Source organism: Pogona vitticeps, chromosome 11 (genome assembly GCF_051106095.1).
Source record: "Pogona vitticeps strain Pit_001003342236 chromosome 11, PviZW2.1, whole genome shotgun sequence".
Taxonomy (NCBI): domain Eukaryota; kingdom Metazoa; phylum Chordata; class Lepidosauria; order Squamata; family Agamidae; genus Pogona; species Pogona vitticeps.
The window spans coordinates 3,488,880-3,633,058 of record NC_135793.1 but is presented as its reverse complement, the minus strand read 5'-3'; the positions used below and the strand labels follow the sequence as shown (position 1 = coordinate 3,633,058).

At 44.6% G+C, this 144,179-nt stretch overlaps 2 protein-coding genes and 1 long non-coding RNA gene across 12 annotated transcripts; 2 read left to right on the top strand and 1 right to left on the bottom strand.

Annotated features, from left to right (window-relative positions):
• The first annotated feature begins 1,979 nt into the window (after positions 1-1,979).
• TMEM164 (transmembrane protein 164) lies at positions 1,980-33,174 on the top strand. 3 transcript variants are annotated; one of them, XM_078380784.1, is made up of 7 exons: positions 1,980-2,057; positions 3,854-4,438; positions 18,140-18,189; positions 18,962-19,028; positions 27,752-27,830; positions 29,908-30,008; positions 31,135-33,174. In XM_078380784.1, the coding sequence occupies exons 2-7, from the start codon at positions 3,974-3,976 to the stop codon at positions 31,339-31,341; spliced, it is 969 nt and encodes a 322-aa protein (XP_078236910.1). In that variant the 5' UTR covers positions 1,980-2,057; positions 3,854-3,973; the 3' UTR covers positions 31,342-33,174. The 3 variants fall into 3 exon arrangements, with proteins under 3 accessions (XP_078236910.1, XP_078236909.1, XP_078236911.1); XM_078380783.1 differs by lacking the exon at positions 1,980-2,057 and having other exon boundaries at positions 3,833-4,438; XM_078380785.1 differs by lacking the exons at positions 1,980-2,057; positions 18,140-18,189; positions 18,962-19,028 and having other exon boundaries at positions 3,833-4,438.
• An 8,854-nt stretch (positions 33,175-42,028) lies between these two features.
• On the bottom strand, positions 42,029-141,331 carry AMMECR1 (AMMECR nuclear protein 1). 8 transcript variants are annotated; one of them, XR_013538797.1, is made up of 8 exons: positions 140,893-141,331; positions 121,941-122,634; positions 90,052-90,162; positions 56,857-56,971; positions 48,670-48,760; positions 45,756-45,852; positions 45,416-45,667; positions 42,649-42,983 (listed from the first exon to the last, which is right to left on the bottom strand). XR_013538797.1 is itself a non-coding variant. In XM_078380781.1 (7 exons), exons 1-7 carry the CDS (start codon positions 141,089-141,091, stop codon positions 42,869-42,871), a joined length of 1,422 nt encoding a protein of 473 aa, XP_078236907.1. In that variant the 5' UTR covers positions 141,092-141,331; the 3' UTR covers positions 42,029-42,868. The 8 variants fall into 8 exon arrangements, 2 of the variants coding, with proteins under 2 accessions (XP_078236907.1, XP_078236908.1); XR_013538799.1 differs by having other exon boundaries at positions 42,846-42,983; positions 45,416-45,602; XR_013538801.1 differs by having other exon boundaries at positions 42,915-42,983; positions 45,416-45,602; positions 48,554-48,760.
• On the top strand, positions 62,478-73,914 carry LOC140702271 (uncharacterized). Its single transcript, XR_012081383.2, has 2 exons — positions 62,478-62,583; positions 73,852-73,914. It is a non-coding gene; the product is annotated as an uncharacterized LOC140702271 (long non-coding RNA).
• Positions 141,332-144,179: the final 2,848 nt, after the last annotated feature.

Genomic DNA, 144,179 nt, shown 5'->3' with positions numbered 1-144,179 from the left:
AGTAACATTGCCAAACAGGCCAGTTGGCTGAACATCTTGAAATGCTTAGCAGTGCTACTCAAAAAGTTGCCTGATTACTCACAAATAAGTCCAGCAGAATCTCAGTGGAACTTATTCATCCTGAGTAGCTACGAGCAGGGTTGGCCTCTCGCCGGTGCGTTTAAGGCAACACAGAATTCTGGAGTAACCACATTCTTGTCCACAATGACTATAGTAACGACACAGCAGCAGCACCCATCATGATTATCACCCCCACAAGGACTGGCCATAATACTGTCCAAATATGTGATGGGTCCATCAGTCAAGACATTTCTCTGGAGCAATTAGATTTAAATCGGGCAATATTCCTGATTCTCTGAATATATATGGCTATATGAATATATTTAGCTTGCTTTTATGAGAGGTGCTCCCTCAACTGTTGAGAGGCATCTGAGTGTCACAGCATATGATTCTCGCTGGAAGATAAATATGGGTGCAATTTTGAAGTTTGATTGCTGAGGCATGCATGCTAATCATGATCCCTTTCCTAGCTCCCCCCCCCCCCCCTTATCGAGTTTAAGGAAGCATACCCTGTGTTTCTCATGACAGAAGTACCAGCGTATATGACATCTCCCTGGAAAAGACGCTGATGTTGGGAAAGTGTGAAGGCAAGAGGAAAAGGGGACGACAGAGGATGAGATGGTTGGACAGTGTCATCGAAACAACCAACATGAATTTGGCCCAGCTCCGGGAGGCAGTGGAAGACAAGAGGGCCTGGCGTGCTCTGGTCCATGAGGTCACGAAGAGTTGGACAGGACTTAATGACTAAACAACAATAGTATAAAACGGTGAGACAGAAGGCGAGAGGGGTGCCCCACTCGCTGGAGAGCCGTCCCTCCCCTACAACAAGACGAAGGAGGAGAGTCCCCAGCCGCCGGCACCAGGACCTGCGGCAGAAGCTCAGCAAAAGACAGAAATAGGGGAGTTGACTGAGAACGTGCAGGATGTGACCACAAGAGAGGTCCAGGAGGAAAAAGGTGGGAAAAGAGAGGAAGAAGAGGGTGGCGTTTGAGGCAGGAGCAGGGGAGGTAAAAAAGGAAGGAGAGGAGGCTGGGAATGGGTGTGGCTGGAGGACCCCTGGGTGGGATGATGGGAGAGGCTGAGAGTGCCTAAAATGAGGCAGATTACAGAAGAAGGAGATTCCCCCCCCAGACCCTCTTATTGGGGAGAAGCTGAGGATTGAGAGTAGAGGAGGAGGTAGACAGAAGAGAAGGAAAGAGGAGAGAGAGAAAGGAGAGGCTAGAAGGGAGAATAAGAGAGATGAGGAAGAAGGCCTATGGGGAGGACCCTGGGAGGATCAGGACCTAGCGATCGGGAGGACGAGACCGGGCCCTGGCCAGAGGGTTTGACGGGACACACCGTGAGAGAGACGGGGTCCTCCCTGATTGACCGGGACCCTGGAACCATAGTTATGGCACCCCGTTCCTGTTGGAAGACGGGAGACCCCATCCGGACCTCTTTGGCAGAAGGAGAAAAGACCCAGAATCATGTCATGGACCCTTGTTTCTGGTTAAATGCACCAATAAATCTTTCACCTCTTTTGAAGCAACAAAAATCTACTAATTTCTTTGGACCAAAAAAGGAGCCTGAAGTTGAACCCTCACATATTGGCGCCCAACGCTGGGGGCCTTTGGCTTCGGGAGGCCCGACAGAAGCCTGGCTCTTCCCCTCCACAGCGCAAGGAGGGAACCAAACTCTTGACCCTCCACTCCCGGCGGGAGGTGGTCCCACTTCAAACCTGCAGGCTTAAAAAATTGCGCAAAACCATCCCACCCCACTGACATTAGACCTGTTTTTCACTGTGGTGACCATCATGCAGTGTGAGGCTGCTGGCGATGGTTGATGTGATGGAATACCCCTCCAGACAAAACAATAACAAAAAATATTTTTATTTATCTTTTAGAAACGTAACACAAAACCATGTTGACCTAAATAAACCATCAGCAGTGATACCATGTTGCATCCGGACAGCAACACCGTAAAAGGCATGGAAACCCTCCTTCCAGGTTCCTCGGCCGGTAAGGAAGGGCCTTTTTATTCCTCCTACATTTCTTCTCTTTTCGCCCCACCTTGAATGATCAGCGGTAACAATCTGCAGTGCTTCGCGTTTCATTCCGTGGGCAAAAAATATGGGTGCGTTTCTCATTTTCACGTTTTTTTAAAAAATCTTGGCCTGGATTCCCTCGCGTGGGTCCTTTTCGGTTCTTGCTGAGCCCCCCCCCCTCAGAAGAGACATCCTCGTGTACGAAACACGTGGAGGAAAACACGTTGCATTTATTTTTTTGGGGGGGGCGAACCTTCCGGAGGCTCTCCTCGGAGGGCAAGAGGAAGGCGGGCCCGATCCGCCTTGCCACTGCCCGGGGAGGCCTCTGGGGCACCTGCCCGTCCGCGCCCCCCCTCCGCCTGGGCGCCACGAGGGGCGCGCGCCCCCGGACGGACGGACGGCCAGGAGGAAGCGGCGGGCCCCGGCGCGCGCTCCCGCCCCCCCCCCGCGCCCCCGCCTCCGCGCTCCCGCGCTGGCGGAGCCGCCTTCGGAGAGGCGGGCCGGGAAGCCCCGCGCAGCCAATCGGGGGCGCCTTTCGGCCCCGGAGGGGAGGGGGGTGAGGGGGGGTGAGCGAGCGGAGAGGAAGGAGGGAAGGAGGGAGGGGGGCCCCCGATGCTGTCGCGGTTGCCGCCGCTTCTTCCCCCCCCAAAAAAACCCAGGCAGCTGCGGGCAGGACCACGCCGAGCGCGCCCCCCCCCAGCCGCCTGGCCGTCCGCGGGGAGGGAGGGAGGGACGAAGGGGGGGCACCTGAGGCCAAGCGCCGCCGCCGCCGTCGGAGGAGCCCGGAGCGCGCCCACGCGACTTGGGAGGGGGGGAAGAGAGAGACCCCCCCGTTTCTTCCGAGCCCCCCCTCCCAGCTGCTCCGCCGGCCTCCCTCTCTCCCCCCCCCTCCGCCTCGCCTGGAGGTAAGGCTGGCAGCTGGAGGGAGGGAGGGGGGAGGGGGGGAGAGGGCGCCCTCCCCCGACGGGGGGGGGGAAAGCGCGGGCGGGCGCTTTCCAGGAAGGTTGCCCCCCTCTCCCCCCCCCTGAACGGAGCCTCTGAGGGGGGGGAGGGAGGTTGGGGGTGGGGGCCGGGGAAAGAGAGAGGGGGGACGATTAGGGAGGAAGGGGAAGAAGGGGTTCCCCTTGGAGGGGGGGCTGGCCAAAAGGATGGGACCTCCCTCCCCCTCCGCCCCCTCGTTCTCCCCGCCCCCTGCCCCGCCTCTTTCGGGGCGGGGGGAGGTCGAGGGAGGGCGCCTACCTCGCCGGGCGGTTGTGCGCGCGGGGCGTCCGTTCCCTCTCCGGCTCCGGGTGCGAAGGGGGAGAAGCCCCCACGGCTTTGGGGGAAGGCCGGGGGGGGGGACGCGCGCTTGTGTGTGTGTGTGTGGGGGGGAGGCGAGACACTTGTGAGATTTTCTGACTCCTGTGCCAACATAACTTGTGCGCTTGGATTTGTATGTGCGGGTTGTGCGCGCTGGGGCTGGAGGGACGGGGGGGGGGAAGGAGGAGGCTTTGCCTCAGGCAGCCGAATGCCTGGAGGCGGCCCTGGATGGTCGTGATTGCTTTCTGGGGGTGTAAATACCTGTGTAACGTAAACCCAGGCATTGCGCGCTGGCACAACCAGCGTCCTTCCTGTGGTGGTGGTGGTGGGGAGGGCTCTGGAAGGGGCATGGCTGACAGGCAGAGGCAGAGGGAGAGACGAGGACAGGGTCCCCCCCCCTTTTGCTGCCCCTCTCTTCTTGCCCGCTTCCTCTGATTTTAATACCAACTTTTGTCTTTTTTCCCCCTGCAGCTTTCCTCCCTGGCTCCCTCTGGGATCCGAGAGCCCTGGCAGAAGCCGGCCGGCTGCCCCTCTCTTCTCCACTCTCCGCAGAGGGAGCGCACCTGCGAATAAGGGACCCTCTTGCGTTTGATGTTCCGCCACCCGGAGAGTCCGCTCGCTGTGATCTCCTCCGGCTCCCACCTCCTCCAGCGCAGCCCAGACCGGGCAGACGAGGATCCGGCCCCGGCCATGAGCCGCTACAGCCTCTCCAATCTTTTGGACTGGATGTACGGCGGAGTAGACCCCAGCTTTGAGGGCAACGGGGGCCCCGAATGTGCCGCCTTCCTCCCTTGGCAGCAGCGCTTGGTGGAGAGCCTGGTCTTCCTCGCCGTGAGCATCCTCGAGGTGGTGGTGTCTCTGCACAAGATCCGGCGGACCCACGCCAAGGAAGTGGGGGACCTCTTGGCCCACGCTCGGAGCAAGGAGGAAAGCGTGGGGAAGAACCTGCTGCTGGTCTCCCTCTGCCTCACTTTCGGGCTGGAGGTGGGATTCAAGTTTGCTACCAAGACCGTCATCTACCTGCTCAACCCCTGCCATGTGGTCACCATGATGCAGGTAAGGAGTGCAGCGCCCAGGTAACTCGGAGAGCTAGCGGTGGACCTCTGTGTTCATCCCTGGAAATTGAAGCGTTCCTAGAAATACTTCCTGTCCTTGCTGGAGGCAATTAAAGTCTATCTCCTGCTCGCGGCCCATTATATTTTGGCAAAGAACTCTTTTGGAATCTGGAAATGGAGTCATGGCAACTGAACCGTCTTTCCTCTCAGGCTGAAATGTTTCACCCAAGTAGCTTCTTCAGTTTTAGGACAGTTGGTAGGAGAACCTTATAAACCCTCCCCGGTAGTTTCACTGCCCCCCTCCCCAATAGGCTCCTTAGATGGACAAAGGACGGGAGGGGGTGAGGGATAATCTTCCCCACCCATCGTCCTTTGGAATTATTTGGCTTTTTAAATTGCATCTGTTTTTCCCTGCATGCCTTGTGGAAGAATGCATTTACTTTAGAAGGTTTGCAAAATTGCTTACTAAAAAAGCCCAAAGAAGAATACATTGATAAAATGTAAGAAGCCTGGAGTATAAGAACTTTCTTTTTTTTTCTCTTTGTATGAGTTTGAGACAAGAACAGAAGTCTGGCATCCAGAGAATCTCCTTTTGAAGGGAGTTATTCGGTTCTCCACTGCAAAAAATTGGCTTTTCTGTTAATGGCTTTTGGGGTCGGTTTATTGGCATTCTGAGAACTGAGCATTTCTGAGTGAGTTGTTGCAGTTAAGTGGCTATATTACCTGTTTACCCTGAAAAAGGTTGCCATGAGTCAGAACTGACTTGATGGGATGTGATTGTTATTATTGTTCTACCAGCTGTAACTGTAGGTAAGTAAATGTGCAATAAACTGCACTCAAGGCAGAGATGTTGCATAATGACTTAATAAGCCTGAATTAGCCCGGAAATGTGCAGATTTTGTTTTCAACTTCCAGTAACATGAGTGGACACTCTTGTGTTAAAAGGGGTGTTTTGCAACACTAAAAACTGGTGAGGGTATGATTATGTGTAGTTTGACCAAATAATCTGAAATTATACAAATATTAAGTTGTTAATTCCCCCTCCTTCCTTTAAAAATGCAGTTTTCACACAGAGGTATTTCTTTCAAGCTGAGGTTTTGCTTCTAATGTCGACCTGCTCCTTGTGCTGCTGGTGACAGTAGCTGTGAATATTATTTGCCAGCTTGAATTTGCCCAGGAGCTTTGGCTTCTCACATGAGCGAAGCATTCAGTTATGGGCTGCTACATAAATTGACTTGTACATTTAAATTGAAGGGTTTGTCTGCATGAAAAATGAAATTCAGCTAAAAAGGGTACAAGGTGTTTCCTAGTCTCCTGCCCACGCAGCTGTTGTGATATGTAATTAGTACAGTAGACAACATGAACCACAGCATCTGAAACAGGTGTAGTAATTTTTGTCTAGTGTTACTTTTTTGTTTACTTCCTATGGATTGTAAACCTTAAGTGGAGATCATTACCTTTGTTATAATCTTAGCATCGAAGGTTGGGGAGATTTTGCTTCAGAACTGGTCCATGGGTTGGGATACAGTGGTGCCTCGCTTAACGATTACCCCACATTACGATGAATCTGCTTTACGACAATCTTTTTGCAGTCGCAGTTGTGATCGCAAAACAATGGTCTAAATGGGGGAATTTCGCTTTGCTATGATTGGTTCCCTGCTTTGGGAACCGATTCTTCACAAAACGATGTTTTTCTAACAGCTGATCGACAGTTTCAAAATGGCCACCGAGTAATTAAAATGGCTCCCCGCTGTGTTTAGGGACGGATTCCTCGCTATACAGGCAGCGAAAATGGCTGCCGTATGGAGGATCTTCGCTGGGTGGTGAGTTTTTACCCCACTGGAACGCATTGAACGGGTTTCAATGCATTTCAATGGGGTTTTTATTTTTGCTTTACAGTGTTTTTGCTTAACGGCGATTTTCCTGGAACGGATTATCATCGTTAAGCAAGGCACCACTGTACTTTATTTTCCATACAGACCATTATTCAGGGATATGCCATCCTTCTGATCATCTGTGCAAAAGTTATCAACTGTAGAGATCATTATGCTAATTGTTTGCAGCACACACACACACATGAAAGGATTGAGATACATTCATTTTAAAATGTATCTTTTTAAAAAAAGGTATCATTCGTGCCTTCTGAACAAAAAAAAAAAAAAAACAAGCACAAAAAGTAGTAGGAAAAATAGGGCATAAGAAAAACCAGTAGGAATAAGTCACAGTTGCAGGTAACCTGGGAAAAATAGAAAGAAACACGAAACAAAACTAGAAATAATTTCAGTAGGGGCTCAAGAGCATCAGGATTCATCTGGGTCCTAGGAGCTGTCTTGACCGGGTGGTTCCCCTGGAGAAGCCTTTTTCACAAGGCCAACGCCACCGTTGAAAAAGCTTTGCTTTCAGAAGACTTCATGGGCCAGAGAGGCATCAGGATTTAGACCTTCAGAGCTGGATCGAAAGCAAGGAGCAGGCACGTCCCCGTCTCCCGGTCTTTCTGAGCTTGAAAGCCACCTTTCCCTCAACCGTTTTTCTGAAGCCCTTGGCTGAATGTGGTTCCTGGTGGACCACCGAATCTCAGCAGCGGAGCGTGGTGGGCAAAATCTGAGTCTCTCCAGAGTCGCAGATCCCTGTGTACGATGCTTTAGAGAGAAGGTCTTTGCCATGGTAGCAGTCGAGAATCTGACGATGGGACCCCAGTGAGACCGTTGGCTGCCCACCGCTAATTTCACACAGCCATTTTGAGACGAAGAGGACACAAACTGAGATTGGCTTGGGTGGAAATGGCTGTGTCTTTGCTTCGTTGCAGCTGTATAGTGTCTGGCTCCCAGGCCACCGTGTTTCTGTGCCGCTCACGGCCCACTCCATTGCTCTGCAGCTTTGCGGTGATATTGTGGTAGAGTCCCACAGCTTGTTTACCAGATGCACATCTTTGCCAGTAGTCTGTGTATAGCTGTATGAATAGGGTGGCCTTATGATGAAGAAGCTTCTCTTTTAGGGCCTGCATAGCTTTTTGTGCGAGTTACACCTACTAGAATTCTGTCTTTTGTATCGTTATTAGGAGTGAAGGAGCTCTGTCTGCAATGTGCAGGAGTCAGCTGTAAAGCCTTGAGGATATTAAGCTGTGTGTGAGTTACTGAAAAAAGGATTTTGATTCAGGAGGTACTAATAATCATGTAGTCAAGTCAATTCTGACTTATGACAACCCTTTGCAGGGTTTTGCAGGCAGAGGACACTCAGAAGTGCTTTACCCTTCCCTTCCTCTAGGGGCAGCCTTGGGACAGTGCAGCTTGCCCAAGGCTACCCAGGCTGGCTCTTCTCCCAGGAGGCACAAGTAGGGAACTGCACTCCCAACCTTTGGCTCTATAGTCAGATACCTAAACTATTGAGCTATTTAGCCAGCTAAGTAACACTTAAGCCAAATCAAAATATTATTTTATTTAAACAGGTGGAAAGTTAAGCCTTACGTTTTGCACCATGTTCTGAGGACCATACAGGATTAAATCAAAGGTGGGGTGTTTTGTTGCGTCTCTGACTAAATGGAATAATATTCAGTGGCTTCTACAATTTATTGTCTTGGATGAAACCAAAACATTCCATGTTGTCAAAGAAATTGGGGACCTGCCCTGCTTTGATCCTGTCATAACAGCTTCTAAGGGATCCTGGGCTGACATCCAAGCCTTCTGATGCACACGCCCCGGAGGATTGTGACGGGGCTGCTGTTTTCTGAGAAAGGAGTGGACTGAAACTTGGGACGTTGCTGATGTTGCGCAACAGGATCTCAGCCTGCGGCTGGTGAGAAAGAACTAAAAGGAAAAGAAGCTGCCCAAAACCAAACAGTGTCTTTTCTTGTAATAAAAACTTTTCTAAAGGGCAGGCTTGACCCAAGCAAGCCATAAGAAGTCATTTGACACAGGTATGAAAAGTGTGTGTGAGATCACAAATCTTGTACATATAGGTTTTATGGAAGCCCCTCCGCCCTCGGCAACGTGCGCGGTAGAGGAAAGGAACAGAAGGAAGAAGACGGTCGGAGGTGACCTCCTTTTTTAATTGAATGTCTTCCCACCCACCTCCATAGCTTGGCCACTTCGCATCCCCACTAAAATGCTTGGCTTGGGATTCGTGGAGCTTGAGGCGTTGTGGGAGAGGTAGCCCAGGTGATACTTTGGCCAATGTTTCCCCAGTGACTTGAACTTAACAACCCCCTGAGGGTACGCAGCATCTACCCAGCTTGCCAAGAAGCGGTCATATTTGAGGAGTTGAGCCGATGGCCATTGGGAGAAAGCCGGACCCTGATGGTCGCCAGGAGCAGGCAAATAGTATATCTTGTCAGTCTTGTGACCTCTTAAAAGACAAGTGCACTTTTTATTTGGCACGCTTTTTTAATGAACGGTAGCCCTTTGGAGGTATGAATTGGGCAATCTGTTGGCCAATACCACTGAAAAAATGGAGAAGTGCTACTTTACAGAAATTGGCAAATACTGAGAGTAATGTCTTATTGCCTCATACTGATGTCCTCCCCCCCGCAAGAAGTAAAACATTATGTTTGCTGGGAGCTACTTCATGGTCTCCTAGGCTCTTTTCTTTGCTGTTGTTTAGTCATTAGTCGTGTCCGACTCTTTGTGACCCCATGGACCAGAGCATGCCAGGCCCTCCTGCCTTCCACTGCCTCCCGGAGTTGGGTCAAATTCATGTTGGTCACTTCAATGACCTTGTCCAACCATCTCATCCTCTGTCATCCCTTCTCCTCTTGCCGTCACACTTTCCTAACATCAGGGGCTTTTCCAGGGAGTCTTCTCTTCTCATGAGATGGCCAAAGGATTGGAGCCTCAGCGTCAGGATCTGTCCTTCCAGTGAGCACTTGGGGTTTTCTTTTCTTGCAAATGCACAGATTTACCACTGCAGAAGTAGTTGCATCACAGTACATTAAAATTAAAATGTCTAAAGTCGTGTAACCTGTAATCTGCAGGTTAAATTCCTTGATGGCGTCCTTCAGCCTGGGTAGACTGTAATCAGTTATAGGAGGTAGTAACATAAATACCATCTGGGAAGAGTTGAAAAAGCTTCCATTTTTCAAAAAGATCAAGGGTGTGCATGATGAAAGGAGCAGTCTTATCATGTGTGCGATGTTTCTGAACTGGGCTAGGTATTTGACAGAGGCAGGAAACTGATTCAAGATTGAGACAGTGAACACGATTCCTAAGTAAGGTAGCTTTGGGAGGCCTTAGCACTTTCCTCCGTTAATATTTTCTAAGAAACAGCCACCAGTTTTATATTGAATATAAAGGCCTTATAGTCAAGGATGTAGACAAGTCTCTGAGTCTTTGGTACCAAGTCACACACACCCAATCCGAGTCCCGGTTAAAAACAAGCTCCCCCCCATTAAAAAAGGGAGAGGTTGGGTGAGTTGTGAGTTGAATCCGAGTCAATTTGTGGTGTGAACTAAGTCCAAATTGTGGTGCAAATTAAGTCCGATTTGACAGCGAGTCTCGTGAATCGAGTCCCCAACCCTGCTTATAGCTGTTTTATTTATACCAGCTTCAGACAACTGTTCTAGAAGTTGGAATTATTACGTGCACACATGTGGCACAGTGGAATTCAGCGTTCATGCATTTGCTGCGTATTTTTGTATAATACGAAGCGGGAGGGTCTAATGAACCCTTCAACGTGTGGAGTTGCATTAATTCAATTTGGAATTCTTTTGCGCTTCTTGACACTCCTGTGTGAAAAGCTGATGGGCCGATGAAGGGGCCCATCACGGAGCTGAATGTGTCCTCGGACGCTTGAGAAGGAGGTAGAAACAGGGAACGTAGTACGCTGGTCCAACCCATGTTTCACTGAAGGCTGTGAAAAGCAGAGCCAAGCTCTATGAGGGCCAGGAAACACTTCGGGACAGGCCAGAGGCATTAGGCACGAAACTGAATTTTTTCAGGAAGGCTTTGAAACCGGTCCCTTGACCAGCAAGATAAAGAATTTAGTAAGATAAATTAAAATCCAGAAGTCTCAACTCATAAGCACCTATACTTAGAAAAATTGTCTGCTCGGATATGTAAGTATTGCAATCAGCAATAGAATCTTCGGCTTTCCTAGATTTATATTTGTTTTTCTCCTGTCTATTTTTGAGGGTTCCCCCCCATCATCTCCTTTCCCCCCCCGCTTTCCTCCACTGTAGCTTCTTTTTTAGTTTCTTTGTTATTTCTCTTCTGCATCGCGCTCCTGCTATTCCTGTCCATGTTGGGATTTTACTATTATCTTCTGCCCTCTTTTTTTTCTTGCAAGGTTTATTTCACCTTAGTAACCGCTGTAATAAATATCAGTGTTTTATCTCTTTCAAGGCAAGTAACATTTTTGTGGACATCCACACTGATTTTGCTAAACCATTACATTCTAGTTTGTTGAAACCTGGCCTGTTGGAATGTATGAACCTACCTCTGCTAACCAGCCACAGTATGTTGATTAGCTGCGTGCCACAGTCTGAACCCATAGTTTTTTTTTTTAACTTTAGTACTTTGACAGGGGACATGTCATCCATCCCTTTTGTACAAAGCGCTGTACAAACTACCAGATTACTGTGCAAAGCACTGTACAAGTAACCAGATTCTAGATCATTCTGTTTTACTTCAATGCTTTCAAATATTACTCCTCATCCATCGTTTTGAAGCACATTCAGTTTAGACTTTGTAAAAAAAATTCCCTAGGGCCTAGCCTGCTGCAGGTAAAGCAAAAAAGAGTGTAATTGAGCTTTAAATTATTCGGTTGAAATCCTGTTGCTCAGTGTAGAAAGTTCACTAGAGAAGGTCCATTGAATCAGGGAGGATTTGGGGAGTCAGCTCCTCCGTAAGTTCCATTGATTCAAATGGTCCTCCTATAATTGCAACTTACTTGTAAAGTGCGTCACCAGTAGACTAGATCCATTTGACTCAGTGGGGCCTATGGAAGAATTGACTCACCAAGTCCTCATTGTTTCATTGGGACTGGTGTAGTGAGCCTAAGGTGTGGCTAAGAAACAGGATCTCACCCTTTCTCTTTTATTGGACCTGAAGAAACACATTGATCCTTCAAGACGCTTTATTTTTTACACAAAACACATTCACAGCTACAGTCTTGCATATTTAGCAGATAGAAGTCTAAATTAGGCAGAACTTTGTCTTCCGCTGCTGTTAGTGTAATTAGCAGCTGGAGTGTGGAATCTTAATTGCTGTTTCAGTTCAGAAGCCTCTTCTACCTCTGTTTGACTTTTGAAATATATAAAGGGTTAGCTGCTTCTGTAAACACATTCCCTAAATATTGGATGCGTCCTTAACCTCTGGTCAAATAAGGAAATATAGTTCCCCCACCCCACCCTGTTAACAATGTCCCTTCTCACTTTATGCACAGGAGCTTTTGAAGGGCTTAATTGACCTCCAGCTGATCCATTCCAGAGCCTTTTTGCAAAAGGGACCTTTTTAAAACCAAGTTTGACCACATTGGAAAGTCTGAGACTGTCATGCTTAATGACAGAAAACACAGTTTCATTTTACTTAATGCGCTGGGATCGGCCCAAATCAATGAAAGCATTGATCTTTGTGCTTAGTCTGGAATATCATGCAGAAGAATCAACCGTTTTATTTTTATTTTTCATGCTGTTGCTTCTTTGGATAGACATAGTGCCTTTTCTATAGCTGCAAACTTTCGTAGCCTCTCTTCTTTTTCGGTATTTTGTTTATTTATTTGATACATTTCCCCCCTGCCTTTCTCCTTAAATGGAGCCAAGGTGGCTTACATCATAAAAAAGCATTAAAGCTAACAACTGTGAGTATACAAACAGTAAAAAAAAAAGGTCAAATAAATACCATACTAAAAAAACAGGCATCATCAAAAGACATTCAGAACAGTGAGGAATAACAATCCATTTAAAAACTCTACTCAGACCACCAGCCATTAAGGAAAACCTTGCCTGAAGAGAAAGATTTTTTTTTTGCCTGCTTGCGGAAGGACAGCCAAGAGGGGGCCAGCCAGGCCTCCAGTGGGAGGGAGTTCCACAGTCTATGAGCAGCAGCAGAGAAGGCCGCCTTCTGTATCCCCACCAAACACATCTGTGAAGGTGGTGGGACCGAGAGAAAGGCCTCCCCTGATGATCTAAACATCTGAGCAGGCTCATAATGGGGAGACACAGCCTTTGAGATAGCTCAAACCCAAGCCATTTAGGGCTTTGTAAGTTAGAACCGTATCTTTGAATTGTGCCTTGAAATGGATCGCCAGCGAGTGGAGCTATTGTAACAGAGGGGGTCATTATGTGATCCCTGTAAGCAGCCCCAGTCAGCAATCTGGCTGCTGAGTTTTGGACCCGCCAAAATTTCCTGACACTTTCCATTGGCCGCCCCACGTACAGCGCCTTAGGGCAATCCAGCCGAGATATAACTAAGGCAACGTGCCATCGTAGCCCGTTCAGACTTCTCCAGGAATGGGTGTCGCTGTTATAGAGACTCCCTTGGCTGTAACAGGAAGGTCCAGATTTCTCTTCCTCGTCGTCTTGCGCAGACGCTCCTGCCTTTCTCATAACTGGCCCCGTTGCAGAGTTTGAGACAACCTTCGAATGGCAGAAAATTTGGGCAGAGAGGACATGAAACAAGCCGGCGTCACCAGCGTCCATTCGGAAGAGTGACATTTCTGTCTCACAAAGTCCCTTTCCAGTGGCTCAATTTAGCGTTGACGAGGTAGAGGTCAACTGTATCAAGGATTACGTACTTTCTGTGGGTGGTGGGGAGACCCTGAATCAGGATGCCTTCTCCCCTGGGGATAACCCCCCAGCTTTGCAAAAGAGCCCCCCAACAGCCCTGTGCGAAAACGTGGAAGTCCTGAAGGTAAAGCCCTGAACTTTTTGGCTTCCACATTTCTGGCACCTTTCCACCTAAGCTCCCTGGGAATTATGGGATGTGTCTTCCATCACATTTGGAGGGCACCAAGGTGACAAAAACTGCCAGAAGCTACTTGCTTTAAATACTTTTTTGGCACAGATGAAATTCAGACTGACGTCTTCCCCTCCTTTCTCTCCCGCTTCTTTGGACATGTAAAGTTTTTCTGTCCCCACTGGGCACAGAAGAGAGAAGTCGTCGGCTCGTAAGCCTAAAAAAAAACCAAATCATGTCTGAAAGGATGTTTCTTTTGAGGCCTCCAATTGAATTTATTATTGTTATTTTTCAGCCGTCTTTTGAAATCAACAGACTGCTTAAAAAAAAGAGAGAGACAGAAGAAGTGGAGGAAATGTTGCCCTATAAAAACTGAAACAGCAAGGAGAATAGGAATCTGGTTTTGTTCACAGGGGATCAGAAGGCAGCCGAGTCGATACAGCTTTTAAAAAAATCTCGAGCAATATTCTTGTCCTCTAGTTGTGTGGTTTTACATAAAGAGTTTTCCGTCGATGGAATGATAGTTAAATGCTGAAAATGTTAAATAGTTTGTGGGAAAAAAGATCTGAGATGATGGAGGGAAGAGAAATTGAGATACTGGAGCAACTGTGTTGCATTACAGGAAAGTACACGTAAGCTTGTGCACCAGTTTTCGCTTCGCTATTTGGTAGCATCTTTCTTTAGAGAAGACCAACTACAGATTTTAAACCAAAGGAGGGCCTCATCCAGTCTTAAGTTGCCCCATCGACTCACCTTTTGTTTTTTAATGACTTTGTCTCAATTCGAACCCACCCACCCTTTCCCTTTTTTCTGCGGGGGGGGCGGGGGAGAGAGCTTGTTTTTAACAGGGATTCAGGCTTGGGATTCGGGACTTGGTAGCAAAGACTTGAACTCGGGACTCCGACCCAAAGGCTTGCCGTCCTCTCTGGCCTCACCCTCCGGTCCAGTTTCTTCCCCAAATGTCTGGTGGTCACCTGCTTTGGAGGAAAGCTTTGTGCGGGATCCTGGGAAAAAGCACTTAAGGCTCCGTTAGACCCGTGACATGTTCTGCTTTGAACCTCTTGTCTTCCTCCTAGCGTCCTTTCTAGGGCTCCTGTTGAGTTTTTTTCCCCGTGCATTGGAGCTGCATTTAGAACTTGTCTAAAGGCTTCATGCGGTTTGTTTGCAAAGGTTTTTCTCTTCTTTCCCTGGCTTTGTTTAATGCTATTTCTTCAGTCGTGTGCGTCCTTTAGCAAATACCCCAGGCTTCCCCTTGCATTGATCGCATTTGTGTCCATCTATTATTAATATCCTGTAAGCTGAATTGCTTCTGGTTTTAGCTATCGTGTTTCTGGAACCACGCTTTGCTCTGAAAGAGTTCAGCAGCGTGGGCTACCAACTGAATATGCTTAGAGAGAATGGAAGCAGGGCAGTCACCGACGGCTTAGGTAACAGTTTCCTGTGGGCATTTCTATTATACAAATATTAGGGATTAAATATGCACCGGAGTGGAGTAGTTACAAGGATTCTCATTCGTATGGTCTAGGAGATCAGGTATTTTTTTTTATCCTACCAGTTGCCAGTGGACTTAACTCACATTAGTATGGCCAGTAACGATGCATGCTGGCAGTTTTCTCAGCATCTGGAGAAATGCCATACAGTTCCCATTGGAATTAGTACACCTGTTAGTCACAGAATTTTAGAGCTGGAAGGGGCTCATGGTGGTCAATTTGCCACTTCAGGAGTCTGCGGCTAATGCATCCCTGACAGACGGCCATCTACGTTCTGTTTTATAACGCGCAATGAAAGTGCTGGAGGAGAGCTTTCCAGAGACCCTGGATGGCCAAAAAAATGAACAAGTGGGAAAAGACAATCATGCTAGGAAAAATGGAAGGCGGCAGGAAAAGAGGAAGACCCAATACGAGATGGGGGAACTCCCTAAAAGAAGCCACAGGCTCAAGTCTACAAGAGTTGAGCAGGGCTGTTAAGGACAGGACCTTTTTTGATCCTTCCTAGAGTCACCTTGAGTTGGAGGCGATCTGACGGCATTTAAAAACGACGCCAGAGAGTCCTCCACCTTCCAGAGCGGTCCACATCCCAGTAGAGCAATAATTGCTATCAGGAGCTTCTTCTTAGCTTTTGACATCCATTAGCTCAAGTCTTATGATTTGCGGCAGCAGAAATAACATCTACCTTGTGACATCTCCCCAGATATCACGAGACAGATCCAAACTTCAGCTCAGGATGGGAATTTGAACGATGTTTAGAAATGACTGGTTTTGTGAACGAACGCGTCGAGTAGCACAGAGAGCGGGGTGGTGCAGGAAAGGATGCGATCCTTGCGCTTAACATGGCCGAGCAGGGCTACTCGAGCCATAGCTGGAGAAGGGCCAGTGGTCGAGCTGACATTGGATGTGAGCCTCCGAATTCATCTGGAACCAGAGGATCACATTTCACGTTAATGTTTCGGGTGGCCTTGAAACAGGCCGCATGGACATTGATATTTCTGAAAAGTTAGTTTGGGCAATGAAACAGAAGTGGTTGCTTTGTGTTCTGAAGCTGGCGTTTTGCCCCGGTTATAATTGCAGTAATTCCGTGTTCTTCAATCAAGTGACTGTTCGGTTTCGAATAGAAAAGGATCCGTGAAAAGGCCACGAGGGAGTGTAAAATTCTGAATGCCTTCGACTCTAAAGCTCATCAGCAGCTCTGGATGGTAGCCAGCCTTTATGTATTCCAAAAAAAAATCCGAGACCAGCCCCTGCTGTTTTGTCTCTGTGCTTATTACTAGGCGTAACCTGATACCTACACACCTAGCAATGATTCATTCAGTCTCCAGTCTCTGCCTTGGGACCCCGTCCAGCGGTAGATTTCATGGCCACGACAATCATCCATCCCCTTTTGTGGACAGGCCTGTACCTTCCCATATTATGTATCTGATCCACCCATTGCTAAAACAAACACAACACAAAAGAAAAGTTTGGGAGGATTCAGAAGCTTGCCTATTTATTTCTGTGACATGTTCACTCATATTAACAGTATTGCTGAATGGTGGAATTCATTGATTTTTTTAAAAAATCTTGAACCAGCGCAGGTAATCTTTCTGAAAACAACAGAACGTTCCGTTTCTCAGCCGGGCTGCTGTTTGCTAAAAGGGGTCAGGGCAGGTGATGAGACCGAGCGGTGATTCCTAGCCCTCCTTTCTGTCCTCATGCCTTAGTTGATAATTGTCTCCTAAAAGGGCAGATGAGGGAGAGTAGTAAATAAAGGCTGTTGCAAAAAAGAAAGAAAAAATCAACTTGGTGTTTGGCTGGCAACTCTGAAAGTCTCAGCTAGAAAAACAGTGTGTTTTGGTTACGGTGCGTCTGCCCCCCTCTTTTTAAGTATTCGGATCAGCCGATAGAAACTTGTTTGGTTTCCTTGGCTGGTGAAGCCGATCAAGTCCCAGTCCCCCTGCACGGTGTTTCCGAAAAAGGTTCAGAACTCGGCAGTCAGAACTGTACTACGGACTGTCCTAGCAGGTGGTGGGAAAGGCTCCCTTTTGACACTACAACTCCCAGAAGGCACATCCTGGTTTCTTGGAAGTTGGAGGGTTGTTTTTTTAAGTGACTTCTCTAAATGGTAGCCAGGCTTGCTATGTGACTATTATCTCTGCTGAAGGTGAACATAGGGGGGAGGTGAGGGTACGATCCACAACTTTCTGGATCGGCAAATAGAATTCAGTAGAACCACGGTATCCTCAGTGGATCCATTCCGGGACCCCTCCTGTGGATGCCGAAAAACGTGGAAATATGGAATGTTATGCATTGCATGGTCTTGGGCTTCCTCTAGTGGCCATATTTGGTAAATACATCCTGAAAAAAATATATTATATTTCTGAGTTTTTTTATTTAGCATTTTTAAGCAGCAGATAAGTGAATCGGTGGGTACTGATCCCATGGATATGAGGGTCCTGCTGGATTCAGTTGCCGACACATGAGAGCCTAACTCTGTTTTAAAGGAGGTGGCAGCGTAGTTTGGAGGAACAGTGATTGAAGAGACCAAGGCTAGGTGCAACTTGTAAAATCTGCCTGCAAAGCAGAGACTTTAGAATCCTGGCTTCCTTCCTCATCCTCCCTTTATTTGTATACACTGCCGTTCCAGAAACGGTCGCTTGCCATCCGAGCCCTGCAGGACAGAGCAAACAAACAAACAAACAAAAACACCAAACAAAAGCCTAAACAAAAGATTCGTGCTGGGTGGGTGGGGGGCGGAAATCAAAACAGTCTTGTAAGAAGTGAATAAATATTGATAAGAGAATGACATGGTAAATGCATTAAAAGCACCAGGAACATAGAAAATTAATAGGGCAACAGGAACAAAAAAAAGCACGCCATGAATTAATACTTTTATTACCAGCTTTTGAAAAGCTGCATCCTTTAGCCCTGCTAATAAGCAGCAAGAGAAGAATATTGAGGAATAATAGAATAACAGGAGCATAGCCTTTTTAGAGGAAGGCAAGGGCTGGTTGGTAAGTGTATGAATCCCTCTGTCCCAGGTGGTTAGCAAGCAGAGTTATCTCCTCTGATAAGGACTGAGATTGCAAATAGCAGCGATTTGGAGCAGCCATGGATACGAAGTGTCCCTGTGTATTCATCACCCGTCAAAACAAGGAGAACGATGTTGAAGAAAGTCAGAACTGCGTCTTTACACTCTTGATTGAAGACCAAAGCCATGCTTTGCTTGAAATTCCTTCTTGTGCTTAAGAGAGAAGGTTTCCACTAAAAGAGACCTGCTTGTTTTGTGCTTGATGTGAAAACACGTTGGTAACTGTTGTTATTTTCCCCCCTCCAATATTACAGATTTTTCTGCTGGCCTGTCCCCCCTGCCACTTTGCGATGATTCTCTTCAGGTAATTCTTTCGCCAAGCTCCAACAAATGATTTAGACAAGTAAATACAGCTTCCGTTACTTGCGTGAAACCAAAACCCACGGACTTAAAGGCGATGTGGATGGCAAAATGTACTGTGAACCACGTTGAGTTTCAAAGTGATTCTCACCAAGGTTTTGTGTCTGTCGTGAGATATTCTGAGATGTACAGTAAATAAATACTATTTGCTTTATCTCTGTTAACCAAAGGTATGCTTCAAATGTTTTATTTTAATTTATATACATGTTTATATAGTGACTAGCCGTAGTTATGATGAATGTGTTGGCCAACACCATTACTGTATTTTTCTGTGTATAAGATTATACTTTTGTTTAAAATCTTTAAAAATTGAGGGTCGTCTTATACACGGAAGTAAGCTGAGGAGAGAACAAAAATAAGTGGAGGGGAAAGCAGGGATCAAAGTGATCCTGCAGGACTTTGATCCCTGCTTTCCCCTCCACTTGCTAAGCCCCACTTAGATTTCTTAATTCTGGGATAGAAAAGTGGGGGGGTGTCTTATACATGGGCGCGTCTTATACACAGAAAAATACAGTAGCTCATAAAAAGCAAACTCCAGACTTCTGGTCGCCACACAAGAAAGCAAAAGGTGATGTACAAGGCTCAACATCACCTGGGCTTGTTCTTGAAATGCTAAACGGTGCTTGCTCTTTGCATGAAAACCAGACCAGCAAGGATCTCGTGGCATTGAGTCGATGCTGCTACACAGCGATAACTCTGTGCTTTTCTCTTATTAGGTTGCAAATGCATATGCTGAACGGGGCACTCTTGGCCTTGTTGTTTCCTGTGGTTAATACCCGGCTGGTGAGTAAAACAAAAATCTGTCCATGCGCTCTGTTTCTGTGTAGACCCTTTCATCGCTTTTCTCCATCACTCTTTCTTCTGGAAAAGGAACGATCTTTGTAATGCCAGCCAGGAGGTGCCTGCACATGACCCGACTCACTGTGCTGACTTGGCAGCATCCGTTGTAACAGGGACGCAGGGATCTTTGACCACACGTAGCGTGTGATAATAGAGTGTCACTCTCACTTATCTGTTTTGCAATCCAGGCTGTTTATCATGCAACAATCAAAGTCCAGATTACCAGCCATTCAACATAGTTGTGTTACTCTGTCAACCTGAGGTGACTTAAGCTGTGAGAGAGTCCTACGCTGTTTCATGAGAATCTAGACGGGGTTCGGTTCTGAATGGACAGAGGGAGAGCCCGAGGTTGGGAGTTTGATTTCCCCTTGGTGCCTCCTTGAACAGAGGCTGGACTTAATGATCTATAGAGTCTCTGTCAACTGTGCAGTTCTAAAATGATGATGATGGTGATGTTCTTCCTGCCTGGAGTCTACTGTTCATAGATAATGGTTGACATCCTGCTGCTTCAGAGTAGGCCCCTTGAATCCATGGGGATTGGTTGAGTCCACCTCCTCCTCCATTCATTCAAACAGGCCTGCTCTTTTGCAACTTTTAGCGCAATAAGTGGTAACTAGAGTAGGCCCACTTGAATCAATGAAACTTATGGAGAACTTGACTCACCCAATCTACCACTGATTCAGTGGGCCTTCTCTAGGGTAATTGACTACACCAAGCAGCAGGATTTCAGTCTGTATGTGTTGCAAATCCATAGCTTTACTGCACCTATATGATTTTCACATGTGACTGGTCTTTAAACAAGTTGCATGCTTTTTCCCTATGCTGAACTGTTACAGATTTTGAAACCAGGAAATAGTTCTGTGTTGTAAACAGGGAAAGCCTTGTTTTAAAATGGGTCAGGTTTATTTAGTGAGGGTGTTGGCTGAGATCCTTTTCATTATAAAGAAACATTTTCTTTTCTCTTGGGGGAGCTATTAAAAATGTTCAAGCCTTAACATTTTGGAGGAAAATACAAGTTTGTACAAATACTTTTGCAAACTTTATTTAGTGTTTAGAACAACACATAGTCTATATCAGTTGGTTGATGCTGATCAGGAAGAATTCATTAAAATGGCAAATGAATAAATCTCATTTTGCAGATATGAATGCTTCAGCAGTTTTGCCTCACCTGCATGCAAATACAGGGAATGTTAAGCAGATAGTCTCCTAAAAATTAGCATCCGAGGATTAATGAGATTAATGATTACCTTCATTACTTAAGATTACCATGGTATTAGCTAAGAGGAGCTACAGTGAGACGCATATCATTACTAAGCTGCTTACCTGACTACTTTCTTTGTATGGCGCTCTGTCTACTCATTAGTAATTTCCAAAGTGACAGAGTAAATGGCAGGTCACTCTCCGTGCGAGGCAACTTCTGTTTGACTTCGAGAATAGCAGGGTGGATGCTGGCCATAAGGGTAGGAAAATGACCTGTCTTTTCCCTTTTCATCAGGGATTCCCCTGAAAATGTTTTCCCAGTGTGGCTACAGCAATTAAAGTAAATTATTATTGGCCAACTGGATTTGTGGCAGGAAAAGAAGGAAGCTTCTCTTCTCCGAATGCTTTGACTCCAGCCCGTCACTCTGACCACCCCTGGTTATAATTAATTAGATGGTATACATTATGTGTATCATATAATCTGGGCTTGACCGCAGTAATTACATGACATTATTCTGATGGCTTTAGCAGAATGAATGTTGTGCGGTATAAAAGTTGGAATACCTCTTCCGAATTCGATTTCTGAATGAGTGGAATTACCAAGCCCGTGTACCACCTGAATTTTTACCAAATTCAAAATGCCACCGTGTTTATTGCCATCTGCGAGCCTGCGTGGAAAAGCGAGTTCGTGCTGGTGCAATTTAAAGCACTGCCTCTGTGGACCACTTTATATGGGGTGGCTTTGGGGAAGCAGGATAAGCCGAGCGAGCTGCTAGCTTTAGATTAGGCTGCGCAAACCGTAGTGCCTCCCACAGGTTCCCGTGGCCTCTGGAAGTCAGCAAAAAACCAAACCAAAATCAAAACAAAAAAAGTCTTCCACTTCTGGAATCCTAGAAGAATGCAGTTTGGCAGGATGAGCCTCCTGGCCCTATGGAGGGAGATATAGTACCGTCCCTGGAAGCTTGTGAGGTCCATAATTAGTCCCCACACCCCACTACCCATATATTAAGAAATAAGCAAGTGGGGGGGGGGGAAGAGACACACCCATCATTTTGTCCTTTAAAACTTTGGCCTGGGAAGTTTAATTGCTTAATCTTCAGAAAAGCCGATCAAATAAAGGCCATGCTCGATCGGTCGCACGCCTTTCGTTCTAATCCGTCCTCCCCCCCCCCTTTGTTGGCTTGTTTTAATTAGGGTGGGAGGGAAGTTTTCGCCTGTCATGGAAGCGGGCCGATCAAATGCCATCTGTCTTTAACAGCAGAAGTCAATTCAAGAGCTTCTCTTCTGTGCCACCTCTGAGCTTCCTCCACTGCCAACGGCAGGAATCGCCTTCCCCCCCCCCCCCCCGTTCTCCTTTTAAAAAGCTTGGGAGCTAATGAACCCATCTTAACGAATGCAAGGTGCCGTTTGAATCCCCCATGACCTCTGAACCAAAGATCTTCCCAGGGTTCGCTTTCGCAACTCCCTGACGGTTATTGAAGACGGGTTCAGATCCGGCAGTAAGGCAGACATTCTGTGAAACCGGTTTATTTCCGTGGCTTGTTCCCGGGAGAGACAAATCCATGTGCCCAGTTCACATGCATCACGCTAAACAAACCGTGGATGGAAATGAGGTTCCCTTGTTATTTTTAGGCACCCCCCCTGGCAGCAGGAAGCCACGGAAGTCACCTTGTGCCAACCTTCCCCCTTATCTTTCATTAGAACGCTGAAGAAGGCTGGCTTCTCCTTCTGTCAGAATGCGGGTTTAGGGTTCAGAGTTTCACTCCACTGCCTCTCTTAACACGCGGCTGCTTGCCTCCACTGCCCAAATGACCTAGCAGGTCTGTTGAATGACAGCAGTTGTGGCCCCATGTTTCTCTGCATGTCCAGGCCTTCCGGGACAGTCAGATCAAGGGATTTCCTGATCTGTTTATTACAGTAGGACCACGATTGGTTCCAAGCCCCGCTTCCTGCAGATGCCGAAAACCGTGGATAATAGAGAACCTAGAGCCTGGATCATATCATGGTCTCTAGTGGCCATTTCTGGTAACTACATCATGGAAATATGTTTAAATACACATTTCTGGTTTTTAAAATTTTAATATTTTCAGGCAGCAGATAAGTGAATCAGCGGATAGTGGATACGGGATTCCTACTGTATTTAATATATCCTGCCTTTCCTCTAGGGAGTTCAAGATAGCTTATGTAGCACTCCCCCCCTTACCCACATTATTCTCACAACTGAAAATAAGGCTGAGAGTGACCAGCCCAGTGGATTTGTTGTCTCACTGGGAATCTTTAGGACCTGAATCTTTCAGATTCCAGACTAACACTCAAACCATCACACCACACTGATTAGAAAGTTTTTTGAAGAAGCCTGCAGGCATTCATGGGCACTCCCCCCCCCCCATGTATGAATTCCTTTCTCCCATCAGTGTTAACTGCAGTGGCTTAATGCGTCCACACATTTCAGTGTTGCTTCTGGCTGGGAACATGGTTGAAATGTGGTTAAAGCTAGCCTTGATGGAGATGTTAGCACTAAGGTGAAACTGAAGGGGGAAATTTAGCGCGGGAGAGAAGAAAGGTTGTTTTCTTCCCTTTTGAACCGAATGGCATCTTGGTTCTTTATTTTGTAACTTTCTAAGTTGGGGATGGCTAGAGCTGGCGGGTTCTTGAATCCGGTCTCTTTTCCTGTACAGTGGTGCCTCGCTTGACGACGTTAATTCGTTCCAGTGAAATCACTGTAGAGCGAAAATGTCAAGCGAAATAAAAAAGCACATTGAAATGCATTGAAAACTGTTCAATGCGTTCCAATGGGCTGAATACCTGCTCGTCCAGCGAAGATCCGCCATAGGGGCGGCCATTTTCGGTGCCTGTAGTGTGAAAAAATGCCTCCTAAAAACAGCGGGGAGCCATTTTGAGCAGCCGGTGGCCATTTTGAAAACCCAACAATCAGCTGTTTTGATCATCGTAATGTGAAGAATTGGTTCCCAAAGCAGGGAACCGATCGTCGCAAAGCGAAAAAACCCCATTAAAACATTGTTTTGTGATCGCAATTGCGATCGCAAAAACATCGTCGTGAAGCGGATTCGTCATTATACAGGGTAATTGTTAAGCGGGGCAAGACTGTACTTCCATCGGCCATTTATAAAGAAACACTGATTCTGTGGAATGTTAGTAAGTGGTGTAGAAAGCTGTGGAAAGTCCATGAATGTAACATGCAGTAGGGTAGAAAGTCAATAAGCATATTTAATAAATACAGTATATTTAGACTTCGCCACTGTAATACAAGGGAGTGCAAGAGAACCGGTTAGCAGAGAATCTTGCGTGTCTCACTGGAGAATGGATCTCCAGATTTCATTGGCTTGAACCACGGCATTTTGAAAATGGTATCAAAGTGATCCAACTGTGTGGTGTAGCACACTTTGTAGTTGCTATTTCATTGAAGCTTGCCTTTATTGTCACTAAACAAATATCAGGTGAAAACTCTTTATTTTTTTGAATTTTTGTTGTTGTTGACACAATTTTAATCCTGATTATCATTTTCTGCTACTTTTCCAGTTTGATGTGCTTCAGCTTATTTTATTTGCTCCATTTACATATTAAATGCCCTCTTGTGAGCCACCCATCCTGGAAAAATGTTTTTGAACGAGGGCATAAATATGTTTATAATAGTCACTTGTGTACAGTATCCTTCTAAAAAGCATTGGATTGGAAATGAGGAGATTAGCAGGATTTAAACACTGAGCCCAAAGCTACTCCAAAAGGATTTGGGTATGTAAAGTCTTAGTGAAGCTCCTTGTACGACTTTTTCTGTATAAATCGTTTTGCAAAGCAAAGTCAAATAAAGACCACACCACGGTGGCTGTTTTAGAGAATGATTTTATTTCTTCTGGGGCAAAGAGAGCGTTTATGTGTGTTGTACTGAGCAGTTTTTGAACTTGCAAGCTCTTGTTAGCAGTATGTGTCTTTCTGGTTTTTTTCCCCCCTTCCTCAACAAATGTTCTTGAAAACATAGCTAAAGATAAGATAAAAATAGAACAGGACCTGGAGGCTGAGGGCTTCCTGTCTCTTCTCATCTTGCTAGAACTAGGTAGCTATGATGCCCCCTGTAGCTGCTGTTCTTTTAAGATCTGCAAACTGCTTTAGCAATAGAACACAGCATCTACACCGGTCCTACACGTGATATCCGTGCCAGCCAAATTTCGAACATGTACTCAAGCGAGAGCTGAATCACAGAATCATGAAGTTGGATGGGACCTATATAAGGCCATTGAGTCCAACCCCCTGCTCAGCGCAGGAACACCATCAAAGCAGATCTGCCAGGTGATTATCTTAAGTTTTTCTTGAATGCCTCCAGTGTTGGAGTGCTCTCCAACTTCCGAGGTCACTGGTTCCACTGTCGTACTGCTCTAACAGTTAGGACATTTTTCCTGATATCCAACCGAAATCTGGCTTCCTTTAACTTGAGCCCATTGTTGTGTGTCCTGCATTCTGGGATGATCGAGAACAGATCCTGCCTCTCCTCTGTATGACAGCCTTTCAAATATTTGAAAAATGCTATCCTCTCTCCCCTCAGTCTTCTTTTCTCAAGGCTAAAGATGCCCAATTCTTTCAGTCTTTCCTCATAAGGCTTGGTTTTTGGCCCCCCTGATCCTCCTCCTTGTCACCCTCCTCTGAACTTGTTCCAGTTTGTTAGCATCCTTCTTCAGGTGCTGTGTCCAGAGCTGGACACAGTACTCAAGATAAGGCCTAACCAGCGCCGAACAGAGGAGAACGAGTACCTTGTGGGGTTTGGAGACTGTACTTCTGTTAATGCAGCCTAAAATGGCATTTGTAGCCACATCATACTGTTGGCTCATATTCAGCTACATCTACTGTATCCTGGTGCAGCCCACAAGCTTTTGTAGCTTAATTTTTGCCATGTAAGAAATGGAGGGTGGAGTGGATGATGATGATGAAAGCCAGATTAAAAAAAAATTAAAATAGAATGTATTATATGGACAGGAACAGTCTTGCTACTGTTGTGTCTCTACTCAACTAGAACCAAACTCATTAAAATAAAATATTTCTATGAACTGCTTGGATAGCTCAGCGGCTTAGGTCTCTGGCTGAGGAACCAGAGGTTGGGGGTTCGATTCCCCGCTGGGCCTCCTGGACTCAGTGATCTATCGGGTTCCCTCCAGCTCTGGAGTTCTGAGATTATTACGTATAGGGCAAGAATTTAGCTGTTTACTCATTTATATACCAACGCATTATCACATAGCACTATTCTAGGCAGTTTACATATAAAGCCAAAAGGATATAACAAAAAGAGTAAAAGAATATTGTAATAGAGAGAGGACAGGCAAAATAAGACGGCAAGAGGCCAAACATTCAAGTGAGGCTGCCTTCAAAGGCCTCTCGAAATAGAAGAGTCTTCAGCGGACTCTTAAAAATGGGCAGGGAGGGAGGGGGTACAGCTCAACCCTGGAGAGAAGGTGCCACTGCCGAGAAGGCCTGGATTCGTGTTGAAGATTTTCTGTCCTCCTTCGTGGTGGCCACCTGGAGGAGCATACCCTGGGAGGGATCGGGTGATGCGGGAGGATGGCCTTGGGAAGAGACGCTCCGACTAGTAACGGGGTCCCAAACCATGAGGGGCATTTTTATGTGAGCATCAAGGAACAATAGGTCAGTAAGTCAGCCCCTCTGTACGGTCCTCTCACACTGATGGAGGCACAGAAATGACTGTAGACCAACGGAGCCCTGGCTTTTCCATTTAAAAAGGATTGTCTAGATGAGAAGGCGAGGAAGGCTTTTGCTCAATGTAAAAACCTGGCGCTGTTGGGCCGAGGAGTCGCTAGAATAGATGGACCAGAAAATTGACCAGATCTGGTCTTTCCTTTTTCAGAGCTTGAACGCTTTTGTTGATGGTCTTGCTGTTCAACGTTTGTAAGCCTTTCGGAGAAACAAACTTAAGCCTGGCCTGCCGTTGGAAGCTCAGTTGCTTCCTGTAGGTGTGGTGGAGGATGATTTCCTGAAATGGCCCTGATGACACCGTAAAGCCAGCTTTATTGGCTTGGCTGGATTCCACTGGCGTCTGACTCCTCCCTCCCAGGGTGAAACCCTCCCGGTTTGTGGACGTTATATAATACCGTATGCAAACGTTTGCACTTGTGCTTGTTTGTTTCCATTGGCGAGCATTTCATGGGCAACACGTATGTGAATTGCAGGATTCATTGTGGCAGGCTGCCACTAACAAGATGCCGGTTGCGTTAGAGAAGGGCCGGTTGGGTGGTCAGGCACAGTGTTTCCCATCTTAGGTGGGTCGTCCAGTGTGTTTTCTCTGTGTGTCTTTTGTGTGTGTGTCACAGGTCACCTTACAGTCTATGTGTTGCAGCCCTCCCTGGTAAGATCATTTCTTCCTTGACCTTTTGGAGCAGGAAGTTAACGTCGGCGTGTATGGGCATGTATGAGAAACCAGTCCTCGTGGGAAGGCTGTGCTTTCTGAAAAGGGATGGCGGGGATTAATTTTTAAGAAAAAAAAGAGAGAGAAATGCCGGTGTAGATATGATTGCTGCCACTTCCACAAGAAAGGGAGCTTAACCAGGGCGCATCGCTGTTGGAGAGCCTAAAGAAGGGAGGAAAAGGAAGAAGACGGGCCCCCCATAACAACCCCCCAAGAGGGGGACGCACACAAAGAAGGCCTGCTGCTTCTGAAGTGACTGCAAGGAAAGCTTTGTGCCGATTTCAGAGGGAAATGGCCGCTGTGCGAAGGTTTTGCCCTCTTTCCTGGGCATCTCGATGTCCTTCCACCCAATGGCCCATCTTTGAAGCCCTTTGCCGTCTCTTCTGCCTACCTTTGACCTCTTCCGGCCCCGTGGGAGGCTGAGCAGCTGCCTCCTTGACCCGGCTGCCATATCAGGGAAAGAAGACCATCGCCCTTTTGTGCATATGTCGCCAGGTTGCAGGTTGCTTGGCTGTTATAAAAGTGGTTTTAAAAAACCAAAATTTTTAAAGGCTTAAATGCAGCCTCATGACAGCCTCTGAGTTATCACCCTCTCCCTTATTTCCTGTCACTGGCAGTAATCAGGAAAAACATGAGTGAGCAAATTTAGAACTTTGCTTGGAAACCATTTTTTATTGAATTGCGATAGTGTACAGTTCCTTTGTGTTATTTAGTTTATAGGAAAAAAAGATGCATAAAGGTACGACGTACGCTAAGAGGGACCGCCTGAAAAAAGTCAATAATAATGTTGGTTTTAGGTTTGATATGTAGGGAAGACTAATTTCTGAATGGCATAAAATCAGGGGGTTGGAAAGATTCCTAATCTAAAAATGCTGCATGACATCCATTTTTATTTGCGTTTTTCATTTTCCCAGGCACAAGGGATGATTCCTGTGATAGCTTTACGTGTCCTTCTCCAGAGAGCTAAAATAGTTATCTAAATAAATGTGTCCATAGCACTTAACAGATTTCACCCCCCCCCTCTGCTTCTTTTCCTCAGCTCCCTTTTGAAATGGAGATCTACTACATCCAGCATGTCATGCTGTACATTGTCCCCATCTACCTTCTGCGGAAAAGAGGTACGGCGGTGTGTCTGTTTTTGCTCCTGCAGGGGGGTGGGCCACCTCCAGAGTCTTGGGAACAGCATGGGTCTCCCCGCGAGCCACACTTTGTTCCCCACCCCACCGGTTCATGGGAACAGGAATTAAATGTATAAATAATGTAGGTTGGGTTCTCGGGTAAAAAAACATGCAACTTCTTGGTGGTTCTCATCCGCCTCCCTTGGGATAACCTCTTCGGAGCCTCTTGTCGTTGGCCGTGAGAACAAGGGATGCTGATGAAAAAGACCCTTTTTTCCCCCTGAGCCTGTAGGGATGCTCGTGTTCTTCTTCCCAAGACAAGCCAGTCTTTTTATGGACGTGCAGTCGTCTGCTGCCCTCTAGCGCTGGCCCTAGACTGTTGATGGGAGCCCGATTAACTTCCTCTCTGTCTCTGTAAAACCCAACGAACAATCGGCTCAGAGAGAAGCAAAGTTGTAGTTGAGGTCTTTGCCTTTGCAAAGGGTTGTGGAAGGAACGTGGCTGGTGAACAGCAACGCAAGATGCAAGCACTGTCGTCCACCTCCGTGAATTCTAAGAGATGGGTGAGCGCCAGATGAAGGGGGCCTGTTGATTAAGAAGCACAAACTCTCCTGATCAACGGGTTGGAAAGCATCCAGCCCTCCCCCTTTTTTTGCCAGTAGGAAAGGGAGAATATTCGTCAGCACAATAGGTTGTGATTCAGCCCTTGCTTATTTATGCTGTGTGTTCCATAGATTTGTGGTTACCTCCTCCTTTATATGGGCTGCTCCGTCAAGTTATCTCTAGAGAAGTTCACAGCACCATGACTACTATATCCTGGGGAGGTTCCCCAATCTCCAAGAGGGTGAAGCAAAGGGGGCTGTGAAGGACAGGATGCTTAATCTTGTGGAATTCCAATTTGGAATTCCAGGCCCAGTTCCTTTTGGGGGAAAAAAATTGCAAAGCATCCTCGTTTTGCTCCAAGTAAGGGTTCGCCGTGTGGCCTGAACAAAATAAAACACAAATGCAAAAATAGGCAATCCCTTTATAGATCACTAAAAATATATCATTGTACAATACACAAGCTTTCATGGACTAAAAAACCACTTTGTCGGGTTTGTACCAGTGTGAAGAACTTAAAAGTCCACACGTACATCACAGGATGGATTTTCCCCCCAGGCACTTTGCTTTTAGTCGTACGTCTGGAGACTGGTTGCTGTTTTATGGGTACAGCTTAGGCGTTTGCACGTGGAGTGTAACTACCGTATTTTTCGCTCCATAAGACGCACCTTTCCATAAGACGCACCAATTTTTTAGGAGAAGAAAACAGGAAAATATAATCTGTTTTCTTCGCTCCATAAGACGCACAGACTCCCCCCCTGTTTTGTGGGGAAAAGTGCATCTTATGGTGCGAAAAATACGGTACCTAGTTCTCCGTACAAAGAGGCACAGGCCACGGGTGTACACCCACCACCCAAAGTTTTGCCCAGGCTCTCAATAATCTCACTGGCTGTATGGTTTTTTTCTCGTTTGGGCTGGCTATTGCGCATTATATATTTGTGCAATTATTATTTTTTATTTCGGTGCATGCTGCGAGTCATTTGAGACACACCAGTTTTAGGATGGCAAAGTGTGTGTGGGGGTTTTGCAGTATTTGGAACAGAATGACTACGTGGGATGAATTTGTGCGGTAACCAGAGTCCAGTTCTCCTTTCAGGAAAAGTGAACCGTATTTGTGAGCATGGAGGCTTTCCAAAAGAGCTGCTCTTCTCCCAGGGAGATTTACAGCATGGACATTGTCACTGGGGGGGTAACCGGGGGGTAAAGCTAGAAGCCTCCAACACCCCCTTCGTCTTCAGTGCCTGATTTATGCCCTGCTCTGTCCCACAGCCTTGAGGTTTTTTAAAGACGAATTTGAGGCAGCTGGTTTTTCCTCTTGCAGATCTGCGCATTCCATGGTTTGGCTTCTGAGAACTACATGGTAACATCTCACTAAAGAGGGACTGCTGTTATTTGGGAAGCCCAGCAACCTCACTGAATAACTTCACCTCTTTCCCACTCTCTCTTTCCGTCCCTTACCTCACGCCCTCCGTAACAGGTATCTACACCCCTGAGCCTTTCTGTAATTTCTGGTGGGCTTTATTAGCCACGGGGTTGATGTTCATCTACCACTTTACGGCCCTACAGATTCTGGGACTGGTGAGTAAAAAGTTCTGGTTTATTGCATCTGCCTCTTGTGTTAATGTACAAGTAAGAATCAAAGGACTGGAGGTGACACTGGAAAGCCACAATGCTTAAAGCACTCTCTGGGCAGTTTACCGTTTTTAATAACTGTGGTGCCTCGCTTAACGAGGATAATCCGTTCCAGCGAAATTGCTGTAGAGCGAAGTCCTCATTAAGCGAAATAAAAAATCCCATTGAAACGCATTGAAAACCCATTCAATGTATTCCAATGGGCTGAAAAACTCACCGTCCAGCGAAGATCCTCCATAGGGGTGGCCATTTTCGGTGCCTGTATAGCGAGGAATCCATGCAAAAACACAGCGGGGAGCCATTTTACACAGCAGGTGGCCATTTTGAAGCCGTCGATCAGCTGTTTTAAAAACGTCGTAATGTGAAGAATCGGTTCCCAAAGCAGGGAACCGATCATCGCAAAGCGGATTTTGCCTATTAAAACATTGTTTTGCGATCACAAAAGCAATCACAAAACAGTCATCGTATAGCGGTTTTGTCATTTAACAAGGCAATCGTTAAGCGAGGCACCACTGTATACAGGCTACCCATGGCACACCCACCCATTGGTGAGCTGGGTACTCATTTTACCCACCTAGGAAGGATGGAAGGCCGAGTGAACCTCGAAGCTGGCTACCTGGGGTTCAGCCCAGGTCATGAGCCATTTTGGCTGCAGCACTGCAGTTTTAACAACTGGCGCCCCGAAGCTCCATGGGGTCAAGAGCAATGCACGGGGGGGTTGTTCTGTCTGTAGACTTCTTGACTGGCAGCTTGCTTTAAATGAAGCTGATGGCTGTCGTTGAATGACCTCAATCTTCATCCAGGGTGGAGGGCCTCGCTCTCCTTCCCCCCCTTGTTAACCAAGATGGCCACCCAACCACGAAGAAGCCAAAGTTAGCTCTGGGAAAGGCAAGACCAACTCCATGCTAGCCGACCTTCTCTTCCTCAGTCATAGAAAGCAAACATAGCCCTGGACATATTTGAGATGGGGAACTCTTATGTTGGTTGTTGGTTTCTAAGTGAATTGAGCAAACAGATGGTCCTTATAAGAGTAACTGAAGCATCCTTCTCTCCTTCCCTCTTCTTTTTTAAGGCCACAGAGGTGAATCTGAATAACATGCTGTGCCCGGCCATCTCGGATCCCTTCTATGGCCCCTGGTATCGAATTTGGGCATCAGGCCACCAGACAATCATGACTATGGTTCACGGGAAGCTCATTACTTTTGCCTTCTACAGTACTGTCCCTTTCTTTAGATTCTGTCTGGATTTACTTCGTCTCCCAGCTAAGAAAATATCCTAAAACATCTATACGGACAAACACAGGAGAAGCAGAAGAGGACTCCGTTGGTGGTGGGAGAAGACTGGAGTGAGGAAAAGATCCTACATGTGCAGCTCCTTTGGGTGTCTTTCAACTTATATGAACTATCACATTCCCTCCTGTTGCCTCCCTGACTGTTGATGTTTCACTGCCCAGAGCCGTTGGCAAAACTTGTGGCCTTATTCATTGAGAGGGTGATGTCTGCTTATACCACTGCTCTACAACAGAATCTGGCTCCTTTGGAACTGGGGGAAACTTGAAAAAGTGTCAGCACCCTACAATGGGGCACATAAAGCTGTTGGAGAAGTGTCTTTCTGCCATGGTTTTTACTCATTAACCTACTGAATGGTAATTCTTAATTTTAGTGATAAGAGTGCAGTTTCTCCTGCGGTGTGGGCATCGAACACTGAGTCCACTGCCTCTGCCTACTTCACCTCTTTCGTCTTATTCCCAGATGCTAATACAGCAGTGTCTTTGGTGTCTTCTAATCATGAGTACTAATTAGCAAGGTTCTGCTCTTACAGCTGGTTGAAAACAAATTTGGAACAACAGCAGTGATGTGTACTCCTTAAAGACGGACTTTCAAAACTACTGATTTTCAGCTCCAGTCGGAAAACTACAGCATTTAAACAACAGTGTCGGAAGATCTGGTGGCAGCCCATAGATGACGTTCCAAATTAATTGTTGAAATACATGATGAACTGCTGGATAGCTTGGTGGTTTAGGTCTCTGGCTGCATTACCAGAAGTTGGAAGTTTTGATTCCCCACTGTGCCTCCTTGACAAGGGGCTGGACTCCGAGTTCCTCTTCCAGTTCTGCAGTTTTAAGATGATGATGATTATAATCAGTATATAGCTATGAGAGTCTATAGCAGTGTGGAGGATGAACTAGTGTGTTAGGCCTTGGCTGGCAGCAGTGTCAGAACAGGAGCCTCCTTTAACACAGGGGCTGTTAGCTTGGATCGGATGGGACGGTACCCCTCAGTCAACTGGAATGGCGTTGAAGTGAATGACAGCCATTAAGACACCCCTGATTGCAGTATATATTCACCGTTGCCAACCCCTTGAGAAGCAAGCTGGCTTGTCTGAGCGGCAGTAGAAATATGTAACACGGGCCACCAAAACGCCCCAAAACTGAACTTGGTGGTGAAGAAGACAATGGTTTGTGTTACGTTTCCGTGTTTGTGCAACCTATAATTTTGGAACCACTCACAAGAATCTGGTGCACAGCGTGATGACGATGAGTTGAATCCTCGCTGTTTTTTAAAAAATTATTATTTATTGAGTGGTCCAGTAAAGATGTCACCTGTTCCTGCCTTGGTAGAACTTCGAGACACGGACGGTCTCCCTCAGAAGACAGCTGTGCTCAATTCAGGGAGCCTCCCTTTCCAGCAGGACCGTTGAACCGACAACTGCTGTAGACCACCCTCTCTCTCTTTCCCTCCCACCCTCAGATCCCTCAGTCTGGTATCGCCTTCCTCAACAGAATGCAAGGTGCTCCAAGGGGTGTGTGTTTTGCGCTGTGCAGCCTTTTCGATACCTCAGGAGGAGAGCACTTGCCTTAAAGGTCAACCCAATGGCTTTTCTCAGAGACCAGGGTGGGTGGATTGGGGGGGGGAAGCATTCACTGGTCTCGGTATTTTGCTTCACTTGACCAAAACTTGAATCTGTTTACTGATTGGCATAACTAGGAGTATCTTTTATCTTCGGCTTTGTAAAATTTTGTTGGTTTGTTTTTGCACTGTGTATTTATACCTGGTGAGGGTTTTTGTATGCATTATACTGTGAATATTGCCAAGAACTTATCTTCTCTGAAGATGCACATTGATTTCTTATCTAACACAGCCCCTGCTGGCCTTTCTCCTACCCACCTTTTCTTTGGGGGGGGGGGGAAGGGGTGACTTTGGAAAAGCTGCAATGGGCATGGCATGCCTTGGCTTTTTTAAAAGAACGACTAAGCCGGTACGTTTGGTGTGGTGAATCTTAACATCCAGTTCATTTACCCTTCAAAGTTCCATGCTTAAATAGAGGCGTTCCGTGACAGTCCTAGCTAAATAGTATAGATATAACCATTAATCCAGTGTGTATAGGCTGGTGCTGGACAGAAATTCAGGATTTCTGCACGTGGAGCAGAAGAAAATGTAAATTGCAAATGATGCAGAACGAACATTACTGATTTTAAAGATACTCTTTAAACTATATTTCTAAGTTAGACCTTTCAGTGAAGCTGCAGAGGGAAGGTCCCTATGAGACAAGGGGCCAGTGGTGTGGTCTTCTTTCCTACTGACACACGCGGGCATAAAGTGGGTCGCTTCCTAGGTTTTGAGGGAAATTTTCAGGAGGAGAACTAGCCTCCTCTCTGGAGCCCCAGCACCATGTCGCTCCTTCAACCAGGGCCCTGCCTTTTCCTAGTATGTTGTTTACCAGATATTGTGGGTCTTCCTGGTAGGTGCTCAGAACTATCTCACAAAATTACTTCTTACTCTTAAAAAAGAAAAGTGCCATGTTTTTTTTTAACCTTCCCATGGTCTAATTGGGGCGTCCCACACAAACGGAAGCACAGGTTTTCCTTTTCGATAAGGAGATGCATTTCAGTAGCTTTGACAGGCTTAAAAATATTCTGGCATTGTTAGTGGTTCAGATGCTGAGTTGGATAATCACCTGTTTCGGCAAGTGCTCCTAGTTCAGCACCTTCGAACGGAGGCGGATTTTTTGCTTATGCTTTCTGCCTGCAATCCCTGGATTGATCCGTGTCCACGTCTGATTCTGGGAGGGGGTGGGGAGTCTGTAAGGAGCTTGAACGTCGGGGCTCTGCGCGGCATCCGCAGTTGTGACTATCAGTGCATTGAAGGGAATCCTCCGTTCAATTATATTTTGTGAGCAAAAATTACTTCTGGGCTCCCTGGGGCATTGTGGGGGCTTTGGTGTAATTCCCTCTCTAGATAAACGACTTTGAAGTTGGCTGTCCAATCGCTGACAAACTCATTCAGTGAACAGAACTTTTCTGCTAAAATTCTCCTTTCCTCGCATTCATAACTAAGCATCCTATAAGCTGTCTTTTCCTGTCCTTTTTGTTTACAAGGTAGCCGAACCCTTCCCCCCCCCCCAATTTTAAAGTGGAAGTTTTTTTTAAAAAGTAGTCAGATATTTGTATTGTACAGTAGGGCCCCCCTATCTGCGGGATCAGTATCCACTGCTTCACTATCCACTGATCCACTTATCCATTAAAAGTCTTATATGTCTTGCTAAAGAAGCTACCAGAACTGACCACTAGAGGAAGCGAGAGACTATGCTGTGTATAGCATTTGCTATTAAAATAATGTTTGCTATAATCTGCAGACATTGGAGGGGGGGCAGGTTCCTGCTGTACTAGGAATTAGTTCACAGGGATGCTGTGTTTTGTTCCAAGGAAGGGGTGACTCTGTGCCCACCTTCCCCAGTCTGGTGTCATGGGCTAGCGCTCATCCTGAGTGCTGTAGTGATGGGATTTGTAGGCCAGCACACTTGTGGGGAGGGCCCAGTTGGTTGGCCTGAAGGGTCATTATGGGTGCCTGGGGTGTTTTTTTAAAAGAAACCCCTCCTCCTTTGCCAGCAGGATCTTTTCTTAGCGTGACCGTGGAAGGCTTGCTGCCCGAAGGAAGAATGGCCACATAGAGGTAGGTGCTTTTATCCGACACTCGGATTCGGGAGAGGTAGCCGGACCCCATGAATGGGCTAATCCCTGCCGGGAGCCCAGGACGTTGCCAGATTCAATAAAGGCACTGCTCTAGCTTCTCTTGGTGGCTTGAAGGCCTGATTGTGTTACTTCCCAGTGCGCTGGGTTGCAAAGCAAAGCTTACTTTAAGTTGGACAGAGGCCCTTGGCCGTTGGGGGCCGCTCGATCCCTGGGGAGAAGAAACACCGCATGGCATGGAGTTGGAGGGGAGGGCGGCCGATCAACGTCAGCCTTACTGCCAGGCAGCGATGGTGGTGGAATGCCTTCTCAGAGGGAAGCCCCTTGGGGGCGTCCCGGATCCATTTAAAGGCTAGAGTTGCTTTTTTCGGTTTGCCTTGTTGACTTGCCTTGATAGCGTCTTGTGTAATCCTTCCAGGCTGGGCTTGCTCATTTCTCAAAACCCGCGGCGGAATGCTTGTGTCAGGTAGGCTTCCGCCGAGCAGACCCTGCCCTCCAGAAAAACAGACTTTGTATTTGTGCACTTTAGCATTTTATGGAGTACCTCAGTGTCACCGTTATTATCCTTCTGTGGCCTATATCCGGGTTTTGATATATTTCTGTACCTTTGATAATTCAGTGGTTTTGTAACTCCCTCCTCAGAACCAACTCTTGCCATGTATTATTATGGACTTCTTTGGTGTGCCAGTGATCCGTGCAGGACAAGCATGCTGCCTTTCTGTACGTGCGTGTGTGGTTGGCATACTGTGATGCTTCAACTTAAAACTGCAACCTATTTTTTTTAATTTTTTTTCCTGGTAGCAGTTGTGTTTCCCGCATTCTCAATGTGTTTTCCACGGCTTTTCAAAGGCTTCTCAATTGTCCCGGAAAGCTGATAACCTCCTGCTGTTAAGGTCAAATCCAGGGAGCAGGGAAATCTTGATTTCTGACCCTTGCACATATAGCATAAAAGTGAGATTTATGTTATGTTGTTGCCACTCACCTGCCGCGGCCATTTCTTTTCCACCAGTCACCAGCCTATTTATATTTAGTTGAAAGCCAACCTATGATCTTCGGGTTTTCCACCTCTCCTTTAGGACGAAAGGGTATTTCACGGCATCCTTCATCTCATCAGTGGAACTGCCTTTAAAGCTGGGTGTCCTCTCTCTCTGTTTGCTGTCACCCAGAAGCAGAACTTGGAAGTTACTTTTTGAGGCTGTACTTCGCAGAATAATACAGGCAGTGGCCACAATGTCTGGGAGTTGTAGTCCTCACCGGTAACCTTTTTTTGGACCTCCACCAATGGCACACATTCTTTCCTCTTTCATGCACTGAAACCAGAGCCACACAGAGGTTCCTCTCTCTTCCAGAAATTCCCGGTCCGTATAGGCTAATTTTATGAACTACGACCGTTTTGAACCGGTAATATTTTCCAACAGAAATATTGTGGATTTTTCTTTTTAAAATGTACTGGCGGTGTCTTTTCTTTCCTCTCTAAATAAAATCATGTTCTTGGAGCAACAAATTATATTTATTTCAAAGGAATAAACAACCTCACATTATTAGTATACAACCTATCATTGAATTTACTCTGCTGTCATGGTCGGAGGACAAAAATCGATGAAAAGCCAAAGCGCTTTTCATAGGTTCAAGTCCTCGGGCGGCCAACCTCAGCAACTCTCTTTACCCATCCTATTGATTATGGGCTAAGATGCTTCTCAGAGTTCCCGCAGCTTCAGCAAAGTTTGCTATACAGATGCAGAGAAGTTTGCCAAGGAAACACTTCCTAAAGACTCTTTGTCCACCACAGGTTGTGGGTCATTTTGACTGGTGTCACTGTACCTACTTTGCTACAGCAGTTAATGTTCTTCCTACGCCCTTCCTTCACCAAACCGGCCATTCCTACCTGAATGGCAAAGATTCAAAAGAATCTGAAGTGGGTGTGTGACAGGAAGATCAGTTTCAACATTACTGAATATTCTAGTTTCTGAATGAGTGAAAGCACTAACTCTTCTACCCTTGGCCATCCTTAGAATCTGGCATGCTGATTCCACCACGATTTCACTCTCTTGACCAACTACTCTTAATGATGTTGAAAGGCAGTGGGCAGGTGAGTGAAGCAGGCTCTCTTGAGTTGTTTCCCAGGGAAAATTAAACAAGGTAGCATAGGTAATAGACTCTGAAAAGGACGTACAGTACGATAGTTGTATTTAACTACAGAACAGCGGTATCATCAACTCCATTAACATTGTGTTTGAAGCATTCCCAGAGAAATGGCACCAACATTGCAACAAATTTGTCGTTACCTTCGAAGCCCTACTGGTCAATGTCCATGCCATTATCACTGATAACATACAGTGGTGCCTCGCTTGACAAGGATAATCCATTCCAGCGAAATCGCTGTAGAGCGAAATCCTCGTCAAGCGAAATAAAAAAGTCTATTGAAACACGTTGAAAACCGCTCAATGCGTTCCAATGGGTTAAATACCTCAGCGTCCAGCGAAGATCCTCCATAGGGCGGCAATTTTCCGATGCCTGTGCAGCGAAAAATCCGTCCTAAAGCACAGCGGGGAGCCATTTTACACAGTGGGTGGCCATTTTGAAACCCGACAATCAGCTGTTTTGATCGTCGTAATGCGAAAAATCAGTTCCCGAAGCAGGGAACCGATCGTCGGGAAGCAAATATTGCCCATTAAAACATTGTTTTGCGATCGCAAACCTCATTGTCAAGCGGATTCGTCATTTAACGAGGTAATCGTTAAGCGAGGCACCACTGTACTTCTTTTTTATATGCCTCCTATCTCCCTGGCTCTTCTTCAGCAGTGGAGAACCTCTAGTCTGCTAGAGCTAGTCACCTTTGGTGTCCCTTTTCTGGAGCAAGGAAAGGGTACAGAAGAATGAACTCTCCTTGTGTTCAGAAAAGTAGTTTCTTTCTTAGCACTACAGGGAGAAGACCAAAGAATGTTGCTTTGGCCATATACATCCCTGGCAAGCGGCCGCCGGAAGGTTATGCAGAAAGGAACAGGCCTCTCTCCTTGGGTTCTCCAGTGATATTCTGGCAGCTCTTGTAATTCTCTGGGACAAGTAGAGAATGGATTTTCCATCTAGGTAGGAAGGGAGGGGGGCCTCCAGGAGGGCCACACTGATAGATCCTGAAGCAGACTGAAGTTGCTTTACATCTTCCACCTGGAAGGAACGGCTTCAAAGGGTGGACGGACAGCCGTGCTGGTGGCTAGTCTCGCAAGTTGTGTGCCGAAACGTTTCATTGTGTGACATGAATCTGCCATTCGTAGCACACTCCACAGGAAATACTTGCTGTTCCAAGGTCCACCATGAAGATACACTGGCAAATCTGACCTGCGTTTACCAAGGTTAAGTCAAACCCTCTCTAGCTGCGTTGGGTTGATGGTGGAGGCAGAAAGGAGACACTCTTAAACATGCCTGAAGGCTTCTGGTTGAACCACAACAGGTCAAACACTTAAGGAAAAGCATAAGTACAAGTAACTCTGATTTTTCTCCTTATTTTATTGGGTAAATGATTTAAAAGGTAATAACAATAGTGTTAAAACTACTACAATATCTTTCCACAGCCATATCTCACAGACCCACAAATTACCTTCTAGGGTTTTTTTTTTTTTTTTGCTTTTTCCTTTTTTTAAACCTTTAAGCCATATTTATAAAATGCCCATTTTAAAAAAATCAAGTTTCTTCACACTAATAGCAAATAAACATGGAAGGAAGGATCTAGTCTTAATGGGAGGAGGTTTTGTGGTAATCTGTGATAATATTGTAATCAATAGTCAAGTTACTAAGGAAGGAAAGAAAAATAGGGGCCTTTAAGCTACTCCAGGTAGCCCTTGGCCCATTTCTGTGTCACCTTTTGCATTGAAGATAACTTGTTATGCTGGTGAACATTTCTTGTAACATATAAAAACACTAAAATAACTTAGAAACTAGATCCAAATCTTTTTGAAAAGAATCAACTTTGATATACAAAACAGTCATAAGTTGTTACAAAACTTTTTTTTTCTCAGTGCATTTATGTACCAGCGCAGTTACTGGATCCAGAGCAAAAACGAAGTATTTATTTATTTTTCTTTTGAAAACAGTAATAAAAAAACCCAAGGAAAACATATCTTTGTATATAAAGAATCACTGCTGGTCTTAATAAATGTAACCAGAAACCCTTAAAATCTGAGAGGCACACGTTGGGTTTCTATATTATTTTATTTAAACATAAAAGTTAACCAGTTTTATTTCAAGAGAGGAGATTCCGTAGGGCTCCTCAAAACTTAATTCAATTAACATCACTAGCAAAAAATCAGTTAGAAACTGTACAAAAATAAAAAAAGTTAACTCATTTCATCCTGCAGAGACTTTGGAAGGACCGGAAGGCAGGCTAATATTTTTGGAGCAGCATTGAGGCTTGGCTGGAAGAGTCTTTGGTTCAACCCAACATGCAAGAGATGTCCTATACTTCAGACAGTTTCAAGAACCCGCACGGTTGACGACAAGTGAAAGAGATCAAGATACGAACGTGGGGGAGGAGGGCCAGCAGCTTCCGACGGACAGTGTGGTGCTGGGGGTGGTACTAGACAGATGCCCTCCTGCCCCACGGTAGTGGCCCACGTGTGGAGATGGTGGGATACAACCCACGTAAAGCAATGCACAGAATTCTTACGATGGCGACCGTCTGTGGGGTGAGGTTCGGCAACACCCTCTTCTGCCACGTAACCAAAGAGGTTTGCTCTGGGACTGCCCCTCGCCGCCAGCACGACTTTAAAAGCTTTAGCGTTAAAGGAATGCGCCTTTTTTGGGGGGGGAATGAAATAAGGCAAGTTAAAACAGCTCCATCAGTGCAGGTCAAAAAAGCTCAGCAACCACTACGAGGAAGGCGGGAGTCCGTCTTGAGCTTTCAACCGATGCTCTAAAAGGCTCCGATGCTGATCTGCCGATTTAGACCTAAACAGCAAAGCAGACGGCAAGCCTCCTCTTTCTCATGCGTTCAGGACCCATTATGTTCCTGTGACGTATACCACATTTTGCACACACGAGCCCACAATTAGATGCGAAGCGTACTCCTTAGCACGGCTGGTATTCCTAGATGCCAACGCAAGGCTGCGCCAGGACTAACAAATAAACAAAAAGTAACTGAGAAGCTGACGGATCTATATGCAAAAAACAAACATCGTTGAAGCTTCTGCCTGTAGCTCATCTCTTGCTGCATACTAGTAGGAACTTCCATAATGAAACAATGCAAGACAGGTTCAGAAGGGTCTGGAGGTTATTCGGTTTTGTTTTAAAGCATACCTTTCCAGTTTGTATAACCTTCTGAACATTGTTTTTAAATTCCCCAAGCAACAGCTACTGATAGAAAAAAAACAAAAACGCCAACGCATTGTGCATTATGCTGTGTACAAAAAAAGGAGACAAAAATGATCCTTTTTAAAAATTTCCTCCCCCAAGCCACGATGGGAAGTATTGCTGACCTATTGTCCTTCAAAACCTGCAGGATATTTCATTTTAAATCAGTATATCATTATTACACTGGTAAGAAAATTCTGTATAACATCTGCATATATTGAGGATATTTTTTCCTTTTAAAAAAAATCTGATATGATTCTAGAGTCCGCATGACCAGTCACGTGACCTGCTCAAGGTTGATTAGCACCTTTAAATACACATATATTTATATATATAATAGATCTTTTTAAAAAACGTCTAACAAGGAGCTCACCCAGAAGTATGAGCTATCATGAGATAATGAAGAAAGATGGATGGGATCGGGTGGCCGTGGCTGATTTCTCAAATGTTTGCAGCAGACAGTATATATTTAAGCTTGTGCTCAAGTTTTCCCTTTTTCCAAGGGCAAAAAATAAAAATAAAATGAAAATGCAGTCAGATAGCCACTGGATAACAGCTTCTGTTTCAAGGTGAAACCATTTCCCAACAAGCCAAATGGCCCAAAAAAGAAAAAGGGGAAGAAAAAAAAGAACTGTACCAAATTACTTCTGTAGAAGTGAGGCTCAGCTCTTTTTTCCTGCCCAAAGAATCCGTGAGGCTACCTGCATTTTTCAGGCCTTTCTGTTCACTTAAAATTAAGGCATCAAAAGAAAATTAGTATTTTGACAATGCTGTGGAGGAAGGAACGACAGCGACCCCTGTGAGAACCAGCTCTGCTTGGCCTCTCTCTATGTCCAAGTGCGCCCAACGACCTTCTGGAATGACCTTTCACGGCGGCTTCAGTAGCTGCCTGCCCTTGCGTGTGTGTGTGTGTGAGGGCTGAGCCTCGCAGAGATCATCTGCCGAAACGGAAGTTTTGTCTCTCTCTTTTTAAAGTAAAGGCCAGGCTCTACCTTCAAAATGCACCTCACCAGTCTCTAAATTCATTAGAGTATTGCTGATGCAGGGAACAAGGACGTCCCACCCCCTGACTGCCTTTTTCCAGGGCCCATCCCTTTCCGGGCATGACTCTCTTGGCCCCGTCTGCCAAAGGCAGAAAGCCAGCCAATGCCACAGGACTGACCAGTCTGCTCTGCTACCCTCCAGCCATAACATCTGGAACAATTTCATCGATTAGAAGGAAGCCCAGCACGGCCTCCTTCTGAGAGCACCCAACGGTGCTAGGTTACCTGCTATGTAATGAACTACAGGGGTGGCTGAAATTCTGCTCTCCGAAGAACCCCCATTCCTCACCAGTCTCTAGCAGAGACAAGGATCTGCTGAAGCCCCCTTTTTCTTGTTCCTACGCTTTTCTTCTTCGGTAAAATGTGCACCCCAGCTGAAGGCACTGAATCCCACAAAGTGCTCCATGTCGCGTATTTTGCCGACAAAAGCAACTCGGAAGCCTCCAAACAGGCGCTGGAGTTTCAAAACTCAACCTTGCTGGGACCGTCCGTCCGTCCATCCCTTGGTGCAGAAGCCACCACGGGAGGAAGACACCAACAGCTCATGGATTGTGTCTTCCTTCTTACAACTAGATCTTGGAAGGAAGACATTGCCCTCCGATGGGGGGGGGGGAGGAGGAGGAAAGTAGGGGAAGGAAGCAGCTCCCCTCCCAAACCAGACACCTGGGGCGAGATCTTAGCTCCACTGATTTGCCAGGAAACCTTAAAGCAAAATCAACGGAGCCAGGATGCCTGCCAGATGCCCAGAATTATACTTATTTTTAAAGCCGTAATCAATCAATTACATCACGTCATCATCGTCCTTCCTAGATGACCAGGACTGGATCTGAGGCTCATGTATTTATTTACCTACATGAGGCAGGACCGGGGGGGGGGGGGACGGGGAGGATAGGGTTCCCCTGGGGGAACCCTGACAAACCGCACGGCCAGTCCTGCTCCTTCACAGCCTGCTTTCTGACCTAAATCCGATATGTGTGTTGTTTTTTTAAAAAAACCTTACGAGCAGCTGATCTTGCTTTATTCTCTAGCCCAAATCTGTAAGCATTATTTTTTTAAAAAATTTCCTTCCATCCACAGTTGCACAGAAAACCTTGATTGATATAATTCAGTGTTTCTGAAGTACAAATTCAAATATCATATTTAAAAAAATCCCAAGAGGTTTTTTTATGCTGCCAAAAAAAAAAAAATCCCAATAAAGCCCACAGTGACATAATACTAAGGTATTTTGTTGGGTTTTTTAAAAAAAAAATTGAGAGGGGTACTCTGTAATGATGCAGCATTTCCACCCGTTGCCATGGTGAACTTCGCTTGCCACAGAGAAGCGTCATCATGGCAACGGAAACTATCATCATAAAATGGTGCAGTAATAGAGATAGCTAGACCAAGAGGGGGTGGGGTCTCCTGGGAAGAGGTCTGCAGAGAGCTGGAGGGACTGGTCATGCGTCTCAGTGTCAGGAATAATGGTTGTAGGGCGGAAGGCCGTGGCCCAGGCCGTTCGGGAAGTGGTGGTGCTGTCGGTGGGCAAGGTATTCCGTGTAACTCATGCTCATCTTCTCACTACGATACCTAAAAGGAGCAAAGGAAAGAGAGACAAACGAGAGAGAGAGAGACAGAGAGAAGAGTGGGGGGATTAAAAGGAATCAAGGAGACAAATCAAGATCACCCAGAAGTCTGGAAACTGTTCTGTTGAAGGACAGATTTCTTTTGCAAACACTGCAACAGATGTGCAGCTGTCCAGATGTTGAGGGTATGAGCCTTCAACGGTTCTTGATCACGGGCTAAGCTGTCTTTGCAGAACAAGCACATGTGGAGTGCTGCCTTTGCCGCCCCCACCCCAAATGCAGCGCGAGGGCAGAGGAGGTGCTATAAAAATATTCACTGAGGCCGGCCACTAGTTCAGGGGGTCCCCAGTTAGAACGAGCACCGGTACGCCAGCCCTGTGCCTTGCTTCTAAAAGCCACATTTTTGCCGTTTTTGCCCCACTGGAAGCCAACCACCAGTTGGCATGGAATAACCCTGAATAGGGGCCGCCCTGGAGGTGACCTGGCCGTCAGGACTGCCCGATGGCTGGCCCACTTTACAGTTCATCTGGGAAAACACTGCATGCTTGTAGAAGGGATTGGGTCCTCTGCTCATGGTACTCTATCCAGCACATATAAAAGGTAGGACATTACACGGAATAGTTTATATCTACATAAAATGCAGTATGACCCTCCTACTCTCGGGATCAGTACGTGCTTCCTGAAAATATTAAATAACGCGACCCCCCCCAAGAAATACACATTTCTATGGATATGCAGGGTATATTTACTGGAACTGGCCACTAGAAGGAGCCAGAAACCAGGCAATGTATAGCGTTTGATACACCTGTATTATTTTTTTGGTCCGGGGAGGCAGGGCTTGGAAATGATTCCCCATGGATACCATAGTCCGACTGTATTAAGAGGCAATGGCTAACACCCTGTTGCTTAGGGTAGTAAACTGTACTAGAGGAGGCCCTACGGAATCAATGAGGCTTTGACGAGTCAACCCCTCTTTAAATTCCATGGATTCAAATGGGCTTCTCTATCCATGACTTCCAACCACCCTATGATCTGTCTATCAATTGTCTCTCAAACCATTCCTGAAATTGGAAGCAACCTTCTTGTTCCTTCCAGGTTTACTTGAACATCTGGTGCGTCCACTTGGCTAGTGTCAGAAAAGGGGTCCCGTCCAAGGGTTTGGTCAAGGTGGTCTCTTATAGGTCACCAGGGAGCAATGTTATTTTTTAAAATGCTGATGGTACAAGGGACAGCCATTGTGGTAAAAACAGGCTTTTCAATATTTCCCTACTTTCATAGCCTATGAAAGAAACAAACTTCCAGCAACCCTTCAGGAAGGCTGCTTAATTGCAGCTGTCTTCTTCGACTGAGGGGGAATGTCTTGCCCGCCCGCCCACGTGTAAATACAGCAGGCTTACCAAGGGACCGTGTGAAAAAAATCCGAACTTCATACACATCTCTGAAACTTACACTGAGATCATAAGAAGTGAAAAGAGGCAGTAGGGTTCACTGAGAACAGCCCCCCCCCCGACTGAGGAGGACAGGTTGAAAAGCTTCAAGATACAGAAGAATCCCAATGGGAGTTTTCCGGAACATTCTGAATGAGAAAAACCTCCCCTTTGTGCTCAACAGAGAATGGTCTGGCTTAGCATGTTTGCATTATTTGACATGTTTACTAAACAATGCTTTTTAAAGACCTAACAACCCATAAATATTTTGACTACAGGATTTAATTTTTGAAAACAGAGAGCGTGGTTAATGGAGTTTAAATGTGAGAGTTGCACAACCTTTTTCGGGCAGCTTATATATTTTCTTTCCTTGTATCTTTTTTGTTTATATCTTTGGGGAGAGGATACAGAAAAGCGTTGAAACCCTAACTTTAGCACCCCAATGAACGGTGTGTGACACGGTGGGTTTGTCCACTCATCTCCTCTACTTTTAATCTATTCCACTCCTCATCAGGAAGTGTTAACCAAGATGACCCGGGTGGTTTCTGTCCTGTGGCTGCATCTGGAAACCAGACTGGAATACAGACCCGGGTAACTAGTTTCCTCTAAAACTACCTGCCTCATCACCTTGCTGAAAAATAGCAGATTTATGTTCTTGATCATTGGGGGGGGACCCTTTTCTCACTACTGTTTCCATAGGGAGTGGCCCATCAAAGGCACAGAAGAGGTCTGAGGACCATAATCCCAAATTGGCTCCATCTGATTTTAGCAGTAAATCGGAGGGGAAAGGTCCAGAGCACAGGGGTCAGGCCTCAATCTTCTAGAGAGGTGATCCACACCCTTATGTTGCATAATCAGAAAAGTATTTGCGTCACACAACTGGATCCTATTAGATCCAGTAGCAGACGCCAAGACCAGCAGGAAAAGGAAGGATGACTTTCAAGGACAATGAGCTCAAGCTGCAGGAAGCCAGATTTAGGCTGAATATCAGGAAAAAAAACTTCTTAACTGTTAGAGCAGTACGACAATGGAATCCATGATCTTGGGAGGTGGTGAGCGCTCCAATGCTGGAGGCATTCAAAAGAGAATTGGATGACCATCTGTCCGATCTGCTTTGATTTGGACCCCTGCCTTAAACAGGGGGGGTTGGAGTCGATGGCCTTCAGGGGTCCTTCCAACTCCATTATTCAATGATTCTAAGGAGAAAAGAATATTATCTCTTCTCAAATGTGAAGTTGTCTTGCCATTACTTTCGGATGTACTGCAGAAAAACGGGTAGAAAACGGCCAAATATGAGACACAAATCATAAAGAACCATTTGAAGGGGAAAAGAAGAAGCCGCCTCTTACCTGGTCAGTTTTATGGTTTTCCTGAAATCATTTGTAATGGGGGCTTTGTAGCCCCCTTTCCTCAATAAGGAATCTATGGTCTGAATATGGTCCCATCCTGCAGAGGTTCATTAAGAAAAAGAAAAAGAAAATGTATCAGGAAACCTTTTGTATCAAGGATCATTACTTCCCCCTCTAGCCTCAGCTCTAACCAGGTGGCATGCACACACATATTTTTTCCCCCAATGTTATTGCAAGATGAAAGTGGGTTTGTCTCTTCCCACGGGACAAAACTGCCATACCATGTTAATGAAAAGTCGCACAAGATTCTCCTTTCTAGACAATGTTTAAAAAAGGTATGTATAAGAAGCACTCATACACACACACACACACATATACAATGGCAACCTCACAAGCCCACTGGTTGAAGCTTAGCCTTTCACAAAGTAAAGAAAACCCCAAACCTGAGCACTAGAGATCCGCATGAACCTCGGTTTGGGGGTTGGTGCTGCACGTTCCCTTCCCCTTGCCAATGACCCACTCACCAGCTGGCACATGCTCCTCTCCTCCTCCTCTGCCTGTTCAACCAGTTCCCAGCAGGAGCACGGGGTTGCCTGGATGTCCCGCCTCCTCCTCCGAGTGGGCCATCAACCCAGGAGGCGGGGCAGGGAAGCCCGTGCTCCTGCCGGAGACTGGCCGAACAGCCAAAGAGGAGGCGGAGAGGAGCCGATGCCGGCTAGTGAGTGGGGGATCCAGCCGGGGAGGTGGGGGAAATTGTGCCACATGGACGAACCGAGATGAACCTCTGAACCAAGAGTCGTGCCCATCTCTACTTGGCACCAAAAGAGAAAAAACTCCATCCTCCATTCCATTGTTTTACTCAGAAAGCCACAGGGGTGCACGTGCACAGAGAGGAAGGTTGAGGTATGAAGACCCAGGTTCAAATCTCCACCCAGCCATGACGTTTGGCCAGGTGACCTTAGGGTTGTCGCTACTCCCCCCTCAGCCTACGTTACCCTACAGGTTCAAAAAGAAAAAAGAAAAATGCAACAACAGAAAGAGGCTACACAGCAACCTCACAGGGTTACGATAAAGATTTTTTTAAAAAGAGGGCAGAGATCATAGGTGCTGCCCAAAACTCCAGAGAGGAAGAGCAGGATAAAAATGAAAGCAGATTAAGAAATAAAACAAAACTACGGTCTTTTCCCTTGATTTATATTTGTATTACCAATAATCAACGGGTAATAATGATCAAGAATTTGGATTGGCCTAGAAGAAGCCTGGTCTAATGGATCGTTCAAATAAAACGTGTTTCATTTTTGTATAAAATGGTAAACAGCAGATGTGTGAACTCCTGTGAAAGAGGCTGCATCGTAGCAATGTACAGAAAATATTTTTCCCCAGAAAAAACAACAACACCAAAAACAACCCACAATATAATCCAGCCAAGCCCGATTCATGCTCAACCCTTGCTCATGTCAATGGTGTTCATGAATGGAGGTTGTGCAGTGGATTATGGATTATGCTAACGACTACTTTGCTACTGATGGGGTTTTACTTTTCCTGGTTGGATGTGCCCTGAAAACCCAGCAGCCCTGACAGCTTAACGAGACCGCCGCTGTGTCTTAGAAGATGCCGATTTCCAGAGACACGAGATGAACAGTGATCCCGACTTTCTAATATGGGAGATTTTAAGTGGCCTTTCCCACGACTCACAGGGAATTGCCTACCGAGGGTCATCCCGACTGCATTTTCAAATATATAAAGCCTACAGATGGAGACACACGAAAGTGCAGCCAACGCAAGAACGCAGGGGGGAAAGAAGGTGGGAGGAACAAAAATAGCTAGATGAGAAAAGGCACACATTAGCAGCTTCATTTTGTATAAACAGGGCATGAAAAAAAAATCACAGAACTTCCCCAAATGATGAGCTGGGGGAGCCCCATGTTTTTCTTACGACGGCCAGGCAGGGCGGCCTTTCATGACAGAATCTGACGGGAACCCTAAGCGCTGTGTGCATGTCGAGACAGAAAGACAGCCAGGGGCAGAGCTGCACACCAGTGGAAGCCCTTACTGACGCTACTGTCCAAAATGGAATGAACGTCCACCTTCAATTTCTAGTGCAAACTCTACGTTGAGTTTTCATCAGAGAGGTCAATGGATAGAGTGACCCCACTCTGCATCCACAGGCAGGGACAGCTTCTCGCTTTGGTCTTTCCCTCATCTCTATGGTGACTTCTTCATGCCATCTGCTCGTAGCCTTAGGACTATTCCACACCTCCTATGGCAGTAAATCCAACCGTTGGCACTCCCTGCACACTTCAGTGGGGTATGTGTAACTAGCTCACAGTCTTGACCTGCATAATCTGCGTTTCCAGATCCTTTCCACTCATTCACACATTGTATTTTTTGGAAGTACAGTGGAAAAAGACCCTGCCCCCCCCCCCCCAAAACACCCTAGCAGGCATGAGAGATTTATCTCCACCTGAACCCAAAACAGTGGCAAGCCAAAATATCAATTTAAGTACCGTTAGTGACAGTCAGAGAGGAAGAAACATAAAAACAAATGCAAATGCTGTCACGAACAAGCAAGTGATCATGGACTCAAAAGGGCTTGGCGTATTACTGATATAAAAGCCACGCGTGGCGTTGTGCGGGCCTCAGTATTCCACCCACTATGGCTTCCACTTGGCAACTTACTCCAGCCAGTTATTTCAGCACATTACTAGATTAACTGCGGTTTAGGGGAGCATTCCTGAGAAAGGGGCTTATTTTCTACGGATACATAAGTGTCATTTAAAAAAAGAGTCATCCCTTACAATGAAAGTACTGTTCCATCATCTGACATCTGTGCAAGGTCAAATATTGCATTTTAAGTTCCTAGGGTATGTTTAAATTCTTCACCAGATCATATGAGATAAAGTGCAACAATGACCTTGCTCCTTTGCAACCTCCGGTAAGTACGTGGCGGTGCGTTTTGATCCTTTTTCATTGATGAATTCTATTCTAATGCCATGTACACCCACCTGAAAGAAATGGGCAGGTTTATTAGTACATTTTTTTTTCAAAATGGGAAAAAGAAATCAAAGAGATGGTTAGAAATATAAACCCCAAGGAATCAGTTCGGCGTTATTACTATTTTTGAAAGGTCTCAGTATTTGACCTTGTTTTCTCCTTTAGCTTAGAAAGAGTCCTATTACAGTAATCTAGCTCTTAGAGATTCAGAAAGCCAAGGGGGGGGGGGAAAGAAACCCCGTTCTTTGCTTAGAAAATAAAGAGCAAGATTCCGCCTGCATCTTTGATAAGACCAAGGAAGTTCCTTCTTAATGTAACTTTCGTGAGCCTACTGGCCCTGCCGTAGGTCAAAAGGGACTGGAGGTTAACTTCTGCTGAGGCTCCTACCCTCAGTGCTTGAGCAAAACAAAACGAAACAACTCACACAATTTTGGGGATACACAGAGACTTACCAAAGCATTAGAACAGAACCCAGTCCCTATTCCAACAGGTGGCCCAGCCAGCTTGGGAGAACTCAATGGATGAGAAAGCATTGTGAGGAAAGGTCCGGCCAGGCAACCCACCTCCGGCTTAAAACTCTTTTTCAGGGCAAGGCACAGGATGACACCCTCACTCCTGCAAAGGGGTATAAGAGCCACCTGCACACCCAACGCTCCAAACAGAAACCTATACAACTGGCGGGGAGACAGCATTTCTATGGGGTTTACATCAGATGCGTGCAGGAACCGTGAGCCGCCTGCACCTTCGGGAACCACCGAACGTGGGCCACTTTCTGTTTATTTAGACAGAACTGAGTCTTCGCCACAGAGAAATAAGAGCAAAAAAACCCACAACATACCAGTTTTTCTTCACATAATGTGCTCCGTGGTCACCCTGAGAATTAAAACATGGGGGTTCCTACCAAGCGAGGGAGACAACCTTGGTGGTTTTTTTTTCTCCATGAAAGGTTAAACTGAAAGCATTTGTAGCTTTTATATAGCTGGCACAAGGCCTAAGGTTTGAATCCAAGTTCCTTCCAAAATTTAATTGGTTTTGTTACTAGGATTGCCTCAGAGAGATGTGTTACACTTGATTTAATGCCAAGAACACCCTAATTAAGTATACCTGAGTTTTCACAATCTATATGTGCTAGTTATCCTTGTAACATTCATTGCACTTACTGATAAAGTGACTGGGAAAGTGGTGGTTAAACACACACACACACACAAATATTTCCATTAAAATGAAATTAAAAGAACTGAACTCTTCTCGGGGGGGGGGGACTCAGACTGACAAAAGCACAGAAAAGTGATGCTGAACACCCACTTAACACAATAAAGTATATTTTATGGTATCACACAAGGTTATTTTCACTGTCACATCACCATAAGGGTAAGAAGGAGCACTCTTGTTAATTATCCTTCTGAAGTCTAATGTACATTGCACGCAGGTGTATACAGAAGTTTCTGGTCTAAGAGTACTGACACCAGGATGAATTTAATAATCAGTGGCCATTCATTCACACCAACCCACCCTTTTCCTTTCCGCATCATCCCTCTTGTCCATCTCGGGGGAAGGATCTGCCAGGAAACTGGCTCTGAAGAAACCCCTAGCAGTCCGACAACAGGCTTCCAGATTCGGGAGGCTTCAATAATCCACAGCTATTGTTGACACAGGGCACTTCTTTATAGGCAATGCTATATAGGGGGGTCATCCAGATTATACTGCATTGGGGGAAATGGCTGGAATGCTCTTATGCGTCAAAGCTGGTCTCTGTCTGTGAAACTGAACCATGAATTGTTTCTCAAAGAAGCCGCTAATAATTCAAACATGCAACAGCTGATGTATAACGTAACTGGTCTCCAGAGGCTAGTTTTTATTTTCAGTCTGAGCTGGTTCCTCTACGAAACAATGTTTTTTTAAAAAAACAGAACATAACTGCCTAAGGTCTCTCAATGAGAGCAATCAACGTCAACCAAGGAAACATTGTGGGCTGAGATTCACGTTCAGCCCTAAAAGTGCTGGTGTTGGAAGATGGCCCAGAGATTCAGCAGAACCGCCAGGGTGAACTGCAGGGGCAGGAAATGGCAAGGTGATAACAAACTGATCCCAAACAACGATTTCGAAGCCGATGTATAATTTTACTTCTTTCAGGATTATGCAAAAGAGAGTTAGTATTGAGGATTTCCCCCCATTGTATGTACATAACCTCTGCAGAATCAAGGGTCTAAGCACCTGTCTGTGAGGTTGATGTATTTATTCCTTTCAAAAGCCAGAATTTTGCAGGAAACGAGCAAAAGGTCACAAAGGAAACAGAAAAATTAAGGAAGGTTGGTGTATTCACGATGCCTTGACTCTACTCAATTAAGCATTCATTTATTTAGTCAACAAGTACTTATTTATTTAGCTGCTCTCAAGAGTGGCTTACAGAGCAATAAACAAACTTGACAGTGTCTACTTGTATATTTATTTTCATGGGCTTGTATCCAATAGCTAGTCTCAGCTACAGCGGACCCATGAAGTGCTGAATAGGGAGTCCACACTTAAATCCATCTCAATGATTTAATAAGCCTACTCTCATTAAGATGTATCAATTGGAATCAGGCTTCCATGAATATATACTGCTTTTCTGTAGTGGAATATTCAAGACAGCTTTCAGTATCAGAAATGAAAACACTCTCCAAAAACGTGTTCAGCTAATAGCAGTATAAAACAACTAAATGCAAATCTGATGTGATGGAAGCAGCAGACTAAACAGGGTGTCCCTCTGACAACATGCACTGGCGCAGGAACATTTCCAAGGCTGACTTAAAAGTGGACAGAGAACAGGACCTGCGGGGCCCTCTATACATCCGTATTCCGTATTCTGGGTGCTTTGACAGAAATGGCTCTCTTGTGCATCTACCAGATGTAAGTGAAATTCACTTGCAGGGAAAAGATGATTTCTAAAACATCACAGTCCCAGGCCATTTCAAAGGCTTTAAGGTAAAGGTTCCCCTTGACATTTAGTCCAGTTGTGTCCGACTCTAGGGAGCGGTGCTCGTCCCCGTTTCCAAGCCATAGAGCCAGCGTTTGTCCGAAGACAGTTTCTGTGGTCACGTGGCCAGCGCGACTAGACACGGAACACCGTGACCTTCCCACCGAGGTGGTACCTATTTATCTACTTGCATTTTTACTTGCTTTCAAACGGCTAAGTTGGCAGGAACTGGGACAAGCGACAGGAGCTCACTCCGTTGTGTCGATTCAATCTTACGATGGCTGGTCTTCTGACCTTGCAGTTTAACCTGCAGCGCCACCACGTCCCAATGTTAAAGGGTTTACCAGGGCAAAATCAGCCCCCTGAACTGAGCTAGAAAGCAAACTGGCAACCAGTAAGGCTGGTAAAGGTTTGGCCTAAAATAGTCCACTCCTTTGGCTGCAGACGTAATCCTGGTGGCACATTCTGGACCAAATGAAATTTCTTGGCTGTCTTAAGGGCAGTCCGTCCTGTGTAAAGTGCATTAGAGTAATCTGATTAATGTGACCTATGTGACTACAGCAAGAATGACTGAGGTTAGGACCAACATCTTCAGGAAAGGGGGCTGAAGCTGGAAAAGATGGGGTCAATGGGGTCAAACAAAACTTTTTCTAGAAAAAAACTGAACTATGGACTCTTTTTAAAACTCTTTGAGAACCTACTTTTCTATAATAAGGCATTTTTCATACCAGTAAACCAAGTCCCTGAACCTGTGCTCTATCATCTTCAACCTTCTTTATGGACAAAATTCCAGGCTTTACCCTTAATTTCTGCAAATGAGAAGTAAGGGGTGACAGTCTGATGTAATATACATGAAGAACTATTCCAATAAAGTGTATGTCCACTGCTGTGAAGCTGCTACTTCTTTCAGCCACCTGTGGCAACACAGGTCTGATTCTACTGGTGAAACCTCATACGGAAGAATCGTTTCCCAAGCTTTGCAGCAAAGCACAGAACTGCAATACATTCTTCATAAACTTAGGCACCACATGACGAGTTTATTAAAAGGAGAACACCACAACTTAGGATTACTTACAGAGAGAACACCAGGGGAACCTGCTTGGGGACGGACAGGACTGTCCAACAAGAGCAATCCCGTCCTCAATTTTCACAACATCCTGCGCACTCAGCCTTAACAACCTATGGATGTGTCTCCTGGGACCTTCACTGGTTCAGTCCTGGGATGAACAGGAATCTTCCAACGACCAGCTGTTCTGATTCTCCCCCCAGGGTGCTCAGCAACCAAAGGAAATGATCATGGTTTTGCAGGGCGTCTTTACAACACACTCAGGGAAAGAGAGGGGTTCTGAAAACATGACATCTTGCCAGCCATTAAGAGCAGAAAGACAAGAGTACCATGTCTGTGACTGTATGAGACAGAGAGTGAGAGAGAGAAATCTCAGTTTTGAGAATTTCTGACTTGGAAGGGCTACCTATTTTAAGTTTAGGGAGAGGGCCAGCTGTGCTTAAAGGAATAAGGATCTGGAAATGTTACGAGAGAAAAGAGAAAATCAAAATTCCATGCCCTCTCACACACATACCAATGGCTAGGAAAAAACAAAAACAAGCAAGCCTGTTTGGATGTCAGCGAAATGATCGGCAAGCAAGCACCCTTCCTATTTGCAAAGACAAAGTCACATCCAAACTCCAGTCCCTGTCCCAGCTGGAAAATGGGCCACGGAAAGCTATAACAAATCCAGCCAAGGGTCTACCGGGGTGTGGGTCTCTCTAGGGCCACTGTTAGCACATCCCTAGAGACTGTGACACAGATCGTCCTCTTCCTTGGCTAGCAATGAGCTTGGAACCCATCGCAGGCACTGGTCAAGAGTGGTAGGCAGCTTATGATTGGAAAGGGGGAGCGCCCCCAAAATCTGGAGGTGAGCCTCACCTGGCTATGCAGCCAGCTCATCATCATCTCTGAACAAAGCATGAATGGCCCGGTAGTTTTCTTTAATCCTGTGAGATGCTTCAGATTCTAGAGATCTGCGTTCCTGATTAAGGTGGGGACCAATCTTAAGGAAGGGGAAAAGGTTGTGGGAGGGAGAGCAAGAGATGATGATGCTCCTGATGCTAGCGGCATGATCAAGCCATGTGCCCACTCCACGTTACAGCCCCCACCCCCAAGTGTGAGCTGAAGCGCAGTGTGGAATCACACATTTGCTGTGCCACAGAAGATGACATGAAAGGCCTGCACTAGCACTTTCTGGTCCCAAGCGAGTCCTTTTGGTAAGCAGCTAGAAGAATGTGCAAATTAAATTGAAACAATAGGTGAAAATAGCAGCAATTTGAAAAACCATACGGGGAGCTAACAGCAGCCAATTCACTCCTTCCTCTCTTCTTGTTCCCATGCCTGAATGTTTTTTTTTTTTTTATTTTAACGAAAGCTTTCCAGATTTGCACCCTCTAAAGCAATGGTTCCCAATTTTTTCCCCCGAGTTGCGACCCCCTTTTATAATAGCCTAGTAATCTGTGACCCTGCTGCCACGTTTGCATGAAAAGGCATTTTTAATGGAGTGCAGTGGTCCCTTTCTCAGAAACTAGAGGCTTTTTTCTCTCCCCAAAGGACCTGTTTCTCATACATACACATATAGTACATGCTAATTTTAAGAACCTGCTCTGAAAGGTCAAGGAAGAAATTATTTAGCAAGGGCTACAACACCTCCCAGAAAACACTCTGCGAGCCCCTTGGGGGTCACACCCCCAGATTGGGAAACACTGCACTAAAGACGTCAATCTTCTCAACCGGAAGAACCCGGGCTTACTCGCCAGGTGAAATAAACTCCAACCTTTAACTTTGCTGGGTCTCAGCAAACCACTGCAGCCTGGAGAGACATCTCAGCACTCCAAATGGTGAAGGAGTTTTGCATCATTTCAGCAAATTGCTGGATTAGCTCCCACAAGATCATCAACAGCCTCATGGTGCCCTCGTACTTCATATAAATAACATTTCAAGCTATTTTTCATCCCATTTGACTTTCCTCGTCCATAAGCTGGAAATATGCCCAGTGGAATAAAAGTGGGAGATTTGGACGGGACTTTTCTAGAGGAGAGCTGAGGGAAGGTGGGCTTCCATATACCTCAGAGAAGCTAGTCTGACAAGGCAATGAATGTGTAGTTACGGCCACGGGTCCTGGACTGACCCCCTTCCTTGACTACCTTTCCCCTGCCCCCACACTCCCAGAAGGAATTAAAGATTCAAAAACAAACAGAGGATAACTTTTCTCCAAAAACAAGTGCTCTGAATAGAGATCAGAGAGGATAACCAGCAGGCACTCAGATATAGAAAGACCTTTATTTCTTTTATTGTTTTTATTACCCGGTCATCTGAAGCTGGTTGTGCCTGACAGACATTCTGCTGCTCCCCAGTACAGTTATACATCCTACACTCATTTGGTAATGTATTTTTTTGGGGGGGAGAGAATCATGTACACGAGAAAATGTTATAAGCTGGCTTTAAGTTATGTTTCATTTCTGCTAATTTATGTGCTAAATGGAAGGAAGCAATAGCTACTTTGACAAGATCTGAATCCACATGGCTACTATTCAAAAAACTGTATTCTTTGCGACATACTGTAAGAGTCCTGTATCTGTAACTTGACTACTGTAAACTGTCAGGACTGCTTTAAAAAGCCATTTCCAAGAATACCCCGTCTCCTGTTTTGCCATTAATTACTGTTATTTAAAAGAATGTCTAAATCTTTGCCCTATTTTTATTTCAGCGTGAAAAGGGAGTATAAATTGCCGCGACCATGCCATAGTTTATCCACATGGAGCACCCACTCAAAGCCTGCAAAGTCACAGGCAAAAGTGCATAGTGAATGGATGAAGTTGTTAGAGGAATACCTGCAATAAAACCAAGAAATGGCACTTTTTTACAGCTTAGAAACAGCCATCAGAATTTCTAGAGGTACAGAATTGTAGCAGGGAGGGGGGAGGGAAACCTATTCATATTATGTAAATATCTCTTATATTGTTTGCTTTGTTTTCAAAGAAGAACCACAAAGGGGGTTCTGACTTACAACATAAAAACTCAGGCGATCAGAAGCCTCTCTAAATCATCTGTCATGGACATTCTCCTCCTCCTGAGTGTTAATTAGTATTACCTCACACTTTCTATTCCTCAATATCATTTACAATCTTTTCAGGGAACTTATAAAGCACAGCAGAGGCTTAAAAGACTGCATATTTTAAATGTGATGAGGGTTAAATTAAGGGTGTGTTAATTGTTGACTTTCTTAGGAACTGTCCCTCCACCCTCCAAAATCCAGTATTCCTGCTTATCTGGCGGCTATCAAAGCAGAATGCTGGCTTTTCGTGATGATCCTATCCATGCTATTGTCGTTAAGTGATACCTTTTCAGAAGACTCTTGAAACACCCACTGCAAATTGCTCAATACACTTAGGAGACTTAAACATACACTAACAATCTCTCTTGTTCAACAGGCATTTCGTGCTCACAAAGAACCATGTGTATTTTTTTTAATAACTGCTTGTGTGTGGGTACTGCTGTTTCCATAATATATATGGAACAAATGAGACAAGGGACAATTTATTTTGTTCTTTCTGTGTTGCCTGCGTGATTCTTTTTATTATGACAATCAAGAACACGTCGGCTGCAATCCGTCAAAGCTCTCTCTGAGGCCCTAACTCCCACTGAGCGAGTAAGCTTGTACCACTTCCTGAGTGGCAGAAATGTTTGACACGTACTAGAAACAAATGCATCAGGGAGAAATCCTGGCTTGAAGACTTCTTCCCTGACATCTCGTTTTTATTTTTGAATGGACGCATGCCAATCTGCCAGCCCTCCTTGGTTTGGTATGGGAAGCGATCCACCATATGGCCCTCCCCTGCATTTGAAAGAGGTCAAACGTGGGTTTAGAACCTGAGTGAGGAAAAGGGTCTTCAGGATGGTCGGGTGAGTCAGTTGTGGGGAAAGGATAGCCGAGGGCAAAGTGACTGCATAGGCTTATGGGGTGCCCGTGAACTACATAACCTGACAGACCCCAACAGAAGGCTTGATTTCAAGACATCCGCTGCTCAACTGCTTTAACAAGGATGATGGAGAAATGGCGGCCAACAGAGCAACAACTCCTTGTATAATGAACGACTTACCTCCCAGTCTAAGTAATCACAGACATCTTCAAAATTAGTAAGTAGAGACACTGAACAGAAAAGCCTTGGCAGCTCATCCCTCGTCATTGGGGGGAATCGGCTATCTTTAAGGGCACTGCGGAGACAAGAAGAACAACACCGGGAGTGAGACTGATGCGCAGTCGTGGGAACACCAAGGACGGGACACAGCACAACCGAACCGGCATCTGGCTATAATAATAAAGAGTTCTCAGCTGCTCTTCACCCAAACATTTACTTATAGTTAAAATCTGTTGTTGTCGTAGACTGACAAGTCGGATCTAACTTGTCACGATCCTAACCGTGCGGGTTTCTTGAGTCTTCCTTTTACCAGTGGCTCATCTTCACTGAGTTTCCATGGCGGAGCCAGCATCCGGACCCAAGTCTCTTGAGCACTAATCCATTACTCGACCCACTACACCACACTGGGGTCCCCTTTATGTACAATTAGAGGTATGTTTATTTATGGATTTCCACAATACCTTGGGAATTCTGGGACGTGTATTCAAAAAAATCTGGACACCAGTCACACTTTCACTCAAAAGGATGAATACATCGGCCTCTTTCACCAAAACCACACAACTGACATCCTCATTCCTCAGAAAGACATTGTTTCACTCTGACATTCTACAATTTGTATACAATTACTTTGTATACACAGGCCAAATATATCATAATTCTTCTCTTCGTTCCACTCCATTCTGAGGAGAAACCCAGTTTTACAGACCATCTGTCCTATTAGCAGAGCAGTCAAGCTACAGCAGATCTACTGTGCAAGACACTTTGAAAAAGCCTGGTACCCTTGAGAGATTCAAGATCATGCATGCTGCAGATGAACAGATCCAAAAACACTGGGTTCGGCAAGGGTGCTTTGAAAGAAATGGGGCAAGGAGGGGAGAATGTCTTGGACAGCAGCTCTTGGCGTTGACCAAAACAATGAGCATCTAAGCATGCTCAGTAAAGAGGTCCTGCAATGTGGCTCGAAACTCAACTGCGCAAGGCATTTTGTGTCACAGAGAAATGGTTAGTTGGTGAGACAGCTGTGAACTTGAGACAACCTTCAGCGGCACCATATTCCTGCTAAAGAAGGCAGACTTCTTTGCCGCAGCGCAGATTTAGCTACAGAAAGAAAAGAAAAAAAACACCCTGAAATCAACATCAAATGTAAAATATTTGAAAGGAAATGTAAGTATCTTATTTTGAGGATGGATGTAGCACAAACCTGAAGAACAGAGAGGAATACATGTATAATTGGTATAATGAGCACTTATTCCTAAGTTTCCTCCCAGAAAAATCTCCTTTCAAAATTGTGACATTAATTAGCTGGTTTCTGAACATGCAAATAGTGTCTAAATACTCACAGAGCAGCATATCTATTGATGGGTAAACCTTGCAATCAATTATACTGCATTTCAATATTTTATTATATTTATTTGCTACATTTATACCCTCACCTTTCTTCCATAATGTGACTCAGAAGAGGCACGAGCAAACACACCAAGTAATCTCCAGTATCATCTTTGATCAACTTTAGCAAGGCTGCTATATGACGTGCACTGAGACTGATACCTATTTGATGGTAGGACCATCAACGTGCATTTAATTTAACCGTTTCTGAGATTTCATGTATGTGACCTGCCAAAATCAAGATGAGTAAATAAAGCAGTCAAATCTGTTTTAAAAATATACTTAGAAAAACACTGAAGATCAGAGAAAACAAAACACACCACAAAACAGATGAGATTAACATAAGAATATTAAAAGTGTCATGGATTTGCAAAAATAGATCAATTGTTCATATCAAAATTTCACAAGCTCTTTTTCCATACTTTCATTGTATCTCAATATTTAACTTTTCACCCTCTGAAATATGAATGGTGTTCTGTCCCAGCGGTATATCTCTCCATGTTGGGGGGGGGGGTAATAAAGAGTGCTATTATCATTTACATATCAAATATTATAAAACTGATTTTATACAGTATATGAGTTCATCTTAGTTCACAAACATGGAGAGTTACTTTTCCCACTCAACTGGTCAAGCATTGCTCCTTGAGGGTGTTATAGCCCCCTAACTGCCTGCCCTGTGTCTCACGCCACGATTAAAGCCATATTGCTCCTTCTGAATTTACCCTTTTGAGAGAAGAACGTTTTTGCAATTATCTGACCCAAAGTGTCCTAATCCAGTCCATTCTACTTTGTTCACCTCAAGTTTATACATAGCACTGTTGACTTAACTCTTGTAATATGTATAAATAGCCTGATATTTATGGAACTCTCTCTCTCTCTCTCTCTGATTTGTGTGTGTGTGTGTGTGTGTACCGATGGAAGAGGCTTTCTATAATCATAGCACAACCACCCATAAATTAAATGTTGTCACACTTGTTCTGTGGCAGAACCAAGCAATTATAAGCTTTGCTTTGAGTCAGGAAAAAAAATGCCAGGAACTTTTAATTCCCAACAACTCCCAAATTCATCGAGAAATTCTCAAAAGGCTCCTTTACTCACCGTTCAGCGATGTTCCTCTATGGCTGGCAGCCATTTTCGCGCCCTCCCCTCGCTTAACGAGGGCGCGAAAACGCTGCGCGAGGCCATTTTGCGGCTTCCGGCGGCCATTTTGTAGCCGCCGAACAGCTGATCAGCGGGGCACAAAGCGAAGGTCGGTAAGCGAACCGCTTACCGACCTTCGCTCTGCGATTTTCGGCCATAGGGGCCATCGGTATGCGATCGCATTTGCGATCAAGAAAACATCCTCGTAGAGCGAATTCATCGCTCGACGGGGCGCTCGTTGTGTGAGGCACCACTGTATTGGTTCTGACATTCTGTAGGGCTTTTGCTTTTGCTTTGGAGGTAGGAAGGGGCTAAATTGGTCCACCACAACCAAATGCTCCTTCATTTGGTACAATTAAAAATGCTGCAACACTGCAAGCAAAACTCAGGATCTCCAGAATCCATTCTTAAGAGTTACACGCTGAGAAACCTCAGGGCAGAGAGGGGAAAGTTATGATGAAGGGCCATCCCTGCATGCATGCTACCTGAATGAGACTCAGACCACCCCACCAGCTTCCAGAGCAGCTATGAAGTGAGAAGCACTCCCTCCCTGCCCCCTTTTTTGCTTTGATTGTGAAAATGAAGGGCGAACAAATATAAAGATATACTGCAACACCGAACAAAACTACAGTATTCAAGCAGCGTCAGTTCAGTGTTCCAGACTGCTATGAAGATCAAGCACTTCAACTGACAGGCTACAAATTAACTGATGTGTATTGGAGGGACCGATGTTAAAATATCAAGGACCCTGACAGTGTCATCAAGTCTCAGCACGCTTTTCCACAAATTTACGAAAGATGCAGGAGAAACATATGCTATTGTTATTAGAATGCTGGATACAGGGGAACTATGTTTGATATTATATTTTACTTCCAGTGTTGACCTTCTGCATTCAGGCTTATGTCTGTACGTGGACAAAGTCTGTTGAGTAGAGATGGGCACAACTGGTTTGGCGGTTCATCCCAGTTTGTTTTTCAGCCAAACACATGTTTGGCGCTTCCTACCCCTGCCTCCTCAGGCAGGCGCCCGCTCAGGGGTAGAGACCTGGCTTCCAGGCCCCACATCCTTCAGGTGCTGCCTCTCAGTGGGTGCCTGCCAGAGGAGGCAGGGCTGAGAAATGCTGAACATTCGTCCAGCAGAAAAAACCCCAGAAACAAACAGCACAAAACGCAGAACTAGCAACTTGTGTCAATCTCTATTGTTCAATATTAACTATGGTTAAAATTAACCACAGCTTAGGACTTGGATGTTATACTAAACCTTGGTGAACTGAAAATGTAAACAAAAAACTCTCTGGTTTCCTTTCGAGAGAACTGGAAAGAACAGAGGATATTGCATTTGAGCCAAAGACTACTCGTGCACGTAACAATAAAGCAGGGATTACTGTGATGTTTAAACCAGGCTAATGTCTGTAGAGTATAAAAGTCTTATAACGGATTACAGGGAAAACTCTGCAGACATAAAAGTCCCTGGCTGTTTATAACACTTAAAGATATCGGTCAGGAAAGAAGGAGGAAAGCTATTTTTAAGACTTAAAACTTTCTCGTAATTGGTCAAGTGATTCATCAATTAAATGAACTTTATAGATCAAGGCAGATTTCATTAACTGGGAAACTGCCTGAATTCTAAGTATTTAAAAATTGTGACAATACGCTAAGGAGGAGGAGTTTGAAGAAAATAGCTTTTTCTCTCTTAATTTTACTTACAATAAATTAAGACAACAACGTTCGGTATTTCTGTAGGATGATCCTAGTGAGTCAGTAGCACAGACAAAAATAGAACTCATGAGTCAGGGCTTCCCAGCCCTGTTTTTAAAAAATAAAAAACTTGCTACCCCACCCCCATTCCTTTTTATAACATAAGCTATGCAAAATATGGTCACGCCTGAAAGAACTGAATGGTAAGCTGTTCAAATCATGTTTCAGAGGGAGGCCTGGTGGTAAAAATAGACCTGTTTTTAAGGCAGAAGGAAAGCTAATTGATTTGTTTTTAAATTTATGACTGAGAGCTGATGAAACGCCGCTCTTACTGTGCCATGGCTGAAAGTCTGAATAGCACATCTGGAAATCCTGACTTGAATCTTGCCTCTGTCACAAATACGCTTCGCGGCCTCACCTGTTCTCTCCTCCTGCCACCACACGTGAACCTCCCACACCAGCTGTTAAAAGATTATGCGAAGCCTACCGAATGCTTTGAAACACTTCATAAATGCTAAAGATTACTATTACCGGGAGATCAGTTGGAATCTGAACAAGCATAATGGCTGGGTTCCTCTGTAAACCCCGCAGCAGCAAGCAAACGTGGGCTTCCCAGGCACAGGAGTTTACACAAACTACACACAATCCCGGTTCCAACATTATTTCCGTTGGACCAAAATATTTTAACAGTACTGTACAGAACTGTAAAATAAAGCATCTCTCACCATCCTGGCTTTCGTGGAAGTCAGATGGTGACACCTAACATGATGTCTTATTTAAAAACCCATGTACTGTGTAGCTGAAACAACTATAATTATGAAAAGGGGGTGAAAAGAGGAGAAAACCGAGAGCCTATTCTAATCAAGCACGCTAATATCAGACTCACTGCCATCACAGGGGGACTCTGAAGGAGCTTCCAGAATTCGTCGCTACAGGAGGAGCCAAAAGAGATATATATTTTTTGGAAACAATACACCAGATCCACTTACTAGATCTCAGTGACACATTTTTATTTTGGAAGATGCCCAATAAGCAGAGTCAATTTCCAAAAGCCAACTTGGCTTTTGGCACTGGTTGGCTACTGTTTGAACAAAATGTTCGACTGGCCTTTTATTTAGCTATTTCTTTATTCTGGACAAGGGCTCTCCTCTTTCAAGCCTTGATCTGGCTCTTCTAAGATTTCCAACTGAGGACATTATCTCAACAAGGCTTCAAGGTCCAATCCATATCTGAAATATCACCAACTTCAGTCGCTGCTTGCTGTTTTCACCAAGTGCACAATTCCTTCCTTGAAACCTGAAATACCTGCTGTTCTGAGCTTTTTTTAAGCTAGGAGAAACTGGAAGCAGCAGGGGAAATCGTCATTCTACAAATATTTTCCATACCCACCCTGAAGACAGGGTAGACTGCAAGTATTTGCATTGTGAAATCATTCTGACTACCGAAGAAGCTGTCATCCAAATAGGTAAGATGGAGTGTCAATTTATGCATTCAACAGAATATATATATGTTTTAATTGTTTTTAAATTTGTAAACCGTCCAGAGTAGACCTGATCTTAAGTAAGTAAGTAAGTAAGTAAGTAAGTAAGTAAGTAAGTAAGTAAGTAAGTAAGTAAGTAAGTAAGTAAGTAAGTAAGTAAGTAAGTAAGGAAGGAAGGAAGGAAGGAAGGAAGGAAGGAAGGAAGGAAGGAAGGAAGGAAGGAAGGAAGGAAGGAAGGAAGGAAGGAAGGAAGGAAGGTTAATTTTCTTCCTAGATCATATTGCTTTCAGGATGTGGGGTTAGACATGCATTTGGCTTCTTCCCTGCGGGGCTGACACAATCCACCCTGCACACATAAAAAAATGTTGGAAAGAAAATTGATCTAGCATTTTTATACGTAGGGAACCCTCTCCACCATAACAACATTAAACAGTATTTTAATATGAAAACACCCTGCAGTGGTGCCCCGCTTGACAATTACCTCGTTGGATGAGGAAATCGCTTAACGATGACGTTTTTGCGATCGCAAAGTGATGTTTTAAATGGGAAAAATCGCTTCACGATGATTGGTTCCCTACTTCGGGAACTGATTTTTCGCTTTACGACGATCAGAAAGCAGATGATCGTCGGGTTTCAAAATGGCCGCCTGCTGTTTAAAATGGCTCCCCGCTGTGCTTAGGACGGATTCCTCGCATTACAGACACCAGAAAATGGCCGCCCTATGGAGGATCTTCGCTGGACGCTGAGGTATTTCGCCCATTGGAACGCACTGAGTGGTTTTCAATGCGTTTCAATGGGCTTTTTCATTTCGCTTGATGAGGATTTCGCTTAAAAGCGATTTGAATGGAACGGATTATCCTTGTCAAGCGTGGCACCGCTGTATGTCTGAACTGATAGTCTGGGCATATCTTTACATTTTAATTCTGCTGTAGGAATGCAGTGGGTAATGGACGCAGGGTTGAGCTTTGTGCTGTACAAATCCATGATCTCCTAGTTCAGACTTGCTCCTTCTCAAAAGAATCACAAAAACCTTACTATTAATCAGATCCTCCATAAAATCTTGCTTCAGAGCAATACTGCACGCCTTCCAGCACAATGACAGTGCTGCCAACGAAAACCCAAGCAAGGTGAAATGGGTCAAGGTTTACACAGATCTTATTGGCCAGGACACATGGAAGATGGGGCTTGACATGCGGAGGGCATAATTGAAAGTTAATGTTTAACTCATTTTCTGGCAAAAGAAAGGATCAAACAGAAAAACCTTCTGTCCTTCCAGAGAAAAAAACCTTCCAAGTCTTTCTTTTTTGGGAGGGGGGGGCTCTTATCTTTTAATGAAGAACAGGGTTGCTCTGCTAATTCTGAGCCCTTGCCAAGAAGTAAAACCCCTTCTGGTTTAAGCCATTATATCTGCCAAGACATTCCTTGAATCTCGATAATTTAATCCGAAGCAGCTGCAACTGAAGATCTACGGAAGGCTCACCTGTTCCCTAAACTTTGACAGGAACTAGTAACGTTCTGAAGGTAGCCATTAACTTAGACAGCTAAGGTCTGCTCACGTCAACACCTATCGATTTTTCCACTGCTAGATTTTAACTGACCCACAGCCGATAACAGGCAGAGAGGGAATTCTTGTTACACTGTCCGTCAATATTTTCCTAGTGAATCCCCAGCAGCAATAATCTTAATTTAGGGTTATCAAGAAGGCAGCCAAGCCGACAGTCCTTGTGTTATACAGTATCATGAGGAATTGTTAAATCTGCAAAGAACAGTCTCTCTCTCTCTCTCTCTGTGTGTGTGTGTGGAAGGGTGGGAGGGAGAGAGAGAGAGAGAGAGAGATCAAACAAAGCAAAAACATTTTCCTATGCCTTGTATTGTGAACTGGCACACACCCTGCTATGGCACACTAACTGCCAGTGGAAACAGAGGTAATATCATGGAAGGAAAAACCACATGGAATTCCTGTGATGTAATGGATACTCATTCTGGATACAGACAATGCTGGGAAAGGGACTGCCACCCCACTCTTTTGTTGCCCTCTCTAAAATGTTGGCAACCTTTCCCATGTTTTCAGAGCACTGATTAAAATCCGCTCACCTTCTCACTACCCCAGATATGAAGCTGTGTCTCTTTTACAGTAACAGGTTTGTAGTATTTGCAACGCAGTGATGAAAATTTTCAACCACAACACATTTTGATGCTGACAACGTAAACCATACTCCTGCTGGGGCAAATGGAGGGGATGGGCAAGGCAAGGCAAGGGAGAGGCCCAGCAACCCACTGCCTCCAGGAGATACCAACGTAGTGTGGTCTTCGGGATTCACAAGACAATTCAAGTGAGTCAACCTATTGCCTCTTCAGCTCAACATACGTACCTACAGCAAGTTTACCTTTTGAGCCTCAAACAAACTCGTTGCAAGAAGCTGTTAAGTCTGAGAACCGGAGAGCTTGAGGAGCAACCTTCGTTGGAAAGTGAGGGTTGTTCAGTTGCCACCATGTCTATATTTGATTTTAAATATTTATCTCCCAACATTCTATAGGGTATATACAGTGGTGCCTCGCTAGACGATGATAATCCATTCCACTGAAATAGCTGTTTAGCGAAATCATTGTTTAGCGAAAAGCATTTCCCCATTGGAATGCATTGAAACCTGTTTAATGCGTTCCAATGGGGAAGAATCGTCATTGTCTAGAGAAGATCGGCCATAGGAAAGCCGCTTTGCGAACCGCTGATCAGCTGTTTAAATAGCTGTCTTGCGAAACTTAGGACCCGAAAACTCCCATTTTGTGAGCGCGGAGGGAGCTGTCAAAATCGTTGTCTAGAGAAAATTGGTTTGCGAAGCACGGACCAAACATTGTCCAGCGAACAATAGGAATCACTGTTTTGCAAATTGCTATAGCGATAGCAAAAAGTCAATGTCTAGCGAAAAAACTGTCATGCGGGGTAACTGTCTAGTGAGGCACCACTGTAATAGGCCTCCCATATTTGCAGGACTGGTATCTGCGTTTTCACTTATCCACAGTTTGCTACAGCCCTATATAGAACACAGAAGAGCACCCCACCCATGGCCTCTATCCTGATCCCTTATATTTTGTTTACAGAGATCCCTTGTATCCACTGATCCAGATATCCACGGCAGATTGTGGAACCGCTCCTCCATGGATAAAGGGGGCATTACTGTACCACAAATAATATTTAAAATAATGTAAAAGGAAGTGTTGTGAGATAAAATGTATTGCAACACGAGACACAGCAATCCTACCTACCTTCCATGGGAAAACAATATCCATTTACTGGCGTATAGAGATGTGCCAATTCATGTTCTACAACTGGCAATCAAAAGGCTCCAATGTGCCTTTATGCAGATGATACTGCATTGGCTTTATCATCTAATTTAGGCATGAGGCACCTACTTTTTAAATCTGGAGCTTGGTGGAAGCAAAACGGTTTATGCTAGACTAACTCAAAGGCAATGGAATCTTCATTCCAATGTTCACTGGGCACCCAGAAAGAAGCTCTATTATACAGCGTGTCGTGGTTAATCAGAACCAGTGTTAAACTCTGTGCTACCAATATTGTGTCTTATCTATTACCTGGCGTGACAATTTTGGGGAGTACCCATGGAAGCGAACGGCATTTAATTCAAAGGTCGTTCTTCTGTAAACTCTTGGCAGTTATCATCTGATACACAGGTTGCTTTAGCTTGTCATGAAATAACTCCCCTTTCTTTAAAAAGTACGTCTCCATGTATGTGTAGTTTTATACTTGGAAAACAGTTCATTTAATGTCAGATCAAGAGCTAGCTAAAATACGCTATCTAGAGCTGCATGACAGAGAGATTGGCTAAAACTGTGTAAATATCTGACACTAAGCGATATGATTTTTCCTATAATGTCACTGCAGAATGTACGCATTCACAAGATCCATGGCATAGTTTTCAATGTCAAACGATAATATTCCAATGCATGAAGAAGTCTGAGCATTTATTTTAGTATTTTAAAATTTAGCTAGATCACTGCTAGTGCTACCTTTATTTCCTGTTAAATATTATTTAACCTGTGCCAGATCCCAAAATGCACCTATAAAATATTTGGCCAGCAAATTTTCTAACAGATCACTCAGAAATGGATGGTTTGGAGCATGTTTTAGAGGTTTAATTAAATAATTGAAGATTCAAAGGTTGCTGGGTGAGTTTCAGCACTTACAGGTTAACTGTACGCTTTAGGAAGAAGAAATAAAATGAGAATTATGAATTAGCCAGTGAATTCCTGACTTACGGCTACCCTTTCAGGGTCTCCTAGTTGCAAAGTATTTAGAAGTGGTTGACCAGTCCTGCCTTCTGGTGGTGAACTGGGACTGCTGTGGGTGACACAGGAGGCAGGACCTACCAACCACGCACACTCTGAATTATTGTTCCTCTTTTCATGCTACTGTAACGAACGCTAGCTATAAACAGCAAAACTCCACCAACTGAAAGGCTGACCTCTGGCAGGAGAGCACGTGGTTAAGAAAAGACAACCACCTATCTAGATCCTTTATATACTATATTGTTCTGTAGGCACTAAGTTATCCTGCAGACAATCCTGGCAGAAACACATTCAGTCAGCATTCTTGGGACACATATTATTTAGTCAGGCTCAAACAGCAAAAGCCTTTTAACAGTTTGACTCAGATGGATTCTGGATAGAAATTACAAGTTCTTCAAAGCATTACTGCAATGATGATTAACAAATATATATATATATATATATATATATATATATATATATATATATATATATATATATATATATATATATATATATATATATTTTTAAAAATGAAACATGCCGTACAATGTCTCATATCTTAATAACTATGTTAATACAAGAAAGTACAAACTTTTATATCAGTGAGGGGGGGGGACCTATTAAGAAGGTGACAGGAAGACACTATTCAGTGATAGCACTTTGATTTCAATTCTATTGCAATATTTTTTTTTCCTGAGCCCAAGTCAGCTTTCCCCCCAACCTGGTGCGTGCCACCTTGTGCTGGATGGCATCTTCCAGAATGCCACCAATGAGTTATGCTAGAGGATTCTGGAAGATGCCATTTAGCAAAGGTGGCCTTGGAAGACATCAGGGTTAGATATATGGAATGAAAAAAGGCACCAACATTTCCTCCACAGGTAGAGATGAGAAGAGCAGAGCAAAGCCACCCCCGTGATCAGCACTTAAAGATCTTCCTAAGAATGGACTACATGCGTCTACGTTCCTCACCTAGGCTCAAGTTGTCTTCCCAAACCATTTCTTCTGTTCATATTCTCTCACAGACCAAGCCAGAATAAGGAAGGACGGGCCTGCCTCTCTTTGGGGTGAGCCCAACTGAGCTTTCCGTTGACTAGAGAAGGTTAGTGGCAAAAACATGAAGAATGCATTTAGTACACACAGCAAGTCCACTTGGGCCGTACTGAGCTAAGGCTACAATCACTACCTAGGAATGATCCTCATCCTGTTTTTGGATCTCCTCATATCCAAGCCCTTCTTCCTGAGAAAAAAGCCCAAAGCCCTGTATAACGTTCAAGTACTACTGGCTTGGGCACTTTGGAACAGCACATCTCTAATGCTACCTACCTACTCTAACTACCGTTTCCAAATCAGCCGCATGAATTCCGCCTTGCCCGCCTCTCTGGTTTGTCCAAATCACATGGGTTTAGTGATAGTCAGGTGACTTCGCCATGATGCTTCAGACTTTGGTGAAGCAGGAACCCTGGTTTATGTACCTGAGATTTTCAACAAGATCTGAGATAGTTAATCTGGCAAGTAACTTCAATGGACGTGGTGGCGCTGCAGGTTAAACCACAGAAGCCTCTGTGCTGCAAGGTTAGAAAATCAGCAGTTGTAAGATTGAATCTACGTGACGGAGCGAGCTCCCGTCGCTTGTCCCAGCTCCTGCCAACCTAGCAGTTTGAAAGCATGCAAATGCAAGTAGATAAATAGGTGCCACCACGGTGGGAAGGTCATGGCATTCCGTGTCTAGTCGTACTGGCCAAGTGACCACAGAAACTGTTTTTGGACAAACATTGGCTCTATGGCTTGGAAACGGGGATGAGTACCACCCCCTAGAGTTGGACATGACTGGACTAAATTTTTTTCTGACATCGGATGCCCTACAAGGATTATCAGAGTGAAAACTGCCTCCATTTCCCTTCCGTATAACATCAAAAATACTGTAATAAAGGAAAGTGGAATCAATCCTGGTGTCCAATAACTACTTTAACTGCATAGATGCATGCACCTTATGAGATGGTGGTTTACAATTTTATTTCCTAAGCATTGTCGCACATTGGGGGGGGGGGAGCAGCAGTGCCAAAACAACAGCTTTGTAATGCTAAGTCAGACATCACGGGCTTTAAACTCTACCTTTTAATGAATACATGAACTGCCCCCAACACCAAATTTAAATCAATTATTGCTTGATTATTTATTTATCTCAATTATTTACCTCTTCTGCGAACGGGGGCCCAAGGAGGCAAAAAGGGTTTCCTCTGATAACAATATTCTAGTGCCCAGGTCAAGGAACACTTGCAAGAGGGTGACACAGACCTTCAACCCCACCTTGGATTAGGTACGTCTTCCGCCTCTCTTCCTCCATTGCCAGGACCAGCTCAGAATGGGCTTCCACGGCACCTCCGCTTTCCTAATGTGCTGACATGTGTCCTCAATGCTTTCCCACCAACATGGACTATCAGCTGGCCAAGAGGCCCCACTGCAAGGTCTAGGAATACCTATGAACTAGGCACATTCCACAGAGCGGGTGCCTCTCAAAGACAGGCGAAGCCTTGGAAACAATGGCTTCCTAGGGTCCTGATGTCAGAGCAGTGCCAGGAGGGCGAAGGAGAGGGCCCAGTCACAAGGTTTTGTTTCCCATCTACCCCTCCTTCTGCCTAGTATGTTTTGAGAAAAAAGACAGTAGCAGTAGTTCTCCATGATGGGGGTGAGGTGGGTGCCCTTATGCTTCTAAAAGTGTCGTTGAGAAAATAAGGGCGGTGCAGTTCAAAAACTGGCTTGGAAATAAAATGATCTGATGATTGGTTTTCTGGACCAGGGATAAATTACTTTAAATAACCTCACTCTGAACTGAGATTAGAGGGGAGGGCCTTTACCTATCATTAGCCTAACCAGAAATTCTGAACACAGCAGAGTGCAAGACTTGAAGGGAAAACCTTAAAAATGGTTGCTGAACAATATGTGAAAAGTAATTTGTCAACCTGTTCTGAAATGATGTAGTAAACTGCTTCCAAGATCAGTAATTTCCTGAAGAAGCTGTAAAACACAAGGCAATTTTTTTTCATAATCTAGTTTGATATACTTCACACATTCAACTGATCTAATCAAATCATATATTTAATCTGTGGATGTATTCATTTTGGCACAAAGCATAATAAGTGCTTTAATAACAATCTTAATAATAATCTTAGAATAGAACTGCAGAGCTGGAAAGGACCCTGTAGATCATCAAATCCCATCCCTGTCAAAGACGTCCAGTGGAGGAATCAAATTCCAAAGCTCTGGATCAACGACAGAGCTATCCAGCTGTTAGGAATACGTTTTCTTCCCAGCAGGTCTCCACACCGAGACACATACAAGAAGCACCATTTTTAGAAAAGAGTGCTCATAAAACTACCCACATGGGGGTGGGGAATACATTTCATATAAAACAATTCGTTAGACAATGCTTTATTGAGGGGTCGTATCTTTCATCCATTCAACAGCAGAGATGACTTGTTAATGAGGACTTGGTTTCACACTGTTTAGATAGAAAACACTACTAGTAGAACTACTGAATTAATACATAAAAGCGTTCAGTTCCCAATAATATGAGAACTTTCCATCACATTGCAACCATTTTGTTCCATTAACAAGAGGCAAAGATTCAAAACTTGACTCTCTTCTCTCTTTAAACAATATCAGCACAGGGAGCTAAGTTTTTCAATTGAGGACTCCATTCTCTTACAAAAGGCAGTATTACAGGCTATGTAGTCCAGAGAGGAGAGAATAGAATTAATGGCATCTCCGGCACATGAATTACCACTTGTTTCTCTATTGACCTTTTCAAACAGAATGTAGGCGGTCCAGTGAGCATTTGACTATGGCACATGAAGCGAAAAGGTGCTGTGAACTCTTGGAAAAACCTCTTGTTTATGAAGCTCCAATATCTGAGTGTATCAACTCATGAAATCTCAGTGCCCAAATTAAAAAATAAAAAAAGCCCTGAAATTCTGAATCTATAAAGCATAACGCTACAAAGCTGTACATTCCTAACCCCAATCCCGAATCTCATCTCTGCTGTGAACACACCAGGAAGCACATTCGCTTCCACTCTGGTCTCAGATGAAGACCTTTTTCCGACTGTAATATGGCAGACAATTAACACACTTCTGTCTTACAGAACGGTTGTGAAGATGGCAGGACACTGCACTTTGAACTCTCAGAAGTGATTTACGTACTGTCGTCATCCATTTTGGCTCTCCTGAGAAACAACTTCTATTAAAAGCTAAATCCAAATTAGCTGACAAAAAGGGGAGCAATGCGGGACTAATTCTAATGCCTGTTTTTTTTTGGGGGGGGGAAATATTAGATGCGTGTAAGTGAAAGAGGATGAATCCAACTCCCAAAGGGAGAAGATGGAAGCGGCTTAATGAAACCCACACGTCTCTGACTATGCCAAAATCTAGCCCAATATTGACACCCTCCTTCCACTGAACATTTAAAAATTACTGTTAATTTGGGATATTCAAGAAGGAGACCCAATCAGTCTTCCCCACCTCTCCCGATTACACACAGGGATTGTCTGAACTCCCCACAGTTTTCTCTCTGGTCAGATTTACTTCCAGTGTCAAGAGTCTCTGAACCAGAGAAAAAAGACCTGAAATTGTGGACTGTGAGGAGGTAAATTAGGCAGGGCAGAAAATTCTGTTCACGTTAGTTACAGGCTTTGTCGTTTTTATGTGCCTTTGAGTTGAAACTGACTTGCAGCATTCTTAATTTCAAGGTAACTGAGATATTAAAGAAGTGGTTCTACCGTTCCACACTCCCAGTAAGTTTCCATGGCTGAGCCGGGAATTAAACTCAGGTCTCCTGAGTCCTAATTCATTACTTTATCTAATATACTACACAGGCTAGTTGTATAAAAAATTAAGACACCCACACCCATTCTGAACATCAGCTGGACTCATGAGAAAATTTTTTTACATGACTGCTTTTGTATTCATGAGGAGGACCAGAGGACTATGGAAACTACAGTACATATATGAGTGCCCTGATACAGCTATGCTCAAGTCTGGACAATCCTAGTTATCGGGACTGTAATGGTTATGAAAACAATAAATAAATAAATAAATCTGCAGGCACAGTTGTAGGAGAACCTACCAAAAAAAAAATCGCTTTCTCAAAGGAAGGCAGAGTCTGCTGAATATAATAAGCCTAAGAATCTGTTCCAAATAGCAGAGGTTTGTGAAGTTGACCAGACAAGCAACAAGAAAGGGAAACAGGGGAAAATATATATCTATATCTATATCAAAGTACAGGAAAGAACAGTTCTCACATCTGTCTCCTTTGAGAGGTAGAGAAGGAAGCAGGGATTGCCCTCAATGCATTCTGAACAGCCTTGGTAAGGAAGACATATATTGATCTCCTGCCAGCGAGTCCAATTCCAATGATTCATTATATTTGCAGATTCAGATCCCTTTGTAGCGAGAGGTAAGGAAGGTTACGAAGTTCTCAAAGTTTTTTTTTTTTTTGAAATGTACTTCTTTCCCCTTACTTCCTGTATGAGAAAAAGCAGGTTGCTGGGTAACGTGAGACAAAGGGTGCAGTTGCCATCTTCTCCTGCTTGTGGGCTTTTTCCACAAGGCCGTTTGGGGGGGGGGCGCGCAGTGAGACCAGCAAGGGCTTGGGTTCGATTCAGCAGCGCTCTTCTTACATTCGTGCCCCATCAAGGATCTTAGAACAGGGCTTTGTAGGACCCCTTCGGTCATCACTCGACTCCATCTTCCCAGTGGTAAAGCAAACTCTTCCACTTTGGGTGATTACATGATGTTATGACAGAAAATCATTTAATCTTCAAGAATGTCCTTCTGCTCAAAACTCCAGGTAACCATGACTCTGAGTTGCGTGTGTTAACATGTTTTAAGAAAGGAAATGGCCAAAAAGGGAAGTAAAAGTGCTAGATCCTTGAAGAGCAGTCATGAGACACACTTGGAGGCAGATGATGGCCACATTCACATGCTACTTTAAGTCAGGAAACTTTTGCATTAAACCACAATGTGTACAACCTAACATATACAAGCTTGTCCCCTCCAGCTTTTTTTTTTGGTCTGTTAGAATCATTAAATGTCTCCTACAATCATTTTGCCCTAGAAGTTGTAGAAATTCATCAACCAAAAAAAAGATGTGTTCCTCCTGCTCTCTTCTACCCACTTTTCACATTTCTGAATAAGAGAACACAGGGGCAACCATTCCCAATATGGGTTTTAGGGCATGGAAAGGAATAAAAGACAGTCCCTGTATAAAGCAGGGGAGCAGAATCTTTGACCCCTGCATCTGACCTGGCCTCAGAGAGGTTCACGTATGCGGCTTCCCCTGCAGCCTGCTTTTTTTTTTAACTAGGAGTAGAAGGTGCAGGCAGAATAAGGTTGCTGCTATCTCTCGTCTGAGAACAGAAGTCATGGTTGGGAAAGAATGTCTGTGCTATCGTCCAACCCAGACAGAGCATTTTGCATGCAGGCATGGAACTCTCTCTGCCCTAGGAAGGAGAAAACCACGTCTGAGACAGAGGATGTCAGACGGGTAGGGGTTATGGTAAGAATCAACGGCCTCATCTGCCTGGCCAGCTTGGTCCCAGGGAGAAAGCCCAGTGAGCAGTAACATTTGCCCCACCTCTGGCATTAGAGTTTGATGAGTCAAAACTTGCAGTCTGGGTTCCCAGCACACACAAGAAGATTGGAGAAATGTGATTGCACTGCCTAGCCCCTGATGAACCCCTTGCTGACATGTTTTGCAAGAGCTGAAGTTTCTCGATCATCTTCAAAAGCAACCTCATGTTCAAAGCCGTTTTGCTCCAACCCCTTCATGCAATCAGTCAAACTAGCCTGTTACGGAAGAGCTTAAGTGTTACCTCTAACTCCGTCTACAGCCTGTGTGCGTTAGGGGCGAATAAGCCTAACGGTTTCAAGTCACATGTGACCACAGTCATGGTTTTCTTTTTAATTCCAGGAAACAGAAGCAGCTGAAAGGTCACTGACTTAGAAGGACAGAGAGGAAGGCTGGCATCAAAGGTGGTTTGCAGCAGACGAAATTCCTTCAAGAAAGGGGATCATTCTTACAGCCAGGATCCAAGACTGAATTCTTCCATAACTCGTAAGAAATAGTGTTTTTCAGATTCTAATTAAAAAATGGGCCAGGCTGCTTCTTTGGTTGCAGATTAGAAGAAGTTTTAAAATGAAGCATGGGAAAAAGCCAGCATCTGGCTAAGGCAGAATATAAATGACCGCAAGAGACTCTATGTATAGTATGGGAACTACTGGCCGCCAGTTCTGTTCTCCCAGTTGGCTAGCTACTCAGTCAGCGGCGTTGAAAGCCTCCCAAGGGCCTCGTGAGAGGGCCACAAAACACCTTTATTTGACACAGTGCACAGCCAAATGGACTCATCAGCAGGAGCAGAGTATCCCTTGGAGACTCACTGCTTGACATGGCAAAATCACGAGACAATAATCATAGGATATCGATTCTTTCTACGAGAAAAATTATTACTCAGCCTGAAGAAAAAAAGAGAACCTGGCAGTGGTAGGCTTCCTCTCTTTTTCTGATGAACATGAATGAACAGAGAAGTTCACAGGAATGTTCAGACAATGACATGTCCCCTAAAAACAAAACAAAACAAAACAAAAAAAAACCACACGAGAGAGGAACTGGACAGCTTACTTCCAAAGGCTAGGACGAGACCACCAAGAGTACTTCCATCTTCTATACTGTATTATCTATTTAATGTAACATACCAGAATTTGTAATGTGTATGGTTTTTTTAAAGATGGCAAGTCAAACCTCCCAGACAGGTTGCAAGAGTTCACATGAGGATAAACCAGAAAGGAGAATTAACTACTCTACTCAAGTGAAGCCCCAAAGCTCTAGCAGCAGCACTCCCTCTTCCTTACGTTATTGGGTGAAGCATGGAATAAACTATCATGTCATTTCGTATTAGGAAATTCCTGGTTTGTTGTTACACACAGACCAGGAGTAACCCCCTGAATTAGCAAATAACAGCTAAGCAAACAAATGTCAGATCCTGGATTCTTTCTGTGGCAAACCAGAGTTTCACCAATTTGTGCTCTGCAGGTTAATGACAAACTGGGCATGCACCAAAATGAAACAAAAATCTGGCTCAATTTTCTTCCCTGGCATGTACAAACGATGAAGAGAGCCATGGGCTACTGCGTGCACCCACACTGGGGATTTACTGCAAAGGCTGGGGAACCCGAGGGACTCCAAGGGTCACTGAATGGTAACCTCTAGCACGGCATCCAGGGGCCGGCTACCTGGAACGGACAGGAACTGGGAGTCCCAAGCAGCTCTGGAAAGCCAAGGCTTCCCTATTTCTCTGCCAGCATAGCCAACGTGTGTAGGGGGAAAAACTCAACATGCTTCCAGAATCACCACACTTCCTTGGTGACATCTCCTCCTAACATTCTGGCCAAAACCTTGTACAATTACGTTGGCAGTAAGCCAGTTAGTTGAGGTAAACATATTTTAAATAAAATAAATGAATAATAAAAAAGAACACTCTCCGCCACTCACCTATGACTCCCTTTCCTCAATCAATTAACCAAATCACTGAGCGACTGATCCATTGAGTAAAACAAAATGTCAGTAACAAAAAGAACAGAAAACAAAAGTTCTATCGTGTCAGAACTTAAAACCAGCCAGAAAAAGGAAGATGATGATCAGAGGTCAAGAAGAATTAACAGAGTACTGAAGGACGGCGGAAAGGGCAGATGAATGGAATTAATTTTTGCTTCACTATTCAGTCATAGTCATAGAATCATCGAATAATTAAATTGGAAGGGGCCTCGAAGGCCATCAAGTCCAACCCCTGCTCAAGGCAGGAATCCAAATCAAAGTAGGTCTGACAGATGGGTGTCCAATTTTCTCTTGAATGCCTCCAGTGTTGTAGCACTCACCACCTCCCGAGGTCATGGGTCCTACTGTCGTACTGCTCTAACAGTTAAGACGCTTCCCCTGATATCCATCCGAAATCTGGCTTCCTGTACCTTGAGCGCATTATTATGCATCCCGCACTCTGGGAGGATCGAGAACAAATCTTGCCTCTCCTCTCTAGGACCACCTTTCAAGTATTTGGAAAGCGCTATCCTCCCCCCAGTCACATTAAAGAGATGTCACAAGACATTAAATGAGAGAAAAAGTGGTTCAGGGATAGGTAACTAAGATGTCATAAAGGAAAAAACTTTAAGAAGAAGTAATGAACTTAGAAATAAGCCACAAACACAAAGCTAACAAGTTGTTGAGACCAGATGGCACTGCCAGACAAATATTAAAAGGAACTGAAATATGACATTGTTGATCTGTTAACAACTGCCAATTTCTAAAAACCAGCCCCCTCATCGAACGACTGGAAGACGTCCAATGTACTTTTTGTTCGTCACAAACCAGGGTCTGGGAGATTACAGGTCTGTCAGGATTTAGCTGGTGGAAAGCACTAGTAAGAAGAGTAAAACCACTGACGCTTCTCTGAAAGATCACCTGCACAGCTTCCCAAATGAACATCTTCTCTAACAATACTGAGAATGATAAAGGAAGGCACGCAGAACACTCTGTACCATCAAGATCTTGCAAACACTGAAAGATCTTCGAAGAAAGAGGCTGGGTTCTGATGTTCAGAAGGATACGACGGCACTCGCCTTATGATGACTGCAGTTGCCATCCCCACCGCCAAGGAGAGGGGGCAAAAGGCTGGATGAGACAGATCTTTGGTCTGATTTGAAGGGATAAGCTGGTTGGGAAATGTGGGGTTACAGCACCTTCCATGTTTCTGAGGGGGTGGGGAATGGATTGTGTGTCTACCTTTGCTAGAGAAGACTGGCAGGCTTGTGTGATGTGTCCAGCTGAATCCACCCACGTCTTTCAAGTACAGCAGCAGGTCAGGGCGTGTGTAGGGCCTGCATGACTTTCTGCCATCACAAAGCAGGATGTCTATAAAAACGTCACACCTTCTACTTCGCCACATGCCAAGTGCTATCCACCAAATCCGGCAGATGCCTCGCCTAATTGGCCAGAGAGATAATCTGAGGGGAAATCCACCCGGGCACTCTGGCAAAATGTCCCGTGTCCCTGCTTCTGGCTGCTAAGCTGTCGTCATTTGAAGCCACCAAGTTCAAGTATAGAAACACCCCCATTTGCATATCTCTTCCTTTCTGAGTAAACCCTGGCGAGAGACCCAGGGTGCTGATCTTCTTAGCTATCATTCTGTTGCTAAGGTAAGCCCTTCCCTAGACAACCGGACTGCGTCGATGAGTAATCCCTAGAGAAACCTCATTCAAACTCTGCCAGATCGAAATCTCCACCTCTCGTCTTGGCTGAAGCTCAGCTGTGGCCAGCATGAACCTTAGGCAAATATCCAGGGTTGGGAACTTGTTTTAAGCTTCCCAATTTTTAGTTCCTTGTTTGCTTTGCTTGTTCTCTCCTGGTTCTTTCTTGTGTCTTCTTCCTTTTCCTTGTTATTTAGATCCGTCAGAATAAACAGCACAGAGGAGATGGTTAAAAGCTCAGAAATGGGCAATACCTGTGCTACCTTTTTTAAAAATCACTCTCATGTCCCTCTGTTTCCTGCTACTATCCATCTCAGCTGCTAGGTCACCCTGCTCCCAGCAATGTCTAGGAGATGACCCAGCCCTCCTTCAGTTCTGTGACATAACTCAAGCCACGTTGCCACTATATCCATGCTTCTTTTATGCCTGTACTTTCGTGTTGCAGGTCCAAAGTAATGGGCCTTTGGTTGGTCAAATGAATCAAAGTGAAGGATTTACCGTGGTCCAAATCTTTCTTAAACTAATTTCCCCTTTTACTTTGCAAGCTATAAGATGAACAAAACGTCTACCTTGATTGAAAGCCTCATGAAGGGGTAGATAAAAATCACTCCAAGAGGCAAGTAAATGTCAGGGGAAAAGTCCAACTACGAATCCTTACACTGGTGATGCTAAGTGTGTATCCTCAGTCTTCAGCAATAAAACCACGACCAGCAAATTTACGCAGAATTTAGCAGATTAAAAAAATATTCAGAGGGAAATGTTTAGATCTAAAACATCAACTGTAGTCACTTGCGGTGGAATGCAGCCTTGTAACAGAAAGAATATATCTAAAACTACATCAAGGTACCCAACTGCTTATGGTAGCTCTTCTTTTATACTGACACCTGGTTTGAACTGCTCAATCCATATTGCCTCCTTTATCTTCTTTCTGTGAAGATGTGGCTCAGTGGCTAGCACTAGCAACCTGAATGGGGGCTGCTCTACCAGCATTTGCAGGAGGAACTATGGTCTTGACCATATTCTGTTATACTTGGTGTCTTGCCAGATTTTCTTTGTACTTCATAAGCACAGATCTTGCACTCTTTTCTAATTACTTGTTTTGTTAAATTTTATGCAAAGGGACCGTGGTCATGATCTCACTGCCGCACCATCCCACTATGTTCAGCTGATTTGTTCTCAGGTTTGGGAAGACTGCAAACTTCGTTCATAATGAGTTTAATTATTATGTCTCTTTCTGCATGAACTTTGACTACTGTTAACAAAAAAAAAGAAGCAACCAAACATATATGCTGCCTGTTCTGACCAAAACAGCAGTGGGAGAAGGGAGCAAAAGGGAAAAGTTGTACCTAGGCACAGGAGTTCTGGATCCCCCCTCCCCTTCCACTGCAATTACCATAATTCAGCAGGAATTCTCCCAGTTAGGCTTCTGGCAGTTTTAACAGAAACAAAACAACCAAACCTGTTCCTTGCCAAGACGTTCTCTGAAGATGGTCATTAAGGAAGAAACATGAGGGGGACTTTCGAAGTTCCATGGGAACTGCAAGGCATTAGGGAATGGTAGTCTCTCTGTTCATTAAGTCTTGCAGAGAGTGCCTTTCGAAAAACTACTACTACCCTTGAGACCCAAAGCAATGTACAATAAAAATGGATAAGAAGCAATGGTGGGAAGTCTCTTGAGCAGTCATGCAAAGGACATAACATTTAGATGGTAGGAAATCTCCATGGGCATTATCTGTTGCATGCAAAGTTGCATGAATAAACACGCAACAGATAATGTCTATGATGATTTCTTCAACTGAGGCAATGCGTGTCCAAATTTTTTGCTATTCATGTAACTATACAACAGGATTCTAGTCATTCTTTAACTGCAATTTTATAAATCAGTGTTAAGATTCCATGGCTATGAGGAATCATACCTTCGGTTACCTGTAACTGCTAAAAAATCTCCTAAGATCTACCGTGTTTCCCCAAAACTAAGACAGGGTCTTATATTAATTTTTCCTCCAAAAAACGCATTAGAGCTTATTTTCAGGGGGTGTTTTATTTTACAGTTATATCTTCGTCTGGTTGCTGCACAAGGGTGGAGTTTCACTTAACTAGGGCTTATTTTGGGGGTAGGGCTTATATTACGAGCATCCTGAAAACCATACTAGGGCTTATTTTCAGGTTAGGTCTTACTTTCAGGGAAACAGGGTATGATATGGCAAGAAAAGCTTATCCAACATATTATGCCCTCAGCAGAAAAAAAAGCCTACCTTTTGAGTAACTTAATTGGTAAGTTTGCTAAAATGTAAGTAAGGCAGAGCGTTCAAATAGGTTACCTGGTCAATGAATTATCTGATGCCTGATTCATGTAACAATGGTTTTCAGTTTAATTACAAGACTATTCAATAATTTTCATACTTGCTTTTAGTACTTGTAAGTAAAGTTTCTAAATCCTAGGACAGTTCATGAGTTCATAATATTGAAAGCCACTCCAAAAGTAAGTTGGCACACTAAGCTAAGGGTCGGGCAGGGTTATTCCTGAGTTTACCACTGTTAAATATTGCATTCTAAGCTATATGTCTCTTATATTCGATATTCCATGTATTAGCCACCGGCTGCATGGCTAGGTACATGAGGACAACTGCAAGATTGATTTCCCTCTGACCTCAAGTTACCTCTCTGTGACTGGGAGTTTCACTGAACTTTTTTTTTAACCACAATGGAAGAACGGTATGTCTACACCACTGGTCTAACACTGGCTCAGCTTTCATACAACACTTAAATAAGGCAGTTTATGAAATCGACTGCCACAAGAGGTAGTCCAGACAGCTTTAACAGAAGACATAGGAATTCAATCAAATCCTTATCAAGGGCTGCTAGCACCTAAGAACAGAATTGTTATATTCAAAACCATCATCTGTCTGATTCCCAAGGTCCAAGGACAAGCCAATAGGTAACAGTGACTTTAGTCCTATCATACATGTGCAGTTTGCATTACTGCCTACCTGGCCCTTGTTGGGATTTGGATCAGAGCCTCAAGGAGGTTCTTGCAGCAGAAGGAAGAACCACTCCTTTACTGCTGTTAAAAGAAGAACACATGATCAGAAGTCCCCTTGGTGTCCTTCAGCAAAGCAATTCTCATGCAGTTAATTATGGCTTTGTTCCTCTTCTTTACCTTCGTTCCCAAGCTTGGCTCAAGTCCCACAGGATATGACGAGAGTCTCAGAGGATTATTCCAGTAAATAAACTCAGAGAGCTAGGCTAAGCTTTACCTTGTAACACTATCTGAACTAAAATAAACCTGTGCAGCTTTTATACATAACCCAACACATCTGCTAGTTCTGCTGCTGGAAAGGAGATGAGAAATGTTTGTCAGTTTAGACAACAGGTCCCAGAATCCTACCGTCAGGATGGCTGAGGGACCGAACTAACTAGAATCGTGGAAACGGTAGGCAAAAAAGCAAACAGATCCCATCTTTGCTCTTATGGATTATTTCGGACTGCCTGCACGTAAGGAGAGACGGGTTCCAGTGTTTTCTCATTGGTGACGCACCTGGGTGCACATGGGAGCATGAAAGCTGGGCATTCTGAGGAAGGATTTCTGATGTTTTGGTCAGTGCTTTGCAAGCCCAAGAGAACTGTGGTCATTTAAAAAAAAAACATTGTGCCCAACAATACGCCTTATGGACAATCTAAAGTAGACAAATTCACGTTGCTCTCTGAAACATGGGAATTTTATTAACTGGTATATTCCTATCCATTGGAATATGGGTGTTTTCTTTGGACAGTTGCAGCTATTATTATCAAAAATACAAAGTATTAGCAATAAAAAAGAATGATCTTTTTTTAATTTCCCAGAGGTAACATACCCTTCAATAAAACCTTAGGAAAAAAAAATATTTCTAACTCCTAAGAAACTAGCACCAACCCTACAAGATAACACATGAAGGCGAATATATCCTTGGTATTCTCCTCCCCAGATTTGCCCTTCATCTTCAGGACAATGGAGGAAATTAAAGGGATAAATTAAGCTTGTTGCTTCCTTTGCTGGCTCTAATATTGTTCTCATTTAAGGAGTTATAGATACTACGCACTGCCTTCACAACAATTTAAAATTTTCTTTTAAATGTTTATATCCCATCTTTCTCCCGGCAGAACTGCCAGATTTTAATCAAGGTCTCATTAAAAAAATGCTGGCCAAAGGTTCACAACTGCCAGACCCACCAAAGAGAAACTGATTCATTTTTGCATTCTTATAAATGTCACAAACGCCCCAGACTGTACCAGGCTGGGAAAGGACAGGTTACTTACCTGTAAACATGGTTCTTCAAGTGGATTCTCCATGAATACACACTAATGGGTTAAGTCAGCACTTGTGCTGGCCTCTCGGAATCTTCTAGAGCTGCAAGAGAAAAGTAACAATGTTCAGGTTGCCCTGCACTGAGCATGCTCAGCCCGCCAACGGCTCAGTTCCCCCTGTCCGCCATGTGAAGAGTTGGAACCCAGAACACTCCTCAGTGACGGGCAAGTGGGGAGGCCGGGCGGGACGTGTGTATTCATGGAGAATCCACTTGAAGAACCATGTTTACAGGTAAGTAACCTGTCCTTCTTCAACGTGGTTCTCCATGAATCCACACTAATGGGTGACTAGCAAGCACACTTACAGGATGGTGGGCCGTCACTGAAGCAGTGAAGTCAAAACAGCCCTTCCAAATTTCGTCTCTGCTTTAGCCCGAAGGTCCAACTTGTAGTGGGTAACAAAGGTAGAAGCATTGGACCAAGTAGCAGACCGACAAATCTCTTGGATGTCGATTCCCCTTAGCAGGGCCGTAGATGTAGCCATGGCCCTAGTGGAATGGGCTTTGAGACCTTCCGGCACAGGTTTCTGCAGCAGTTCATATGCCAGAGAAATGGTAGAGACTAGCCACCTGGAGAGGGAAGAGGAGGAAGCAGGAGAGCCTTTGCGAGGCCCATAAAAACAAAGAAACAGTCTATGGGCCTTTCTGAAATCTTTAGTCCTGGTAACATAATAGGCCAGTGCTCTACGAACATCTAAAGCATGGAGCATGCGTTCGACTTCTGTAACTGCATCAGGAAAAAGGGTTGGTAATATCAACGGCTGGTTAACGTGGAAGGTAGACACAACCTTAGGCAGAAAAGTCACATCAGGATGAAGGACAACCTTATCCTTAAAAAATTGCAAATAAGGAGGATCGGCACGTAGGGCAGCTAACTCACTAGCTCTCCTAGCCGAAGTAATGGCCACCAAAAACAGTGTCTTGAAGGACAAGAATTTCAAGTCACAAGAGGCCATGGGCTCGAAAGGATGCCGCGTAAGACAATGCAAGACAGTCTGCAGCGACCACTGAGGTATCGGTCTTTTAGCTGGAGGCCGCATGTTGTCAAGTCCCTTGAAAAAGGCTTTAAGGGTTGGGTGAGAGAACCATCTGGATGACTCTGAACCCGGAGGTTGAAAGGCCACAATAGCTGCAGTGTAGACCTTCAGCGTTGACTTAGACAGGCCCAAATCGAAAAGATGCCTGAGGTATAACAGCAGAGTCGATAAGGCCACAGGTGAGGAATGCAGCCGACGTTCCTCAGCAAATCTGAGAAAATTTCTCCACTTGTAGTTGTAAAGTAATTTAGTGGCAGGCTTCCGTGCCTTGTTGATGACCTCTGTCAATGATGGGAAATCCTCCACGCAGTCAAGTGGAGTGCATCGAGGTCTGGATGGAGAACATTCCCTCCGCTCTGAGTGAGTAAGTTGGGCTGCAATGGAAGAGTCACCCTGTCCACTGACGCTTGAGACAGAGTGGAGAACCACGGTCGACGTGGCCACCAAGGGGCAATTAGTATTGCTTCTGCCCTCGTCTGTAGTAATCTGACTATGACCCTCTGAAGGAGTGGCAGAGGAGGAAACAGGTAGATGAGGCCTCTCTTCCATGGTACCATGAACGCGTCTCCGAGGGAGCCTTGTCCTCTGCCCGCGCGGGACGCATAGAGTGGACACTTCGTGTTGTATTGCGTGGCAAACATGTCCACCAGTGGATGTCCCCATCGTTGGCAAAGGGTGGTGAATACCTTCTGGTCCAGTTGCCACTCGTGGGATTGGAACGGGCGACGACTGAGTTCGTCCGCCAATTGGTTGTCTGATGTGGCCACATGGATAGCCACTGGAAAAATGTGCCTCAGGTAGCACCATTCCCAGAAATGTACTGTGAGAAACAGCAGAGACTTGGACCTTGTGCCTCCTTGCTTGTTCAGGTAGTACATCGTGGTGGTATTGTCTGTTACTACCTGTACAGCTGTGCCCCTGAGAAGAGGGAGAAACGCCCTGAAGGCCTTTATCACCGCCAGCATCTCCAGATGGTTGATATGCAGGGATGCTTCCTGCGGGGACCACAGAGCATGTATCTGGTGATGTAGACAGTGGGCTCCCCATCCCATCGGGCTGGCGTCCGTTGTCACCTGTATGGTGAGTTGTAGAGGACGAAAAGGCCTTCCGATTAGCAGATGTGGAGGAAAGAGCCACCACTGTAATTGCCTTGCAAGTTCTGGAGTGACCCTGAGGCGCTTGTGATGACTGTCTGTCACAGGGTTGAACAGGGCCATCAGCCAAGATTGTAGAGAGCGCATTTTGAGTCTCGCATGGGGCAAGGTGGCCGTTGTTGAGGCCATGAGGCCTAGCAGGTGTTGTGCTAGCTTTGCCGATACTGTCCTCCTTGGCTTGAACCTCAGAACTGCTTTTCTTATTTTGTAGACACGTTCTGGAAGTGTGAACAGACGGGCTTGCACGGCATCCAGCCTGGCCCCTATGTAGTCCATCACTTGAGAGGGTCGTAAATGAGACTTCTCGTAGTTGATGGATAGGCCTAAGGCCTGTAGGGTCTGCAGAACTTGATGAGTGTCCTGGTAGGCTTGGTGTTCGGACTTTGACACGATCAGCCAATCGTCGATGTATGGGTAAATTTGGATCCCCTGGAGACGTAGATAAGCTGCCACTGGGGCCATACACTTGGTAAAGGTCCGTGGGGCGGTGGAGAGGCCGAATGGCAGGGCTACAAATTGGTATATGGTGTCCTGGAAGATCAGTCGAAGGTACTTTCTGTAAGCCTCGTGGATTGTTACATGAAAGTAAGCATCCTTCAGATCCACCACTACAAACCAATCTCCTTTCTTGAGCAGGTGGACGATCCCTTCCAGGGTAACCATCCTGAACTTCCGAGGATTGAGGTAGGTGTTGAGATCTCTCAAATCCAGTATGGGTCGAAGACCCCCGTCCTTCTTTGGAACAGCAAAGTATCGGGAGTAGAACCCGTTCAGGATGTCCCTGTAGGGTACCTTCTGGATGGCTCGCTTCTGTAATAGAGTGAGAATCTCTTCCTCTAGGACGGGATCGAAGGATGTATGCCTGACCCATCCTAGAGGAGGCAATTCTATAAACTCCAGGCGGTAGCCGGAGCTGATAATGTTCAAGACCCAGGTGTCTCGAGTGATCTTGTACCAGTTCTGAAGGAAAGGAGAGAGGCGAGTCAGAGGGTGGTGGATTCGGATGCTGACTGGGAAGTCAAAGGTATTGTTTGAACTTCCGGCCAGAAGGCTTGAATGACTGGCGTTTGCTGTGTGTCTTGAAGCTAGAGGCGGAGGAAGAAGCCTGAGAAGATCTTGCAGGGGGTTGTGGCCTGAACTGGCGATAAGTGGAGGTTGTGCCTTGCTGGTACGACTGTTGTTGAGGCCTGGAGCGCCAGTGAGGTTTTGAAGGCCTCGGCTGTTGCTGTATGGCATAAGATTTTGCCGTTTTCTTACTCTCGTGGAGGGACTTCAAGTTTTCATCCGTTTTTTCGCTGAAAAGACCAGTAGCATCAAAGGCTAAGTTCTTAATCCTGACTTTGATGTCATCCAAGATGTTGGCAGACCTTAACCAGGCGTGCCGCCGCAAGGTAATGATAGATGCCAGATTTCTAGCATTGGCATCTGCCACATGCCGTGAAGCCAGACGTTGATGCTTAGAGACAGTCTGTGCCTCAGCATAAGCATCGAGGCATACTTGCCTGATGTCTTCTGGTGCCACTTGGAGCGCTGGGAGTACTCTCGCCCAAAGTTGTTTTTGATAGGCCCCCATGGCCACCAAGTAGTTGAGGGCTCTGAGGGCAAAGGTGGTCATTGAGTAGAGCCGCCTTCCAAGCACCTCGAGGTCTCTTCCTTCTTTGTTAGTTGGAGTCGGATGACCTTTGGTGGGCAAACGTCCCGCACTAGACTCCACCACAAGAGAATTAGGGGCTGGGTGTTTCAGAAGGCACTCTGTTTTCGGGCCATGGACCCGATACATGTTCTCAGTCCTCCTGGAAAAGGTGGGAGAATCAGCTGGATGGTCCCAATAACCAGTGATGAGATCCATGAGTTCTGGTACATAAGACAGGCTGACTGGACGAGACCTGTCCTTGTGAATGTCCCCAAAGATGAGGTCATCCTCACGAGAAGGAGATTTCTCCACCTCCATCCTCAAGGTAGCAGCCATTCTCGCGACCATCTGAGGATACGATGAAAAATCCTCCGATGGAGATGACGGATGGATATCTGCCGCATCAGACCCCAAAGGTTCAGCAGGCACCGGTGTCTCCAAGGAGGCGTCTGATGTACCTTCGTCCTCGTGTTCAGAAGAGGAAACCGAGTCAGGTTCATCCTCCTCCTCCAAAAGCCGAGGGGCGACAGGCTGTGGTATGCCCTCTGTAGGCTTGGGAGGTTTAGTGGGTAACGGTCTACTCGGGTTCGGTAAAGGCGCCGCGGGCTTGTCAGTAGGTGTCGGTGTCGGGACACTGTGCTTGGTAGACCGACCCTCCGCCGGAGTAGCGCGGTCCTCGTTATCTGGGCGAAGGTGCTTTCGACGTCGACCCTTTTTTGGAGGCGGCGTGGTGGAAGTAGACGAAGAGGAAGAGTAGGTCCTCTTCCGTCGATGCCGTCTATCCCTCGACGTGGAAGAGGAATCAGACGTATAGTCCCTTTTATGTCGATGACGGCGGCGAGACCTCCGTCTCTCATGGCTGTCATCGGAGTCCGATGAAGAGTACTCTCGACGTCGATGCTTCCGTCGTCTATCACCATCCGTAGTACGCTTTCGCTTACGATGGCGCTTAGGCTTCTTAGGGATGGTGTCCTCCTCGGTCTCAAGCGTTGGGCGTCGAGGAGGGGCCGGTACATTCGGGTCCCCCGGTCTCCTCGGAGAGGGTGTCGGAGACTTAGTAGCCGGCGATCCCGGTGTAGACGACCGGGATCGAGACGCCTGCCCAGGTAGAATTGGGCTCCGAGGCGCATCGGTCAAGCCAGAGATGATTTTGTCAATCTGGCTTGCCGTGGGAGACCTCTCGACGACGACCAATGGTTCTTGTCGTGGAGGAAGAGAGGCTCCGGGCTCCGACGCGGACTCTCGGTCCCTCGAAGAGTCCTCCAGGAACGGAGAAGGGAGTGAGGAGGAGATGGGAGGCACTACCAAAGTAACCTCCTTCGATGTCGATGCTCCCTTCAGCTTTTGCTTCTTCTTTTTCAGGTGCTCCGGCTTCGGGGGAGAGATGGAGGCAGTCGACGCTGAGGTAAGTACCTTCTTGGACGAGGTTTTCGTCTTGGATTTGGTTTTCGCCTTTTTAGGGACGTCCAGGACGGTATCCGATGAGGTGGATTGGACTACCCTAATCTCCGACCGTACTGAGGAGGAGGATTGGGCTACCTCCATTTCAGATGGTTGAGAGGCCGACAACGTTTGTTTCCAAAGGGAATATCTAAGACGTTGCTGCCGAGCCTTCAGAGTCACCTTAGTGAAACTTTTGCAGTGCCGACAGTTGGACACGGAGTGGGATTCTCCAAGGCAGTACAGGCAAAGAGAATGTCCGTCCTGGAACGGGAGTTTCCGGGAACAGGCGGTACAGAGGCGAAAGGGTCCTCTCCTCGGGGATGGTTTGTCCTTTGGAGGCATAGACTAACCGGTAGATGGAAGTAGACCAGGAGTCCCAAGTAACTGAGCGTTTACTGGGCTTGGTGAAGGCCGGTAGACCAGGAGTCTCGAAGACTATGGAGCTTTCGACGGACGTGGTGAAGGCAAGTAGACTAGGAGTCTCCGGTAAAGGGAGGTAGGCCAAGACACCGGATGCGAAAAATTGAAGAAATCCGGTAGGCGCGTGGCGCACCGCAGGAGGCCAATTACCGTTGATCGGTATGACCAAATGGCGCGTGGCGCCTCAGAGGGTGGCCTGAAAGGCCAATTAGGCCAAAGAAGGTCTGAGGAAAACCGCCAGAGGCAAAAACGAAGTCAAAAACCAGTCCAGAGTCAGGGCAACAACAGGCAGATCAACGATTTTCAGTCCGGTCAGTGTAAAACACGAAATATAGCCAAAAAAACAGGAGCTCAGTCCGAGAGGTTCCAACTTTCACAAGCGGAAAAAAGGAACTGAGCCGTTGGCGGGCTGAGCATGCTCAGTGCAGGGCAACCTGAACATTGTTACTTTTCTCTTGCAGCTCTAGAAGATTCCGAGAGGCCAGCACAAGTGCTGACTTAACCCATTAGTGTGGATTCATGGAGAACCACGTTGAAGAAATAATGAGTCATATGCAACATCATTCCCTCTTGCAGGGACTCAACCTATTAGCTTTGTTATCTGATAGGCATACAATCAGCTGGGAAGCAAAATGTATTTTAACCCAGAAATAACAATGTCGTTTCCACATGTTATGAGAATTCCAAGAGCATATAAATCAAGTTTGTAAATTAAATTATACTTTTAAAAAAAATACCCCAAACCCAGCAACAATACCCTCAGAACAACCTGACAATTAACTGTGTGTTTCAAGGTTGCACAAAATATCGAGCAGGTGGAGGGGCGAGAAAATTAGGAGCGAGAAGAGGAATCTGGTCTGGTCTATTCTCCGGTTCCATGGAGAGGACAGACAGATCAGGACTGAAGGGTGATGTTTACAAATTAACTTGCTTTCTTGTGCAATGCAAAAATTTTGGGTGAAGAATTGGGGGGGGGGAAGAGAGACACAATTTCTCTTTACATCTTCCAGGACAGCCCATCTCTCATGCTCAAAAGCTCACACTTGGGACTGAACTAAAACAACCCAACACAGTACCTGGGGAATTGACCCCAGTGCTGAAGGTTTTGTGCAGAATCTTCCAACACCTGCAAGCCTGGCTCTTTGAGGACACGGAGAGATGAGAGAGGGAAGTCTTCTCCTTTTCAGAAACCTTTTGGCCCCACTATCAAAACCTGAAAAGGACAACAGGGTTCCTGTTCCAAGCTGGGTGGAAATGCCGACAGGAGCATGTTTCCACCCGTTTCCTCCTAATAATGATAATTACGTGCTGTCAGGTCCCATCTCAACTTAGCGCTATCCTCCCAGGCTTTTCTCGTCAAGGAGTAATCAGAACTGGTTTGCCAGTGCCTCCTTTCTGGTGGCCCTCTGGGACTGGGCTGCTTGCCCACAGCAAGAGAGGGCACAACAATCTCAAGGACCCACTCATGCTCCAGGCGATCTCAGCCGGCTCTTCTCCTTAGCCATTGACTCCACAGGGAGGCCCTCCAATCTACTGAAAGGCATGTTAATCAACACACCGCAGCATTTAAAGGTGAAGTCAAAATTATTAGGAGAACATGCCCACCAGTCTTTGGGAATCAAGACACCTCATGGCTGCTTCCAAGCCCCGGAGTAAAAGAGCCCCAGGCCCCTCTTGCGCCCATGCGAAACCCAGCCAGAGGGCCTTCTCCCTTCTAAGGGAAGCAAGGCTGGCCCACTGTTGTCGTTTTTCTAGCAGATGGACACTTTTACATTCTGTATAGCTTTTTGACAATTGGTTGTTTTCTGAGGAAAGAGCTTTTGAAAAGGAGACTCTACTACCCTCATGCGTTTTTCAAATTGATTCTAAGTCAATTAAGGGGTTGTGCTAATCCCGAAGAACTGGAATCTTCACCATGAAATCTTGCAATCTGTTTGATTTTTAAAGGCATCACTCCCCACCCCCCCACCCCCAGATTTGTGCAACCTTACAGACCACACAACCTTTTCCTTGTTCTTTCTACATCAATTTTTGCTTCAATGTTTTTATTTACTGGCTTTTTAATATGATCGATCACCTATTGTGGTTTCAGGTGCTTCTGCTTTTTAATCACGTTGTGAGCTACCCTGGAGAAAGCTGGGATATACCTTAAGCAAATGCATAGATAAATTCTTCAGAAAACAAAAAGTGCACCTGAAAACCCAAGTGAAATGATAGTGAAGACCAGTGAACAAATTCTGTTGTTCTATGTGTTAATCAGCCACTATGCTACAGAGACATGGAAATACTAAGGTGTTTCAGTCTAGGCGTGACTTACAGGTAACATCAGATGCCAGGAAGTGAAGGGTTCTTATTACTTACCTCCCCAGTCCAGCAGCATCCCACTCAAGAACAAGGTGTAGCTGTAGAATAACATGTAATGGAAATCTGTAGGATTAAGTTAATTGCAGCTGACTGAAAGCACCTGCTGGAGAAGAGGTAAGAATACCTGCTGTTTCTGAATTCTGAACACGTCCAACCAAAATGCACAAACACTGATATTTTCCCCCATGGTCTGGCCTCAGTGGCTGGTTATTGTTTTTGTAAGCAAACCCACTGCTGTTTGAAGAAAAAAATATGATATGATGGAGGTCGGTTACACACATGCCACAAAGCACTTCAGACTAGAAAAGGGGGTGGGGAGATCCAGCAGCAAGGTTGGGGGGTGGAATATTGGCACCAGTATCTGAGAAAAGCCTAATGAGGAGCAAAAGTTAAGAATACCAGTTTGATAGCATAACAAAAACACAGAGCACTCAGATATGCAAAGTTGAGAGGGGGGGAAACCACAGTCCCAAATCTTACCTAGTAAGCGTGTACTCCCTGAGTCCTGAATGCAGGTTCATGGCAGAAAAGGTACCTATACATCCACGCAATCGCTTATCTCGACCAATCTTCCACGTTACAAAGAGTGGGCTGTTCAGGGGAGAAAAAAAGGGAACTTGAAGGGGGTTCTGATCAGATGAAGCCACTTACCCCATAATTCCCCAAGGCCCCAAAATGTATTATCTGTCTCCGGGAACGCCCAGCCAGGACTGCTGTTTTAAGTGTTTTAAGGATGCAGAATACGGTATTTTCATAATCTGTCTTAGACTTGTTTTAAACTACTGAAGATTTTTAGGATGTCACAGGTTCAGCTGCATTTTAATAGCAATATTCTAATTTGTTGTGATTAAGGAAATAAATCGCCTTGCTGAGATTTCAGGTGCCCAAAAACGCAGCACTTGACCCTGAAAAAATTTGTGAAAGGGAAGAAAGGAGTAACCAAACTGCTTTGAACAAAATGAATTTCTTTAAAAATCACCACTAGGAGACAAGACACATCTCAATGCACTCAAGGATATGCACTAACCCCAAACTTTGTATTCAAAATTGCAGCCCTTTGGATCTGGAATTTTGGGATATCTGAAAGTATGTCACAGTCAATATGAATAGTGTATCATCATTACCTCTTTAAAAACCACACACAAATAGGCAATACATTTTTAAAGGATTCCCTCATGCCCTCTGACACCTTCCCAGGGATTCTGTCAACAAAAAGACTGCTCAATGCAATATCCCAACAGTGTTTAGGAACTGCCCTGTTTCCCCGGAAATAAGCCCTACACCAAAAATAAGCCCCAGTTAAGTGAAACCCCGTCCTCCACCACTGTGCAGCAACTAGAAGATGATGACATGAGTGTCTTTCAATAAATGTACATGGTTGTACATGAAAAAAATAAAACACACCCTGACACATTTTTGGAGCCCTAATGCATTTCTGGAGCAACAACAACAACAACAACAACAACAAAAAAACAAACAAACAAAAAGAATACAAGACCCTGCCTTATTTAAGGGGAAACATGGTAGGAGATGATGATAATGGGCATAACTGATTGAACCCTGAACAGTGAGAGTTCCAACAGGAAATGCCAGTAGAATTGAGGAAGCAGAAGAGAAGTTACACTGGGGAGTGGGCAGATACCCTGGGCAGCGCTGGCAGGCGGTCTAGAGCAGCAGACAGCCAGTGGTGGGTGGCAACTATGCCAACAGCAAGGGGCACAGCCCAGTTGAGTGAGCGAGCACTATCTTGGAGTAACAGTTGGAAGAGGCAGAAGAAGGGGGCAGCACCCACATGGGAGCAAGATCTACAAGTAGTCTGTGCCCCGGAGACAAGGAGACCGGAAAGTTAAGACTCTCACATATCTACTTCCAGAAATGTTCTGATCACGTTGACAGATGGCTGACAGTCAAAAATTCAATATGTGAAACTTTCCCCCTGAAATAGACTCTCTGTCAGCTTGCAGACCTCTGGTGATCTACCAAGTCAGGTCTTTAACAGTTGTCTATAAGGCCTCTGTCACTCTCTCACACACAAAAGCTGGCATGCAGGCTGGAATCACATGTAAGGGAACCCGGCAAAGAGTATATCCATCTGCAAATAGAACAGTCAACTATAAATTGAAAAAGCAGTCATGTTGCAGTGAAGTGAAAATAAATAGACGTGCATACGGTAACTATGGCCTTGCTTTGAGTGTCTCTGCTTTCAGACGTGAAACCAGTATGTACCACATAGCAGTTTTTTTTTTCTCAAGAGGGCTACCCTGACTGTGCAGCACCCGCCCTGGAGAAGTCATCTCTAATCTGTACCATATTGGTGTACGATTCTGTACCCAGTGTGATGTAGGGGATAGAATGCGGAGACTAGAATGCAGAAAGCCAAGGTTCAAATCCCTGCTCAGCCATGAAATCTGACTGGGGGACTTAAATACTGTAATTGGCCTGAAGGATCTATTAGGGTCACTATATGTCAGTTGCAACTGATGGCACATAAGAATACAACAGCCATGCTATAACTGTATTTTCTCAATCTTTGAATGAACAGCAAGTTTGATTTTACTACTGTTTTTGAAATATTATAGATGTAGTTCTATTTTTTTGTGCTACTGATTTTTTAATAACGGCGTTGCATTTTTGTTCTATTTCATGCTTACTTTTGTATTCTACCGATGTTTTGGGAAGCTCTTTTTGATATATACTTATGTTTAGAAAAGAGGTTTAAAATTAATAATCGATTGTTCTTGAGATGCAAATTTATGATTTGAAAACCAGATTTCACCCAATACCACCTTCTTTGTTGCCTGTCTCTTGCACTCTCTGACAAACACAAACTCAAGCACACACAATGAATGGCACCCTTACATTTTTACAGGTGGCCAGGGTTAGCCACATGCCTGCAGTGCACGCATCTTACGTTCAACGCAAGACAAGGCACCCCAAACCAGCTTCACTAATTTGCAGAAGCAAGAGCAATGCCCATTCATTCCAAACAGATAAAAGGAGCTACTTTTTCATGCAGCATATGGGTAAACAATGGCACACATTTCTTGAGGTTGTGATAGCTAGAAATGTGGATAACTTTTGAGAGTGATTTAGGCGAAGAGACTGTCAATGGGGGCTAGCTGCACTGGGTTATATATCAACTTCAGTATCACAGGAGGCACTGCGTCTGTCTATGCAAGTTGTTGGGAAGAGGAACGGCTGGGTAGCTCGGTGATTCAGGTCTCTCGCTGCAGAGCCAGAGGTTGAGAGTTCGATTCCCCACTGTGCTTCTTTGAGAAGGGCTGGACTTGATGATCCACAGGGTCCCTTTTAGCTCTGCTGCTCTAAGAGGATGAGGAGCAACAGCAAGGGACCACTCTGGTCATGTCATGTTTATGGCCTTCCAAGGCACCTAGTTGGCTACTGTGAGAACAGGATGCTGGGTAAGACCCTAGAAAGGCCTCCAGGCCAATCTAGCACAGCACTTCCTATATTCACTCAGCTCACAATCCTGTCAGTGCCAAGTGCCTTGCCTGGGAGACAGACCAGTAATAACTTATCCCAATTAAAGGTCATTTTCCAAATGAGAGCAAGGCCATGGTAATCAAGCAGGCAAACCCCACATACTGATTGGCCTCTACACTGATATAATAATCTATGATGATCTTACAACTGCAGAGCTGGAAGGGAACCAATAGATCATCAAGTCCAAGCACTGTCAAGGAGGCACAGTGGGGGAATCAAACTCCCAACCTCTGGCTCCCCAGCCAGAGATCTAAATAAACCACTGTGCTATCTAGCAGTTCCTCTGATGAACAACTGAATAGAGAAATGATGTGAAAAAGATCTCAGAAGCAGAGGAGTCCCTAGCCAGAAAAAACAAGGCAGGCTGGAACAAGCTCCTTCGCTGAGAAAGTAGGAAATTATTAAGCTGTTAAGCTGGCAAACTTTGGGTGACCAACTGTGACCATGCCATGAGAAACAAGGTCATTGTTATACAGTGCCATGTACATGATGCTTTACAAAGACAGGGAAGAGAGGTCCTTCCCCTCAATTGGATATCATGTACAAATAGAGATAAGGGGGTCACCAGAAAGAGAGGGCAGAGAGTCAAGAGTCAACGAAGGAAGAAATGTATTCCCGTTTTCTAATTTTTCCAAAAGCACGAGATCTGAGAAATTTTTGTTTTTTCCCAAACATCTGAAAGAAGGCATGAAGATGGAAGGTAAGGCCATCAAATCCAACCCTTCCAGCTCTGCAGTCCTAAGATGTTGCTGCTCATATAAGAAAAGTTGCTTTTAAAGATCAGAATAAGCCACATTTGAGAGACAGGAAAAAACTGGAAACTGAAAAAGCAGCTGCAATGGAAGAAAGAATGCTCTTAACCTAATGCAATGTCAGTTATTTCCTACTAGCTGCTACTGATGAGCAGCTTAATATTTTTAGTTCTATAGAGTCTGCTTGTGCATGCATATAATGACTTTATCTGGGAATATGTTTTAATTAGCACAGGCATTTGTACAATGCACAGGATAATAAACTTATCTGAAAACCAGAAGTTAACGCAAGCTGGCCAGGAAATACTAACATTGTACAGTTTGTGTCCAATGGGTGCTGCCAAACAATGGGTTCACAAGTGAGATACCAGCACATCCTGTTTTGGTGTGTGCTCAAATTTCCTCCTGGACACTGGCATAAACGCTTCAATTACTTCTTCAGCATCTGCAGTGGTGCACAGATCTGCACAACAGTTGTGTTGATAATAAGCTTCCATGAAGCCTGACTGATATTCCTCAATTTGCATTTTATCTCCTAACGGCTTAGGCCAAGTCTCATCTCACTATTACAACTAGATCACCACTGATCTAGTTGTTTCCAGAGTAAAACCCTTTCTAAATATCTAATTGAAAATATCCTGATCCTGTCCAATTTAGTTCACACTCATTAAATGTTGCAATGTTTAGAGATTCCATGTTTTGCTTCACAGTTTTGATTTTACCTCACAGTCCATATTCCAATCATATGTTTTGTTCAGCACTGGACTTTCCTTTTGCCTCTCTGCTCATCTGCAACTAGACATTCCTTTTCTCTTTCAACCAGTTGTTTTCCCAATGAAAATGCTACTTTTTCTTTGTTCTTCCCCAGTAGGTGATTGAACACCTTCCAACTTGGGAGTTCCATCTTCCAGCACCACACCTTGCTTTGTTTTTGGACTGCCTCACCATAAGGTTTGTTTTTAAGGGATAAAAAGAAGGGATTTACCGCTGCCTTCTTCTGTGCAGTATCAACAAGAGTTAACTTGAGTGCCACTGCTATTGTCTATGAAACAGACTCTGCCTGCCACCTTCCATTACTCTTCTGCCCAAGTGCTGCTCTTCAAAGGTGCTTCCACCCCCCTAACTTTGACAATACATTCTCCACTGGTGACGTGTGTATCATAAAAAGATGGGTGCTTCTTAGTCTGGTGTCTGAGCTTCAACCATTTCCTCTTGGGTGACCTGGCTAAGAGGCCATGCTTGCAACATGCTAGCCCCCTGGCAGTATTGTTCTCAGCTTCCCTTTGAAAACTCCTTAGGATCCCTCTTATCTGCACATCTTTAAAAAAAAAATCTGAAATGTGACCATAAAATAATGCGACATTTTCCTAAGCTGCTGTGTTCTAGTAAATTACACCAGTGAAGCTGAAATCCTCTTGCTTCCAGGGAAACCTCTCCACAGTAATTTATCTACTGAAAATTCTTTGTATTTTCTAGAGAATTCTGTAAAATATTCTAGGACACACATTACAGATTACAAAACACTAGTGCAGCCAGACACAGTACATCTCTTTTGCTCCGTATACACTGAGAGTATATCCTGGACCCATGCTTGCATCTTAAGACAGGGAGTGCTGGAATTATCATTTTGAGTATTTTCTGAATAATCTCATTGAGCTTCGTAGTGAACTAATATTTTTGTTTATTTGTTCACTAAAGAACTGATGCTGAACTTTCAAGAGGTGACAGACTGAAGGAGCAAAGTCTGGAAATTACAGCAAGAGGCAATGTTCCCTTTAGATTAATTACATCAGAGTTACCACAGTGGATAAAAATTTGGGGAAACCCACACACCCTTCCCCTTTCCATCAACATTTCCTTTCCTATGGTATCTTTCCATTTCAGGACTGTGATCACACAATGACATTATTCTGTCTCAAAACAGTACAGAGGTCTGTACAAGGCTCTAACCAATTCGTGGGAAACATTTTTCTTTCTTCAACCTAATATTCTATAGGCCAGTATGTATACTGAATATTTACAGAAGGATATTATCTTCAACTGGCTCTATAAAAGCTGAAGGCAAACAATCAAGTGTTGAAAACTGTTAAGAAATTGCAGATGTTCTCACACTGCTGTCTCACAATACTGTATAATGTTTTATTCCTGTAGAGTTAATACCAGTATAAACATTTCTGTTAATGTTTTAAGACAAATTCCATAAACTGTACCAGTTACCTATTTCTATACAATGTCACTGGAGAGACTTTGAAAAGCACAGAAGAGAAACATTAAAAAATTGAATCCAACTGGTCACACATGGTGCTTGTACTGCCTGTGAATGTTCAATAATGCATCGTTTTTCAGAACACATTCACTAACAAGTACAGTATTACTATCCACATGAATGAACAACCTACCCACATACATACTAGCTTCAAGTACAGTCCCTGAAGATAGGAGCACTGGTAAATGCCAGTCACCGACATTCAGTCACACTGCTAACATAATCAAAAGAACAGACCTGTGGCGCCTTAAAAATATTTAAATTTCATTTGGCATAACTTTTTGTTCTACACAATCACAACTGATGAAGTGGGTTGCAACCCAAGAAAGATTATGCCAGGCAAAATTTGTGTGTCACACTGAACACACACACACACACCTATTTTACCACGTGAAAGTGTCCATCTAAAAAAAAAAAGGGGGGGGGGAAGCAACAGACAAACAAAGCTACTCCCATCTTAGAATCTTAGCATATTGAAGGTAGACAAAATGATCTGAAATGCACAGCTTTACCCTTTAGGGTAATCTGGATCGGAGGGGACTCCTCCCAGACTTTCAAGGAGCTTGGTAATTTCTGTAAAGTCAAGGAAAATGTATGCCACCTCCGTTAGTCTGGTCATTTAAATGTCAACCATGGAAAAAAATTAATAGCACTCAAAGCTTTTGACTTGAAAATTAGGGGGGCGAGAGAGGCACAAATGCAGGAATGCTTATATAATAATAATTATGTACTGTCAAGTCAATTGTGACTTATGACAACCATTTCCAAGATTTTCTAGGTACACTTAGAAGTGGTTTACCATTCCCTCCTGGGGACACTCTGGGACAATGTAGCTTGCTCCAAGCCGAGGCACAGTGGGGAACCAAACTCCCAAGTGCTGATTTAATGGCCAGGTACCTAAATCATTGAGCTATCCAGGTAATGCAGAGTGGCTATATTGATAACTGATAAATAACATTCCTCTCCTCTCTCATCCGTTTCCCATGATGGGCATGCAAAGCACAGCCCGTAGGACATATGCCGCTTCCAGGTCACCCAGAACTTCTCATGCCCCCAAGTGCTAAATATTGTAAATAAATAAATACCAAATATTACCTCTCTGCCATAGAAAGTCTCCAGGAATGGGATAAGTCTCCTAATGCTCCCATCAAAATCTGAACTGCCTGTCGAGGCATACACCCAATTTCATTTTGTTCTGATTTTTTTTTTTTTTTTTTGCCATTTACTCCCACCAGATCCAGCCAGTATGGCCAGCAGGGACAGCTGTAATCAACATCTGGAAAGTCCTACATTCCTGTGCAAAGGCAGATGGAAGGCTCCAGTGTATTTCTGCTGCTTTGCTCCCCTGAAGAGGAGAGCAGTTGGGTTTAGAAGTGAAAAAGCCACAACAAGGTATTGTATCCTTTTTACTCAAACATTTTAATAAAGGACAGAGCAAGGTACAATTAGGTACATGGATATTTAACAAGCAGGGGTCATTGTTCGTTAGACAGGCAAGTAAAGTATTGGGGAGGGCCTCAGTGGCACAGTTAATTAGCTGTGACAATTTATACACAAACACCGGCAGATTCTGGCAATTTCTTTCTGTTTCGGGCTTGTGTCTTTGGCAATTAGTCAGAAAACGATTGCCACATATTCAGATGCCAGGTAAAAATGCAAAGCTGTTTCAAATTACCAGCAACAACTCTTTAGCAATTAGGCTTGCAAAAATTCCCCACTGCCAGAGATGAAATGGGACTTTCAATATGCCAATAAACATGACTAACATACAGAGTAAATGAAAAAGAAGGAATCAGAAGCCAGATGGGCTATTCAACTGATCAGAAGAACTACAGCTTTATTGGAGGGGAGGGGGGGGGGAGAAACAAGCACTTTCTGAGCTTCTTGCATTTCTCCCTCAAACCTAATCCAACTGGTGGTTTCAACTCAGGTAGACCCACTGAATCAGTGGGGTTTATACAAGTGTTGTCTCAACATTTAGCAATTGATTCATTTCATCTACCAACTGGACCTAGGCTTTCACAATGTAATTATAGTTCAGATGGACAAATTATATTTTGGCAACCGCAATACATACTGAAGCCTGTTGTCTTCTTTCCTCCACAGCTATATAGATGGATGTGCTTCTGTGTGTGTATAACTAGTTTGCCATCCAAAGCAGGCCAAATACTACAGCAGTCATTTATTAGACTCTACAGCTCAACCAGAATCAGACACTACATTGGCTTGGAGGCAAAGCATGGTTCGCAGTGATTATATTTAATTTAGTTTAAATGTGTTTGACTGCTTTATGGTTGCTAGCATGATACAGACAGAGGAAAAAAGAAAATGCAGACGTAAAGGAAACAAGAGCCCAAGGCTGGACTGACAAATCATGATTCAAATAGACTCTTGACAATGTGTTCAAATAACAATAACCTTAGAACTGCAGAGCTGGAAGGGGTCCTGTAGATCAGTGGTCCCCAATCTTGGGCCTCCAGATGTTCTTGGACTACAACTCCCAGAAGCCTTCACCACCACCTCTGCTGGCCAGGATTTCTGGGAGTTGAAGTCCAAGAACATCTGGAGGTCCAAGGTTGGGGACCACTGCTGTAGATCATCAAGTACAGCCCCTGTGGGAATGGAACCCCCAACCTTCGGCTCCGCAGCCAGAGGCCCAAAACACTGAGCTATTCAGATGTTCTATATATTTTAGAGAGATAATGTTCCACAGAACTCCTTTACTCCAAAAGATGTACTGGATGCAAATATTAGCCAGACAAGGTTAACATAGCTTGCTCATTTTGGACAAAAGGTGAGAAGTCACTACAATGGATATATGTTAGAATTTGGGGCGCGGAGTTACTGTATGTGTGTTTGTATGTATGTCCATGGTAGTGTTTAGTTCAAAGAACCCACAGCAACTAAAGTGAGTGAATTTTAAGGCACAATAAAACTTCCCTTTACAGCGCATTTGACTACTTCCTTCATAAAAACAGCCAGGAGAAAACCGTATTAAATAAGCTCCCTTTTAAAGAACTGAAATGCACATATACTTAAAATATCTCAATCTAAGTTTTTAAAAAGCTGTTTAAAAGTTTAACAGAGGATTAACATGTAATCTCTCTTTTGAAAGGTAATGGAAGCAAAACCAACAATTGCTAGAATCTGCAGACTGTTCCAGGGCTTTGGCTCCAGTGCATAAAGACTAAATTAAATTAGCTTGCTTTTGATCAATGTCACTGCTAATAATGATGAGGCAGAGATTTGCTTTCGAGATACACACATTTTCATCTATTTTAATTTCTAAATTGTGATTTAAAACAATGATTTAAATCAAATCCACCATGATTTGAAGAAACAAGAGCCTGCATGTACAGCTGTTTCCTTGACAAAAATAGTAAGCTGCTTTTTGCTCAGAAATCAACACCCTTGTAAAAAAATTCCTAACATAAAGCCGCCTCTAGGTCAGGGGTTCCCAGCCTTGTTTCGAGTGCCACCCACCTTTTATAACAGCCAAGTAATCTATGACCTTCTCCCTTGTCACATTTGCATGAAAAGGCATTTTTAGTGCGGTCAAGTCAACTCAGAAAGCAGAGGCTTGTTTCCCCCTCAAAAGGTCTGCTTCTCATGCATTCACATACACACTAACTTTAATATCTGGTTTCAAAAGTTCAAGGAAGAAATTATGTAAAAAGCCCTAGAACCTATACAAGGCAACCCTCCATCCTCACCAGATCATTGTGCAACCCCCTTGGGGGGTCCCGGCCCCCAGGCTGGGAAACAGTGCTATAGATAAAAAGTGGGCAACTTGTCTCCTTCCACATAATTCCTCGAGGGAAACTCCTTTCCATCTTTGATGGCACAGCCAATCATGCAGGATGATGGGAGCTGCAGTCCGACAACTGGATGGCCCCCACGTTGCCTGCCCCAATCCACATAGCGCCTGTTCTACTTTCCACACATTCAGGCTCACTATATGAAATTTCCACCACGTTTGTCCCTATCTCCTGCCCCATGTGGCTTGTCTCCACGTTGCTAAGATCTACATCCAAGAAGCGTTTCATGTGCCAAATGAAATGAGGATCTTCATAACAAGTTGCAAGCCCATATGTGCAGTCAGACATTCCTTCAAATTTTTTTTTTTGGACTACGGCCAATGGTCAGGAACAAAACAAGTTCTATATGGCATTTAGAGTCCTCCAGGCTGGCAACTCCCAGTCTTAACCGATGAGTGTGTGAAGCAAGTGTGTCACACCGACCAGGCTTCAAGGGGGATGTTCCCTGGCACTCATCAAGGAAAACACCTTGTACCTCAGGGACTGTGCAATGAAAAAGGGCCACCTCAGTACTATCCCTTCCTATTCTTCTTTCATGTGCTTGCTTTATTTAGTAGCACACTAATAACACTCTTTGCACATGAAGCATGAACGTGAGGGACCCTGTTGCATTGGCAGTCTGAGAATATGACAGTAAATATGAGAAGACAGAAACTCAGGGATCGAGAGGCTGTGGGACATTCCCAACACATAGCAAAGAAGTGACAAAAGCTGTACTTATGGGAGACGATGTACAGATATATATTAGAAGTGCTGATGAGTGGGACCAAATCAGTGGCAGACAGACTTCGCCACCCGGGATCATGTGACAGCCACCCCAGAGTGCTAGGCTCCAGCTGCTGTCATCTTATCCATCGGTACTGTCAATAGCACTAGATAAAAAAAAATGGAGTGATCAACAGCAGCTTCTTGATCAACCTCCTTTCTTTTCCTCCAAACGGAGAGCTAAAAAGAACAGAACATCTAACTTGATATAGTGCTCACTGTGAGCCTTCTCAAGGAATATTTTAAGTACTATAATGAGCATTCCCTCTAACTTTTTGCAAATATGGAGCGGAAACGCCACCCTGTGTGTGCAAAGTTCCAGCTGTGACAGGAACTAAATGAGCAACGACACCAACTGTGGGTGCACAGCACCAATACAGTGCTGAGAAGCCACATACCCACACAGCTTAGAGGGCACACTGACTATAACTAACCCACAAAAACTGTGACCTGTTTTACAAGCTTAGCAATACCTCAATCTAAATGCAATCCATCAGCATCCTAAACATTCCTTTTTGTGGAAGGAACTTCCTTTATGCTCCTAAAACATAGGGAGGAAAGTGATGACAAACCTCGATAGCATCTTAAAAAGCAGAGACATCACCTTGCTGACAAAGGTCCGCATAGTCAAAGCTATGGTTTTTCCAGTAGCGATGTATGGAATTGAGAACTGGACCATAAAGAAGGCTGACTGCCGGAGAATGGATGCCTTTGAACTGTGGTGCTAGAGGAGGCTCTTGAGAGTCCCCTGGACTGCAAGGAGAACAAACCGATCCATTCTAAAGGAAATCAGCCCAGAGTGCTCACTGGAAGGACAGATCCTGAAGCTGAGGCTCCAATACTTTGGCCATCTCATGAGAAGAGAAGACTCCTTGGAAAAGACCCTGATGTTGGGAAAATGTGGAGGCAAGAGGAGAAGGGGACGACAGAGGACGAGATGAATGGACAGTGTCATCGAAGCGACCGACATGAATTTGACACAACTCCGGGAGGCATTGGAAGACAGGAGGGCCGGCGTGCTCTGGTCCGTGGGGTCATGAAGAGTCGGACACAACTTAATGACTAAACAATATCCAGAGATGTAAAAGTACATGCCTTCTGTCTGCCTAATACAGGCCAGTCATACCATAACTCAGTAACAGCACTGAAGAGTAAAAGAATTGTTTTCAACATTTACTGACCCATTTCTGAGTTTCAGCGTTCAACAAACTTCCCACTTTTTTTGAGCCCTTGAGGGGCTGTCCTAAGGCCTGGAGGCAGCATATAGCCTGCAGGGTGTATTTTGCCAACTCCTGCAGTCTATTATTCCTGCAGTGACTTCGGCAGTCACACTGCAATGGAAGCAGAGCACATCACATAACTAAGTCCTACTGATTCAAAGTGCTAGAGAAGGCTTGCACTTAATAGTAACCAGATTTCTTTTTAAAAACAACAATAACAAAAAAATAACAACGGGTTATCTTCTTCATTTTTACAGCTTTCATACAGAAAGGATTCATCTGCTACCAAACTTTTTTTTCACTAATAGTACAGCCAAGAAGAACATTACCACCACGTCCTGGAAAAGACCGCAGAAAAACACACAAAACACAGAGTGCTCATACTGGTTTAAATATATTGTTTTCCACTTCCAAGTGCTCAGTCACAGGACCCAGCAGCTCAGCCAGACTGTCAAGGACAAGAGGGGGCGAGACCCCCAGATCAAATCAGAGCAGCCCATCTGCAATCAGCATGCCATTCTTGCTGTTAAACCCCTGGGATTAGACCAGGTTTAAATAGCAGGAAGAAAATGCACCCTGCTGCTTATACTATGTTAAGGCAAATAGCACACCTGGTCAAGTTAACACAAGGCTAACATTTTATCTTCCATATGAAGTACACAGGAAGGGGAAAAAACAGGGGTATGAGCCAAAACTGGTTATGCCATTAAGGAAATGGGAATCCAAAAGGCACAGTAAGTGTGTCATGAAGAACTCAATAAAGGATTACACTAGGTAGTACACTTCACTTAAGAGGAAACACTTGGAGAATTAAAAGGCTAAAATGATGATGCACAGTGGTGCCTCGCTTAGCGATTGCTCCGTTTAGCGAAGAAATCGCTTAGCGATGCATTTTTTGTGATCGCAAAAGCGATCGCTTTGCGATGGTCCCTATGGGGTATTTTCGCTTTGCGATGATCGCAGGGAAGCGATCATCGCAAAGCAACCCTTTTTGCACAGCTAATCGGTGGTTTCAAAATGACCGCCGGGAAAAAAACATGGCCGCCCGCTGTTTTTTGGGATGGATTCCTCGCTTTAGAGGCACCAGAAATTGCGGTGCTATGGAGGATCTTCGCTCAACTGTGAGTTTTAAGCCCATAGGAATGCATTAATTGCGTTTTAATGCGTTTCTATGGGCTTTTAAATTTCACTTAGCGATGTTTTCGTTTAGCAGCGATTTTTTCAGAACGAATTAACATCGCTAAGCAAGGCACCACTGTATTCTGCTTTAGTGAGAAGGGATGGAAAGGCAGAGGAACCTGAATACAACCTCTTCCGCTCTCTTTAAGATTCCCCCACAAAGAACACCAGGATCTTTTTTTAAAGGCACACCTTTTAAACAGGGTGGATTTGATTTAAATCAAATTGATTTAAACCACAATTTAAATAAAAAAGGATTTTTAAGCATTTAAATTGTGATTTAAATCAACTTGATTTTTTTTTTAAAAAAAAATCACTGATGTTTATCCACTCTGCTTTCTAATAAAATGTCCACCTTTTAGGCTGCAATTAATCAATGCAATTACAGGCCCTGACATTTCACTTACATGCTCTGGCTTTCATAAACCACGCAGAACAGAAGAGCCATCTGTGAAAGAGGCCGTTGTCCGACAGTCCTTTTTCATCCTAATCAAATTTATATCTCTGATCCTTATTTACTGGACAGAATCCAACCTGCACAGAATTTGGAGCTGTGGCCTTCCTCAGAAGCACTTCGCCAAAGATCAAAATATCTGGGAAAAATTAATTCCTTTTCCTTCCCCAAATATTTGATAGGAAGATCCGAACAGTTCCGAAAGAACAAAGAAAAAGGTGGAAAGATCACACATGCTATGATACAAAACATGTCAACTTAAGGAATTTCTGGCCTGCCAACATTTCAGACTTGCTTCCTCCTTCCCCAGACAAAAAATTGCTTAACAGTTTCATGTTAATAACCAGGGATGCACCAGATGTATGTTTGTTACTCCAGAATTCTCCCAGAATTTCCCCAGGCAAACTTCCAGGAGTTCCAGATCCACTTCTCACAGACAAATCTATGTTTCATTCACCTTGACAAAGGGCCTAGGTCAATGGTTCCATGGGCTAGGAATTCTACATCTCCCTAGGTGATGCAGTCTCCTAGTTCATTAGACTCTATAGAGGGCACCTTCAAAAGAACTATACCTCCCAGGGAGCTCTAAGAATCCCATGTTGCACTGGGGCAGCTGCCATTTTTAACAAGAAACTACACTGGAGCTGGGCCATGAAATCTTTGAGTTAGGTTTTTCCCCAGGTGAGAGAAATGTAGTTGTGGATCAGTGGTTTGGAACGCCCAGAACTCTGAATAGGGAATTCCTGAAGAATTTCTTTGGAAGTCCAAAGAAAGAAAGAAAAGAAAGACGGACAAAGACTGACTGACAGACAGACAGAAAGAGGCACATCCCTACTAATAACTGCACTGTGAACATTTCATGTCTAGTGAAGAGCTGGTTTTAAACCTGGGAATAAGGGTGGGGAGAGAAAGAAAACTGGTAATTAATGATAGCTGTAAAAAAAAATCATCAGTACAATTCAACTAACACCACCCAGAAAGGCTATGTCAGAGGCAGACATAGATAAAAGCTGGTTATCTCAAGTTGCAGTCATACATCACAGCCACAAGACTATCTTCATCCAAGGCTTGCCCAACCCTTCGGCTTTAAGACTGTAACGGCAATAGCTCTGGGAAAATCTCACAAAGTAGGATTACAGGGGCTAAAAATGACTAGTTTTAATTGACGTTTAGAAACATAGAGCCAGCATAATATGATAGATCTTAATCTCAAGCTTCAGGCTCCTGTAAAAGCCTCGCAGCAAGATTAATATCAGTTGATACACCTGTCTGGGTGTAACACAGTCGGTTTTCATGGTGGTAATTAAAATTACAGCAGCCCTATGCAATGGAGTGAAGCCTTTTCAGCAGGGTGGTAGCTAAGACTTGAGCTGGAAAAAGGATAGTTTTACATTGTTCAGGAAAGGAAACAATTTTATGGAGTGTATGTAAAAGTACAAAGCAAAAACTTCATAGAAGAAGACTAAATTAAAATTTCAGGCCAAGATGCAGGTCACGGCAAACAAAACACCCACAATAATGCTTAATACATGGCAGATAAAACACCCAAGATAATGATCAAGAGACACACCACACAAATCCCATCTCAGTTCTGTACAGTAGATCAAAAATGAATGGATATGTAACCTCTTAACTAGGTGCTGGAGGAAGATGATTCTGAGATGACTTGCTGTCCCCTCTTCAAGGCAGCTCCCTATAAACAACTAAGACACATCACTGGGGCTATACTGGACCTAACAATGGACACGGTAGATTTGTATAAGCTGAGAAAAAGCTTTCCTAGGTAGAGCTACCAGCTGAACATCCATTCAGGGGCAAAGCCAGATGGAAGAGCTCCATAGACTACAAGCTTTGTCTTCCTAAGTGTCTCCAACCATCTCTTATTTCAACTTTATAAGGGCAGAAAGGGCCATTCTGTTGCTTCTATTTTTTAAGTAAATGGCTGACCTAACACAGTTCAGTCTATGATCCATCAGTACATCCAAATGTACTATTTACCCATTTTTTTCCTCTAGACTATGGGTGTAAAACAAAATATACATGCTTCCTAGTGCAGGAAGAAGATTTTCTGGGGCTGAACATCTGTGTGCATATGCCATTTCATTTCTGATCCACAACACCCCTGAGTAGGTTCTCCTGTCACTTTTGCTTGGTGTATATAATTTTCTTGCTTTGACTGCATCAGATGACATAACTGTGCCCCCTGCCAGAAATGCCTTATCACAAGGGCAGTAATTACAAACATTGTTTAGAGTTAAGTTGGAAGCATCCACTGGTTGGTAGGCTCCACAAGCAGCAGGCTTTCAATCAAGGTGGGGAAAAATTCCAGATATTTTGGCCTTCCACTTCCATCAACTCCATTTTGCCTGCTCACCGGTAACAGACTGTGGCACTTCCTAGTCCAAAACTTATGGAGGGCTGTAGCTTTCTCACTGCCTCCTAGATTTGTAACATTCGACATCAATTAAACATGTAAACACTTTTTTACTTTTAGTATATTCATACTAAACAATTATCTAAAATACCTCTTATTTGTAGGCCTTCTACTTAATGCCACATATTGCCCTGTATGCACCATAATACTATTTAATTACAGGACACTGCCCTCTACGGAGCTGGACCATGGGCCCATCTAGATCAGAACATCAACAGTAGCTCTGTAGCCTCTTAGCATCTTTCCTAAGACATCAATCCGTTGCACCTCTTGCATTCAAAGCATGTACTCTGCCACAGAGATGTCACCCTTCCCCTGTCTGCCTCAGAGAAACAATGGGTCATCTCTCTATGGAGCCGAAAATCTTCTGCTGCAAAATGAAGCAATCTATCAGTAAAATACAGCTCAGAGCTTCAAATAAGGTAGTTTAGCTTAGGTTAGACAATTTGTAACAGTTTCGTGGGAAGGAGCGCAGCAATTAATCTGCCTAATACATAAATTTAGCACAGTAAGAACAAGTGCGGTGAGCCCCAGGCCATAGTTCATCTCCTCCCTCCACTGTGCCACTAGTGCAATTACTAAAGTGTCTGCCTACATTTTAAACATTTTTGGTTTAACCATGATTTTAGTTAAGGACCTCTACAGAATGGTTATAAATTTAGAGGGGAGGTCTGTAACAGATTTAATATCTCCTCATTTGGTCTAATAAATTTTGCCGGGAAAGGATGGAAAGGAAGCTCTGGTCACATATTCAGTCTGTAATTTCCTGATACTCCCTCTTCCTGGATTTAAATGCCAAGAACATTCACCAATCTTTCTTCTGAACATGCAGGAATTCCCTGCTGAGCAAGGCAACCGGCATCTGTTAAGCACACAGAATCCATCAAACGCTTGGAGAAATCTTTATAAAAGCTTCACCGAGTCAGTTTCGAAGAACAAGAAGCAAAATATAGGACTCCTATGAGCACTTTATAATGTTAATAAGGAAAAAAAGCAGTCAAAAATAAAAAGTAAGAACAGAACACCTATGTGATGAATAAATGAAAAGCATAATTACTTCCAGTAGTCACTTGAAGTATCAATGAATAAGAAATGTTCTTTGTCTTGCAGACACTAAGGTGAATACTTTCAAACAATGAAATTTACTCAGGATTGTTATTGTTGCCATGCACTGCCTTGTGTGTAGTTTCTGACATATTGATACCCTAAATAAGGTTGTCAACGTTTGTAAGATGTTCAAGAAGTGATTTACCAGGGTGTTACCATGGCTGAGCTAGGAACTGAACGGAGGTTTCCTGAGATCCAGAGTCCAGCATTATCGGCTACACCACACTGGCTCACTGTATTCAAGATTAACACTATTTACATAGGATGACGCGATGCTCACTGTGGTGTGTAGTGGCTACAGTGATGGACTAAGACTCAGGAGCACTGTGGTTGAATCCCTGCTCAGCCAAGGAAACTCACTGGGAGTGTGGAACTGTTTAACCCATGCCTTAAATATCTCACTTACCATGAAAGCCCTATTAGGGTCACTATCAGTCAGTTCCCGCTTGACTGCACACAATAAATGAAAACAGGATTGTGAAGGTATCATCACTATTTTGACTTTGTTGCTTCTTTGGGCGCGAGACCTCGCCTTCAAAGATATTACAGGATGGAAAAGCCACTATATGAATAATTTTATTTTAGTTATTTATTTATCATTAGATTTTTATCCCGCCCTTCTAGACTGTGTCTACTCAGTGCTGCTCACATCAGAATTAATTAATTAATTAATTAATGCGCATCTCCATGCTGTAGGAATTCCTCAGGAATGCTCTGACAGGTGCACTAAAATAGATGTGACAGTTACTGTAGCCACCTGAAGGGCACTAGCTGAGGGAAGCTGCATCAGATGAACAACGGCTGTATTGCATAGGCTGAATACTTGGTGCCTAAGTATTTAGTCAGCCTCAACATATGGGCTCAACCCCAACACATTAATTCCCTTGACAATTGCTATTTTAGCCATTTGCCATAATATTAAAATTAGTGAATGATGGTTTAGAGGCTACCTTTCAAACAATTATCAGAAATCACTAGCCTAACTAAATCTCCACTTCTCTGATTCCAACAGAAAGTCATAACCATAGGCTGCAGATGGAGTGATTCAAGCCTCTGAACTGACTCGTACAAAGATTTTGTATTTTCACAAATTCCCCAGCTGCCTGAAGATACTACTAAAAGTAGTCAGAAAACAAAGGCAAAAAAAAAAATACCACAACATGTTGACATACTCTGCACAACCAAGGTTACCTTATTCGTTCAGATCTGCTGCAGGCAACAGCTTCCAAAAGAACACAGTATTCTGAGAACAAAGGGCTCCAAAAAAGCAAAGCAAGTGATCAACTATAACACAAGCAGCCTCAGAGAACCCAGAAACAATCTGTAGCTCCAATAAAGACACAGATAGAAAGGGGGGGGGGAGCCACTTATGTGAATATGAAAGTACCAAATGGGGCAATGCTCTTTGTTAAAAAAAAAAAAGGAAATCAAGTCATACCTTTTTTTTTTTTTTTTTTTTTGCAGAGCATAGCGAAATTAGTAGCTTCCAGTAATCTCACAGAAAACCATTTCTGTTTGCTACTGAAGGAAGACCGACCAGAAGGTGCAGGAGATGGGTAATTTTACAAGGTATGGTCTTAGTAGAAGCAACACTTGAAAAAAGAAGGAAGTGATTAACTATGTATTCAGAGAAACTCAAGAAAACCCGAAAACCATGCACTGCAGACAATGATGATAGAAATTTTGTACAAATTGTGTCTGTTCCCTATCTGGATTTTTCACAAGTACTGTATGTGTTACGAAGTTCTGGTATTCTTCCATTAATAATCTGTGTATCGATGACAATATCTCCACTACCACCTTTCTAACAACATTTTAAGTACAGTAACATATATTGTAACTAACTTTTCAGCTGCTTTTCAGTTGTATACTATTTTTGTTGTAATGTATATACACTGCTCTTCCAAAGGTTACATTTAATGTACAAAGAAATCTCTAAGTAGCGGAAGTCAAAAAATAAATAAAGTCAGTAATACAGTATCTTTCTTTCATACTTCTGGCCAAAGGCCTAAAGAACCCAGTTCAGAGCTTCAAAAATTTACAGACGGAGCAATTTGAGAAGCACACTCAAAAGCAGAGATCTTCTGTCAAAGAACATCTTCCCACGGAATAATGTATTCCTACAGAATCAGATATGTAGCAAGGGAGTGTGGTGAAGCATTAAATAGACGGCAGAGGTATCGCACAAGAGAGAATGCATTCCTGAAGACAGACTGGGTCCAAGGGAGTGTGGCCACGTGTAATAAATGGCTTTTTGAAATTAACCTGCAAGATGACAGAAAGCCAATGAAACCACATTAGGACATCTGAGGCGCAAGTGAGGCGGCTGCCTGTGACAACAGCAGAAGCTCCTACATGGAGTTCAAAGAAGGAAGTAATTAACTATGTATTCAGAGAAACTCAAGAAAACCTGAAAACCTGCAGACAATGATGATAGAAATTTTGTACAAATTGTGTCTGTAATGCAAACCACAAGAAGGATGCATCAGAGAAGCCATCTACCTTGAGGTTCTCTAAATGTGACCACTCTCAGTTTATTAAGTACAGTTAATTAAAAGCATCTGAGTCATAGCTACCACTTGATAATCTAGAAACAGAACTAAACTATTTTTTAAAAACTTTAAACTGAGGCTGGCTCTTCAATCCATCACCTCCCTCTGATCTCTCACTCTTGCAAGGTTTTATGATTCATCTACGTACAATTCCATCTTGCTTGTGTATCAAGTCTTAGTTCATTCAAAGTAACAGCAATCTTAACAGCCTACACCACCAGTGGATGTTGATCTGAAGAAGAGACTTCCCTTGGAGCCTAATCAAATAAACACAAGCCTCATTATCTGGGTGTCTGTCTCCAAAGCTCCAGAAGAAGCCAACCTTCAGTTTAATATACAGTGGTGCCTCGCAAGACGAGCGCTTCGTTTAACGAAGAAATCGCATCACGACGAAGACTTTGCGATCGCAAAACGATGTTTCCTACGGGGTTTTTTCGCTTTGCGATGATCGGTTACCTGCTTCGCTAACAGATTATTGCAAAACGAAGATTTTCGCACAGCTGATCGGCGGTTTCAAAATGGCCGCTGGGTTAAAAAAAAAAAAGGCCGCACGCTGTTTTCTGGGACGGATTCCTCGCTGCACGGGCAGCGAAAATGGCTGCGCTATGGAGGATCTTCGCTGGACGGTGAGTTTCAAGCCCATAGGAACACATTAATTGGGTTTTAATGCGTTTCTATGGGCTTTTAAAAATTGCTTTACGATGTTTTCGTTCTACAGCGAATTCGCTGGAACGAATTAACATCGTAATGCGAGGCACCACTATAAACACTAAATATCAGTGACAGGTTACAACTTCAGGGAGTAATAATAATAATCTTAGAACTGCAGAGCTGAAAGGAACACTATGGATCGAGTCCAGCCCTTGTCAGGGAGGCCCCGGGGTGGGTTGGGGGAAATCGAACTCCCAAACTCCGTCTCCACAGACAGATACTAAAATACTACTATCCAGCAGTTCTTAATTACACAAGTTGATTCCTCTGAAGCAGAGCGGAAATCATTCAAGATTTTCTGGGTAGAAATTCTAGACAACTGTTGGTTTCTGTGCAAAATTCAAAGCGTTGGTTATGGTCTTTAAAGCCTTATATGGCTTGACTGCAGGCTGTTCCCCTGGTCATGAAGCACTGCTTGTTCTGAAGCAGCCAATGTCTTATTTCTGGACTACGAGGAATTTACCACCACCACTGCTGAGAGGGATAACTTTTCCACACCAGCCAGAGGGAAGTCAGGAATGGGTGATCCCATAAGTAAATACATGGACCTCTCCAAGACTCTTGCCCGCGTTTCAAGCGCTGACCAAAATTTAACTAACCAAAGCTGATAAAACAACACATTCAACACCACAGGTCTGGACCTTCAGTGACCACTGCATCCAAATGCATCCAGGTGGAAACAATTTTACCCACAAAATGCCTGGCAAAAACTGCACAGGAATTGGATAAGGCCTCTGGTGATGAAGAAGGATCCACCAGACAGCTGTGAGCTGACACTGGTGGTTAGCCATCACTGTTTCATAACCACAGCTAAGTCCTTTAAATAGATTCTCGGCTGCTCAAGTTTAATCTGATTCATCCTAACTCTGCCACAATCTTTTATGGCACTGGAAACAGGTTTGACCTAATCTAAATCATAAGGTACCTCAAAGTGGTCTCCATGAAGCTGCTCAGAAGTTATCCAAAATAATCAAATAGTTGTATCCCAAGAAAAACTGTGCATTTCTCATCAAAATACTGAACAGTGAGAACTAGGGTATTCCATGGAGTAATCTGTATAGCATTTACCAAAGGGAGTTCCAAAGATAATATACATTCTTTGACTGGTCATAAACTAATGTGTGGGTAGATTTTTTTTGAATGCATTAATTAAATGCAAACATAAAGCTAAATATTCCTTAACTGATGCATCTAACTGTGGACTTCAGGCCCAGAAGCTTATCCAAAATCTGTTCCTGGAGATGCCACAAAACTCTGTTGTTGTTGTTTTTGGAGCAAACGTAACTGAAATATTGGAATTAAATACTTTTTGCAAATTTTCTAATTGACACTTCAGAGAATCACACATAACAGATTCTATGTAGGTGCACAGGCCATGGGTACATGATCTAAATGCTGTGGAAGAGAAACTAGGAAATGATGCCTACACACAAAAATGTTGTAAAGAAAAGGCTTACAAAAAAATTACAACTGTGTGTGGAAGGTGGGGGAGGATGAATCCATACATTTATAGAGAAACGGGATCTTATGTGACAGAATCTCTTCCATCTTATTTCTCTACCATATTTAATTCACAACAGTGGGTGGAAGGTGGCTTCTGTGAACAAGTTATAGTACTATAGACGGAATTTTAACAACACAAGCAAAGCTACCAGACGTTGCTTCAGAAGCAATTAGCTGATTTCAAAAAGGAGTCCTTGCAAATCCTGATATCTACACATAAGAAGGTGCAAAGAGGTGTCTCTTAAGATTAATACCAAATATAGTTACGTAAGTCTAAAGAGTATTCTTACTGAATGACAGTAGCAGGAATTTAACAGCCCTATCCCCACCCTAAGAAGGCACATACTCCACGTTGCTCAAGAGGTGCCATTCTAGATGAGGCCCTGCTGTGTACAGTCCATAGTTGCTGATAAAAATGACAAGGACTCAGTGTGAAACACAGTGGATAGTAAGTTTAAAAGCCAAATTCTTCCAAACGTGGGGATATAACTCCAGTTGCAGAGCACATGAAGAAGAGTCTTCAAAATCCTTAAGTGAGGAGCACCAAGGAACAGATGTACACATTTGAGAGCCATAGCTTGTGTGACTGGACAATACTAAGCTAAGCCTATCATCAGGTTATAAATCTCCTACAATGATCACCACTTTTTCGATAAGGCCACGGAGAAGAACACAAACACACCACCATTTCTGGACTCTCAAGGATCCTGCTAAGAGTTGTGTTCACAATATAAATCAAGGAGGTCTCCTAACAATACACAAACAGGCAGGATGACATCCTACAGCATATGATTTTTTTTTTTGGCTAGTTATCATCACAATACAGGAATGGTTCTAAAGTTAAGGGAAGTAGACTTTTCAGCACTCATTTACTGTAAAGCCTGAACATTTTATTCATTGTACTACTGTGTTCACTGCCCTAAACGATTATGAGGAAGGATGACATATACATTGAAATGTATATTGTCAGCATGAAAGTGAGCATTGGACATGTGCAGTCATGTGAATTGTGCTCATCTGGAGGAAGGCTGGACTGGAAGGCTTCATGGCCCAAGATAGGCTAAACTCTGGTCTAGTTTCTTGTTAGAAAAGGAAGCTGCCCCACTGCTTGCTGGAAACTGCCAAATCATGAGGCTTTCCAGCCTGGCCTTCGTCCAGGTGAGCACAACCCATGTGTCCGGCCGGTGAGTCTCTCAGAGCAGAGAATTCTTGGATTTGGGAGCTGGAAAAACAAACAAATCAGAAACAGAAATGAAAGCTCGTGCCGAATGACGGTAGACAATTCATCTGGTGAGTGGTATAATTTGGAAAAAATATTAGAACATTCTGACAAAGCCATGATAACTAGAAATTTCATCTACACTCTCCGTTCTGTTTCCATGTTTATCTAAAACACATCTTAAATGTTACCAACAGGTAGCTTACAGTTACGGGAACAATTCAAGAGAACTGTGCCTTCTGCTGAGAAAAACAACTCAGGAGCTTGCACTCTAAGTGAAATTTTAGTGGGTCCTGATTAAGAAAAAAAAGGTGGATGTCACATTGTTCTCATGGATCAAGTGTGCTATCCTTGTTTTTCAGATGAACGAAAAAAATCCTGACCGCAATTTATGTATTGTGCCCAGGGGATTTGTAACCCTAGCCTTCAGAGATTTCCACTACAACTAAAAGTTAATCCACTATCATCTGTATCCTACTGGCATGAACATGGGACACCCGGGTCACTTCCTGCACCCTCTGATTTTATTATCGCAACATCATGGTAGGTTAAGATGACAAGAGTGTGACAACCCCAAACTAACCTACTAGTCCCATCATGGATGCACTAGGATTTGGACCTGGTCTCCTCCTTAGGGTTTGGTTCTCTTTTAAGTACCACACACCCGATGTCTTGTGAAATGGGCTAGCAGAAAAAAAGTCGCCCTTCCCAAGTAGGTCAGAAGGAGTGGGCTGTAAGAGTGCATGTACTATCCTGGGAACAGCTCAAGCACAATCTTAGCAGGAACATTTGATCATCTGGGGATGAGGACATTAGAGGACCAAACAAGAGGCTTCTGGCTAGCCTGGCTGCCCGACCGACAAAAGACCATGCCCCAACATCTTATTCTACAAAAGGAACACAGACAGTGTCTTTTGCAGAGTGAGGCCACTGATCCATGATGCTGTATTAGGGACACCAACCAGGCATTGCTCTCCAGAGTTTCAGACCAAAGTCTTGTAATCTGACATAAAGATGCCGGGGATTAAAATGAGACCTTCTGCAAAGCGTATGCTCCACAACCCGGTTTGTATTTTGAACCGTGCGGGGAAGGCATATTGGTCTACTATATCCTATATAAATAAGAAGGATGGAAGGCAGTCTAGCAGAACCTTAAAGGCTTAGTACATTCTATTTGGGATAAACTGGGGCTCTCCAAAAGCTCACAAGTAAAACAAGTTAGCCTTAAAAGTTCAAATAAACCTGTTTTTTTTTTTTTCACTACACTATAGCACTGCTCCAATAGGTTATTTGCTGAAGAACAAGATTTCTGTTGCTGTATGCGAAGGACCAGCACCATCATGGTACCAGTAACGCCAGTAAAGGCTGCATGCCAGGGACATATTGACTGAAATTCACCAAAAGCTTGTAAATTTGGGGGCTTGATCATTTTCTAGTCAAATTCCATTTTTGGAATATATTTGGTATATCTAACAGCAGCCCAACAACAGATGATAAACTGGCAATAGCTGACTAATCAGACCCTATCATTTTTTATGTGAAGGTTGGTGTTGGTTTTTTTTAACTATTTGCATAAATTGAGATTTTTCTTGCTACGGGAAAGGCCATGCAAAAGAGAGAAGCCCTGCTCTCCACCAGCACTAGAAATCTTATTAACCCGCTCTCCCTTTTGTGGAGATTCCAGCTAGCAATGCTCCCATAAGTCACATTTTGCAGCTACAAGGGGCTAGACACTTTAAATACAAAACACCAAGAGAGCACAAGGAGCCAATTTCTGTGCCCAATCAAATATGCTGGGTTCCCATACTCTTGTAGTACATATATGTTTTTAAGGGTGTGGGATGCAGAGGAAAATTTTTTGGAACAGAGGCCACTTTCAAGGACTGCACCTTAGAGCAAAATGACGATTACTGAGCTTTGCAGAGGTCCTGAAATCAAAGGAATCAGAGGGCCTGCCAATGCTCGGCCTCCCATCTGGCCAGAGGCTTCAGATGACCAGCTGTCTCTGGGGCCAGAACTCTCACAGGGAACATTTTATAATGGAAACCACACAGTATGCAGCCATCTGCTCTGTCACATTTGCAAAACATATAACCAGAGGTCGGATCCTCGCTGGCGAGAACAGGGATCTATAGCAGCTAGAAATGGTACAGCAACTGAACAATGAGAGACGAGAGGAATGCCCCATGCAAAGAAGACTTTAAACAGGGAGGTAACATCTGTGTACAGTCATTCTTTTTTATTTCTTTCCTTAAATTTTAAGTTTTACAGTTTTTGAAAACTCTTAACTTCAGGATCTCCCTGATAATCTGATACCCAAGCAAGAGATGACAGCAAAAGATTTACAAAGCAGACTAAAAAGATCAGATCTTTTAAATGTAATGCGCAAATGGACGGCCATGAAGTATGTGGATCACACCACTCTTCCATATAGACTCATGCTGTTCTCTCGCTCCTGTTTCTCAGTGGCCCTATTTTTGGCTACACCATTGTTAGTACTCTCTGTGTGTACGTTATTACTAAGGAGTAATATTAGCGTGCAAAGCTAGAGGCACAGTAGAACATCATGGATAAGTGTACTACGACAAGACAATCGTTTTATGGAAAATAAAACATTACTGAGAAAAGAAAATCATTTTTGGAGGCCATAGAAAGGGAAGATTTGAGAAGGCTGTCCTGGGTAGTGGAAGGTGTTCCACCAGTTTCTTTTTATGTGACACAAAGATCACAATGCTGCACATACCATTAATCCACAGCCGCCGCCACCTCCCTGAATAACACTGCATGTATTTTGCTTCAGAATTTTCACATCTTCCATATGCATACAATGTAAAACGAGGGAAGGGTAATTCTTAAGTCTTCTACTTGAAAAACAACTACAGGGGGGTAAACACAATGTGTTAACATTATCATGAACTTATGTCTCTATTTCAGGAGGAGATAACCAGTTTTGTTCACTGAAAGTGATTGGAACAGTGGCGGGAGGGAGAATGCACAGAGGAGGACAGACATTTGTATAGCAGGGGTCCCCAACCTTTTTCACCCTGCGGACTGGCTGGAGAAGGCGGGGGAACCCCCTGTGCTTGCGTCCATGTGCAAACGGTGGTGCGGCGCTCGCATAGATGCGCTGCAGCACACACGCAAATCAGCTTTATGGGGGTGAGTACGTGGGGGGTGGGAGGTCTGTCTCTGCACCCCGGTCTGGCTACAGACTGGCACTGGGCCGCAGACTGGGGGTTGGGGACCTCTGCTTTATAGGACTATGATAGAAGCCTTCGTCACATCCCAGCTGGATTATTGTAATGCGCTCTACATGGGGCTGTCTATGGAAAGTGTTAAAATAAACTTCAGCAGGTCCAAAATGCAGGGCCCAGATTGCCAACTGGGGCTGGTCACATGTTACAGCAGCTCCACTGGATGGCGATCCATTTCCGGGCACAATTCAAAGTGCTGGTTCTAACTTATAAAGCCCTAAATGGCTTGGATCCAAGCTATCTCAAGGACCTCGTCTGTCTTTTTAAGCCTGCTTGGGTGTTAAGATAATCAGGAGAGGCCTTTCCTTCAATCTCACCACCTTCACAGGTGTGTTTGGTGGGGACACGGGAGAAGGCCTTCTCTGTGGCTGCTCCCGGACTGTGGAACTCCCTCCCACGAGATGCTAAGCTAGCCCCATCCTTACTGTCCTTCTGCAAGCAGATGAAGACCTTTTCCTTTGGACAAGCTTTCCGTTACTGACTGCCTGTCTTAGGCTTTTAAACCCCCTGTTGTACCTCACTGCTTTGAATGTGCTTTGGTACTGCTTCTGTTTTTTAGTACAGGATTCATCTGATACTTTTTAGTACTATTGTTGGCTTTAAACACTGTATTTCAAGGATGTAAGCCACCATGGGTCCTTTTTATGGAGAAAAGCAGGATAAAAATATTTTAAATAAATACATAAATAAATGATAGGGTACTCAAAGAGGTCCCTAGGCAAACCCACAGCCAAACAGGAAACTTGTGTTTCAAAAACAAGCTGGCAGAGGGTGGAGAGGTATATACAGAGTGATTTGCTGCCTCTGTCTGAATAGCTGGGCGGAAAATTCCAACCAAATATTGCCAGGGGTGAAGCCTTAAACCAAATCCCCTAAAGCCCGGTTGTACCAGATTTAAGCTCACCTGAAGACGCCTGCCATGAATTTTCGGGACATTCATTTATAATTTTTCTGCACTGTCCAAGAAATAATGGGGCACGCCTGAAGAAGTGGATTTTATTCTACAAACGTTCATGCTGATGATGTGATGTGTTTAGTAGTCTAATAAAGGTATCATTTTCTCCTGCGGTTGTTTTGTGTAAAGACCATACAGCTCAATTTCTTGGGGTTTTTTTAGGCAAAGCTGGTCATTTCATCTTTGCCTGAAAATAATGCGAAATAAAGCACAGGTATATATATTCATTAGAAACAGCCTGAAGATGTGTACAAGGATGGAGCAGCATACAAATTACTGTTGAGATGAAAATGAGAGCAGAGGATCAAAGGAAAATCAGAAACTAAGCTGTAGGGTGTGTAAGAACTGAGACCATTATTGCTTTCCTGCCACCTGTGCTAAGGCTGGAATCGTAAAACTCCTGTGCTTTTTGGTGTACAAATGAATCCGTTATCTTAAAACTCTCGAACTTCCTTGTTCATTCAAAAGGGAGCTGAGGGGCACTAACTGATCATGATCGTTGTTGCTGCTGCTGCCATATGCTATCAAATTACAGGTACCCTAATAGGGCTTTCACAGTAAATGAGATACCTAAGGTGTGGTTTTACTGGGGCACACCACTGAGTTTGCAAGGCCAAGCAGAGATTCAAATCCTGCACGTCTGAGTCTGGATCCATGACTTTATCCACTCTATCACATTGATCATTATAACAGGTCAGAACGGTTCCTGCTAAGCTGTGTGGCTGCGCAGGTGCACAGTGCTGCTCCACCCTCCACACAGCATTCCACCTCCTGTATGCGTCCACAGTGTTTCCAGCCCCTTTGGTTCCAGTCGCTGTAGAACCCCACACGTGGAGGTGTGGAGTTGTGCGCGCAAGGGGCAGAGCCCTGCCCATTGGGGCTGAAAAGGAGAGGGAACATTGTGGGTCATCATTATTACTGTATCTAGCAGAGCACTCAAAGGAGAAGAGGTGAAAATCTAGTGAATTCAGGCTTAGTTTCCTATTGAGTCAGGAGTCTCTGTGATGTCGGAGGCAAATATCAAAGTCCCGTGCGTATCCCGAAACCATGCTGACAATTATATAAATTACAGTGTGATGGCATCCTGAATACACTGATGTCAGTCAACAGCAGTGACTCTGTGTGCAACAGATAAAGTCTACAGAGATCTTCTTAATGTACTGCAGTTTGCTTCCAAACTTACACTATTTGTATAAGTGTGCAACAGGATTTCAGTCAGGGTGTAAAATCCAGCTCCTCACTTTATTATTAAGAGGTAAATGGTCACCCCTGGCTAGCTTAGCGATGTTTTCGGTTAGCGGCGATTTTTGCTGCACCGATTAACATCGCTAAGAGAGGCACCACTGTATGTAACTCTATAGGTCCCAGTAATGGGTGCACTAATACTAGTTAAGTTTGTTTTTTAGTTGTTTAGAGCTGTTTTAAGCATTAAGGTAAAAGTATGTGTATGTATATTATTTTTCTGTTTTCTCTTATAATGTGTCGTATATTGTAGTTATGTTAATTAAAAAATCAGTCTGGATAACCAAGCTCAAAAAATGCTTGATCTCTCCACGTTAACCTTCACATACGCCTTTTCAATAAATAGACAGTGTCTAAGTACTTCATGAAGATCTTTAGCTGCAGACACACTTGAAGTAATTTGGAATGGAGGGAGGGTATTTCCTTGAGACTTCATTTTTCAGGGGGACAGCTCTCCATTCAGAACTTATGGAGCTTTTGTGTAAACGTGGTTCATCAGCTCAAGGAAATGGTGTTCAACCTGTCCTGGATGGTGTTACACTCCCATTAAAAGCAAAGTGTGCTGCTTATATACCACCCCATAGTGCTTCGAGCTCTCTCTGGGAGGTTTACAATTTAACAGTCAAGGCTAAACGTTGCCATAAAGGTAGAAATGGCAACCTGAAAAACCCACGGGCCATGTATGTCCTTGATGCCTGTTTTCTAGCCCCTCCTGGAACTGCCTGCTGGGAAAAATACACAGTTAAACAAGGAAAAATGATTCTCTAGGAAGCCTCTGGGGGGCGGAATTCTCTTTTAAGGACAAGGCAGAAACCTCATGCTCCACCAAAAACTGGGGCAAGTTTTTAAAAAGTAGACTCCTTGCCCCTTCAAGTGTTATTTTGGGGACCTGTGGCAGATCTCGAAGGTGACGAATTAGGCCCTGGGCCCCCAGGCCTTGTCCACTCCTACCTTAAAAGATCACAACGTCCCTAGATCCAGAGTCAGCTGTCACTTCGAGGGCCATAACCATAATGCCATTCATCAGTTAGGGTCGGAGTAGCAAGCTGTGACCACTCTTGGCAACTCTTGCGCACAATGTCTGATGTGCCTCTAAAGATGTTACTCAGATGCCACAGTAAATTCTAGATACATCTGCATGGTTACATACCATAAATGTAATTATGACTGACTAGTATCTACTCTTCCACCTGTATGGTGATTTTATATTGTTATGCAAACTCCCTCAAAGACAGGATGGAAGATGGTCATTTTAAACAAATAATGAAGCCTATACTCTGACAATGAACTATTCTGAAAAACAGTTTATGAAATAGGATTCTGCATCTGGTGTGGGGGAAAAACTTATTCAGGGAACACTGTTCCCTTTGTGAAGCTGGAACTGGCAGAGGTGTGTCACCTTGAAGAAACCCCAAAATGAGAAATCAACGAACATCCCAAGGAAACCACCAACCTCTGGAGAGGTTAATAGCTGTGTAAGAAAGAAACAAGGAGGTCACCTGCTGTGGTGACTAGCTGTATGAACAGGTAAATCCACCTGTGCAGATCCTAACCATGAGGCAGTGAAGGGAAAGGAGAATTCACACCAATTCACCTGACAATTGGACAATTTATCAGAGGAAAACTGACAGGCAGGTGCAAGAATCAAGAATTTCTTCCTTTTTTATCCACCCTATAGTGGCTCTCTCCTGCATATGCCTCCCTTCTCAGGTCCCCTTAGCGTTAAAGAGATAAACACGGGGTTGAGAAACTGCTAGTAACACCTTGAGAAACCCAGCTGCCTGCTAGAGAAAGCAGGAAGATCTGAAGAAGGGGCGCTGTTGCCCCAGGTGCCTTCAACCGCTGAGCTGCAGGTATCAGAAAAATGCCTGTTCAGCTATTAAATCACATGGGACTAGGCATAGGCTGCTAGAACTAGGTGTTCTTCCTTAAAAGTCCACATGAACCAGTCTGAACCAGGCTAATATATTAACTAGGGGCTGCCATGGAAGAGCAAGTAGAGATTAAAAGCGGGGAGGAGGGGGAAGAGGGAATCCTTGGCAAAAAAAACACGCAACTTTGAGGTGTAGGGAAGAAGAAGCCGTTGGTTGGAGAGAAGCCCAGGGAGGTGGAGGTGACACACTCGGGAGCCACAGAATGGAAGCAAAGTGCTCTCGGTAAAGAAGAGAAAAAGCCGCACTGCCACGTGGAGAGCTCGTAAGGGGCAAATGAGCGAGAACTGTGTGTGAGAGAGACAAGAGACAGAGAATGAAAGTGAGGGGGGGTTGTTTTTAGAGCAGGAAAACACATAGAAAAAAAAAAGATAATCCTACAGAACTCCGAAGAGAGCTGGGAAACACACGGGGAGAGAACATACATACATGCATACGTACCTACTTACATACAGGACTCCCAACAAAAAGTGTTAGTATTAGAAATGGAGAATACTTGGCGGAAACAGGCAGGGTAGCCGGAGAGTCCAAAGGACTTCCTGTCCGCAGACTTCCGAGACCAGCCGGAGGGACCCTATGAACTGGAAGAGGACTGGAGGGCCGAGCGGAGGAGTTTATAAGCTCTTGCTTAGGGGGAAAATCCAAAACGAAATGGCTATTCTTTCCTAGTTTGGAATTGTCCGGTGGCCCCTGGGGAATTCCGGAGGCCCTGGATGGCCCGGCCGGGCCCAGCCTTGTTTTGCTCAGCCCCACAGAATATGGGGCACAGCGGAGCTGGCCTGGACGCCTGGAGTAAAAGCTGCAAGTAGGAGAAACATTATTCCCATTCAAAGACCTGCCCAAGCCATCATTGTTGTTATTTCATTCATTCATTCCTCCTTCTTCTTGTTATGTCCTTCCTTATTATTATTATTATTATTATTATTATTATTATTATTATTATTATTATTATTATTATTATTATTATTACATTCCTTCTTCTTCCTTTTTTTATTAACATTACTATTACTCTTATTTCACTCCTTGTCAGCAGTATATTTCATTCCTTATCCTTCTCATTCCTATTACTCTTAATATTTCATTCCTTATTATTATTTCCTCCCTCCTTTAGTATTACAGTGTATTTCATTCCCACCACCATCATCACCGGCTCAGATAAACAATCTGGGGGACTGGGACTGTCGAAGGGGGGGGGCAGAACTGTTTGCCTTTCAAAGGCAATTTTAGGATTAAGGGGTGGGGGGGTATAAGAGACACTAATTAACCCAAGGCCATGAGGAGCCCACCCCCAAACTTCTTCTTTTCCTCCTCCCCCCCACCCCCAAACCACCCCCTTGGGGCACTCCCCCCCCTGAAGTTTGAAGCGGTGTGTGTGTGGGGGGATTCCTTCCAAGGGTGACCCTTTTTGGGGGGGGTAAGAGAGAAAAGGGCTGGGGTGGGGGGGTCTGTGTCTCCCCGGGGGGCGGAGGGGGGGCGCTCGCGCGTGCGCGCTGCCTCACTTACTAAGGGTCGTTGGTGAAGCGGGGGCTCCGCGGGGGCTGGTATCCGTAGAGGTGACAGTAGAGCACGTCGAAGCAGAAGCAGCACATCTCGGCCGACACCACCATCTTCCTGCAGACGCCGCCGCCGCCGCCGCCGAGGGCCCCGGGCGAGGCGAGGAGGGAGGCGGCGGAGACGGCGGAGGACGAGGCGGCCGGGGCGGCGGAGAGGCCGCCGGGTCCCCCCCCGCAGGCGTTGGGGGGCGTCGGGAGCGGGAGCGGCGGGGCGAGGGCGCACCCGGGGGAGCCCCCCGCCAGACCCCCGAGGCCGTTGAGGCGGGGGGCGCCCCCCGGCGGGGGAAGCGAGCCGGCCTCGCACCGGGAGCCGCCCCCGCTACTGGCCCCGCCGCCGCCGCCGCCCCCGCCGCCGCCTCCTCCGCCGCTGCCCGGGCCGGCCGAGCCCGACGGAGGGGAGCTGGAGAGTTTCTGCTTCTTCACCCCGCAGCAACCCGCCGCCATCTTGGAGCCGTCTCCCCCCACGCAGCGCTTCCGACCCATGGCGGGGGGGCCGCTCGGCCGGCCGGGGGACGTGCGCCCGACCGCCCCGCCTCCTCCGCCGCCGCCGCCGCCGACAACGCCGCCTCCTCCTCCTCCTCTCCCTCGGCCGCCGCCGCCGCCTCGCGCTCCGCCTCCGGCCCCGCCTCCCGGGCCGGCCCCGCCTACAACCGTCGCGAGGGAGGAGAGGGGAGGGGGGGGAGCGGAGAAAAGAGCGGGAAAGTGAGGGAGGGGGGAAGGGAGGGGAAAGGGAAAGGGAGGGGGAAGAGGAAAGAGCAGGAAAATGAGGGGGGGAAGGAAGAGAGGGGAAAGGGAAAGAAAAGGGAGGGGAAAAGGAGGAAAGGGTGAAAGCAGAGAGGATGAGGAAGAATGTGAGGAAAAGGGGGGCGGAAATGGGGGGGAAGGCAAGTTAAGGGGAAGGAAAAGGAGGGGAAGAAGAAAAAAAGTAAGGTCAGAGGAAAAGAGGGAGGTTGAGGGGAAAAAGGAAATGGAAGGGAGAGGAGGAAGGAGGAAAAGGGTAGGAAAGAAGGAGCGTGTGAGGAAAAGCACGGGAAGAAGGGGAGGAAAGGCGTAGAGAGGATGAGGAGAAGGCAAGGCCGAGGAGGAAGAAGGCAAAGGGGGAGGAAATGGGAGAGACGAGAGGAAGTAGGGGAGAGGGAGAGGAAGGAATGAGGAAGGGCCATAGGAAAGAGAGGAGGAAAGGTGGGGAGGAGAAGGATGGGATTTGTGTCCCGGGAAGAGCAATGGCGTGGGGAGCAAAAGAGAAGACCAGGGAAGATCCATTCATGAAGGAAACGAAGGAGGGAGGTTGGGTGGGAAGAAAGAATGGACCCAGTAGGGAAACGGGGGGAGGGAGAGAAAGAGAGAGAGAAAAAAACATTAAGACTTGGGGGCTCCAGTCTCCCCCACCCCAAATAATGGACCCCCTTTTTTTGATAACCACTTCCCCATCCTCTTCTTGCTCAGCCCCACTTCCTTCCTATGTGGCCCCTTTCCCCCTTTGGGTTAGGAAGTGGCTGAACGAGTCTCCCCTGAAGGGGATGGGGTGGGTAGGTGGGTTTTCCGTCTTGGCGTTACAGAAGAAGCCCGGGTGGACTCTTTCCCTCTCATCTCCACCCCGTCCTTTTGGAGAGAAAAGCCGGCCAGAAAAGGCCCTGCTAAATAATTCACATGACCTGAGCTGCCTCCGCCGGCTGGGGAGGCGAAATAAATAAATAAGTTTCTGAGTCTGAGTCAGCAGCACACTACGGCCTGGGAGACTCCTCTAAAACACACACACCCCCAACGTGCAGCAATCTAGTCCTGGCCTGTTTGGGGACAGGCATTTGTCATAACTCAGCATCCCATGACTCCCATCTGAGAATACAGACAAGGAGAAAGAGTGCCCGTCCTCGAATATTCTGCATTTGTTGCTATGTGCCATCACGTTGCCTCTGACTTACGGCGGCCTTATGAATGAGTGATCTCCCAAAAGTCTTGTCCTCAACTGACAGACTCAAGTCTTGCAAACTAAAGCCTGTGGTTCCTTTAGAGAAGTCAATCCATCCAGTATGTGGTCTTCCTCTTTTCCTCTCGCTTTCCCCTTTCCCCAGGATTGCTGTCTTTTCCAGAGAATCCTGCTTTCTCCCGAGGTGGTCAAACTCAGACATTGCTTTTGACAATTTTACATGTTCTTGACGGTACTTAGTTTTTAGACAAGTTGGAGATGGGCCTGCTCAGCCCACTAGAAATGATTCTCGGGTGCGACTATGCACTGTATATTGATTTCATGGTGTGTTTTTTTATTGTAGAAATTCCCAGAGGTGTAGTAAAGTCTGTAGAAGAATTTTAAAAATGCCAAAGTGGCCCACAGTGCACAAAATAATAAATACAAATAATAAAATGTAACCACGTTAAGCATACAGGTTTTTAAAGGTGCCACAACACACTTTTGTGGTTCTATATTGTTTATTTTCTTATTGTTGCACACCACTTTGATGTTGTTAGACGCTAGTTGTTTATAAATATGCCCATGACTTCTGGCGGCTTTTTCTTACAGCCTAGTGCCATGCAAACTTATATACAAAATATAGTTTTCTGCGTGGCTTATTTCCAGGCTATGGATGCTGTGCAATCCTTCTCATCCACTGCAACGGTCACCAAGAAAGTTTTGTTACTTAACTATTTAAAACCAGTGGTGGGACACAAGTGTCACATTCAAAATGTATTTATACATCCCAGCCTCTTTTTTTTAATATTGTGTGGCAAGATGTCATTATTCCCACACAATGACTGTTTGCTAATCGCCGTTGTTAAAGTAATTATCACTGTTTGTCCTCTTTTGCATTTCAATTCCCTCTGCCCCCACTGATTACAGTGCCTCCACCCACATTATCAAGAGAGTGTAATAATAATCTGTCAAACTGAGAATATTTCATGCGCCTGCCGAAATGTGATCTAGTAGTTCACAAAAGCACAGCCCATAATATAATTTTAGCCATCAGGGGTGCTACAACTCTTGGTTGTATTTGTTTCGACAAACTAAAATGGCTACCTCCATCCCAGAATTTTTTCAGGAATGACCTTTATGAAAGCACCTACCTGTACTCCATCATGTGTAATTAGAGCACACCACTTCCCTTTTAATTATAAAACTGGCCTCAATCCCTAATTGTTGTTGATGATAATAATAATGATGATGATGATGATAACAATAATAGTGTGTTGTGAAGTCAATTCTGAATTTGAATCCATTCTGTTGATTCAGTGGGTTTATTCTTCTTTGGACTAACTGGTAAATTTAGAATTTACTGCTTTTAGTTTATGAATGCACCAGTTTTGTGAAGTTCATAATTGTAATAGGTGTGGAGGAAACTACCTGCTAGTCCTAAGAACTCTGCTGGACCAGACACTTCAGATGCAGTGTCCTCTCTCACACAGTGGCTAGGTATGTGCTTGCAGGATGTTCATAGGTCTCAGTGATGTTAAATCTGAATTTCAGCGCTATGCAACGTGTTCATGGGCTTTGTACAGAGCTTCCAGGAATCATACAGTTGTGGTCTTTGATAAAACTACAGCAGGAAGGTTTCGCAACTGCAGAGCAGACTTTATCACTGAACTGTTGTTAAAAGATGCTGCTGTTTCTGTTGAAGAAGAGGAACAGGAGTTAAGATCCTCCTGAGATACGTATGTTCCGAAGCTGTCATCACCTCTACATATCTCTTAATGTTGCAATGACTCTTGGCAAGTAGGCAGAGAACAAGAAGCTACCGGCAACTTGCTAAAAGCCACCTTGAGTGTTAGGCAGCGAGAGGCAGCGCTCTCAAATGGCAACAGAACTTGGAAAGTTACTTTTTAATAGTGGTCCATTCCTGTTAGTAGCTTGCTACAGGCCAGAATCCTCTTCGATGCACCCAGCCATTCCCATAAATGTTTTCCTAATCTGGTAGCCCCCGTTGCACAAGCTACCACATAACCAGTTGCACAACCCTCTTGCATGAAGTACGTGACCAGACATGAAATGAAAAGTCTCCCAGAGCAGGGGAAAACTGATCCAACTACCCTTCCATAATGGCAAGGCACAACAGCATACAGTACTGGCCTCTAGGTTTGAAAAGCAGCCTGCTGTAATTCGTCACAAAGTTGGAACAATCCTCAATCAGGATGCTGGCAGGGCTTTGGGTCCAAGTCTTTGGTACGAAGTACTATGTCGAAATCTTTGGATCCAGGTCCCGAGTCTGAGTCTTTGGTACCAAATCCTGAGTTCCAAGCCCGAAGTCCGAGTCCCTATTAAAAACAAACTTTTTTTTCTCCAGAAAGAAAGGGAGGGGTGGGTGGATTCCGAGTTGCAAGTCAAGTCCCAAGTCAATGAAAACAGACTTTGAGTCATGCCTGAGTAGAGCGGCCGCTGTGACTTAAGTCAAACTTGACGGCAAGTCTTGCAACTCAGGTCCCCATCCCTGCATGATTTGCCTTCCTGCACCTTTACCCTTCTTTTACTTTGTGGCTGGTGTTTTTGTGTGTTTTGAAACAACAACAGAAGGATTGATCAGACAGTAACATAAAAGTGGCAAAATGTCAAAATAACTTATGCAGCTAATCTAGAAAATGTTATTCATAACACCAAGGGTGAACTGAATGCAACTCTGGAGGTGGAGGCGACCATGCAGATGTTGGTGAGTTGGATTTTTTTTTCTTTTTAATGTCCCAGATTGCCGAGGCAAAACAAAAAAAAATCTACAGAAACAAACAAACCAACCCAAGAAGTGTGCTGCCTCAGACTCTCCGGAGGTTGTAATTCAGTTTTTAAAAAGGTTGCAACATAATGCTACCCATTTTTCAAGCCCATAAGTTAGACGTCTGGCTGCTTTCTTTTTCATTTCCTCTGAGGGTGTGTGTGGACAAGATTCATGTATTTTGTGGTCCTTGGGAAGAGCCAGCCTGGCTTCACCTGCTCGTTTATCATGCAGAAAAGCCCTGATAGATGGTGTGGAGCAGGTGCAATGGCAACTCAGAAATGGGGATCCCCCCCTCCAGTGATCTATGCTAGTTACACCACTATGCTATGTGGTGTAAATCCAGATCTTTCCTTTTGTTGCTTCATAAGCCTCCGCTCTACCAGAAACCAGTACTATCCTGTACTAAAGATGAAGGAAGAGCCATGTACTGTATTGGAATGACCAAAAATGGAGGCAGCAAACAGAAATTTGGAAGCTGAGGGTACAGTACTGTACTATTAAGAGAGCAACTGTTGCAGTCAATGAGAAATTGTCTTAGAGAATATGCAAAACCAGCTAGGAGTAAATCAGTTTGACTAGCCTAGATTATGTTTCCTTAATCTGTCACATTTTGGAGTCACTTCGTGTTGATGGCCATCACGTCCGCCCAGCCTGCCAAAGATTGGGGATAATGGGTATTGAAGTCCAACACACCCGGGGGGGCAAGCTTAGGGAGAGCTGGTCTACGTCAAAAGAGAAACATGTGAATCTCTGTCAACAGAGATTTCCATTCTCTGATTCATCCAGTGGCTGCCCTTAGGTCCATATGATCACTCCTACTTAATCTCATACTTGGTGGGCGTTTGGGGTGGATTTGTTTCCTCCACCCCAGACATTTTTCTGGAGGAACAGATGCACACACCATGTTGAGTTATTCAAATTGGCTACCTCGGGCCCTGAAATGACATAGCCGGCCTTCCTTCAAACTTTAATTAAGTTCTGTAATATCAAACATCCTCCACCCTTTAATTTGTTTTCTTAGATTTCTGTTTCCTTACACAAACTGAAGTGGTGAGGAATTCTGAGACAAGGAGGGAGAGATGTTTAATTGCCTGCTCTGATCTTTCCCGCCCTTCTTGTTATTCTGCACTGGTTTCTTGAGATACTTGATCAACTGGTTTGTTTAACAGTCCTAAATCACTCCTCCACCCTTGCTAGCTTATTGACCTAAAGAAAATCCGCTGACATTACATGGTATCTCTTTGACTTACGATGATCCACTCTGTCTTCTCCTAATATTTCATGTTTACTCAGACAGAAAGCCAGTGGCCAATTTGCCAGAAACCGGAAAGACCAGCATTTGGAAAAGTTTGAGGGTTCTGGATGCCAACACTCCGAACTTGTTCTACCAGCATGGCCAGTCGCTCTGCTGCCTGAGGTCTTTGGGGTGTTCTAAGCTCTTCTGAATAAATCTAAGCTGAAATCTTGTTTTGCTATTATCCACAAGGTGTAGCATTTGGAGGACAATGGCCATAACTTAAGAAATTTCCATAGGTATTGTGTGTTGCCCACCGAGTTGTGGGAATCAGCATGCAACAGAAAAGGCCCACAGAGAGTTCTTAACTTGTAGCAATTCACATTTAAAAGCTACACCTTTTGCATAACTGTGCATCCAGGTTTCAGCCGTAGGAACACAGGAGTTAGAACCTAGATACGGTGGGACTGCAGTATCTGCAGGGGAATCATCGCCAAGCCTCGCCCTGCAGATGCTGAAAAACACACAGAAGTATCGAACGCCATACATTACATGGTCTCTGGCTCCCATCGGTGGCCAGTTCTGTTAATACACCTTGAATTTTTATTTAGTATTTTTCAGGCAGCGAATAACTGAATCAGCGGATAAGGGGGTCCTACTGTACATCTAACCCAGCTAGTAAACACTGAAGGGCAGCCACAGCTTTCCATGAATTCAGGCAGAGCTCTTTCCTAGCCCTGTGGACCTTTAGGTCTATACCCCAACCTGGTGCTCTAAGGATACATCAAGAACACATCATCCATCATCTCTCAGCCATGATGGCCATTGCCAGACCTCCCAGATTGGGAAGAGCTGCTGGACGTATTTATCTGGAAGTAAAAGGAACGCAGTGAACCCTCCTTGGCCATAGATAGGCATACATGCCATGATTCAATTCCTTTCTCTGTGTTTCCTAGTTTTCTGCACTGGGCTAGCATAGCCACTTTCATCCTTTGCCTTTGGAAAACCGGGAGGGGGAGGCGGATTAAGTTTTCACTCTGATGAACAGTCACCAAGTGATAAGTCTTCAGGCTGACATTTGATGTCGAGTCCACCACTAACTAGTGGGAGAAACGGCATAAAATAAATTCCCGTGGGGAGCCATTTGACATTTGCATGAATAACACATGAGTCCATTACCAACCTTGCTTATGAAAAGGAGGGGAAGTGAATTCATAATGATTAGACATTTAAAATAACACATTATCTAAAAATAGGCATGGCCGTGGCGTTCAAGACCCAGCCGCCGTTCAGCCGCAGGGCCTCGGGAGAAAGTGAAATGAAAGGGCAGGAAAAGAACAAATCAGAAACCTGGTATGGATCATTTCCATGGGTCCTTCCACACTAGCCATATTGTGCAGGGCTCTTTAAAATCCCACAACTATACAGATGGTGTAGTCTCTGTTTCTGCCTGGAAAGAAAAGATGCTGGATTACAAAAATCTTGAGAGACTCAGGGTGTGTTTCTATGAATGCTCATTGCTGACACATATATTAATTCATTGTTTTTATTTCTTAGTTTTACTCTAAGATCACTGTATCCATAGGATCAGTTCCCCCAGTTTTGCTTATCCGTTGCCTGGGGATATCAAATACACCCCTGCAGAAATATGCATTTTCAAGGTGTATTATGAAAACTGGCCACTAGAGGGAACCAGAGATTATGCCATAATATAGGGTTTCTATATCCACGCTTTCAGGCATCCGCGGCAAGGCGGGGCTTGGAACCGATCCGCCACGGATACTGTGCTCCTAGTGTATTGCATCTTTTCCTTCAACAAACTCAAGGCAGCAAAGATGACTCTCCGTGCGAGAGAAGAAGAGTGTGATTTTTGTGTGCAAGGGGACTTTAAAGCCGGGGCATCTTTCTCCAGCCCTTATCCGATGGTTCCATAGTTGTTCACTGGCTCAGCAACTTGCCTGCAACTGCCTCTGTGATGTCACAGCGATCCACCTCTGTCGTAGGAAAATGGACCAATCAGGCTGGTCTCAGGGTTTTGCCCTGAAATCTCAAGGAATGGGAGTTTGCTCAGCTGCCAACCCTAAGAGCCACCACTTCATGTAAATATAAATATATTTTTCTCCCCACCCCCCCGCCCTCCCTCTCTCATACACAGGATGTTTGTGAGGTTAACCTAGAAGAGAAGAGCTTGATACACTGCCTGAACACATGGAAAGAAAGACAGGAGATTTGGAAATAAACAAATAATTACATAAACTCTGCTGAAGTTTATAGCAAAGTTTCCCACTTTGCACTAGGAAGTGCAATATAACGTTTTAATTTTCAATATTATGCAGTGTGTTCTCTATTATGTTTATTGTTTGTATTCTGTTGTACACTATTTTTTTAAAAAAATTCCTAGAGCTGATGTACAGATAATTTAAATATATACACATGTGTTATTTACACATGAAGGCCATACATAAAGGTTACTTTCTCCCAACATTTAAAATATATGGAGACTATTTTTAAGGCACAATGGCATCTCAGGGATCAATAATGAGAGATAAACTATTTTGATCCCTGACAGATCCATGTTTGTTCTCTTGTGCTGATGTTATCGGTATTTTCCCCCACCATTCGTATAATGTTGCCCATGTCCTGCTTAACACATTGATTTCTCCCATGATTTCCTAGACATTTTCATCTCTCCTGAAAACATGGCTTATTTTTAAAATCTCTTTGTTCTGGAGTTCAGCGCTATGATGCTTCTCACTGTCCCTTCTCCGGATTCTTTGGTATTTATACTGGCAGAGAACATCTGGCTTTATGTTTGCGAGTATGAGTGGAGAATAACAGCAAAAACAGAGCTGGGGGACTTATTTCTCAACATTTTTTAAACTCCAGGCTGGATAATGTACGAGAAACTATCCCTGCAATTCATTTAGAGCAGTGGTCCCCAACCTTGGGCCTCCAGATGTTCTTGGACTTCAACTCCCAGAAATCCTGGCCAGCAGAGGTGGTGGTGAAGGCTTCTGGGAGTTGTAGTCCAAGAACATCTGGAGGCCAAAGGTTGGGGACCACTGATTTAGAGAACCCCCTGGAATTGGCTTCCATGGTCGCAGAATCTTATGGCAATCCTTTTAGGGAAACCATGTATTACTGCCTCTCCCTAGCTAGGAGAACAACTAAGAATTGATCTCAGAGAGAGATGGAGGAAGGAAGGAAGCCCAGGAGTAGCAAACTACATACAGATTTTAAAAAGACAAGGTGGGGAAACACCCCTACTATTTATTTGCCTAAAAAAACCAAACCCACCCAATTTGATGCTCTGTTTCTTAAGAGTCAAATCCCCTGGCACATTCGAGGGTGTGGACAGAGCAGAGGCTTATGGACAGAGCAGGGAAATATTGCACAAGGACTAGTTATGAGTTGCATGTGAGAAGGGGTAAAACAAAGGTCACAGATGGAGGCCTAATGGGAAATAGGAGCAAAGATAAAAGTTTAGAGGCTTTTGCTACATGCAGATTAATCACGGCAATCTGGCTTCTGATAAATAGCTATATATCCTGATGCCAAGTCAGTCGTTCAGCCAAAGCATTCACGTAATGTAAGGTACCCCCCGTCTGCTAGATTAAAGCATGTCGGCTTAATATTTCCCCTCTCAACCCCCCTAGCTTTCAGTACTACTAGTGGAGGAAGTATCAAAACCGCCTGCCTATTCATGCCATCTTTGTGGCTATTTATAGCAAAGAGGCGTCACCCATGGGGATAAAATCAGATGTTGTCTCTGGGGTAGTAACCGGCTGAATGAAGCTACACGCCGATGTTTGAAGGCTTAGGTATTTGATACCCTCTAGTGGTGTAAAATGGCTACACTGTGTTAACAATTGGGGAAAAACTCAGTCAAATTTAAGGTAGCCAAAGTAGGGTCAAATTGTATGTTATAAATAGCAAGTTGTTAGCAGCTTGGGTCATGTGAATGTTCCAAAAATACGATCCTGAGCGTTCTTTGTGTCCATGCAATCATACTTGCAAAAAAAAAATGGGGGGGCTGTCTTTGCCTCCCAGTGACCAATCACAAAGCAAGCTAATTTGTAAACTACAGGAGGCGTTAACAGCTCCTGCTGTGATGAGCTGTGCTTAAGGAGTTCCCCCTTCTAACAAAGTGCGGTCTGTAATGTATAGACTGATCTTCAGTGGATGCTTGTTCATTCATATACAGAATGGCCATTGGGTTTAAGGCTGCCAGATCTCAGGGAGATTGGATGATGCCTCTGGGAATGGCTAGCCTTCTCTGGTTTGTTATGAGGAAGCTGCAGGATGAGTTACAGGAAAGAGGAAGGCATTGCATTTGTATGTTTGTAGTTTTGAAGCCTGGGCACCTAGGACTTCCCTTTCCCAGCCAGCAGCAGGACTCACTGTCCAAATGTTTCCATGTCTGTTATGCTTATGCAGCACTAGCACACTGGTGCACCAGGAGCAATACAGGTGGTGGCGGAGAAGCTGATGGATGCATGCATTTGGGCCCACCATGCCATCTGGAGTAAAGCAGGCTGTGAAGCATCAGTGTCACGACTCAATGTCTAAAGCCTTAAATGATGTGGGGCCAGCATATTGGAAGGATTGCTTTAGAATGCAGCCATGTTTCCTATCTTACAAATGGCAGGCCTGAGAGAAGGGAAGGAAGCCTAAGAATATCAGTCTGTATGTAGATCCAGGAAGGATCTCACGAGAAAAAAACTGGTCTATCCATCGACCCATTCCCAACCCACCCCCCACCCCCAGCTAGTGAGTCAAGTGACCTGTTGCATGCACTGATGCTTGAGTATAAAGACACTGTAGTAACCAGAAACATCTTATTCTCCAATGTAGGAAGATACATGATGGAGGAACATACTTATATGATATAGTCATATGCAAAGGCTATTTCACACTAGGCAAGAAACCTCAGCTGTATAACATGGCATGCAATCCCCTTGATTGCATTTAATGCTTGTAGAATTAGAGAGCACAGATGGGAACATGTAGCCTTCCAGAGGTTTTTCACCTATAAGTTGATGGGAGTGGTGGTCTACTCACTAGCCTCAAACTGCCTGTTTCAAAGTCAACAGGGAGCTCATTGGAATCTGCCCAAAGTTGCTACTAAAGCAAGATCTTGTTCTGGGCTGGTCAGTGAGTCACTTGGCAGAATGGCTGGAGAGGGAACCAGGTTGAAACCCTTGTTCAGGGTGGAAACGGGGGCCCGTAACCTCAGCCCTTCTCAGTCTTCCCCTCTGGAGTGATCTGCGCAGGGCCACTTTCCTCCACTCATTTCCAAGATGTTGTGCAGGTGGGATAATATTGATTTTACAACTGGCCATCTGTGTGTTTGGAACCGCCCCGGGGAAAAAGTGAAAGGGTCAGACTCCACGTTAGCTTTATCACATTCCTGGCAGAGATTTTCCTGCAACTAGCAAAGGTGTCTGTTCCTCATATAATGTGACTTTCTTTTTATCATCATCACCATCTTTGAACTGCAGAGCTGGAAGAGACTCTATTGGTCATCAAGTCCAGCCCCTCTCAAGAGGCACAGTGGAGAGCTAAGCCACTGAGCATGTACCATGCTCTGTTTTGTGATTGGTCATTGGAGGGTAAACAGGGGCTTAATATGTCAGTCGGATTGCTGGAGCACATTAAGAAATCCATCTACAGGAGAGGAAATGGGCTTATTAGAGGATGTGCATATTCCTTTGATCCTCTAGATTAGTGGTTCCCCACCTTGGTGTTGAGATTTTGATATGAAAATGTTTTAAATATTAATGTTGTATAGTTAAATGTAAAATGGCTGATTTTACCTGAGTCGTGTATCGATTGTATTCAGGTGTGGTATCAAGGATTAAGACTTAGCGTTGTACAACTGTGTACATGATGAAACTTGGTGTAACAAAAAAAAAAGTAATGTATTTTCTGATTGGTCTCAGAACTTTACAGAAGTCATGTGTAAAATGAATGTCTCTATCTGCTGTAAGTCAGATCACTTTTTCCTATGCTGTGTGTTGCTTCATGTCATGTCATGCTGCCGGAGGAATGTCTATTCTCCATGCATATACGTAAATAGACGGTTGGTTTTACTCTCTTGGTGTCATCGTGTCATAAGTATCTCTGCTAACCAATATCTCCTTCCTCCACTGATGTTAAGAGAATACACGTTATAATCAAAATTCTCAACACTTGGGTCCCTAGATGTTCTTGGACTACAAGTCGTGAGATGAGTCTGAATCACTTAAAAAAAAAAAAACACCAAACAACCCAGCCCTAAGTCAAGTCCCAGTCAAGTCACTGGTGCAACTTATGTAAGTCTGACGTGACTGGGGTCCCCATTCCGGCAATTTGTAGACAACCAGGTCTACTGAGAGCAGCCGGACCTGATTTCAGCTCTGTGCAGCCAGGCCTCCCTGTTGGATTCCCCTTGGCATGCCCCGCAGAGAAAGCTAGATCAGACTGTTTTGTAGATCACAAAGGCTGGGATCGTTTGCAAAAACAAAAGGGGGGGGAGCACAAGTCCCTGTCTCCCTTAGGTGATTTGGGGAAAGAACTGCAAGAGACGCTCCTTTGCCAAAGAGCAGATGAGCAGAAGGGCAGAGAGAGAGAGAGAGAGAGAGAGAGAACCAGGTCAGCCCTGAAGGGTCCCGGGTGGCAGATGGGCCAGCTTGGTTTCGGAACCGACATCCTTGCATGACAGGCAGGAGCCAATTCAGCCGATTTTGCAGCAGCTGTCAGGGCTTTCATAACAGCCGAAAATCATGCCTCAGCAAAGAGTTTCACCGGGCAACTTTGGGAAGGTCATAGCAATTTTGACGCTCTGAGCCAGAAGCCGTTCACACTCAAAAAACAGAAGCAGTTCAATTGACTGCAGCTTCTCCCCGAAGGAAGGCATCAGATTCAGATCTCCCAGTTTCTCCTTCTCCCCTTATTAAATTCAGTTCCTCCCACACTTAGGAGGATTTTTTTTAAAAAAGCTGGCTGGAAATATGTGTACATCCATTCTTGCAAACTGTTCCGTCTCACGTACAAACTTAGCTATCTCATAGACAACCCCCCATACCTCAACTCCAGGTTTGACAGAGCTCTCCAAGGTGGTTGACTCTGCCCCCCCCCCCCCCCCCAAATAGCCTCAGGATTGCACCTTTAAAGTTCAGGCTAAATTCCGGAGCAGATTTAATGCCTCCCGAGTCATTAGACTCCTCTGAAGCTGGGTTGGCACCAGCATATAAAGCATGGCTTGGTAAGGTCACCCTGGCATAGAATGCCAAGGGAATGACCAACATGGAGTCTCCTTTGACCTTTGAACCCAGGTTTCTTTAATATGGAAGTGGGTGAGAAGGCAGCAAGGGATTTTCTTATAGCACAGTGGTATGGCACAACCTTGGGTTCCCAGATGTTCTTGGACTGCAACTCCCAGAAATCCTGCCCAACACAGCTAGTGGTGAAGGCTTCTGGGAGTTGTAGTCCAAGAACACGTGGAGACCCAAGTTTGGGACCCACTGGTCTAGGACAACACCTGGCTTGGGAGACTGTTCTCTCTTCCTACCTGGCTAATGTTTCGTTCAGCGCTTTCACCAATGAATATTTTCTTGTACCTATCTCCTTTCTGCTTCTTGTATCTCTCTACTCTTCTTCCTCTCAGATATTCCCTCACCCTTGGCATTTCTCGTACATATACTATACTCTAACTACACACTGATTTCATGTGACCTGGTCAATTCCTAGACTTTTCATTCCAAACTACATGCTGATCCTCCAACTCTGCCTTATTGTGCAGGAAATAATCAGTTCCCTCTACCCACTCTACCTGTTGAGTTTCCTGACTGCTATTTCCGGCAAATTATTCTGTGGCCACTACTCTTTTTTCTCTTACTATTGCTTGGCACCATATCGTTCAAGCATAAAATCTCTGGCTTTATCAGCAGTTCTGTCCTCTCCTTTGCTTATCATCATCATCATCAAGGTCAAAGTAGACAACACACTTATATTTTTAGAAGCATCTCTCTCTCTCTCTCTCTTTCTTTCTCAGAATGCTGCACAATTTAAAATTATCGATGTGTGTAAAATATAAATAAAATTCAAACAAATTAAAATATTAAAACGATTAGACTGTTCTTGACCAGAAGCAGGCTACTTCAATAGCATTATCTTGGCCATTTGCTAGATCTTCTTTTGTACACGTGAGAGAACATAAACTGCATGCACATAAATGCCGCATTGATTGAATTTCTGCACATTCACGGAAAATTTGTCTCATCTCCAAGTAGCCCCTTTCTACTTGATTATTCTTTGATCTTGCGACTCCGCTTCCAATTCTAGGAAGTGACTTCCAGATGGCCCAGCCAGAATCTCTTTAAAGGAGTGGAAGAGTGCTCTATCACACCACATAATTTTCATAAACTATAGCATGCATCTTTCGTTTAGCATCTTTTGTTTTCTGATGGGTCACCGGAAGGCAAACATGGGCTTAACTGAACCTTGTCATGCAATGGTTAAGCTCCAGGACTGCAGTGAAGACTGCTCAGCACCTGAGTTTAATCCCTACGGGCTCAGGTACGTAGCCATCTCAAGACTGGCTCAGACTTCCACCCTTCTGAGGTCGGTAAATTGAGTAACCAAGTCCATGGGTATGCAGGCGGTGTGCAGCCTGCACAATTAAATGGTAAACCACCCAGAGGATGCTTTAAGTGCTGCGGGGTGGCATACAAGCAGCCTGCTTTCCTTTTTGCCTTTAATCGGCATGTTTCATTGCCGAGGAAATCCTTTTATGGGAGGGATACAAGCTAATCAGCCCAATGTAAGGAATGAATGCTGCTCTTAATGTCTGGCTCTGCTCAATACTTTGTGTAAGTAATTGAACTGGATACATATATTTTTCTCTGGCTTACATCACCATCATACAATTTCATATTAGCTATATGTGGGGTTTTCTCCTTCTTCTCTTCCAATGTCTCTCTTGCCTCTAATTTTAGTTTGTAAGCTACTTGGGAGAGGGGCCTGTCTTTTCTTGTTACTCTCTAAAGTAATATTAATATAGACAATACTGTTTATATGGAATATCAGGCTAAGACTCAGCTTTTAGCTAGGAATTTCTATTTGCTGGGTCCATCCGTGTTGGCTGCGTCCTGCAGTTCCTTGACCGTGCCATTGTTTTGCAGCATGCTTATTTCTTTCCTTTCTTTCACTGTTTTGCAGTTGTTTTAACCATGCTCTATACCCACCGTGCAGTTCTTAAACAGGGCAGGATATAAATGGAAAAAAATTATACTTCCATCTATCTCTCTATCAAGCAACAGATTAGCAGAACGATTTAATGACTCAAAAGCAGGACAGCCTACCAGCTAGCATGCTAATCACTTTAAAGTCTTAATATAGAACATGACCATGATTTGGATGGTCTGATTAAAAGATGTTCAGATAAATCAAAAGTATGGATACATTTCTTTTGGTTTTATTTTGTTTTACAACATGAATTACTGAACCCTATCTTCCGATAGCTCAGTGAGTTAAGTATCTGGCTGTGAAACCAAAGATTGGGAGTTCAATTCCCCACTGTGCTGCCTAAAGGGAGAAGAGCCAGCCTGGGTAGCCTTGGGCCAGCTGCAGAGTCTCAAGGGTGCCCCTAGAGGAAGGGAAGGGTAAAGCACTTCTGAGTATTCTCTTATCTGGAAAATCCTGATAAAGATCACTGTAAGTCAGAAGCTATTGATTCAGTTTAGGTTGATGCCATAATTAATTCCTTAATTTTTAAGACTGTCCAAAAGGTTTTGTATAAAAAAAATTCTGTGCCATGTGTAGTTATTTTAGAGCTGCATTTAAACAAACATGCAAAAAGACAACAGACAGACAAAGACCACAGTTAGCTTTGTCGGCCATAAGAAAAATCCATAAGGAAATCTACCCAGAAGACACACACACACAAAAACCCCCATGAATTATTTTAAGGTCTTTTTCTTTTTGACAGGCAAAGTGTTAACAACAACAACAAAAAACAGGTGGGGAGAAAGGATGGGGGAGGGTTCCTTGGTTGTTTCAAGTCACTATGATGCCTGCATCATCTTAGGGTAAAATATATATTATGGAGAACCCATTGTCGCAAGTGGAATTCCTCAAGGGCTGGACGGTGTGTGATTGTCACAGCAGTGCCTTTTCTCATCTCCCGCACTTCCCCATTTAGCTTGCTTTGTTGTTGTCGTGACTAAGATGTTGGTCCATAGAGATTTAAGATAAAAAGCAGGGAGGAAGGTTTGGAACATTCAGACTACAAGGAGGTGCGGTGATTTCAGGTTTTCCCTGGAAATTGCCCCATAAACTATTAGGAACAAGAAAGGAGCAATCTATGGATCACCTTCCATTAATTGATAATATGAAATCCAGCCATTGATCTCAGCTGTCTTCATTTTGGATGTAGCCGACAGTTGATTAGAAGCTATTGAGGATGAGTCCGGTTTGACTCAAGAGTTTGGAACTGGTGCCAAACTACCAACTATATTTAATTTTATTCAGTTTATACCCCCCCCCCCCCGTGGCTGAGGTTCTCAGGGCAACATACATCATCATGAAAACAAACGGGATAAAGCCCACAATAAAACCCATGACGTCACTTGAAAGCAAAAAGAAGCTGAAAGCAGCAGCAACATATTAAAAGCAGAAGCATCAAAGCATAGGGAATATGTTGAATATATATAACCAGGGACTAGGGGAGATGACTGGATAGTTCAGTGGTTAGGTACCTGGCTGCAGAGCTAGAGGCTGCGACTTTGATTCCCCACTATGCATCCCAGGAGAAGAGCCATCCTGGGTAGCCTTGGGCCAGCTGCACAGTCCCAAGTTTGCCCCCTAAAGGAAGGGAAGGGTAAAGCACTTCTGAGTATTCTCTACCTGGAAAACCCTGAACAGGCTCTCTTATAAGTCAGAATTGACTTGACGGCATAGGATTATTATCATTATGGACTAGGGTCATTTTAAAGCAAATCCTTGGGTACAAGTAGCAAGCAAGAAAAAAGTCTCAGAGGGTTAAAAAAATCAAACGAACTAAATGAAGTTGTTGAAAGTTATTCTTTTGTGTGTGTGGGGGGGTATTCCAGAGTTTGGGGGCCAGTGCAGAAAATCTCCCCCACTGCTTTGCAAGTAGCATCCGGCAAACCTCTGTATACTCGTCACTCAGAATCTTAGATGATGATCTCCCAACCTGGCAGAAACAAAGGGTGTGTGTGTGTGTCAGAGGGTCTTTGAGATATGAGGGCCAAGGGCCACAGAGGGCTGTATAGGGTAAATCAAGCAGTTTGGGAGGATTTTACCAAACCAGACGGAAACGATGAGTTTAGCCCCTCACTCACAGCAAAGAACTCATACATGCTTCAGAGTGGCCGTATCTCTCCAAGGCTTCCTCCAGGCAGAATCCTCTAAGCCTACCTGGAGATGCTCGGGCTTGGACCGTTTGCAATGGAAATCTCATGCTCTGGCACTGACCTAAGGTCTCTTCCCATTATATCATCCAGTAGTTCCCTGGTATGGTGGCTGAAGGGGGATGGAGGTTGTGGAAGCAAAAACTAAACCATCAGACTGGGTCTCTCCTCCTTCGGGCACATCACAGGAAGGCAAGCCTCACTACTAGAGGCAATAATGTTAGGAAAAGTTGAAGGCAGCAGGAAAAGAAGAAGACCCAATACAAGATGGATTGAGTCCCTAAAGGAAGTCAATGTTTGCAGGAGCTGAGCGGGGCTGTTGAGGACAGGACCTATTGGAGATGCCATAAACCAAGAGGCAACTTAACAGCACGTGGTGGCAGAACCTGCATGGACTCTCAGCACTTCCACGTGTCACGCATGTGATCTGTCACAAAACTGCCACCTTTGCAGCAGGGAGAAATGGGGGAGAAACCTTTCTGTAAGGCCTCTTCATTCATTTGACTGCAAAAGTGTACCTAGAAAGACAAATCACGGGGTCTGAATCAAATCCAGTCCGAACACTCATTATAATCTAAAACAAGGGAGGCGATTGTACTTTGGATATATCTGCAGAAGACAAGACTCGCTGGAAAAGACAAAATGCTGGGGAAAACAGAAGGCAACAGGAAAAGAGGAAGTCCCCCCAATATGAGATGGACTGAATCAATAAAGGAAGCCACAGCATCGAGTTTGCAAGTGCCAAGGAAGGCTGTTAATGACAAGATTGCCGGAGGGCCATTCATTTGTCGGGTCCCCATAGACTGGAAACCATGTGGCAGCACAGAACCACCGGGATCTAGAAATATAAAATAGTTCGCCTATAAAAAATAGAAACGGCGAGTGTGGCATGGATGAGCAGGACACGTGTGTATGTTTGGGTGTCACACAGGAACCCACAGCAAAGAACCAGGAGCAGCTGGAGCATCGCACCTGAGAGCAGCCCCGGGCATGCCATGGAGCACGGTGTGGAAAAAGCCACGTTTGGCGTGACTTGAAACGCCCTTTGGAAAACATTCTGGGCTGGCACATGGCGCTTGCACAGAAGCTTGTGCAAAGTCCTTAGGCAACATGAGCAGCCAAACAACAGCCTGACTCCCCTGAAAATCCAAAGACGGCTGTTCGCCTCCGGGGCCACCTTTTCAAATGAACGCATGCAGGAGAGGGAGAAAAAATTTAAGTGATTCAGGCCGGCCAAAGCGCGACCCTTTATTTATAAGCCATGACGACAATGAGAAGAAGAAAGCACATCATGCTTTTCCTGGAGAGGCCGGGACCCGCTGCGTGTCGGCAATGTGCACCACCATCTCCCCGAATGGATAAAGGGATGGCGCATCTTAGGGCATGACTTAACATGAGCAGATGACAGTGAGGATGAAAATGGAGACTGGGGACTAGGAGCTGTCTGCCATGCCGACATATCTGTCCTGCAAGTGATGGATGCAAAGAGAAAAGCATTCAGACAGCTCTCCCACACCGCCATGCAAGGCTAGCCGAAAGGAGCCACGTCTGTCTTACCGTGCTTTGGCTGGCAGGCGATCCGGGTCTGGGCGCCTTCGGTCCCCCGGGCCAGGCTCTGGGGGTTCTGCCTGCAGGAGAGGTTGTCCTTGATGGGGTCGGTGCAGGAGAACGGGGACATGAAGAGGAAAGAGCACAAGGTGCATGGCAGATAGCTGCAGTTCTTTAGCATGCCGGCTGCGTTTTCCTTCAGCTGCATCCGCAGTCAGGAGAGAAAAGGTTCCCCCCCCCCGGAAAAAAACAGCTCGGGCTGTCAGTGGCTCGCGGAAACCTGAGAAAGAAATCGCTGAATGTGAAGATCTGGCAGGGGTCGTGGGTGTAGGTTCTGAGCGGAGAGAAACCGGATGGCAGGAGGCATGCGGGATGAATTCTCATGTGCCCAAGGAGCCAGAGTGCCAGCCGGGTCTGGGTATCTCGTAACATCAACCCACCAGTTCCACCCCCCCGCCCGTGTTTAACCCTTCAGTGCCTCGCCTAGAAAGAAAAGGCCAATGTGTTTTGAAAAAAGAAAGAAAGAAAGAGCAGTCTTTTCATTATGCCCCCCCTTCTCTCTTTTTTGGGGGTTGGGTGACAGGTTGAATTACAGCCATGCCCTACTTCTGGAAAAAAAAAAACACCCTGCATACTCCAGCGAGCTGGCATTATGCAGCGGTCTGCACATTTCAAACCCGTCAATAGAACGGCTTCCTTTTGTTTTGGCGAGATCTCCCCTGGCCTCTCTCTCTCTCGGCAAGCCTGATCATGAAAGACATCCTGCTGCTGCCGCTGCTGAGGCGGCCAAAAATAAATAAAATCAGCAGAAAATAAAAACAAAAAAACAGGTTTCATGGCAAAGCCGTGGCCAGCCAGGATAGATAATGATTGAAACATAAGCAAGAGAAATACCGTTGCCCCACAAAGCTTACAATATACGCACATACACACACAAAATACAGGGAGAGGCCAAGGGTCAAACTGGAGAAACACACTTAATGTGTATGTAGAAACAGTGCTCCCTCAAGTGGTGAAAAAGAGCTGCTTATCACAGCATGTGATGTTTCTTACCTCAGTGTCTTGTAGTCCAGCACCTGATTGGTTACAGAGTGGTAAACATGGGCTGAATTTGCAAGTCTCATTGCAGAGGCAAATAGCTCTGAGGATATCATGCTGCAGGAAGAAAAAAAAAGCTAATCAGAACAAATAGCATTCTCCTAAGCATTCAGTTTCACTTATTTCACGGAAGCACAGGTAGACATGGTAGATAGGAAGCATCTGAGTCAAGGGTTGTCTACACAGGTCCTTCTGGAGTTGGCTGGTGCAGGCTTAATAAGGTCATTGTGGGTCAAATAGACATGTGTCATTTGGTGCAATGTTTGCATCCAAGCAGCACATCAGAGCTGAAGAACTCCTATTGGGTCTGGCTCCTTCTGGTTTGAATTCTTGATATCGTGAAGTGACTTAATAAGTGAGCCACTTCAGGATATTGACAAATTGAACATTTCCTCTGTTCCATGGCTGTGGATCAGGGGAAGTGAAAACAATTATTTTAAATTATAGTAAGACCTTCACTGATGCACTACATCACTTATAAAAAATAATTAAAAACAATTTTTCCCTTTGTTTCAAAGGACCGGTTGATAAACTGTCCACAATTGAATCTGTGGATTCAACTAATGCTTTAGACAAGATGAAGAAAATATATTATTTTTAAATTTTGTATAAGTGATGCAGTGAATCTGTGATAGTCTACTACAGTCTAAAAAAAAAATTCACATCCTTTGTTCTTCAACTACAGAGCAGAGGAAGTGCTAAATTTCCCCAAATCCTGAAGTGGATGCTTTCTGAATGCAAAGCACATGCCCTATTGTTGAGTGGCATATGTTACCCCATACCCATGGAAAGTAAGAGCGTAAGAATCTCTGCATTATCAGAGAAGGGCGTCTGTGCTGAACTAAGAGGTTCCCGGAATGGGGCTGAATCCGAGCTGGTGATTAATGTCGCTTCCCCCTGGCTTGTCTCCCTTTAGCCAGAAAAAGGGGTGAGCCTGCAGCGATGCTAAGCCTTTTCCGTCCTTGAGGGTGGGCGGGATGAACAGTCTGTTCCCTCCACTGCACTCTTGCATAAAAGCTACTTTGAGCAATCATGTGGTTGATGGAACAGAGGGTGGAATAGAGCCTTTTGAAATAAATAATCACCAAAATAGAAAAGTATATAATGCAGGCTTTGAACCTGTGTTCCCCGCCTTGGATCAGCCAGATGTTCTTGGACTCCAACTCCCAGAAACCTTCACTGCTCACTGTGCTGGCCAGAGTTTCTGGGAGTCTCAGTCCAAGAACACCTGGCTGACCACAGGTTGTGAACCACTGCACTACACAAAGCACTGAAGCCTTGTCGCTACTTATGATTTAATTTACTTCTTCCTTGCAATGTCCCAGCTCAGACTACAACTCCCATAATCCTGCAGCAGCCATACTGGCTGGGGGGGAATCTGGAAGTTGGGTTCCAATACAATAATGTATCCACATGCTAATTCTTCTGTTATTTAAGGTTATGGGGAGCATCATGGTTTATATTAAATTAGAGGGGTCTTGGATAGAACTAGGGGATTCTGGACATTGGAGTACAAAGGAGAGAGAGAGATAGAGAGAAGAATGTTTCGCAATCTAACAAAAAAAGAGCAACAAAACAATAACTGAATATTTTAGTACAAAAAACCACAACATATTTGTGTAGTTTTTGTGTGTGAATTTACTAAAAAAGGAAGAGAATAAAATATTAAGAGTCTTATGATGCTTCACAAGATTTTCTTATACTTCAATGAATATTATTGAGATAAACTTTGCTTTTACAATGCCTTTTTGGGGTGGGCTGACGAATGGACATTTTTTCTCAACTAGCAAACTGGGAGAGTGGTTAGAGTATCTCACAAAGAAAGCTTTCAGTTCCATTTGGACTTCATTTCTTCGTTTTCCCTTCTACCGTGGTTGTATACGGTCCTGGGAAAGCATTACCCTCTGAATTTTATTCATCTTGGCCTCTTAATTCAGTTTAATTCCACTCCATCCTCAAAATGTCTGGGTAGCTCAGTGGTTTAGGCATCTGGAGCTAGAGGCTGAGAGTTCGATTCCCCCACTGGGCCTCCTTGACCAGGGCTGGTCTTGATGATCTATAGGGTCCCTTCCTGATCTGCAGTTCTGAGATTATGATCATAGCCCAGCTTTTTTTTTTTTTTTTTGCACACGGTTACTTTTTTAAAAGTTGCATCTGGTTTTTAAAAATCATTCCGCCAGCTGCCCCGCATCTTTGCA

Bases quoted from the DNA above. Each gene is read 5' to 3' on its own strand.
- TMEM164 (XM_078380784.1), top strand. From the start codon at position 3,974: ATGTTCCGCCACCCGGAGAGTCCGCTCGCTGTGATCTCCTCCGGCTCC. The intron at 4,439-18,139 runs GTAAGGAGTGCA...CCAATATTACAG, and splicing joins ATGTGGTCACCATGATGCAG to ATTTTTCTGCTGGCCTGTCC. The intron at 19,029-27,751 runs GTGAGTAAAACA...TCTTTTCCTCAG, and splicing joins CTGTGGTTAATACCCGGCTG to CTCCCTTTTGAAATGGAGAT.
- AMMECR1 (XM_078380781.1), bottom strand. From the start codon at position 141,091: ATGCAGCTGAAGGAAAACGCAGCCGGCATGCTAAAGAACTGCAGCTAT. The intron at 48,761-56,856 runs GTAAGTCGTTCA...CATTTCTTTCAG, and splicing joins GTGATTACTTAGACTGGGAG to GTGGGTGTACATGGCATTAG. The intron at 42,984-45,755 runs GTAAGAGGCGGC...TGCTCCTTTTAG, and splicing joins AAAACCATAAAACTGACCAG to GTATCGTAGTGAGAAGATGA.